The sequence below is a fragment of the Oncorhynchus tshawytscha genome, unplaced genomic scaffold (assembly GCF_018296145.1).
Source record: "Oncorhynchus tshawytscha isolate Ot180627B unplaced genomic scaffold, Otsh_v2.0 Un_contig_6164_pilon_pilon, whole genome shotgun sequence".
NCBI classification, from domain to species: domain Eukaryota; kingdom Metazoa; phylum Chordata; class Actinopteri; order Salmoniformes; family Salmonidae; genus Oncorhynchus; species Oncorhynchus tshawytscha.
This window is the reverse complement of record NW_024609517.1, coordinates 75,271-200,590: the sequence shown is the minus strand read 5'-3', so window position 1 is coordinate 200,590 and position 125,320 is coordinate 75,271. Positions and strand designations below refer to the sequence as shown.

At 44.4% G+C, this 125,320-nt stretch overlaps 6 protein-coding genes and 1 pseudogene across 10 annotated transcripts; 3 read left to right on the top strand and 4 right to left on the bottom strand.

Moving 5' to 3' along the window:
* Positions 1–4,838: 4,838 nt before the first annotated feature.
* LOC121845013 lies at positions 4,839–9,228 on the bottom strand (annotated as a pseudogene).
* Positions 9,229–9,395: 167 nt separating this feature from the next.
* Positions 9,396–35,916, bottom strand: LOC121845012 (transmembrane channel-like protein 6). The gene is given in 19 exon segments (XM_042315677.1): positions 9,396–9,740; positions 10,045–10,149; positions 10,261–10,339; positions 10,507–10,683; positions 10,991–11,124; positions 12,278–12,353; positions 12,970–13,065; positions 14,845–14,942; positions 17,620–17,710; positions 21,803–21,830; positions 21,833–21,896; positions 21,898–21,975; positions 23,187–23,198; positions 23,820–23,966; positions 34,187–34,331; positions 34,729–34,931; positions 35,317–35,574; positions 35,732–35,783; positions 35,909–35,916. Coding segments are annotated over 19 exon segments (1,857 nt in total). The 3' UTR covers positions 9,396–9,734.
* A 74-nt stretch (positions 35,917–35,990) lies between these two features.
* Positions 35,991–43,915, bottom strand: LOC121845011 (transmembrane channel-like protein 6). The gene is made up of 5 exons (XM_042315676.1): positions 42,246–43,915; positions 39,780–39,886; positions 38,690–38,833; positions 37,742–37,897; positions 35,991–36,097 (listed from the first exon to the last, which is right to left on the bottom strand). Exons 1-5 carry the CDS (start codon positions 42,296–42,298, stop codon positions 35,991–35,993), a joined length of 567 nt encoding a protein of 188 aa, XP_042171610.1. The 5' UTR covers positions 42,299–43,915.
* A 2,113-nt stretch (positions 43,916–46,028) lies between these two features.
* Positions 46,029–51,136, top strand: LOC112239800 (synaptogyrin-2-like). Its single transcript, XM_024408205.2, has 4 exons — positions 46,029–46,246; positions 48,428–48,665; positions 49,016–49,152; positions 49,818–51,136. The coding sequence occupies exons 1-4, from the start codon at positions 46,148–46,150 to the stop codon at positions 50,031–50,033; spliced, it is 690 nt and encodes a 229-aa protein (XP_024263973.2). The 5' UTR covers positions 46,029–46,147; the 3' UTR covers positions 50,034–51,136.
* Positions 51,137–52,914: 1,778 nt separating this feature from the next.
* LOC121838604 (soluble calcium-activated nucleotidase 1-like) lies at positions 52,915–63,824 on the top strand. 3 transcript variants are annotated; one of them, XM_042315679.1, is made up of 4 exons: positions 52,915–53,054; positions 60,395–61,057; positions 62,076–62,279; positions 62,433–63,824. In XM_042315679.1, the coding sequence occupies exons 2-4, from the start codon at positions 60,406–60,408 to the stop codon at positions 62,801–62,803; spliced, it is 1,227 nt and encodes a 408-aa protein (XP_042171613.1). In that variant the 5' UTR covers positions 52,915–53,054; positions 60,395–60,405; the 3' UTR covers positions 62,804–63,824. The 3 variants fall into 3 exon arrangements, with proteins under 3 accessions (XP_042171613.1, XP_042171612.1, XP_042171614.1); XM_042315678.1 differs by lacking the exon at positions 52,915–53,054 and adding an exon at positions 57,711–57,997; XM_042315680.1 differs by lacking the exon at positions 52,915–53,054 and adding an exon at positions 58,903–59,902.
* Positions 63,825–72,371: 8,547 nt separating this feature from the next.
* On the top strand, positions 72,372–87,191 carry LOC112239803 (polymeric immunoglobulin receptor). 3 transcript variants are annotated; one of them, XM_042315672.1, is made up of 8 exons: positions 72,372–72,641; positions 73,221–73,453; positions 73,753–74,064; positions 80,603–80,641; positions 80,897–81,040; positions 81,130–81,185; positions 85,064–85,147; positions 85,418–87,191. In XM_042315672.1, exons 2-8 carry the CDS (start codon positions 73,327–73,329, stop codon positions 85,538–85,540), a joined length of 885 nt encoding a protein of 294 aa, XP_042171606.1. In that variant the 5' UTR covers positions 72,372–72,641; positions 73,221–73,326; the 3' UTR covers positions 85,541–87,191. The 3 variants fall into 3 exon arrangements, with proteins under 3 accessions (XP_042171606.1, XP_042171604.1, XP_042171605.1); XM_042315670.1 differs by having other exon boundaries at positions 73,142–73,453; XM_042315671.1 differs by lacking the exon at positions 80,603–80,641 and having other exon boundaries at positions 73,142–73,453.
* Positions 87,192–104,399: 17,208 nt separating this feature from the next.
* On the bottom strand, positions 104,400–108,807 carry LOC121845009 (metalloproteinase inhibitor 2-like). Its single transcript, XM_042315675.1, has 5 exons — positions 108,543–108,807; positions 107,285–107,355; positions 106,600–106,702; positions 104,827–104,948; positions 104,400–104,671 (listed from the first exon to the last, which is right to left on the bottom strand). The coding sequence occupies exons 1-5, from the start codon at positions 108,670–108,672 to the stop codon at positions 104,543–104,545; spliced, it is 555 nt and encodes a 184-aa protein (XP_042171609.1). The 5' UTR covers positions 108,673–108,807; the 3' UTR covers positions 104,400–104,542.
* Positions 108,808–125,320: the final 16,513 nt, after the last annotated feature.

The following is a 125,320-nucleotide window of genomic DNA, read 5'->3' as shown; positions in this document are numbered from 1 at the left end:
TACCATGAGCATACCACCGTGCATCCGCTGCTGCTGGCAATTAGTACCATGATGAAGCCCAATGGCTAGTACCATGATCCCGCATACCACCATGCATCCCATCCCGCTGCTGGCTTGCCTATGAAACCCAATTAGTACCATGAGCATACCACCATGCATCCGCTGCTGGCCTGCCTATGAAACCCAATTAGTACCATGAGCATACCACCGTGCATCCCGCTGCTGGCTTGCCTATGAAACCCAATTAGTACCATGAGCATACCACCATGCATCCACTTTGGCACCTATGAAACCCAATTAGTACCATGAGCATACCATGCATCCAGCTGCTGGCTTGCCTATGAAACCCAATTAGTACCATGAGCATACCACCGTGCATCCCGCTGCTGGCTTGCCTATGAAACCCAATTAGTACCATGAGCATACCACCGTGCATCCCGCTGCTGGCTTGCCTATCCCATGAGCATGCTGCATCCCGCCTGCCTATGAAACCCAATTAGTACCATGAGCATACCACCGTGCATCCCGCTGCTGGCCTGCCCATGAAACCCAATTAGTACCATATGAGCATACCACCATGCATCCCGCTGCTGGCCTGCCTATGAAACCCAATTAGTACCATGAGCATACCACCATGCATCCCGCTGCTGGCCTGCCTGAGGCAATGAAAACCCAATTGCTGGCTACCATGAGCATACCACCGTGCATCCCGCTGCTGGCCTGCCTATGAAACCCAATTAGTACCATGAGCATACCACCGTGCATCCAGCTGCTGGCTTGCCTATGAAACCCAATTAGTACCATGAGCATACCACCGTGCATCCCGCTGCTGGCTTGCCTATGAAGCCAAGCAGGGTCTTTCCTGGTCGGTCCCTGGATGCTGCTGAAAGTGGTGTTGCAGGGCCAGTAGGGGGCACTCTTCCTTCTAGTCTTAAGATCAAAATCCCAATGCTCCAGGGGAAGTGATGGGGACATTTCCCTGTGTAGGAGGCTCTCTTTCGGATGAGACGTTAACGTGTGACCTTACTCTCTGTCACTACATATCCCATGGCACTTATCGTAAGAGTAGGAGTGTTAACTCTGGTGTCCTGGCTAAATCTGGGCGGCAGGTAGCCTAGCGTTTAAGAACGTTGGGCCAGTAACTGAAAGGTTGCTGGTATGAATCCCTGAGGTGATATCTGTTGATGTGTCCTTGAGCAAGGCACTTAACCCTATTTGCCCCTGTTCTGGATAAGACCTGCTAACATCATTTCTAATTGGCATGTATCACTCCTCACCTCTCCAGCTGTGGTGAGCGTTTTGGCACAAATGATTGTCATCATCTGGAAAGGCACGACATAAATGTTGGGCCCTGTAAAATCGGTATTTTTTTGTTGTTGCCTGATTCCAATTAGTCTTAATTCCAAATTCCGTTTCTCCATTTCGTTTAAGGTTTCCGTTCTCCCGTTTTTCTCCTTCATTTTATCAAGAAAAAAACAACAAGAAAACAACGTTTTAATAGAAGACAACTAAATTGAACATGGTCCAAGCACACCAAGAGAGTCGTTAAGAGGGCACGACAAAACCTATCCCCCCTCAGGGGACTGAAAATATTTGTCATGGGTCCTCAGATCCTCAAAAGGTTCTACAGCTGTACCAGAGAGCACTGGTTGAATCACTGGCTGGTATGGCAACTGCTCGGCCTCCATCCACAAGGGTAGTGCGAACGGCCCAGTACATCAACGGGGCCAAGCTTCCTGTCATCCAGGACCTCTATACCAGATGGTGTCAGAGGAAGGCCCTAAAATAGTCGAAGACTCCAGCCACCCTAGTCATAGACTGTTCTCTCTGCTAGGACCAAGAGGCTTCTAAACAGCTTCTACACCCAAGCCATAAGACTCTAAACATCTAATGAAATGTCTACCCAGACTATTTTCATTCCCCCTCTCTACACCACTGCTACTCTCTGTTGTCATCTCTGCTTAGTCACTTCAATAACTTTACCTACATGTACATACTACCTCAACTAACCGGTGCCCCCTGTATATAGTCTCGCTTTTGTTATTTTACTGCTGCTCATTAATTACTTGTTACTTATTTCTTATTCTTATCTGTATTTTTTTAAACTGCATTGTTGGTTAGGGGCTCGTAAGTAAGCATTTCACTGTAAGGTCTACTACACCTGTTGAATTCGGCACATGTGACTAATACAATTTGATGTTCTAAGTCCAAAGCAAAACAACATCAAGAGACCACTTTTGAGGTCTGGATTTCTTTTGCAAATGTTTGATTTTGGGGTGCATTTACCCTTTAATTCCAGTGTGCACCTACAGTAACAAGAGGCAGTTTAGAAGTGTTTTTGTAGTGCACACATGATGGCAGAGTTTGCAAAACAAATACCCACTGATTGATTAGTAAGGTAAGCATAGGCTACTTTAACATCTAATTGCAAAGGTTTATGGGAAAGCCTTTCCATCTACCAGAAGACTTTTCATTAGAATCCTCACTAACAGCTACACAACAATGCTACTACACCACTTTAAACAATGCTACCTAATATAATGTTTACATAACCCATTATTCATCTCATATGTCTACGTAGATACTGTACTCTATATCATCTACTGCATCTTTATGTAATACATGTATCACTAGCCACTTTAACTATGCCACTTTGTTTGTTTACATACTCATCTCATATGTATATACTGTACTCGATACCATCTACTGCATCTTGCCTATGCCGTTCTGTACCATCACTCATTCATATATCTTTATGTACATATTCTTTATCTCTTTACACTTGTGTGTATAAGGTAGTAGTTTTGGAATTGTTAGTTAGATTACTCGTTGGTTATTACTGCATTGTCGGAACTAGAAGCACAAGCATTTCGCTACACTCGCATTAACATCTGCTAACCATGTGTATGTGACAAATACAATTTGATTTTGAAGTGGCAGGCTTGCGCACCACACATGCAGACAAGGAATTCAAATCAAATGTTATTGGTCACATACACATGGTTAGCAGATGTTATTGTGAAATGCTTGTGCTTCTAGTTCCGACAGTGCAGTAATATCTGTAATAACAAGTAATCTAACAATTCACAACAACTACCTTATGCACACAAATCTAAATAAAGGAATGGAATAAGAATATGTAAATATATGGATGAGCAATGACAGAGCGGCATACGCAAGATGCAATAGATGGTATAAAATACAGTATATGCATATGAGATGAGTAATGCAAGATATGTAAACATTAAAGTGCCATTATTAAAGTGACTAGTGATCCATTTATTAAAAGTGGCCAATGATATCAAGTCTGTAGGTAGGCAGCAGCCTCTCTGTGCTAGTGATGGCTGTTTAACAGTCTGATGGCCTTGAGAAATAGCTTCTGTCTCCCAGTCCCAGCTGTGATGCACCTGTACTGACCTCGCCTTCAAGATGGTAGTGGGGAGCAGTAGCTCGGGTGGTTGTTGTCTTTGATGATCTTTTTGGCAAACCTGTGATATTGGGTGTTGTAGGTGGTGTCCTGGAGGGCAGGTAGTTTTCCCCCGGTAATGCATTGTACAGACCGCACCACCCTCTGGAGAGCCCTGCGGTTATGGGCGGTGCAGTTGCCATACCAGGCGGTGATACAGCCAGACAGGATGCTCTCAATTGTGCATCTGTAAAAGTTTGTGAGGGTTTTAGGTGACAAGCCAAATTTCTTCAGCCTCCTGAGGTTGAAGAGGGGCTGTTGCGCCTTCTCACCCCACTGTCTGTGTGCATGGGCCGTTTCAGTTTGTCCGTGATGTGTACGCAGAAGAACTTAAAAAAAAAACTTTACACCTTCTCCACTGTGGTACCGTCGACCCAGGGCCTCAAGCTTAATGATGGGCTTGTAGAGTACTATGGTGTTGAATGCTGAGCTGTAGTCAATGAACAGCATTCTTACATAGGTATTCCTCTTGTCCAGATTGGATAGGGCAGTGTGATGGCGAATGCAATTCTCATTGCCCTCTAGAAGTTTGCAGAAAATATGAATCATTGATGCATTGTGTTCATGTCTTATGACATGATAAACTTGGGCAAATGTATTAATTTTCAATAGGCTACATTTTGTTGATACTTACTAAGTTATAACCACTGGGTGGCAGGGTAGCCTAGTGGTTAGAGCGTTGGACTAGTAACTGGAAGGTTGCAAGTTCAAACCCCCGAGCTGACAAACCCCAATCCCTGAGCTGACAGATCTGTCATTCTGCCCCTGAACAGGCAGTTAACCCACTGTTCCTAGGCCGTCATTGAAAATAAGAATTTGCTAACTGACTTGCCTAGTTAAATAAAAGGTAAAATAAAATATATACATTTTTGAACATTGTTAAATTCTGCTTTAATGTCTGGATTCCGTCAGCGTTCTGCATATCGCAGATTTACAGGGCCCTATAAATGCAATCAATCAATCATTACTACTATTGCTGTCACTATCATAAATACTTCTAGCAAACACACATTTTCTTTAGGAAATGTCCCTTTCTAGTAATATCTTCGGTTATTCTACTAAAAGTTAATGCAACATCGGCCTTATAATGTTCACAGCATTGAAAACAATTGGCATTTCATTACAAATCAGTAAATCAAGGTACATAAGACATCTGAAAACAAATTGTTACAATCAAACCAAATCATAGAAAAAAATTAGAATCTACATTTATTTTTCAACAAATAATCCATGTATCCCATCCAAAATTGCTTAAAAAAAAAAAATTACGTAGGTACATTATCATCCGGCCTCTGATACATTCTCGAGAGATGCTCAATTGATGAACAGACCTATAGTCACGTCTCTGCGGATAGACCTGGCTGGGATGACCTCAACCTTCTGGGTCATCCATCTATATGAAAGATTAGATTTTAGCATGGTAAAAGAGTTGCAAAAACAGTGACTCATAACTTCTGTTGGACTCTTGCATATGACTTTAGACTTGACTCTGTGTTTTAATAGTCAAGTATTGAATCAAAGTATATATATTTTTAAACAAATTGACCTTGACCTAGAAGAGTCTAACCTGCAATGCAATGTTACCCTGCATGGATCAGAACACATCTGTTTATGAAGAGAGAGACTTGAGATTTGACTCAGACTCACCCTGTTGAGACTTAAGGACTTGACTGGTGCTGAAAGACCCTGTGACCCAGACAGTGACATATCGATAAGACTGGCTGCATGTGCTGGATAAAGCAACCTACACACAACCATGTCAACACAACACCCATTTAAAACATTCCAATGTGTAATCACAACAACAAAAAGTCAGTGGATTGAAGTGAAAAAATATGATATTCTCTTATGTTGATGACTTTTGTAAATCCAATCAGTTTTCCACATTGATTCAACATCATATTTACTTTTGTTGATATGACATAGAAACATTGCTGATTCATTCAACAAGTCTTTGCCCAATGCTCTGTTTTGATTTACCTTCAGACTGACAACTCTCTTGGCCTCCACTTCCATGCCTCCTATATAGTGAGGACCCGCCCAGTCTGCCGTATCTGCCTCCCTACTCAGAGGAAAAACTCACGTATCCCAATGCACTGGCACTCTTTGAGTCAGAGTCCTGTGGAGTCTTCTTGATCTGTTTTCAAAGGATGGACCATCACCATAAGCAATAAAAAACACCAATAATCAAAGAAAATACGCTGTTTTAAAGGGTCAATCTGTAATAGCTACATCCATTTATGGACTTTTAAATTACTGACATACAGCCATTTGACTCTTGAGGAATATAACTTATAAATACCTCAGAGATTAGTTCAACTGTCTTACTGTCTTGTCCCATTAGAATGCAAAATATAAGCTTGTTTTACTTCACTGACTGCAGTGTAAAAAAAAAGGTGGAGGGGTGGATGCTATGCTGTTTAAAACTACAGATTGCCCCTTTAAAAAGGTATGGTTTAGGCCTTATCCACGTGAGGCTAATATTACAATAATTGATATGACAATCAGCCTACACTGCATGCTGTAATGCTGCCCCACTGTCGGAAGTACGCTTGTAGGTATCCTTCATTTATGTTAGTGCTGAGATCCTTAATCACAAGCCCGTGATCCTGTCCAACAGATACAAAAATAAAGCCATTCATATTTTTATTTTAAAATGTAATCATGGTAAAGTAACTATATTGTGTGTCTGTATTAGGAATACTATGAAAATACACTACATCCATTCATAGGCTACTAAGAACTACAGATATCGAAACTTAATTTGATAACCCTGTTGTTGCAACAAATCAAAGACTTGATTTGGCATAGTAAAAATGTCCATTAATTATAATCCACATTTCCTGTTGCTGCAGGATTCTTTTCCTACTGTGACAAACTGGTCAAATTAAGATCCTACACTTGTAAGTGTGTTTTAGGATGGTCAGAAAAATAAGTGTTTGTTTACCAGTTTACACTTTTCGGCCAAAGCGGTCCTGTGTTTTTTAGGAGAGATATGTACACTCCCTTGAGGCTCCATTTTCTCCTTAACTAGAGGGAAACAGAATAAATCAATATTTCATTTCATTTGACCCTGTGAAACGCTGTAGTCTTTGGATATTTGCTTCAGACAAAAACAAAATCGATCAGTGTAACTTCTTCTATGCTTTATAAAATATATAAAAAAATGCATCAGTCATAATTAACTTAACATGAAAATAACCTGTAAGAGCAAGATACAACTAATATTTCCTGAGTAGACTTTTTATTTTCTTCAATAAAAAGGCCAAAATGTGATCTTTCACTAGTAGTATAATGATATATATATATATATAGTCTTACATACCAACAGAGGTCGTAGAGATGTTCTTCCACCTGTTTGTTTGGTAGCCCTAAGAGCATTGCATAGGAAAACCCATCATAAGATATAAATCAACAGGTGGATTCGGGGTGGGTACAAGGTTTCTCTTCCTGCTTCACAAGAAGATGATGCAATCCTACTCTTGGCTTTCTACAAGTTCCATGTTACTCATCCTGCAGCATAACTCACATATTACTGATTGAGTTCCACAGAAATTTCTGAGTAAATGGGCATTGTTCACCCCTCCTTCCCTTTGTGATATGTCGCCTCCTAGCAATGAATGTTAAGTAATAGATAGAAAACACTCTGAAGTTTTTAAAACTGTTTGAATGATGTCTGTGAGTATAACAGAACTCATATAGCAGGCAAAAAACAATATGGCGGATATCTTTGGCTTGTTTCGTCTCTGAGCACGTACTCAGATTATTGCATGGTATGCTTTTTCCGTAAAAGGATTTTGAAATCTGACACAGCGGTTGCTGTGAGAAGTTTATGTAAAAAGAAGATGCTGTGAGAAGTTTATGTAAAAAGTTGATCTACAGTTCTATGTATAATAGTTGTATCTCTTAATAATGTTTATGAGTATTTCTGTAAATTCATGTGGCTCTCTGCAAAATCACAGCATGTTTTGGAACTACTGAACATAACACGCCAATGTAAAATGAGATTTTGGATATAAATATGCACTGTATCTAACAGTCATCTGATGAAGATCAAAGATTAGTGATTAATTTTATTTCTGCTTTTGTTTACTCCTCTTTGGCTGGAAAAATGGCTGTGTTTTTCTGTGACTTGGTATTTGACCTAACAATCGTTTGTGGTGCTTTTACGCTGTAAAGCCTTTTTGAAATCAGACACTGTGGCTGGATTAATGAGAATTTGATCTTTAAAATGGTGTAAAATACTTGTATGCTTGAGGAATTTTAATTATGAGATTTTTGTTGTTTTGAATTTGGCGCCCCTGCACTTTCACTGGCTGTTGGCGGGGTGGGACGCTACCGTCCCACATTTCCCAGAGAGGTTAAACTGATTAATCATGTAACTGTAATTAACTAGGAAGTAGGGGCACCAAGGAAAATATTCAGATTACAAAGTTATAATTTTCCAAATATAACTTTTAGATATTTTATATCTGATCAATCAGTCTTGATTAATGAATCATTATTTACCTCATGTTAGTCTCATTCCAAACGTCGTAAATGGTTGGTTATCTACACGAACCCAGTCTTCACTATGAGTCATCCATACATCAATTGTCTTAAAATATTTATTTACTAACTAAGTAATTCACAGAAATGCATAAACAACAGTAGATCGTTTACAAGAAATAACGGAGGTTCCCTAGTGGGATAAACCGGTATCGCAGCTTGGTGGACAAAAAGGGAAGTTGGGGGTCAACTGAGACGAGACACTGCAAAGTTAAATATTATAACAATTGAAATGCTAATCCTTTGCACATGAACGCTCACTCATTCGGGAACAATTGCAATCAATATATAGATTTACGCTCAGTGTGTCGTCTTGATCTCTGTTAAAAAGTTTGTTTCTGTTCTATCTCTCTCTGTCGGGTTAGAATGGATAGTTCAGAGTGACATTCATTCATGTCGTTATAGAATAGATGTTTCGGCGGTTGTCGGTCTTCGTGTTTAATGATACTGAATTCCTAGCTGCAGACCAATAATTAATATCAAAGACGTGTTCTTATTCTGTCGGTATCGATAGTCTAAGAGTTTAATGACGTGGGATGGTTAAAAGATTCAGCAGTCTGGTCTCAAACCTTGGCCCTCTCGTTATCGAGGTAAACTGGTCTGCAACCTTCGTCCTCTCGTAGTTGAGAGAAATAGAGTCTGTTGAGAATTCTCAAGGTGGAGGTTTTATTCGGAAGAGCAGAAAAGGCTGTCTCATGATGCCAGGTCCCAACTGTGTTCATGGGGGCGTGCCAGTGACTTAAGTGAAACTTACACAGAAATACAATTCTTTCACATTACATAGCATCCCACAAATAGTTTAATCTTTCCTCATTCATCCTGTACAGCAATTAGATGCAAGCCTCATAACTGAGGCTATTATATAAACAGCGTTATGGTAATGTGGCCGTATTGTCTCCCATGAGTTTCACAAAATTGTACCAAACGGACCAATTCATAGTTGGATTCTTCACCGATCTTTATACCTTCTCCAGAACATAAATGTTGTTCGGACCTCAAGTTCTGTGAGGTGGAAGAAATTCCTTTGTTCTCTCTATGAAAACTCACTCTGTCTTTATACTGTGGCCATGAGGAGATAATCTCCTCCAGGAATTTACAACCTCTCTCTGACCACAGCAGCCTGGGTGTAGGAGACAGGGGGTAGGGGATGGTGCATAGAAAAGGGCTGGTGCAGAGGGAGGGGTGCTCACTGTACCCAAAGACTGCAACGTCATGACAAACTGTAACTCAGTAAAATCGTTGAAATTGTTGCATGTTGCGTTTATATTTTTGTTCAGTATACATTGAAGCTTGAAAGCGGTGACAGGCAGCCTAGATACAATAAATATATATTAACAAAAGGCAAATTAGACAGTTATACTACCATACTAGTATAAACACACCTCGGATGGTCTTGAATACATATCAGTCTCAGTTACTTCACATTTTGATGGTCTAGAATACATATCAGTCTCAGTTACTTCACATTCTGATAGTCTTGAATAGATATCAACCTCAGTTACTTTACATTCCGATAGTCTTGAACACATATCAGTCATAGTTACATTCTACAAGAAATGTCTCAATGTCCTTCACCACACACACACACACATCACTCCACTTTGAGTTCACTTTGACTGGTTGATAGCAGCCAAATATCCTTGATGTGATGGGAGTCCAAAATTTAACATGCAGCATCCAATGAATACTCTGGAATAATTTAATCTTCCACTAAAACATATTAAACCTGAAATGACATAAGGAAACCAATGTAATATTTGACAGAAATGACCTGAATCTGTTTCGACTAACACATCAACCTGAATCTGTGTTTGCAGGACAAGACAGATCTGTCAGAAGACAACACCATGGTTTTGGTACAGACTAATCACAGCAGCAGCTCTTGGAGGTCATACAACAGGGTCATGTTCATTAGGTACCAAACAGAAGAAAGCACACAAACAGGGAGGGCCTACCTGGACTTCCTTTCTGTTGCTGAACATTTTCCTGTTGCGTACGCTAATGAACACGGCGCAGTCAGGGTCACTCACCTCACTGCCCTGTGGCTGAGGCCTGGAGGAAGGGGACAGTGGATACTGCCTCTTCTCATGGATGGCCTGCAGACTAGTAATTAAGAACTTCTTGTCCTTCCCCTCCTGGTGATGAAAAATAACAGATGAGTAACCATCAACACACAGATCGATCTTAGTAAGAATATTAAATGAAACAGAAGTGTTTTGTCTATACATATACACACACACACACACATTTTCTATTTGCTCCTGTAGCAGACTGATTGTTTTCCTTTGGCCGTCTAAAACTTGGGTGTGAATGTAAATGACCATTCTGAAAAAAAGAGAGGAAAAATGAACTGCCAGGTAGGTGAACATAACATACTTAAAACATACACTGTACTGTTAGTGGCTTAATAGCATAATAGTGTCAGCCAAACGGCACACAAAAAGAAATATCCAGAGCAGTCCAAAGAATATCCTTGTTGGATGCTGACTCACAGAAAGACACCTGCCAACAGGAACAGGAAGAGGGGGTTCTCCACCAAGCAGCGGTGTACCCAGTTGAGCCAGGCCAGCTTGTGGTTGGTACTCTTCAGCTCCTGGGCCCACTGTTTGGCTGAGTGGAACATGAAGGGGAGGTTCCTGAAAGGACCACAGCCAGAGGAGGGCTTAATCCTATGGGGGGAGGCGAAGGGAAGAGTGGAAGAAACATTTGGACCACAACATCCTTTTCATACTGCAGTGTCAACCTGAAGTGTACTGTTCTGGCTGAAATATATTTTCTGTTCATGTTGTCCTTCCCAGCATAATTCCAGAGATGCGTACTTTTCAAGGGATGTTACATAGCAACATAGACTCAAAAGTGAAAAGGTGCATGTACTGTATGCATGCATACTTGCGCCTACATTGGTATAGGTTGATATATTTGTGTGTGTGTGTGTGTGTGTCAGTCACCGCTCATGTGTGTGTTGGACAGGCTCACGTCAATATGGTGTAGGTCACAGACACGATGGCCCCGAGGAAAGAGGGGAAACACAGCAGAGAGATGAAGAGGGTGCTCATCTGACTGGCTCTCCACAGCTTCCTGGATGCCTGGCAGTTCACCAGTAGGCTGCTCTGAGGAGGGAGAAAAGCAACAAGAGAGTTCACCAGTAGGCTGCTCTGAGGAGGGAGAAAAGCAACAAGAGAGTTCACCAGTAGACTGCTCTGAGGAGGAGAAAAGCAACAAGAGAGTTCACCAGTAGACTGCTCTGAGGAGGGAGAAAAGCAACAAGAGAGTTCACCAGTAGACTGCTCTGAGGAGGGAGAAAAGCAACAAGAGAGTTCACCAGTAGACTGCTCTGAGGAGGGAGAAAAGCAACAAGAGAGTTCACCAGTAGACTGCTCTGAGGAGGGAGAAAAGCAACAAGAGAGTTCACCAGTAGACTGCTCTGAGGAGGGAGAAAAGCAACTGCTCTGAAGGGAGAGTTCACCAGTAGACCGCTCTGAGGAGGGAGAAAAGCAACAAGAGAGTTCACCAGAGAGTTCACCAGTAGACTGCTCTGAGGAGGGAGAAAAGCAACAAGAGAGTTCACCAGTAGACTGCTCTGAGGAGGGAGAAAAGCAACAAGAGAGTTCACCAGTAGACTGCTCTGAGGAGGAGAAAAGCAACAAGAGAGTTCACCAGTAGACTGCTCTGAGGAGGGAGAAAAGCAACAAGAGAGTTCACCAGTAGACTGCTCTGAGGAGGGAGAAAAGCAACAAGAGAGTTCACCAGTAGACTGCTCTGAGGAGGGAGAAAAGCAACAAGAGAGTTCACCAGTAGACCGCTCCGAGGAGGGAGAAAAGCAACAAGAGAGTTCACCAGTAGACTGCTCTGAGGAGGGAGAAAAGCAACAAGAGAGTTCACCAGTAGACTGCTCTGAGGAGGGCAAACAGCAACAAAAGAAGAAAGACTAATGAGTCTAACACCGCTGGGGTTTCCACTGAGTGCGATAGCTGGCAACAAAATGGCGGATCCTATTCATTTTCAATTGAAGGAAGTGCCTCGGGTCAAAGTGAACAAGGTCAGAGAAGGCAGGCGAACAGAGCATGAGCGGGTGAGAATTAAGTTGGGGACCTTAAGTTTCTGGACGGGACCTTTACTTACCTAATCGTTTGTCAACACTTTTTGGGCCTCTGGTTATGACAAGTGCAGAGTTTGGACATGATAGTTTGACCTCTTTTAAGGAGTGTACCACTGTCACTGAAATAGTCACACTGGTTGAGCTCTGAGCTGGGACCTACCTACCTTTTTCATATGGAACAACAACAACAGCTTGAGGATCTGCACAGCTGGCAGTAAAGGAGTGAAGAGCAAGCCTAGCCTGTGGGAAAAGATGACAGAGAAGGAGACATAAATACCACAGAAACCTCAATGACATTATCATCAAAAGAAAGAGAGACGACCCAGGGCTGACGGCACCTGCAGCATCTAACGAAGCATGACAAAACAATGTCACAGAGATACGAGGTGAGACGACCCAGGGCTGACGGCACCTGCAGCATCTAACGAAGCATGACAAAACAATTATGTCACAGAGATACGAGGTGAGACGACCCAGGGCTGACAAACAATTATGGCACCTGCAGCATCTAACGAAGCATGACAAAACAATTATGTCACAGAGATACGAGGTGAGACGACCCAGGGCTGACGGCACCTGCAGCATCTAACGAAGCATGACAAAACAATTATGTCACAGAGATACGAGGTGAGACGACCCAGGGCTGACGGCACCTGCAGCATCTAACGAAGCATGACAAAACAATTATGTCACAGAGATACGAGGTGAGACGACCCAGGGCTGACGGCACCTGCAGCATCTAACGAAGCATGACAAAACAATTATGTCACAGAGATGAGACGAGGGCTGACGACCTGCACTCATGACAAAACAATTATGTCACAGAGATACGAGGTGAGACGAACAGGCATTTTACCAGGTGAGGGTTTGCCCATAGATGAGCTCGAGTACGTTACGGGCGATATCAAACACTGGCTTCCTCCTCCTCCTCAGCACTCCTTGAGAAAACCGCCTATGGGGGAAACAGAGTGGAGTATCAGTACATTTTACAGGAATTCTAAACAACATGTTCAGCAGGTCTGCCACGTACAACTTTATTTAAAAAAGGTATACTTATTCACAAATACACTTTGGAAGTTACAACTTGAACATACTATACAGAATGACTGCTAATATGACAAGAACAGAAATACAATCACATATAAATATTACAAAACCTGTATTGGTTACTGTTTAGCTGTCTGGCTAATGAAGGTAATGGACTCTTGAACCATCCTTCAAAAGACTGTAGAACACAGTCAACATTAAAATAGTAGTGTCAGTACATCTCACAGTGAAACAAACAAATGCTCAAGCAGTTCTGGCACTCACAACTTCACTACCGACTTCCTCACAAATTACCCAGAGAGCATGTCAAGCACAGTGAAAATAGAAAACCAGTTACATTGCACATGAATTATCTACACAAACATCTTCAAAATATGCTCAGCTGGTTAGTCACTCAAATATTTCCAGATAGAATCTCCAAAGAGCAAGTAGAGCGAATATGAAAATAGTAGAATACACAGTACCAGTCAAAAGTTTAGACACACTCATTCTAAACTTACTCATTCAAGGTTCTTTATTTTTACTAATTTTCTACATTGCATAATAATAGTGAAGCCATAACTATGAAATAACACATATGGAATCATATAGTAATCAAAAAGTGTTTCAGATTCTTCAAAGCAGCCACTCTTTTTCTTGACAGCTTTGCACACTCTTGGTATTCTCTCAACCAGCTTCACCTGGAATGCTTTTCCAACAATCCTGAAGGTGTTCCCACATATGCTGAGCACTTGTTGGCTGCTTTTCCTTCACTCCACGGTCCAACTCATCCCAAACCATCTCAATTGGGTTGAGGTTGGGTGATTGTGGAGTCCAGATCATCTGATGCAGCACTCCATCACTCTCCTCCTTGGCCAAATAGCCCTTACACAGCCTAGTGGTGTGTTGGGTCATTGTCCCACTAAGCGTAAACCAGATGGGATAGTATATCGCTGCAGAATGCTGTGGTAGCAATGCTGTTTAAGTTTATTTGGGCTGCAATTTCTGAGGCTGGTAACTCTAATGAACTTATTCTCTGCAGCAGAGGTAACTCTGGGTCTTCCATTCCTGTGGCGGTCCTCATGAGAGCCAGTTTCATCATAGCGCTTGATTGTTTTGCGACTGCACTTGAAGAAACTTTCAAAGTTCTTGAAATGTTCCGGATTGACTGACCTTAATGTCTTAAAAGTAATGATGGACTGTCGTTTCTCTTTGCTTATTTGAGCTGTTTTTGCAATAATATGGACTTGGTATTTTACCAAATAGGGCTGTCTTCTGTATACGTCCCCTACCTTGTCACAACACAACTGATTGGCTCAAACACACTAAGAAAATAAATTACAGAAATTAACTTTTTAATTGAAATGCATTCCAGATGACGACATATAGAATGCCAAGAGTGTGCAAAGCTGTCATCAAGGCAAAGGGTGGCTACTTTGAAGAATCTAAAATATATTTAGATTTGTTTAACATTTTTTGGGTTACTACATGATTCCATATGTGTTATTGCATTGTTTTGATGTCTTCACTCTCATTCTACAATGTTTTCTAATAGTCAAAATAAAGAAAACGTGTCCAAAGTAGTAGGCGTATCCAAACTTTTGACTGGTATTGTAGGTTAACACATACAAATCTCCACAACATGGGGTTACAGAGGGAGTGTCAGTACACCTTACAGGAATTATTACCATAAAACACTTCTTACTTCCATATAAATTCTCCGAAGACTGTGTAGAGAACCGTGAATATGAAATCCACGAGCAGGAAACGATACAGCTCCTGACCAACAAAGCTCTCCCAGCACTGTAGAGACAGACCAAGATACCAAAGTCAAAATATACATTACAACAACTGTGGTGGGAACTCATTAACAGACTAATTGACATCTGAAAAGAGTCTATACTATCCCAAATATGGGAACTCATTTTGTGGGAGAGCAAAATTGCTCCACTTGCAAGGCCTGGGGGTCCAAAATAAGGGAGGGTTTTCCAACAAAAATAAAAAAGTGCTTTGGGGAGGGTTATGCATTTTTTAAAATTTATTGGGCACAGAGGAGGGTAGTGTGTTTATTTTAAACATATTTTTGTATTAGGCACAGGGCGGGGTAGTGTGTTTTTTAAATATATTTTTGTATTGGGCACAGGGCATGGCACGGAGCCCCCAGCGACGGCCTCCATGGCACGGAGCCCCCAGCGACGGCCTCCATGGCACGGAGCCCCCAGCGACGGCCTCCAGTCCGGGCCCGCAACGAGGGTGCCCAGTCCGGGGCCCGCAACGAGGGTCCCCAGTCCGGGGCCCGCAGAGAGGGTCCCCAGTCCGGGGCCCGCAGAGAGGGTCCCCAGTCCGGGGCCCGCAGAGAGGGTCCTCACACCAGAGGCGCCACCAAAGCGGGGTGAGCCAGAGGTGGAGCGGGGTCTACGTCCCGCACCAGAGCCGCCACCGCAAATAGATGCCCACCCAGACCCTCCCCTATAGGTTCAGGTTTTGCGGCCGGAGTCCGCACCTTTGGAGGGGAGGTAAGGTCACGCCCTGACCTTAGAGAGCCTTTTTATGTCTCTTTTGGTCTGGTCAGGGTGTGATTTGGGTGGGCATTCTATGTCCTTTATTTCTATGATTTGTGTTTCTATGTGTTGGCCGGGTATGGTTCTCAATCAGGGACAGCTGTCTAACGTTGTGTCTGATTGAGTATCATACTTAGGTAGCCTTTTTCCCTCCTTTTAGTGTGGGTAGTTGACTTTGTTAGTGGCACTATAGCCCTCTTAAGCTTCACGATCGTTTTGTATTGTTTATTTTGTTGGCGACATTAGAAATAAAGTAATGTACACTCACCACGCTGCACTTTGGTCCACTTATTCCTTCCAGGAAGACGGCCGTGACAATAGGCGTACGGAGGCCCATTATCAGCAGCTATCACTCCTGTGTTCCAATGGCATGCCGCGTTAGCTAATCCAAGTTTATCATTTTAAAAGGCTAATTGATCATTAGAAACCCTTTTGCAATTATGTTAGCACAGCTGAAAACTGTTGTCCTGATTAAAGAAGCAATAAAACGGGCCTTCTTTAGACTAGTTGAGTATTTGGAACATCAGCATTTGTGGGTTCGATTACAGGCTCAAAATGGCCAGAAACAAAGAACTTTCTTCTGAAACTAATCAGTCTATTCTTGTTCTGAGAAATGACGGCTATTCCATGTGAGATATTGCCAAGAAACTGGAGATCTCGTACAACGCTGTGTACTACTCCCTTCACAGAACAGTGCAAACTGGCACTAACCAGAATAGAAAGAGTGGGAGGCCCCGGTGCACAACTGAGCAAGAGGACAAGTACATTAGAGTGCCTAGTTTGAGAAACAGATACCTCACAAGTCCTCAACTGGCAGTTTCATTAAATAGTACCAGCAAAACACCCGTCTCAACATCAACAGTGAAGAGACAACTCCGGGATGCTGGCATTCTAGGCAGTGTTGCAAAGAAAAAGCCATCTCAGACTGGCCAATAAAAAGAAAATATTAAGATGGGCAAAAGAACAGACACTGGACAGAGGAACTCTGCCTAGAAGGCCAGCATCCCAGAGTCGCCTCTTCACTGTTGACGTTGAGACTGGTGTTTTGCGGGTACTATTCAATGAAGCTGCCAGTTGAGGACTTGTTACAAATAAAAAAAAATATCTATCAATCCAAACAGTGCAGTGGCCATTTGACAAATGGAAAGAGACAGCTGTTACAAAACACCAAAATGACAGTTTAATAACAGTCAGAGATTGTCAACACAAGCCTTCAATACTGGTTAGGCCTACAAGGTAGGGAGGGATGTATTTCCAGTTGTCAGTCTATTTGTTGTGGTGCTGAAAACGCAAATCATGATATTGAGGTGCATGGAATTGGTATGTTTTGTTTATTGGTTGTGTGGTGCATTGGGACAGAAACCTGTTGGTGGAAAATGTGTCACATATTTGACATAGTTATACATATGGCATTAAAATGTATATCTGATTTCCCCCCAGCTGATCATTGTCTGCATCTGGCTCTGATTGTAGAGTAATGAAACAGGCAGGGAGAGTGAGCTCCTCTGTAGTGGTCGGCCAACCCTCAACCTGCACAGCATCAATCGTGCCACAAAAGCATGCTGAAGTGGCAAAGTTGATATCCATGTTTATAAACACAGTGTTGCTACAGTTGTTATTTGTAGTCGTAAACATTATTTTGAGTTAATTCTATGAGGGGGGAGGGTGTGCAATTTATTTTACAGTGAAAAGGGGGGGGTCATGTGTAAATAGTTAAGCTGAGGAGGGAGGTACATGTTTTGTATGACACCTTGAGTTGGACCAGCCTCCCCAGTAAATATAGAACTGTCCCCTACTACTACTACTACTTTGGGCCATAAATTCTTAGCTACTAATGTTTCAATGAAAGGGGACCTTAATTTGAAGGTGACATCTTGTTTTATGACAGACAGCATGGTGACAAGTATCAGGTGTCTTACCTGCAGACCATGTTGCTCTGGTTCAGCTGCAATTTTCCCCAGCCAATGGTAGCACAGTACACCAAGAATGCTCACCTTCAGCAGTAGGTTCCTGTATAAAAACAGGATGTACAGTATCAAGTGTCTCAGAGTAAGAGTGCTGATTTAAGGTCAGTTTAGCCCAGCCATACTGAAATGGAGGACCGTGGTCCGGACCCAGAACGGGGTCAATACACACAGCAGGTCGTGAACTTTTTTGGGGGGAACTTAGTCAGGCTTTCAACTTGCTGCTGTTGAGTTATAATAGAATGCACAAGGTGCAATTTGGAAATGTCTAAGTGCATGGACAGTTTTCTTCTTATGTCATTCACTGACTGACCTACAGCTATTTACAACTGACAAATGTTCAGTTGTTAAACTACTAGCCCATGTAAGCTAGACACAGTGCATTCAGAAAGTATTCAGACCCCTTGACTTTTTACACATTTTGTTACGGCTTTATTCTAAAAATGGATTAAATAAATAAATCTCGTCAATTTACACACAATACCCCATAATGACAAAGTGAAAACAAGTTTTTACATAAATAATTTGAATTCGAAATTGAGCTCAGGTGCTTCCTGTTTCCATTGATCATCCTTGAGATGTTTCTAAAACTTGATTGGAGTCCACCTGTGTTAAAGAGTCTCTATAAGGTCCCACAGTTGGCAGTGCATGTCAGAGCAAAAACCAAGCCATGAGGTTATAAGAATTATCTGTAGAGCCGTGAGACAGGATTGTGTTGATGAACAGATCTGGGGAAGGGTACCAAAAAATGTCTGCAGCATTGAAGGTCCGCAAGAACACAGTGGCTTCCCTCATTCTTAAAAGGAAGAAGTTTGGAGTTCTTCTGTGGAGATGGGAAAACCTTCCAGAAGGACAACCATCGCTCCAGCACTCCACCAATCCGGCCTTTATGGTAGAGAGGCCAGACGGAGGCCATTCCTCTGTAAAAAGGCACATGACAGTCCGCTTGAGTTGCCAAAGGCTCTCAGACCATGAGAAACAACATTCTCTGGTCTGATGAAACCAAGAGTGAACTCTTTGGCCTGAATGAGAAGTTTCACGTCGGGAGGAAACCAGGCACCATCCCCACGGTGAAGTATGGTGGTGGCAGCATCATGCTATGGGGATGTTTTTCAGCGGCAGGAACTAGTCAGGATCAAGGGAAAGATGAACGGTGCAAAGAACAGAGAGATCCTTGATGAAAACCTCTTCCAGACCGCTCAGGACTTCAGACTGGGGTGAAGGTTCACTTTCCAACAGGACAACAAACCTAAGCACACAGCCAAGACAATGCAGGAGTGGATTCAGGACATCTTGAACCTGATCGAACATCTCTGGAGAGACCTGAAAATAACTGTGCAGAAACGCTCCCCATCCAACCTGACAGAGCTTGAGAGGATCTGCAGAGAAGAATGGTATAAACGCCACAAATACAGGTGTGCCAAGCTTGTAATGTCATACCCAAGAAGACTCGAGGCTGTAATTACTGCCAAAGCTGCTTCAACAAAGTACTGAGTAAAGGGTCTGAATACTTCTGGAAATCTGATATTTATGTTTACATTTTTTATACATTTCAAACAAATTCTAGAAACTTGTTTTTGCTTTGTCATTATGGGGTATTGTGATGTCATTATGGGGTATTGTGTGTAGATTGAGGAGGGAAAAACAATTGAATCAATTTTAGAATAAGGCTGTAACATAACAAATGTGTAAAAAGTCAAGGGGTCTGAATACTTTCCGAATGCACTGTAGGTAAGTTAGGCTAACCAGCTACATGTCAGCTAGATAACTGGTTAGCCTAATTTACCTATCTAAATCTTGCAGTTATCGTGGCTGGATTACGTGCCCAGGGCCCCCCATTGATTTTGTTGAGTCACTCAGGTATCATATGAACACACATTAGACATGTAGAATTGCAGGAAATTGGCTTTACAAACAGCAACATTTTCTCTCTGCCAACAAGAGAGGTGTGAACAGTTTGGGGTCGCACTGTGAGGGGGTTTGTTACTACAGCAACAACTGACAATATCCATCCACTGGTTTAGCCTTTCAGATCACAAATAATAAGATTATATTTACAGGGAGGAGCTGAACCTAGATCAACACTTCTACTTTGAGAAGCTTGATACATGGCTCCAGATATTGTTAGAGGAAGGAACATTTGGTGAGTTTGTTAGGGCACGCGTTTTATAAACGTTTTGCAACGTACAGCAAATATGAGCATTTCTTATTGGACAAGACCAAGTAGTCCCTCTGTTTCAGTTCATATCCTTCCGTTTGATGCCAAATGAACATGACCCTGCTGTACTACTGTGGCCATTGGATGGAGAGCTTTATTACACACACACACCCTCCTATTGGGCCTCTGTTAAACACTTTGATAGGAGCATCTAAAAATGTTTACTCTGAAGTTATGGTATCTGTAGTATAGTATACTTTTGTGAAGGGCTCCATCCCTTTGTTGGTCCATTGACAACACCCTCCCATTTGTACTTCTTGTTTACACATGGAGGGAGCATACTAGCTCACTAACTGTTGTCCAAACAAGTTGTTAGACCTCTTTGCCTAAGCTGTTGATGGTTTCTTTGTTGCTATCCCTAGTTTTGCCAATACCCAACATGTATTTGATCAATTTCACCTACTGTGGTTGAAAAAAAAAACTTTCCCAGTTTTCCAATAGATTTTTACGTCTTCCACTTCTGTATTTCATCACTATTGACCATAGTAACCCACACCTTGAGTATCACCCTGTATGGTCCACCACGGTCTCTTATTAGCACCATAAGCTGAAGCGGGTCCTCCCTAATTGTCTTCCCCATGCCCTATATGAAAATTGTTCAGTCCCTTTGTGATTATTTTAAAGGCCGAAATGTCAATATTTTAAACTTGCCTAATAAAACTAAGAATTTTGAGTGGTGAGCCAATGGTGTTTACTCATTTTTAGGTTGCACCTTGACTCACGTTGGTTGAGCACCCTCTACTCCTTTCCAAATTCTCTTTTTTTTTAATATGGTGAAAAGTAAACAAGACTCAATGGTAGTGTCTGAGTGAAACATCTTGTGATTGTGTTATGGGCTCATGTACAGAGGGCGGCAGGGTAGCATAGTGGTTAGAGCGTTGGACTAGTAACCAGAAGGTTGCAAGTTCAAATCCCAGAGCTGACAAGGTACAAATCTGTCGTTCTGCCCCTGAACAGGTAGTTAACCCACTGTTCTAGGCCGGTAATTGAAAATAAGAATTATTTTAAATAAATAGTTAAATAAAGGTAAAAAACAAACAAACAGGCGAGTTAACTTGACCACCGAAATAACCCCCCACTTAACTCAAGACGAAACTTCACAAGACATTCAGAATACCTCCCATTGGTTTCCGCTGTGCACCATGTGCAGGCACACTTGTTGGATTGTCTTTCTGTCCACGTAGGAGCCAACAAAATGTTCCCTGTGCTACTTGATTACTGGGGAAAGATGCATGCTTTGAATTAAAAAGGGAAATTACACTCGTCAGTAGTTTTTCTGTAGTCTAATGTCAAGATTTGTCCACATTCCACACTACCGGTTGTATAGAGCTATCAGTATGCTTCAACCCCAAAATTGTTTTAAAATGTAACCTTTATTTAACTAGGTAAGTCAGTTAAGAACAAATTCTTATTTTCAATGACGGCCTACACCGCCAAACCCGGACGATGCTGGGCCAATTGTGCGCCGCCCTATGGGACTCCCAATCATACCCGGTTGTGATACAGCCTGGAATCGAACCAGGGTGTCTGTAGTGACGCCTCAAGCACTGAGATGCCGTGCCTTAGACCGCTCTGCCACTGGGAGCTGTTAATGTCACAATCCAAAATGAAATATAGGCTAAGCAACATGTAATTTACATATTTCCATTCATATTGGATTGTGACATTAGCTTTGGTAAGATAATTCACCAACTTAATTTGTTGGACAACCAGGGTTGTCATTTTCACCAAAATTAGCTGTTTTTCCAGGAATCCCAGTTGGAAGATTCCCAGAATCAGGAGGGAATAAGCAGGAAATCCAGAATCCTTCAACCAGGATTTCTGGGAAAAATGTTGGAACTCTGGAACTTACCACAATGCTAATGTACTAATATGTGTCAAACACTGAACATCTCTGAACGCAGTTCTGGTCGTATTTACCTGAATATGGAAACATAGAGACGTAAATGGGCGAGTTGAAATTCTCCATCCAAGACACGAGGTTGAAGAGACCAGGGAGGAGGAGGTTCCCCACAGGACACAACCCCAGGCAAAGCCAGCAGACGAGCCTCATGCACCACACTGACCTCCCCCTCTGCATCCTCATGTCTCCTCTGGTCACAGTGAAGGAAAAACATTAAACAAAGGACTGTGTTGTCAAGAAGAGAGAGTGTAACAAAATAGCAGGAGTGTTGCAAAGGCCTACAGTAGAGACCAGGGGTGTTGCAAAGCCTACAGTAGAGACCAGGGGTGTTGCATAGGCCTACAGTAGAGACCAGGGGTGTTGCAAAGCCTACAGTAGAGACCAGGGGTGTTGCATAGGCCTACAGTAGAGACCAGGAGTATTGCATAGGCCTACAGTAGAGACCAGGAGTGTTGCATAGGCCTACAGTAGTGTTGCATAGGCCTACAGTAGTGTTGCATAGGCCTACAGTAGAGACCAGGGGTGTTGCAAAGCCTACAGTAGAGACCAGGGGTGTTGCATAGGCCTACAGTAGAGACCAGGGGTGTTGCATAGGCCTACAGTAGAGACCAGGAGTGTTGCATAGGCCTACAGTGGTGTTGCATAGGCCTACAGTAGAGACCAGGAGTATTGCATAGGCCTACAGTAGAGACCAGGAGTGCTGCATAGGCCTACAGTAGAGACCAGGAGTGGCCTACAGTGAGACCAGGGGTATAGGCCTACAGTAGAGACCAGGAGTGTTGCATAGGCCTATAGTAGTGTTGCATAGGCCTACAGTAGAGACCAGGAGTATTGCATAGGCCTACAGTAGAGACCAGGCCTAGTAGAGACCAGGGTGCATAGGCCTACAGTAGAGACCAGGAGTATTGCATAGGCCTACAGTAGAGACCAGGGGTGCTGGAGGCGTTATCCGTTGGGCACAATGTCCAGTTCTTTGTTGCTATGAATATTAGTTGGGTGGGCAGTGGATGCAGATCAGTCTTCTCAAAGGCCACTCCCAGTCCTATGGTCATTGTCAAATGTACAACCATAGGAGTTGGCTATACAGAACAAACAGATCTGTGACCTGGCTATAGAAACACTGCAGTGCAGACAGACATTAAGGTAAGAACAAGCAAGGCTCTACATCGCTGACTATAGTCTGGTCCTCCCAGATCTGTTTGTGTTATTTGGCATGACAAAGTCCATAGGAGTGGGCTATACACCACAGATCTGGGACCAGGCTTCTGACCTACTCCAACATTGAGAATGTTGCATTCCCTTCGAGTAGGCCCCGAGACATCTCCCCATCTTGTTTTGCAGGCAACAACATGTCTTAAGCTGCTTTCTGATGTCACAATGTGATTTCCTCTGTTGACTCACCAAAGTAGAATTCTGCAACAAACAAAAAACGTTCCTGTCTGATTCTCAGAGAAACTCTGAAAAACCTTATCCCCAAAAACTGTGGCAATAGTCCTCTTCCAATATCCACCCACTAACTTACTTAGAAGGAAGTTATGTATTGCCAATATCCACCCACTAACTTACTTAGAAGGAAGTTATGTATTGCCAATATCCACCCACTAATTTTCTACTTAAAAAGGAAGTTATGTACAGTGTATTCTATGTGGTATGCTAGAAAATGGGAAGGTAGCTAATGGGCTGGTGTGCCAGCAGCAGTGGGTTAGTGACAGAGTAAGCTCTCTCTCCTTCCTTGGTAAAGGCTCATCTATCTACCTTTGAGAGAGCAGCCACAAGAAACTCTGGCAGTAATACCCCTATTGTGCAAACCTGAACCGTACTGGTCCGTATAGCCCATTTTCTTTCCACATTGTCCTCTCCACATTGTCCTCTCCAGCACAGTTCCAGCAGCTATAGAGGATGCCTAACCAGGCCAGTGCAGTACAGCTCATGCTTGGCTCAGCAGTATGAAAAAGGTGCAACAGTTTAGCTGGGGTTGGATTTGCATAGCGTTCTATGGTGTGATACACCACCCCCACACACACACACACTAACCAGGTGCATGTACTTGGCAAAGCAGTGGATGCCGAGTGCACAGAAGAAGGTGCTCCCCAGAGAAATGCTCCATGCTAGCAGGTGCACCGCCATCCCAGACAGCCTGCCCTTCTCCTCCTCTCCGCCTTTCACCTCTGACAACAGCTCCTGGAAAGAACGAAGAGACAGTTTATTTATTTATTCAACAAGGACAGTACACAATAACCAAAAATACAGCTCATTTTCATCAGTAGCCAAACAGTGTTTGTGAATGTAGAGTCAGTGAAACTAGAACACTGAAAAATAACTTCCCCAGTCAGTATTTTAATCTGCATCATAATGTAGTTCCTTGTAGCTAACTTAGTCTTATTTGTACATCTTAAAATGGTTGCATATTCTTGTTCATTTTCTGTTGACACTGGGCAAGAATGTAGCTTTCTATAGGCATGCTACACCACAAACACCTAGACCCACATCCTGTGTGTGTTTCAATACCAGCCAGAACAGTTGTCCTTCAGATACTGTAGATATGCAGATCTATCCGAAGCAAATTGACAGACTGGGAGTGGCCTTCAGCCTCTGACTGGCTGGCTGACAGTGGCCTTCAGCCTCTGGCTGGCTGACAGTGGCCTTCAGCCTCTGACTGGCTGGCTGACTGGGAGTGGCCTTCAGCCTCTGACTGGGAGTGGCCTTCAGCCTCTGACTGGGAGTGGCCTTCAGCCTCTGACTGGGAGTGGCCTTCAGCCTCTGACTGGGAGTGGCCTTCAGCCTCTGACTGGGAGTGGCCTTCAGCCTCTGACTGGGAGTGGCCTTCAGCCTCTGACGGACGGACGGACTGACGGACGGACTGACGGGCCTTCAGCCTCTGACTGACGGACGGACTGACGGGCCTTCAGCCTCTGACGGAGGGGCCTTCAGCCTCTGACGGAGGGGCCTTCAGCCTCTGACGGAGGGGCCTTCAGCCTCTGACGGAGGGGCCTTCAGCCTCTGACGGAGGGGCCTTCAGCCTCTGACGGAGGGGCCTTCAGCCTCTGACGGAGGGGCCTTCAGCCTCTGACGGACGGGCCTTCAGCCTCTGACGGACGGGCCTTCAGCCTCTGACGGACGGGCCTTCAGCCTCTGACTGGGAGTGGCCTTCAGCCTCTGACTGGGAGTGGCCTTCAGCCTCTGACTGGGAGTGGCCTTCAGCCTCTGACTGGGAGTGGCCTTCAGCCTCTGACGGAGTGGCCTTCAGCCTCTGACTGGGAGTGGCCTTCAGCCTCTGACGGACGGACGGACTGGCGGGCCTTCAGCCTCTGACTGACGGACGGACGGACTGACAGGCCTTCAGCCTCTGACTGAGGGACGGACGGACTGAGGGGCCTTCAGCCTCTGACGGAGGGGCCTTCAGCCTCTGACGGAGGGGCCTTCAGCCTCTGGCGGAGGGGCCTTCAGCCTCTGACGGAGGGGCCTTCAGCCTCTGACGGAGGGGCCTTCAGCCTCTGACGGACGGGCCTTCAGCCTCTGACGGACGGGCCTTCAGCCTCTGACGGAGGGGCCTTCAGCCTCTGACGGAGGGGCCTTCAGCCTCTGACGGAGGGGCCTTCAGCCTCTGACGGAGGGGCCTTCAGCCTCTGGACGGAGGGGCCTTCAGCCTCTGACGGAGGGGCCTTCAGCCTCTGACGGAGGGGCCTTCAGCCTCTGACGGAGGGGCCTTCAGCCTCTGACGGAGGGCCTTCAGCCTCTGACGGAGGGGCCTTCAGCCTCTGACGGAGGGCCTTCAGCCTCTGACGGAGTGGCCTTCAGCCTCTGACGGACGGACTGGGAGTGGCCTTCAGCCTCTGACGGACGGACTGGGAGTGGCCTTCAGCCTCTGACGGACGGACTGGGAGTGGCCTTCAGCCTCTGACGGACGGACTGGGAGTGGCCTTCAGCCTCTGACGGACGGACTGGGAGTGGCCTTCAGCCTCTGACGGACGGACTGGGAGTGGCCTTCAGCCTCTGACGGACGGACTGGGAGTGGCCTTCAGCCTCTGACGGACGGGCCTTCAGCCTCTGACGGACGGGCCTTCAGCCTCTGACGGACGGACTGGGAGTGGCCTTCAGCCTCTGACGGAGTGGCCTTCAGCCTCTGGCGGACGGGCCTTCAGCCTCTGGCGGACGGGCCTTCAGCCTCTGGCGGACGGGCCTTCAGCCTCTGGCGGACGGGCCTTCAGCCTCTGGCGGACGGGCCTTCAGCCTCTTGACGGACGGACCGGAGTGGCCTTCAGCCTCTTGACGGACGGACCGGGAGTGGCCTTCAGCCTCTTGACGGACGGACCGGGAGTGGCCTTCAGCCTCTTGACGGACGGACCGGGAGTGGTCTTCAGCCTCTTGACGGACGGACCGGGAGTGGCCTTCAGCCTCTTGACGGACGGGCCTTCAGCCTCTGACGGACGGACGGGCCTTCAGCCTCTGACGGACGGGCCGGGGCCTTCAGCCTCTGACTGACGGGCGGGCCTTCAGCCTCTGACGGACGGGCCTTCAGCCTCTGACGGACGGGCCTTCAGCCTCTGACGGACGGGCCTTCAGCCTCTGACGGACGGGCCTTCAGCCTCTGACGGACGGGCCTTCAGCCTCTGACGGACGGGCCTTCAGCCTCTGACGGACGGGCGGACTCCTTCAGCCTCTGACGGACGGGCCGGCGGGCGGGCCTTCAGCCTCTGACGGACGGGCTGGGAGGGCCTTCAGCCTCTGACGGACGGACGGGCCTTCAGCCTCTGACGGACGGACTGGCCTTCAGCCTCTGACGGACGGGCTGGGAGTGGCCTTCAGCCTCTGACGGACGGACTGGGAGTGGCCTTCAGCCTCTGACGGACGGACTGGGAGTGGCCTTCAGCCTCTGACGGACGGACTGGGAGGGCCTTCAGCCTCTGACGGACGGACTGGGAGTGGCCTTCAGCCTCTGACGGACGGACTGGGAGGGCCTTCAGCCTCTGACGGACGGGCCTTCAGCCTCTGACGGACGGACTGGTAGTGCCTTCAGCCTCTGACGGACGGACTGGTAGTAGCCTTCAGCCTCTGACGGACGGGCCTTCAGCCTCTGACGGACGGACTGGTAGCCTTCAGCCTCTGACGGACGGGCCGTCAGCCTCTGACGGACGGACTGGGGCCTTCAGCCTCTGACGACGGACTGGGCCTTCAGCCTCTGACGGACGGACTGGGAGGCCTTCAGCCTCTGACGGACGGGCCTTCAGCCTCTGACGGACGGACTGGTAGTGGCCTTCAGCCTCTGACGGACGGACTGGTAGTGGCCTTCAGCCTCTGACGGACGGGCCTTCAGCCTCTGACGGACGGACTGGTAGTGGCCTTCAGCCTCTGACGGGGCGGGCCGTCAGCCTCTGACGGACGGGCCGTCAGCCTCTGACGGCGGGCCGTCAGCCTCTGACGGACGGGCCTTCAGCCTCTGACGGACGGGCCGTCAGCCTCTGACGGACGGGCCGTCAGCCTCTGACGGACGGGCCTTCAGCCTCTGACGGACGGGCCTTCAGCCTCTGACGGACGGACGGACGGGCCTTCAGCCTCTGACTTGACGGACGGACTGGGAGTGGCCTTCAGCCTCTGACGGACGGGCGGGCGGGCCTTCAGCCTCTTGACGGACGGACTGGGAGTGGCCTTCAGCCTCTTGACGGACGGACTGGGAGTGGCCTTCAGCCTCTTGACGGACGGACTGGGAGTGGCCTTCGGCCTCTTGACGGACGGACTGGGAGTGACTTCGGCCTCTTGAGCGGACGGACTGGGAGTGGACTTCGGCCTCTTGACGGACGGACTGGGAGGGCCTTCGGCCTCGGGCGGGCGGGCGGGCCTTCGGCCTCTGACGGACGGGGCGGGCCTTCAGCCTCTGACGGACGGGCGGGCGGGCCCGGCCTCTGACGGACGGGCGGGCGGGCCTTCGGCCTCTGACGGACGGGCGGGCGGGCGGGCCTTCGGCCTCTGACGGACGGACGGGCGGGCGGGCCTTCGGCCTCTGACGGACGGACGGGCGGGGCGGGCCTTCGGCCTCTGACGGACGGACGGGCGGGCGGGCCTTCGCCTCTGACGGACGGGCGGGCGGGCCTTCGGCCTCTGACGGACGGGCGGGGAGGGCCTTCAGGCCTCTGACGGACGGGGGGCGGGCCTTCAGCCTCTGACGGACGGACTGGCGGGCGGGCGCCAGCCTCTGACGGACGGACGGGCGGGCCTTCGGCCTCTGACGGACGGGCGGGCGGGCCTTCGGCCTCTGACGGACGGGCGGGCGGGCCTTCGGCCTCTGACGGACGGGCGGGCGGGCCTTCGGCCTCTGACGGACGGGCGGGGACCTTCGGCCTCTGACGGACGGACGGGCGGGGCCTTCGGCCTCTGACGGACGGGCCTTCGGCCTCTGACGGACGGGCCTTCGGCCTTCAGCCTCGGGCGGGCGGGGCGGGCGGGCCTTTAGCCTCTGACGGACGGACTGGGAGTGGCCTTCAGCCTCGGGCGGGCGGGCGGGCGGGCGGGCCTTTAGCCTCTGACGGACGGACTGGGAGTGCCTTCAGCCTCTGACGGACGGACGGGCGGGCCTTCAGCCTCTGACGGACGGGCGGGCCTTCGCCTCTGACGACGGACGGCGGGCGGGCCTTCGGCCTCTTGACGGACGGCCGGGCGGGCCTTCGGCCTCTTGACGGACGGCCGGGCGGGCCTTCGGCCTCTTGACGGACGGCCGGGCGGGCCTTCGGCCTCTTGACGGACGGCCGGGCGGGCCTTCGGCCTCTTGACGGACGGCCGGGCGGGCCTTCGGCCTCTTGACGGACGGCCGGGCGGGCCTTCGGCCTCTTGACGGACGGCCGGGCGGGCCTTCGGCCTCTGACGGGCGGCCGGGCGGGCCTTCGGCCTCTTGACGGACGGCCGGGCGGGCCTTCGGCCTCTTGACGGGCGGCGGGCGGGCCTTCGGCCTCTGACGGACGGGCGGGCGGGCCTTCGGCCTCTTGACGGGCGGCCGGGCGGGCCTTCGGCCTCTTGACGGACGGCCGGGGCGGGCCTTCGGCCTCTGACGGACGGGCGGGCGGGCCTTCGGCCTCTGACGGACGGGCGGGACGGGCCGGGCCTTCGGCCTCTGACGGACGGGCGGGCGGGCCTTCGGCCTCTGACGGACGGGCGGGCGGGCCTTCGGCCTCTGACGGACGGGCGGGCGGGCCTTCGGCCTCTGACGGACGGGCGGGCGGGCCTTCGGCCTCTGACGGACGGGCGGGCGGGCCTTCGGCCTCTGACGGACGGGCGGGCGGGCCTTCGGCCTCTGACGGACGGGCGGGCGGGCCTTCGGCCTCTGACGGACGGGCGGGCGGGCCTTCGGCCTCTGACGGACGGGGCGGGGCGGGCCTTCAGCCTCTGACGGACGGGCGGGCGGAGGGCCTTCGGCCTCTGACGGACGGGCGGGCGGGCCTTCGGCCTCTGACGGACGGGCGGGCGGGCCTTCGGCCTCTGACGGACGGGCGGGCGGGCCTTCGGCCTCTGACGGACGGGCGGGGCGGGCCTTCGGCCTCTGACGGACGGGCCTTCAGCCTCTGACGGACGGGCGGGCGGGCCTTCAGCCTCTGACGGACGGGCGGGCGGGCCTTCAGCCTCTGACGGACGGGCGGGCGGGCCTTCAGCCTCTGACGGACGGGCGGGCGGGCCTTCAGCCTCTGACGGACGGGCGGGCGGGCGGGCCTTCAGCCTCTGACGGACGGGCGGGCGGGCCTTCAGCCTCTGACGGACGGGCGGGCGGGCCTTCAGCCTCTGACGGACGGGCGGGCGGGCCTTCAGCCTCTGACGGACGGGCGGGCGGGCCTTCAGCCTCTGACGGACGGGCGGGCGGGCCTTCAGCCTCTGACGGACGGGCGGGCGGGCCTTCAGCCTCTGACGGACGGGCGGGCGGGCCTTCAGCCTCTGACGGACGGGCGGGCGGGCCTTCAGCCTCTGACGGACGGGCCTTCGGCCTCCCGCCTCTGACGGGCGGGGGGCGGGCCTTCAGCCTCTGACGGACGGGCGGGCGGGCCTTCAGCCTCTGACGGACGGGCGGGCGGGCCTTCAGCCTCTGACGGACGGGCGGGCGGGCCTTCAGCCTCTGACGGACGGGCGGGCGGGCCTTCAGCCTCTGACGGACGGGCGGGCGGGCCTTCAGCCTCTGACGGACGGACGGACGGGCCTTCAGCCTCTGACGGACGGACGGGCGGGCCTTCAGCCTCTGACGGACGGACGGACGGGCCTTCAGCCTCTGACGGACGGACGGACGGGCCTTCAGCCTCTGACGGACGGACGGACGGGCCTTCAGCCTCTGACGGACGGGACGGGCGGCCTTCGGCCTCTGACGGACGGACGGACGGGCCCGGCCTCTGACGGACGGACGGACGGGCCTTCGGCCTCTGACGGACGGACGGGCCTTCGCCTCTGACGGACGGCGGGCCTTCGGCCTCTGACGGACGGACGGGCCTTCGGCCTCTGACGGACGGACGGGCCCCGGCCTCTGACGGACGGGCCTTCGGCCTCTGACGGGCGGGCCTTCGGCCTCTGACGGACGGACTGGGAGTGGCCTTCAGCCTCTTGACGGACGGACTGGGAGTGGCCTTCAGCCTCTTGTCGGACGGACTGGGAGTGGCCTTCAGCCTCTTGACGGACGGACTGGGAGTGGCCTTCAGCCTCTTGTCGGACGGACTGGGAGTGGCCTTCAGCCTCTTGATGGACGGACTGGGAGTGGCCTTCAGCCTCTTGACGGACGGACTGGGGCGGGCCTTCAGCCTCTTGACGGACGGACTGGGGCGGGTCTTCAGCCTCGGGCGGGCGGACGGGCCTTCAGCCTCGGGCGGGCGGGCGGGCCTTCAGCCTCGGGCGGGCGGGCGGGCCTTCGGCCTCTTGACGGACGGGCGGGCGGGCCTTCGGCCTCTTGACGGACGGGCGGACGGGCCTTCGGCCTCTTGACGGACGGGCGGGCGGACGGGCCTTCGGCCTCTTGACGGACGGCGGGGCGGGCCTTCGGCCTCTTGACGGACGGGGGGGCGGGCCTTCGGCCTCTTGACGGACGGGCGGGCGGGCCTTCGGCCTCTTGACGGACGGGCCCCGGCCTCTGACGGACGGGCGGGCGGGCCTTCGGCCTCTGACGGACGGGCGGGCGGGCCTTCGGCCTCTGACGGACGGGGCGGGCCTTCCGGCCTCTGACGGACGGGCGGACGGGCCTTCGGCCTCTGACGGACGGGCGGGCGGGCCTTCAGCCTCTGACGGACGGACGGGCGGGCCTTCAGCCTCTGACGGACGGACGGGCGGCCTTCAGCCTCTGACGGACGGACGGGCGGGCCTTCAGCCTCTGACGGACGGACGGGCGGGCCTTCAGCCTCTGACGGACGGACGGGCGGGCCTTCGGCCTCTGGACGGACGGGCGGGCGGGCCTTCAGCCTCTGACGGACGGGCGGGCGGGCCTTCGGCCTCTGACGGACGGGCGGGCCTTCGGCCTCTGACGGACGGGCGGGCCTTCGGCCTCTGACGGACGGACGGCCCGGCCTCTGACGGACGGGCGGGCGGGCCTTCGGCCTCTGACGGACGGACTGGGAGTGGCCTTCGGCCTCTGACGGACGGGCCTTCGGCCTCTGACGGACGGGCCCTTCGGCCTCTGACGGACGGGCCTTCGGCCTCTGACGGACGGGCCTTCGGCCTCTGACGGACGGGCCTTCGGCCTCTGACGGACGGACTGGGAGTGGCCTTCGGCCTCTTGACGGACGGACTGGGAGTGGCCTTCGGCCTCTTGTCGGACGGACTGGGAGTGGCCTTCGGCCTCTTGACGGACGGACTGGGAGTGGCCTTCGGCCTCTTGTCGGACGGAGGACTGGGAGTGGCCTTCGGCCTCTTGTCGGACGGACTGGGAGTGGCCTTCAGCCTCTTGACGGACGGACTGGGGCGGGCCTTCAGCCTCTTGACGGACGGACTGGGGCGGGTCTTCGGCCTCGGGCGGGCGGACGGGCCTTCGGCCTCTGACGGACGGGCGGACGGGCCTTCAGCCTCTGACGGACGGGCGGGCGGGCCTTCGGCCTCTGACGGACGGGGCGGGCTGGCCTTCAGCCTCTGACGGGCGGGCGGGCGGGCCCGGCCTCTGACGGACGGGCGGGCGGGCCTTCGGCCTCTGACTGACGGGCGGCCTTCGGCCTCTGACGGACGGGCGGAGGGGCCTTCGGCCTCTTGACGGACGGGCGGACGGGCCTTCAGCCTCTGACGGACGGGCGGGCGGGCTTCGGCCTCTGACTGACGGGCGGGCCTTCGGCCTCTGACTGGACGGACGGGCCTTCGGCCTCTGACGGACGGGCGGGCCTTCGGCCTCTGACGGACGGACTGGCCTTCGGCCTCTGACGGACGGGCCTTAGGCCTCTGACGGACGGGCCTTAGGCCTCTGACGGACGGGCCTTAGGCCTCTGACGGACGGGCCTTGGCCTCTGACGGACGGGCCTTAGCCTCTGACGGACGGACGGACGGGCCTTCAGCCTCTTGACGGACGGACTGGGACGTGGCCTTCAGCCTCTTGACGGACGGACTGGGAGTAGGCCTTCAGCCTCTTGACGGACGGACTGGGAGTGGCCTTCAGCCTCTTGACGGACGGACTGGGGCGGGCCTTCAGCCTCTTGACGGACGGACTGGGACGGGCCTTCAGCCTCGGGGCGGGCGGACGGGCCTTCAGCCTCGGGCGGGCGGGCCTTCAGCCTCGGGCGGGCGGGCGGGCCTTCAGCCTCGGGCGGGCGGGCGGGCCTTCAGCCTCGGGCGGGCCTTCAGCCTCGGGCGGGCGGGCGGGCCTTCAGCCCTGGGCGGGCCTTCAGCCTCGGGGCGGGCGGGCGGGCCTTCAGCCTCCGGGCGGGCGGGGGCGGGCCTTCAGCCTCCGGGCGCGGGCGGGCCTTCAGCCTCGGGCGGGCGGGCCTTCAGCCTCGGGCGGGCGGGCCTTCAGCCTCGGGCGGGCGGGCGGGCCTTCAGCCTCGACTGGGCGGGGCCTTCAGCCTCGGGCGGGCGGACGGGCCTTCGGCCTCTGACGGACGGGCGGGCCTTCGGCCTCTGACGGACGGACTGGGAGTGGCCTTCGGCCTCTGACGGACGGACGGGCCTTCGGCCTCTGACTGACGGACTGGGAGTGGCCTTCGGCCTCTGACTGGCGGACTGGGAGTGGCCTTCGGCCTCTGACTGGCGGACTGGCCTTCGGCCTCTGACTGGCGGACTGGCCTTCGGCCTCTGACTGGCGGACTGGCCTTCAGCCTCTGACTGACGGACTGGCCTTCAGCCTCTGACTGACGGACTGGCCTTCAGCCTCTGACTGACGGCCTGGCCTTCAGCCTCTGACTGACGGCCTGGCCTTCGGCCTCTGACTGACGGCCTGGCCTTCGGCCTCTGACTGACGGCCTGGCCTTCGGCCTCTGACTGACGGCCTGGCCTTCGGCCTCTGACTGACGGCCTGGCCTTCGGCCTCTGACTGACGGACTGGCCTTCAGCCTCTGACTGACGGACTGGCCTTCAGCCTCTGACTGACGGACTGGCCTTCAGCCTCTGACTGACGGACTGGCCTTCAGCCTCTGACTGACGGACTGGGAGTGGCCTTCAGCCTCTGACTGACTGGACTGGCCTTCAGCCTCTGACTGACGGACTGGGAGTGGCCTTCAGCCTCTGACTGACTGGGACTGGCCTTCAGCCTCTGACTGACGGACTGGGAGTGGCCTTCAGCCTCTGACTGACGGACTGGCCTTCAGCCTCTGACTGACGGACTGGGAGTGGCCTTCAGCCTCTGACTGACGGACTGGGAGTGGCCTTCAGCCTCTGACTGACGGACTGTCCTTCAGCCTCTGACTGACGGACTGGCCTTCAGCCTCTGACTGACGGACTGGCCTTCAGCCTCTGACTGACGGACTGGGAGTGGCCTTCAGCCTCTGACTGACGGACTGGGAGTGGCCTTCAGCCTCTGACTTAGCATAGAATATGAGCTTGATCAGGCCTCTATCCTATCTGTTCTATTTTGTTTGTTATAGTCTACGCAGGATTTTGCTCCTGCCCATCACTAACATGCCTGATTCAAACAATCAGCAAATAATCATGGCTCATCACACCTAAAACAAATGATCATGGCTCATCACACCTAAAACAAATGGTCAGTGAATCATGGACCACATTTGGCTGAATAAGGTGTATTAGTGATGGACTTGTGCAAAAACTTGAACACCTGTTGACGTTAGTTCTACAGCACTAGAGTTGGAAACCCCTGGGTCGTGTTCATTAGGCACAAAATGGAATAAACAGACTGAAACAGGGAGGGACTACCTGGATTTGTCCAATAACAAATGCATATTTGAGTTTTTGGGCTGGAATTGTATTATTTTTTTTTCATTGTGAGCTCTAATGAGCATGATCCTGTCCCGTACCTTGAGCTGGGTGGTGATGTTCTCCGACTGCATCCTGACAGACATCTTCTTGCTGACTTTGAAATCCCAGGAGCAGAAGACCTTTATGGCCATGTTTCCCTGAGACTTGAACACACGGAAACTCCTCCCAAAGGACTTGGACATGCTAAGACAAGTACAATGAAAACATTTTATTATTCTAAAGAAAGACCAACAAGGAGAAAAACGTCAAAGATCTGTCCTGCCAACTCTTATGGGCATTTTCACACCAACACGGACCATAGCAGTTGGCTGTAGAGCACAAACAGATCTTGGACCAGGCTAACAAAGAGATTCCAAATGAATAGATCAGGGTCATATTCACGTTATGATCAATGGTTGCATTTACACAGGTAGCCCAATTCTGATATTTTGCTGGTAATTGGTCTTTTGACCAATCAGATCAGATCTTTTGCCAATAATTGGGCAAAATATCAGAATTGGACTGCCTGTGAGAACGCAGCTTAAAAATGATAATCTGATCCTATATCAGCACTTCAAAAGGTTTGAGAGGGTTGTTCAACCTGTAAACGAGGACGATGCCGGTGATAAAGAATGTTATGCCGATGGTGAAGCAGTAGGCTAAGGGAATGTTGTAGGCCATCATGTGAGGGTCACTGGTGGTGCCGCAGCCAGTCCCGGCGGTGATTTCATCAGGTCTACAACTGGTGTTGATGGTGGAGTTGGTGTAGTAGCCATAAAACATTAGAGAGTTTGAGAGATAACCCTGAGAAGGAAGAGAGGTGATGTGGTTTCAGAAACAGACTGACAAAACTGATGTAGTGTTTTGATATAGAAGTGCTCTTGCAGGTGCTTTACATTTGTATTGGTGGGCATTGCATTGTGACTTAGCTAGACATGTCAGCAGCAGTTGTTTTATTGGCGTAGGCTGGTTTACACTCCACTAGGTGTACTCTGTAGAGGCTCAACAACCACGTCGTGCTTTCACCGCACACAGCAGAGATTTTGGTACATGCCAGAAATTGTAACTTAACCAATCGGTGACATTTCGCTGGACGATCAGTGGAGTTTAAACTTTAGAGTGAATCACATTAAGGTCAAAACCTTGTGGATGCACATAATCAACCAATCAATCATAAACCTCATCTTACCGTGCCGGTGAACAGCTCCAGGCCTGTCACTCTGTGGGAGCTGGGGGTGTGAAGGGGCGGGTGGATGGCCTGGGGGAGGACCAGGAACAGGCCGTTGATGAGGAAGAGAAAGACGTTGAAGAGCAGAAGAGTCCTGATGAAGAGAAAGTAGGAGAGCACACCAGTGCCAAAGCGGCCACCCAGCCTCTTCAAAGCCACCTGCCACAACTGCAGGGAACTGAGGATGAAGAGACATCCGAACCAGATGTGATACAAAGCCTGTGGACACAGGACGTAGAGTAACCTTCATGCCTAACATCTCTGTGCAGAGATTAACGTCAGGATTGGAGCACTTTCCTCAGATTTGACATCTGAATGATAGTCGTGAAATTGCCAACAGCATGTTTTATGCTAGTGATAGCTTGGTTATACTCACTCGCTTAAGGAGGCTACAGCAGGGAACCTGGCTGCTCAAGAGGACTGTCCAACTTTGTCACTGAATACAAGTTTCCTAAGGAGAGATGTTGACTGTAAAAGGGGTCTTTGAAGATTCAGCAATGATGAGAGAGAAGGGTATAAGTAGCTTTCATGTCATTTGTTTGTCAAATTTTACATTGGCATCATGAAAAGCAAATGGTGTCCTGGAACAATTAAGATAATCAATTACAAACAATGAAGAGAATATGGCACACACCTCAGTTTAGTCTTCTCAGCCAGACTAAGGGCGTGGCACGCAGCATACGCACACGGTCACCGGCCGACAGACTCTGAAGATTGTTGACCAGCTCCTGTCTCTTGGTCTCTGTAATCCACACAAAGTTACAAGGATACCATAAAACTTCAATTTAATAGCCCAGGCATTTATTTGCTTCAATCACTGAACACAACCACAAATATAAGAGACAGGCTTGTATTTGCCTGGCTATTAAGAGAGCATGCAACTGGCAAGCAGAAATGTCCAACAGAGCGGTTGCCAGATAATTTAATGTTAATTTCTCTACCATAAGCCACCTCAAACATTGTTTTAGAGAATTTGTCAGTAGGTCCAACCGGCCTCAACCACAGATCACATGTAACCACAAAAGCCCAGGACCTCCACATCCGGCTTCTTCATCTGCGGAATCTCATCTGAGACCAGCCACACCGACAGCTGATGAAACTGTGGGTTTGCACAACCGAAAAATTTCTGCACAAACTGTCAGAAAACATCTCAGGAAGCTCATCTGTGTGCTCGTTGTCCTCACCAGGGTCTTGACCAGACTGCAGTTTGGCATCGTAACAGACTTCAGTGGACTAATGCTCACCTTCGATGGCCACTCGCATGCTGGAGAAGTGTGCTCTTTACGGATGTATCCCGGTTTCAACAGTACCAGGCAGATGGCAGATGTGAGGGAAAGCGTTTTGTTGATTTCAACATTGTGAACGGAGTGCCCCATGGTCGCAGTGGGGCTATGGTATGGGCAGACATAAGCTATGGACAACAAAACACAATTGCATTTTATCAATAGATATGAGATATTGTGACGGGATTCTGAGGCCCATTGTCGTGCCATTCATCCATCACCTCACGTTTCAGCATGATAATGCACAGACCCATATCGCATGGATCTGTACACAATTCCTGGAAGCTGTACATGTCCCAATTGTTCCATGGCCTGCATACTCAGACATTTCAACCGTTGAGCATGTTTGGGATGCTCTGGATTGACATGTACGACAGTGTGTTCCAGCTCCCGCCAATATCCAGCAACTTCGCAGTCATTGAAGAGTGGGACAACATTCCACAGGCCACAGTCAACAGCCTGATCAACTCTATGTGAAGGAGATGTGTCACGCTGCATGATGCAAATGGTGGTCACACCAGATACTGACTGGTTTTCTGAGCCACGCCACTACCTTTTTAAGGTATAGGTGACCAACAAATCTGTAACTAACAAAAAAATGTGTTTGATACCATTCCACTGATTCCGCTCCGCCAATACCACAAGCCCGTCCTCCCCAATTAAGGTGCCACAAACCTACCGTGGTTCCCAGTCATGAAATCCATAGATTTGGGCCGAATTAAATGTATTTCAATTGACTGATTTCTTTATATGAACTGTTACTCAGTGAAATCTTTGAAATTGCTTCATGTTGATTTATATTTTTGTTCAGTATAACATTTTCTAACCAAACCTTGATATCTTTAACTTTTAACAGCGGAGTCATTCTTGTTGGTACAGCCCATATCATCAGAGCACACAAAACAGACACTGACTCCCAGCGGAGGGACAGTCAGGGAATGTTCACTCTGTTCAAAGGTTGATCTAAAAGATCTAAAACTGTCTGGTTTCAAATGCCATACACATTGTCCTGTGTCTGTAGTGAGGGTGGTAGAAGGCCCCTCAAAGCTGGTGAAAGACTATTGCCTTCAGGGGTGGATGGTGAAGTGGGTTTGGGGATTCACCTTCCTCACAGACATCCTCAGAGTCTGCCTCGATCCCATAGCCACGGATACTAGGTCTGGAGGAGAGGGAAACGTCTTGGGTCTGGCGGTGGTACCTGCGCAGCTGAGTAGAACGGATGTTGCACTGGGAGATGATTTCAAGACGACTCTGCTGCCCTGAGTGAGGAGAGACCATTTCCTGAGGTTTAAAAGGAGGAAGATTACATTTACTACCTGGGTGTATTCACTAGGAACCAAACGGAAACAAATGGCCGAAACATTTGTCTAACCTGAACTTGTCCAATAAGTATTCTGTTACACAGCATACATGGTTCACTACGGTGTGCACTAATGAATACACCCCAGCAGTTTATTCAAATGTCAACCACTTGTGAGGTCAGTGGCTTTTGCGTAGGCCATATTCTCCTCCAGTAGTTTTCTGAAACTTCTGACACAGTAAGACAAGAGACAGGAAACTCATCTAATGACTTATTCATGTTCTTAGACCCCCCCATTTTGACCATCCACATAGATGTAGATTTCCAAACCATTGTACATATTTAAAATGTGTGTGGTGCGTTTACACTTATCCAGAGCGACTTACAGTAGTGAGTGAATACGTTTTCATACTGATTCCCGGTAGGAATCGAACACACAACCCTGTGTGCTATGCTCTACCAACTGAGCCACATGGGTAACAGGGCAGATACAAGAGGAACTGCAACATTTTTGTATGCTCTCAAAATATCACCCATAGTCTCTTTATGAGTCACACAAAAGCCTTTGACCTGGGTCTTGTTCATTAGGGCACAACGTGGCAAAACCGTTTGCAACGTCAAACAAGCATTTATTTGAACAAATTCAGGAAGTACCTCACGGTTTCAAGCCGTTTTCTTCCCTTCTGTGTCTATTAAACACAACCCTGAGGTTTCCCCTTAAATCGGCTTGTGACTGAAAGGATGGTCTCACCGATGCTGCGACTGGGCATGGAGGACAGGACCCTCAGGGTGGTGGTAGACCAGCGCTTCCTGACCAGAAGGTTGGTCTGTATGGATTCCTCACTCCTCTCATCTGCCCGCTCTCTGACATCACTCATCTGGCTGGCCAGCCTATCTGTGGGGAACATATGATTGAATATGTTACAGTTTTCTTCCGTCGAAGGAGAGTCGGACCAAAATGCAGCGTGGTTAATAATATACATCTTTAATAGACGAATAAACACGATCAATACAAAAACAATAACCGTACCGTGAAAACCAAAACAGCCTAAACTGGTGCAAACTAACACAGAGACAGGAACCATCACCCACGAAACACTCAAAGAATATGGCTGCCTAAATATGGTTCCCAATCAGAGACAACGAGAATCACCTGCCTCTGATTGAGAACCGCCTCAGGCAACCATAGACTTTGCTAGAACACCCCACTAAGCCACAATCCCAAAACCTACGAAAAACCTAAAATAAACCCATGTCACACCCTGGCCTGACCAAATAAATAAAGAAAACACAAAATACTAAGACAGGGCGTGACAGAATATGATTAATCAGATGATAAAATATATTCAGTAAGACACACTGTAGTGGCCTTGGTCGTGTTCATTAGGGCATGCAATGGAAAATTATTATTATATTATTATGTTTCAACTGCAAACATTTCTTATTGAACAAGTCCAAGTAGCCTCTCCTTGTTTCATTCAGTTTTGTTGCATTTGGTGCCTAATGAACACGACCCTGGTGGTAGTCTGCTTGTGCTTTATCCAACTCCTCTGTGTATTATGTTCTTTGTCATACATGTAGGCATGGCAATGATAAAGACAAGTTGGCTACAGCACAGTATGGGACCAGGCTAACACTGTTATGGATGTAGTGGTTATCAGAGGGAGTTCGAAGTTATCAGTCCTCACATCAATGAGCATATCAGTTCACTGGAAAACATTCACTTGTAACAAACTGGCTACGTCCTAAAAGGCAACCGATTGCCCATATAGTGCACTACTTTTGACCAGGGCCCATAGGGAATAGGGTGCCACTTGGGATACAACCACATATAGAAGTACCTCTGCTTTCTGTTGTAAGGACCTCCATTTCCAGGGTTTCACGACTGCCACTCTCCAGACCTGTTCCCGTCATAGAGTCCTGGGCCGTATCATCACCCCTAAGACTCCTGGTGAACGTTGAGCAATGGAATAGAAGAGGTTTATACCAGACAGAGGGCTATGGTACACGTGCATGCATCAACAGACGGCTGTACAGATGAATGGACAGATACTTGTAAATGCGTAAACAAATGCACACACACACACACACAGCAGTGTTATTCTAGTGGTTAGAGCGTTGGGCCAGTAACCGGAAGGTTGCTGGATCGAATCCCCGAGCTGACAAGGTAAAAATCTGTCATTCTGCCCCTGAGCAAGACAGTTAACCAACTATTCCCCCGCACCTCTCTGATTCAGAGGGGTTGGGGTAAATGCGGAAGACACATTTAAGTTGGACAACTGACTAGGTATCCACCTTTCCCTTATTCTTGGTTTTATCTACATATAAAAACACATTCAATATGAATTATGCAACGATTGAGGAAAAAATAGCCAGTGCTTGTCGATGTTATGATTTCCTATTCTCAGGACAATGATTAATCGAACAAAAGGCTCCAATGTTGCCAAGGCAACCGGGGTCACTGGAACATATCCAAAAGAGAGAAACAGACCAGAGGACAAATAACTGCTTCTAAATGCTAGTAAAACTAAGCACATGCTCTTCAACCGATCGCTGCCCACACCCGCCCGCCTGACTAGCATCACTACTCTAGACGGTTCTGACTTAGAATATGTGGACAACTACAAATACCTAGGAGTCTGGTTAGACTGTAAACTGTCCTTCCACTCACATTAAACATCTTTAATCCAAAATGAAATCTAGAATCTGCTTCCTATTTTGCAAACAAACGCCTCCTTCACTCATTCTGCCAAACATACCCTCAGAAAACTGACTATACTACAGATCCTTGACTTCGGCGATGTCATTTCCAAAATAGCCCCCAACACTCTACTCAGTAAATTGGATGGAGCCTATCATAGTGCCAACCGTTTTGTCACCAAAGCCCCATATACTACCCACCACTGCGACCTGTACGCTCTCGTTGGCTGGCCCTCACTACATATCCGCCGCCAAACCCACTGGCTCCAGGTCATCTACAAGGCTCTGCTAGGTAAAGCCCCGCCTTATCTCAGCTCACTGATCACCATAGCAACACCAAAGTGTAGCACGCACTCCAGCAGGTATATCTCACTGGTCATCCCCAAAGTCAACACTTACTTTGGCCGCCTTTCCTTCCAGTTCTCTGCTACCAATGACTGGAACGAATTGCAAAAGTCTCTGAAACTGGAGTCTTATATCTCCCTCTCGAACTGTAAGAATCAGCTGTCAGAGCAGCTTACCGATCACTGTACCTGTACACAGCCAATCTGTAAATAGCACACCCAACTACCTCATCCCCATATTATTACTTACCCTCTTGCACCCCAGTATCTCTACTTGCACATCATCATCTTTACATCTATCACTCCAGTATTAATGCTAAATTGTGATTATTATGCCTCTATGGCCTATTTATTGCCTACCTCCCTAATCTTCTACATTTGCACACACTGCACATAGATTCTTCTATTTTTTATTTTCTATTGTGTTATTGACTGTACGTTTGTTTATGTGTAAGCCTGTGTTGTTGTTTTTGTCACATTGCTTTGCTTTATCTTGGCCAGGTCACAGTTGTAAAAGAGAACTTGTTTTCAACTGGCCTACCTGGTTAAATAAAAATAAAAAGGTGAAATAAAAATTTTATAAATACATCGAAAATCATTTTTCTGTTAAAAAAAAATCTGTGTACACTTTAACTACTAAAACCACATATAACGTATGTAGAACAGATAAGGGAGCTATATATTTTAAATAAGATTGTCTTTGAGAACTAACATTCACTAAACAAACACTAGACAGTCTGGGAGAAACTCAAATTCCTAAATGTCACTGCAATAAAGAAGCACTTTTTTATCAACTTCCACTGTCCTCTAAAAGCGCTTTGCTTCAGTTTGCTCCTCAAATCAACCTTGGTTAGAGAGCAGCAGTGTTCCCTTCCCTTACAACCATACAGTAGTTGGACAGCGTTAAAGGAACTTTTGAATGGGATGTTAAGACCTTGACTAATCTCTCGTGAACAGACTGCATAAACATAAATGGTACCATCATCCAGTATCTGACTAAATTACGCAATATTGTTGTTCCAGGATAACTGAGATTAAACCTTGACCTATTCCAAACTAATGATGTCCTATGCACCAACTATGTACAGCCAGACAGAGAGAGTGTTTGTGAAACTAGAACTAACAACGAGGAACAACAAAGCACACACAATAATGCAGTATCTCCTGCAGAATATGCAACTGTGGACAGACATGGGCTACAAAACACAGCTCTACTTAAACATCCCGCCATTAACAGAGAGATGAGAGTAAAGAGCAACTTACTCTAATTCAAGCTCCATTATAGGTCTCAGATTGAAGTCCACACTGTATGCCATCCTCCTGGTCTTCACTCTGCGGGGCCACACCTGTCCGTCTGTTTCATGGACTTACCCTTTTCCAATCCCAGACAGAAGCATAGGGGAGCACACCAAGAAGAAAGGATTGTTGGAACAGAGGTACTGTTGCGTTATATACTGTAGTTAGTGCATCGTCCCAGTCTTGTCTTCCAGTTCCCAGGAGAGGGAACTATTAGGAGCTCTTAGTGGGTGGGTTTAGGAGTTAGGACTTTGTCTGACCAACTTACACTCTCAACTCATTATCTACCAAACCCAAAATATGAAGAAATAAAAAGACTGACGGAAGGGTTGTTTCACAATCAAAAGAAGACTATAGAGGAAGTGGTCCCTCGCACAGACCACTAGTGTACTGCTTCCTCCGTCCTCCATCCTCCCAAAGATCCTTATCACAGGCAATGTGCCATGTTCACATGTTATCAGGAACCTCCCACAGACCACTAGTGTACTGCTTCCTCCGTCCTCCATCCTCCCAAAGATCGTTATCACAGGCAATGTGCCATGTTCACATGTTATCAGGAACCTCCCACAGACCACTAGTGTACTCCTTCCTCCGTCCTCCATCCTCCCAAAGATCCTTATCACAGGCAATGTGCCATGTTCACATGTTATCAGGAACCTCCCACAGACCACTAGTGTACTCCTTCCTCCGTCCTCCATCCTCCCAAAGATCCTTATCACAGGCAATGTGCCATGTTCACATGTTATCAGGAACCTCCCACAGACCACTAGTGTACTGCTTCCTCCGTCCTCCATCCTCCCAAAGATCCTTATCACAGGCAATGTGCCATGTTCACATGTTATCAGGAACCTCCCACAGACCACTAGTGTACTCCTTCCTCCGTCCTTCATCCTCCCAAAGATCCTTATCACAGGCAATGTGCCATGTTCACATGTTATCAGGAACCTCCCACAGACCACTAGTGTACTCCTTCCTCCGTCCTCCATCCTCCCAAAGATCCTTATCACAGGCAATGTGCCATGTTCACATGTTATCAGGAACCTCCCACAGACCACTAGTGTACTCCTTCCTCCATCCTCCATCCTCCCAAAGATCCTTATCACAGGCAATGTGCCATGTTCACATGTTATCAGGAACCTCCCACAGACCACTAGTGTACTCCTTCCTCCGTCCTCCATCCTCCCAAAGATCCTTATCACAGGCAATGTGCCATGTTCACATGTTATCAGGAACCTCCCACAGACCACTAGTGTACTCCTTCCTCCGTCCTCCATCCTCCCAAAGATCCTTATCACAGGCAATGTGCCATGTTCACATGTTATCAGGAACCTCCCACAGACCACTAGTGTACTCCTTCCTCCATCCTCCATCCTCCCAAAGATCCTTATCACAGGCAATGTGCCATGTTCACATGTTATCAGGAACCTCACACAGACCACTAGTGTACTGCTTCCTCCATCCTCCATCCTCCCAAAGATCCTTATCACAGGCAATGTGCCATGTTCACATGTTATCAGGAACCTCCCACAGACCACTAGTGTACTCCTTCCTCCATCCTCCATCCTCCCAAAGATCCTTATCACAGGCAATGTGCCATGTTCACATGTTATCCGGAACTTCTTCAACAGGAAATGAGAGGAACTTGTGGAGGTTAAAGAAAATAAAAACAATCAAGGACTAACCATCCATTATATCAACATTATTGTTGTAAGCATACATTGTTTACATTTAATTAATTTACAAACAGAGTAAAACAAGCTTTCGGGTTCTGACGGGGTAGTACAGTTGAGCTCAGCCCATGAGGCATTTAAGTTCTATTCTGCAAAAATGGATGTAGAAATTGCTTACTGCCCCTTTAAGCTCCCTCTTGGATCTAGTTGAGTTCATTTTACTAAAGAAAAACAACAACACAGTATGTATATTTCTAATAACTAGTTTCTGGAATACCTTTGGATTTTATATAAAGCTTTCCAACAAAATGTATTAAATAAATTCATCCAGAGCTTCTAAGTGATTGACAGCAGTGGAGGCTGGTGGGAGGAGCTATATGATGACAGCTCATTGTAATGGCTGGAATGGAATCATTGAAACAGTATGAAACATATGGAAACCTCATGTTTGAGTCCGTTCCAATAACTCCATTCCAGCCATTACACAGAGCCCGTCCTCCTATAACTGTTCTCAACAGCCTCCACTAATTAACAGCTGTGAATTGATTCAATGTGTTAGTTCCATTTCCACAGGTTTCCAGATGGAAACACAATAGAAACAACACCAGTCAATACACTAAACTTCTGAATCATTATTCATAGGCAGTAGCCTATGACTTAGCAAAACTGCATATGTATTGTAACTGCAAAAAGTAACTTCAAATTGAATAGGTTGATGCATAAGACTTGCATTATCGATGTATGTTCTACCCCTCACCATTTCTGAAGACTTCATTTTTCAAGACTGCCATGCACAGCCCCAAATCACCAATCAACTTTCAGCTCGAGCGGCTTTCTCTGGCGCAGACTCAACCAATGAAATACATTCTCCTCATTAGAGGTGTGTTCATTATGCGAAAAGTTTCGAAAACGTTAATAAAATATTTCCAAATGAATGTCAAGTTTATTCTAGACAGTCAGAATACATTTTGTAAGTCAATGTAACATTCTAATTGCAATCCTGCATTACAGTGGTGCACAACTAAAATGCATTGGCACATCACTAAAGAATAAAATGAAGTGAATATATAATTCGTAATAAACTGTCTGTCTCTCACAGCAGGAATCCCTTGTGTGCTACTGCTGCCCTCTAGTGGTAAACCTACATTATGAATGGAGTTTAGTGGAATATGATAGCAGTTGTTTGAGACGATATTAATTAGAGAATCTAAAATATTGAAGTGAATAACAGTGATATGCAGACCTCACAACAACACCAATAAATGTTTTCTATTTGGTGGTCAATATGCAATGTTTTCATGTCCAAAGCACATTACACATCCTGTATCCCAATCAAAAGGCAGCATCCTTGCTGATTGGGAGGCCAGTCGAGGCTGCTGGGGGAAGAACGGACCATAATAATGTCTGGAACGGAGCAAATGGAATGGCATCAAACACATGGAACACCATGGCAACACCATGGAAACCATGTGTTGGATGTATTTGATACCATTCCACCAATTCTGCTCCAGCCATTACCATGAGCCTGTCCTCCACAATTAAGGTGCCACCAACCTCCTGTGGATGCCACCATCATAGCAAAAGTGGTGGTTGTTCCTAGGGGTATCAGGTGGTTGAAGGTGGTTGTTCCTAGGGGTATCATTGCAAACACTGCCTTGATGATGAGCTATAGCCTTGACAATAACGATGAATTATATATTATACACTATAGCCAGAATTATATTTTATCTTGCTCTCTTCCACACCATAATGTCAGCCACTAGGCTACAATAAGCCTATCTATTATCCTCAAAGCTTGTGAAAATGAAGTTGATAACAAGTTAATAAAGATACAAGCCATTGTGTACACAATGGGGTGTGTGTAAGGGGACACAGACACATAGAGAGAGGATAGATGCTTATTTATTTTGTACAAACCCTTTGAAAATGTGTGATAATGTGACAATACTGAACACTATGGTCAAAAGGTCACTGTGAGAGTAGCAGTACGCCCATTTGTTTGAAGCAATTATTAGTCCCATGAAGAAAAAAAATCCTAGAGATGACGTGGTCATTGTCCGGGGCGGTTCTTTAACTTTTCAGGAAATGAGAGTGAAAACAAAACCACAGATCTGCAACTTCACAAATGAGACCTGCGCATAGTCATTTTCTAGCTGAAGTTGGGACATATTAATCGGCATAAAAATATATATATATAAAATGGAATCTGGTGCCTATGGTGCCTCGCTGGCCGGAGGTGACTTCGATTTTATGAGCTTTGTTAAACAACCTCAAACCATAGTCCGCATCTTGAGCTGGGTGAGTGATTTACTCCAGGTTGACAGCCAGCTAAGCGTGTTATCTTTGGAAACTTTTGAAGTAGCTAACGTTAGCTAGCTAGCAACCATAGCTAGCTGTCTGTTTAGCTACAGTACACATCACAGTTGTATTTTCTTTTTATGGAAAAGCTTTGCGCATCAAGGCAAGAAGACAACATGAAAGAGTTGTTGACCTGTTTTCTAGTTTGTGATGTTGTGGAAAAGTTGCGAATGACACTTGGCTAATGCTAGCTAACAGGTTATCCAGCTGTGTTCTAGTAGGGAACTTTTACTCGTGACCAGTTTAGCTGTGTCAGCCAAACTAAGCGTTTTGCCAACTGTTGATGATGATAGTTGTAAGCCTGCCAACGGCCAGCTTTTGAGCTACAGATGTTAGTAGCTTGCTGCTGTAACTTTAGCTCGCTGGCATGACGTGGAAGAGGTTTGTTTGTTTAGCTACTATCTGATCAACTGTCAGTCTGACAGATCCACCACACCACATGGTCATCCCATCAACTTCCGTACCCCTGTAAAAGTTCTGCAAGGATAGCTGTGATGACAATTTGTTTGCATGCAACTATCTATATTATTATAAGATGGACAATATGTTTCGTTTAAAGGGGAAAAACATGTTCATTGATGTTGCATTACACTTCAATGTCAAGAAGAGATCTTGGATGCACTGAGCTAGCTAACCGAAAGCATCCGATCGAGTGAAACAGGCTACACATACAGGAGACCGAGGAGCACTATCTATCTGATGCTGTCTGGTCAAAAGGAGTATGACATTGTTGCCGCCTGTAGTATTGAATGCAAGGGAAGCAAGCAAGCATTTGGCTTCCATTGATACAAATAAAATAATATCCAATCAGCGTTGCGCTAAACTGAGTGAGCCCACACATTTCACCCACACACTGCTATAGCTGTCCAAAGGGTTTCAATGGGAATTCCACATTTTGTGGTTGATAGAGTAGCCGACATTTCACCCACACACTGCTATAGCTGTCCAATCCACTAGGGTCCACTTCAAAGGCTGAATCCACTCCAATAGAATGCACATTTTGTGGTTGATAGATCCACTACGGGTCGCTTCACTGTCCACATCCACTCGGGCTTCATAAGGCTGTCCACATCCACTACGGGTCGGCTTCATAAGGCTGCCCACATCCACTACGGGTCGGCTTCATAAGGCTGCCCACATCCACTACGGGTCGGCTTCATAAGGCTGTCCCACATCCACTACGGCTGTCGGCTTCATAAGGCTGCCCACATCCACTACGGGTCGGCTTCATAAGGCTGTCCACATCCACTACGGGTCGGCTTCATAAGGCTGTCCACATCCACTACGGGTCGGCTTCATAAAGCTGCCCACATCCACTACGGGTCGGCTTCATAAGGCTGTCCACATCCACTACGGGTCGGCTTCATAAGGCTGTCCACATCCACTACGGGTCGGCTTCATAAGGCTGCCCACATCCACTACGGGTCGGCTTCCACATCCACTACGGGTAAAGGCTGCCCACATCCACTACGGGTCGGCTTCATAAGGCTGCCCACATCCACTACGGGTCGGCTTCATAAGGCTGGCTTCATAAGGCTGTCCACATCCACTACTGGGTCGGCTTCATAAGGCTGTCCACATCCACTACGGGTCGGCTTCATAAGGCTGTCCACATCCACTACGGGTCAACCCCTGAAATCATACCAAACATACACAATGGCTTGAAAGTTAAGCATTTCACTGTACTTGTGCATGTGACAATAAAACTTGAACATACTCCCCTTGAAGTTATCCTCTACCGTTACGCATCCCTCCAGACATATTACCTTTCATGTTTTTTCTTCCCAGGATGTACTGTATGTCCTCATGTGATTGGTTACAGGTTGTCTAACACTGTGCTACACCTGTCTTATATGATAACAGGCCTATGTGATAATATGATAACAGTCTTATATGATAACAGGCCTATGTGATAATATGATAACAGTCTTATATGATAACAGGCCTATGCGATAATATGATAACAGTCTTATATGATAACAGGCCTATGCGATAATATGATAACAGTCTTATATGATAACAGGCCTATGTGATAATATAACAGGCCTATGTGATAATATGATAACAGGCCTATGTGATGGACCCCAAGGTGTTCTAACCGACATGTTGTTGTCTCTTCAGATCTTTTCCATAGTGGTGTTTGCCACCATCACTGGAGAAGGCTATGTCAACCCTTTACTCCTGCCTGACACCAAATGCATGTTCAACAGGAATGACAGCGCATGCGGCTTCGGAGTGGGTATCGGAATTTTGGCCTTTCTCGCCTGCGTCGTCTTCATCATACTGGACGCCTACTTCCCTCAGATCAGCAACGCCAAAGAGAGGAAGAACATTGTCACTGTTGACTTGGTCTTCTCTGGTTAGGGGAAAACATTTGTTTGTGATACTCCAATGCTAAATCTGTAAGGCTGTAGTTTGGCACCCAGAACTGACACTTTTATGGACAGATTTTTCAACGATAATCTTGGCAACACTTCATATGAATAGCTTCCTTACAATGCATTTACAAGCAGGTTTATAAGGCCTTATGCCATGCACAATTCACTATACTTAACAAGTTAGGTACTAAAGGTGCACTGCTTATAAACATCTATAACTACACTCATAGTGTAGTTGCTCATATGGCGTTATGAATGCACTTATAATGCATTAGGAAGAGGGAATTCGTAGGAAATGTTACCATAAACTTTACTTTCCCTCCTCTGTCAGGAGTGTGGACGTTGTTCTGGTTCATCTGCTTCTGTGTCCTGGCCAATCAGTGGTCTCACACCACCGAAGTAGCAGGCATCCCTGTCGACGCCGCCCGAGCCGTAGTGGCCTTCTCCTTCTTCTCCATTGTCACTTGGGTGAGTCAGTCTTTCTCTCTCTCTTTTTTGTCTCTCAACTGTCATGTTACTATTTGAAACTGCTAGCTGCAGCTGGTCTGAGCGGTCGACAGTGAATGCCCTAACCCGCTAGTAATTAATGCTGATTGTTAGCGTTCTGACTTGCTACAGGCTGTCAGGCAAGAACAAGGCAGATGTGTCCTTTTCCAGAGATGTTTTATCTCTTGGTCACCACCACACAGCTACACACACAAACACACATAGAAGTAATCTTTGTGGTTCTATAAGGAAAGGAGATTAAATGTACATATTAACAGTGATAATGCAGCTATATAATATGACATGTATATAGATTAAATAGTGTAGCATAGCATTTCAGACCCATATTCACATATAACTACAGATGGGGAGAGGCTAATCACTGATGAGGCTGCCAGTCAGGATTCATGGCTCTGTCTCTTGTCCAGCTAGAGGTTTTCTAAATCAAGTGTGCAAGCGCCAGCGCACCAGGCATTCTAGAATCTTCTACTTATCTTACACATAACACTCTCTGGCAGTAATTGTAACATGCACATAATGCTCTACATCTGCATTGCTTGCTGTTTTAGGCTGGGTTTCTGTATACGAGCCATTGACACGTGTTATGGGATTTTTAAAAACGTATTTACCAATATTTCCTCTCACAGGCTCTATTGACTACATTTGCTTATACAAGATATCGCCAAGGAGTGGGTGACCTTGACCAGGGCTACACAGACCCAGCCTATGACAACAGCACTCCTTACCCATCTACCTCCGCCTATCCCCCGTACCCCACCAGTGGGCCAGAGGGCTACCAGCAGTCCCCTTTCACCCCCCAAAACCAAGAGCATCCAGCACCATACCAGCCCCCATCTTACTGAGGGACTGGACCATTGACCAGATTTGGGGGGGGAGTTTGAGTTTTTAAGTTGCCATTGGTGCCTGTAGCCTGGTCCCAGATCTGTTTGTGCTGTCTTGCCAACTCCTACGGTCATGCCAAACACAAAAAGATCTGGGACCAGGCTATGTTGCCTCAGCTATGTGGACTGATCTCAGCACTCCACTGGTCCTCTCCTTTCACCTAACTGTTTAAGTCTTAGCTGGTGTTGCGCTTACATAATGAAGGGTGTGTTGACATGATTTCAGTTGGTATTCATATTGTAGTTTAGGTTGTGAATGGATATTTTGCTGCATTTTTATACATACAACTAGAGTGCCTGAGCTGAGCTTCAGGTAGAATCTAAGGAAAACTGTTACTAGGGTAAAACCTAGAATGCCATGGAAAAATATGAGATTCAGAGTGCCATCACCACTTGAGGTAACTGCCATATGTTCTTTATGTTGTTCTCTGCACTGTTTGTCTTGTAACATATGTAATGCAGTCATGTGGACACTGAAGTTCAGATCAAACCACTAAAACATATGTCGCTGTCAACATTGCTTGTATTGCAAATAATGAGGCTATGCTATGCTATGCTATGCTATGCTATGCTATGCTATGCTATGCTATGGACACACTGTATTTTTCTATGCTGCCTAATCCAGTTATATGGTATAGTGCATATACAAATACCTTTTGATAATTTCAATGTATTTCAACATTCTAGCCAGCCCAGGATATCAGAACTTATTGCCATATATCTAGAAATCAAATGTATTGGTAAATTATTGACAAACGAAGACTGTTTTTGTTTTTCTCTGCAAACCCATACTTTTATTTGTCCCAATAATGGGTGCACTGTCTGAAAAATGCTACCTTTAACAACTACTGTATATCAGTGCTTTTAAAAACCACCACTGAACTCACTCAGAGCCTATTTCCTGTACCCAGTTTAAACCTACTTCTGGACTGAAACTCACGCTTAATGGAAAAGCTCCATTGCAAGTAGATTTTCATCCAGGAATAGGTTTATTAATCTTGGTCTGGGAAACCAGCCGTACATTTTTGGGGGGTAAATTGGATAACACGTTATCTTTCTGTCATTTGTAGTACATGCTCCCAAGTCATGTTAACCCTTTCATTTGTAGTAATGCTCCCAAGTTGTTAACCCTTTCATTTGAGTACATGCTCCCAAGTCATGTTAACTTTCTGTCATTTGTAGTACATGCTCCCAAGTCATGTTAACCCTTTCATTTGTAGTACATGCTCCCAAGTCATGTTAACCCTTTCATTTGTAGTACATGCTCCCAAGTCATGTTAACCCTGTCATTTGTAGTACATGCTCCCAAGTCATGTTAACCCTTTCATTTGTAGTACATGCTCCCAAGTCATGTTAACCCTGTCATTTGTAGTACATGCTCCCAAGTCATGTTAACCCTGTCATTTGTAGTACATGCTCCCAAGTCATGTTAACCCTTTCATTTGATCTTTATTGTAGTTTCAAACGAGTCTGTAATATATTTGGTAAACGAGGGTGTGTGTTTAGTATCAGGAACGTTCTCTCCTCAACTTGTTTGTCTCCTACCTTCATCTATTCCGAATGTGCCTGGGAACGGTTTTATTCAGTTCTGGTGTGTTCTTGTCCATGACACACACCTTTTCAGACAAACTCATATCAGAATTCTCATAGATGAGTTTAACAAAATACCATCTAGTAGGTAATATATACAGTATATTGAATTGTAATGCTATTCCATTGAAAGAAAATGAGTAGGCTGCCAGTACTTTTCAATAAACTAGTGAACTATTAACAAAATATATTTACAAAATAATACATATGGGAGCAGTCAGCATACTACATTAGGACACACAACTGCAATGTGTTTTGACTACTAGTCTTCCTCAGGCAGCGTTGTGATATTAGATTGAAAATTGTTTTGTAAATGACCTATGCCTTTTAATCCTCCTGGGCATGACAATGACTTCCATACAGTACCAGAGTAAGAACCTTCATCAAAAACGACATATGGTCCTGCCTTTGTTCTTGGTATATCTTTGGTACAAGCTAATTTATTTACGTTCTCTCTGATGAAGTGATCTCACCAATTATTATGCCCTCTGTCTTGGGTTTCAAGATTGCACTGAGCTTTGCAGTCTGTTGCACAAAGTGCCTTATAAAAGCCTACTACACCACCAACCGAACCTTTGCCAAATAAAGGCTTTTCCTGTTTGGAGACTGGCCCTATTTTTTTTAAGAAGGGTGTATTCCAAAGGCAAATATTTGAGCAGCCGCTAAGGAGGGAGAGTAAAGGAGCCGGTGAAAAGTAGATAAGGTTTACAACTATAACTAGTAAGGCTATTTGTGCTCTCTCTGGGTGGGCCCTGTGTGTCACCTCTAGTTATTATGTTTCACATTGGACACGGAACTTACTGAAAACACAGACATTGTGCAACATAAACATCCCATGACTCTTGTCAATTTTTCAATGAATGCCAATGCCAGGAACCTTTCACTACTAACATAGTGTGTTGTATTTGAAGTCTAGCACCGTCACTGCTATCATGAACATGAGCTTGTTCGACATTGCATGCGATTAAGTTACCGACTGACTGATCTACAAGAAACCTTGCATCATAAATAACTACTGATCAGTCAGTCACTCTTTACCCTGATACATTACGTTTTTTTTATCCTCTCGAACACGGCAAATGATTTCAGATGTGCTGTTGCACCTGCATTGCAATAAAAGTCACATATTAGATATGTTTCAACGTTGCAGACAACAAACAGTTTACGCAAGCAGCGCATAGTAATCCAGAATACTTTTCAATTCGTAGGCTAGGTAGATTTCGTTGCCTGGGCGGGACTTATTTTATACTGTCACTGAACAAGGAAGTAGCCCATGGTTTCCCCAATGATGCAAACGATGGAGACTGAACACTGTAGCCTAGATTTAAACGAAGCGGTGTTGTCGCCAATCAAACCATTATCGGACTGTTATTTGGCGGCATATCACTTGTAGTGAGTATCGTTCTAACATTATTTGTAACAGTTGCGCATCCATGAAGCTTCGTGTCGCCTTTATTTAATATTATCCGACAATTCTAGAGCATATCCTAGTTAAACGGGAGCACTCATATGTTGTCACATGTACTTCCCCTTTTCATGTTCGAATTAGGCCTACTCACTAATCTGTCAGTAGTGTGATGATGGGGGCTCGAGTTGGCATGTTTTAAAATGCACTATATATATATATATATACATAAAGGTATGTGGACACCTTCAAATTAGTGGATTCGGCTATTTCAGCCACACCCGTTGCTGACAGGTGTATATAACATTGGCAGTTGATTGGCCTTACTGAGGGTTCAATGACTTTCAACTTGCACCGTCATAGGATGCAACCTTTCCAACCAGTCAGTTTTTGCAAATTTCTGCCCTGTCAGAGCTGCCCCTGTCAACTGTAAGTGCTGTTACTGTGAAGTGGAAACATCTAGGAGCATGGTGCAGCTAAAAGTAGTATTTTTAAGCACATAGCGTGTAAAAAATAGTCTGTCCTGGTTACAAAACTCCACACCAAGTTCCAAACTGCCTATGGAAGTGTAACAGTATAAGTTTAGACCATCCCCTCGCCCATACCCGGGGGCGAACCAGAGACTCTCTGCACACATCAACAACAGTCACCCTCCACAAAAGCCGCGGCCCTTGCAGAGCAAGGGGAACTACTACTTCAAGGTCTCAGAGCAAGTGACGTCACTGATTGAAACGCTATTTAGCGCGCACCGCTAACTAAGCTAGCCGTTTCACATCCGTTACAGAAGCAATGTCAGCACAATAACTGTTAGTCAGGAGCTTCATGGAATGGGTTTCCATGGCCGAGCAGACGCACACAAGCCTAAGATCACCATGTGCAATGCCAAGTGTCAGCTGGAGTGGTGTAAAGCTCACCACCATTGGACGCTTCACCATCTGGCAGTCCGAAGGACAAATCTGGGTCATGAGAACACAAACTCAACCCCATTGAACACCTTTGGGATGAATTGGAACTCTGACTGCGAGCCAGGCCTAAGTGCCCGACCTCACTAATGCTCTTGTGGGTGAATAGAAGCAAGACCCCGCAGCAATGTTCCAACATCTAGTGGAAAGCCTTCCCAGAAGAGTGGAGGCTGTTATAACAGCAATGTTCCAACATCTAGTGGAAAGCCTTCCCAGAAGAGTGGAGGCTGTTATAACAGCAATGTTCCAACATCTAGTGGAAAGCCTTCCCAGAAGAGTGGAGGCTGTTATAACAGCAATGTTCCAACATCTAGTGGAAAGCCTTCCCAGAAGAGTGGAGGCTGTTATAACAGCAATGTTCCAACATCTAGTGGAAAGCCTTCCCAGAAGAGTGGAGGCTGTTATAACAGCAATGTTCCAACATCTAGTGGAAAGCCTTCAGAAGAGTGGAGGCTGTTATAGCAGCAAAGGGGGGACATACAGGCGCAATGCCAGTGGAAGTCTGCCAGTCTAACACTGCTGTAAAACCCATTATAAACCAACCACATGATCACACAGCACTGTAGATAGAAGCAGTATCTAGTCTTGTCATTTATAACTGCAGGAATGTAAAAGACAAGGTCATACATCAGTAGGAAGATAGGCCTACTTTTAATAGTGACTGCTTGTATGTGAATATTGTCATTCAACACCATTTATCTACAGCAGAACATATTCAAAACAATTAAAATGCATAAACTATTGCAATCAAAAATAATTTGAAACAACTAGGCCTAGAGACCTATTATAGTGACCTTAACCTGTCACCTAGTAGTCTCTAGACAGCTGGGATGCCTCCCACAATGTTGCTACCCGAGGTTAATCACCTGGCAACATTGTCAAGAGGTTCGGATCTCTTGGCCTAACAGCTAAATTATTGAGTAGCTGGACCTGAGTTCGAGTCCCGGTCAGGGCTACCCCTGAATTTGCTAGCAGCAGGTACCATCACATGGTATGCTCAGTTGAAAGACAGAAAACAGTTAGTCTATGCTCATTCTGCAACCCCTGCCCAACAGCAGTCACTGTGAACCATTTATTGTCTTGACACACGTGTCCTTTAATGACATATAAACTTTGTAGCGCCAAAGTCCATTATATGGGGCGGCAGGGTAGCCTAGTGGTCAGAGCGTTGGAGCCTAGTGGTTAGAGCGTTGGACTAGTAGCCGTTCATATCCCCGAGCTGACAAGGTAGAAATCTGTCGTTCTGCCCCTGAACAGGCAGTTAACCCACTGTTCCTAGGCCGTCATTGAAAATAAGAATTTGTTCTTAACTGACTTGCCTAGTTAAATAAAGGTAAAATAAATATATGGCTGTTGAAGACCGTTTCTGCAGATGTTGCCTTCCTTTGAAAATGTGCTAAGAGACAGTGGTTTACAATTAAAACCGATATCTGCGTGTAACTAACTTTCTCCTTTGCTTTATCCTGACATGGATGAAATTCTCAAAATCATATTTATTTAAAGTAACTGTCCACTGAAAATCACTTTTAAAAGTTCATATTCTATTACCTCATAAGTAAATAATGTTGTTGACTCATCCTATACTCGTATTTGTGGCCAAAGCATAAATTGGAGAAGAAGAAGAAACCACCTCAAACAGATTTGTTTCATATATGCTGGCTATATCCTCATAGAGGATCATGTAGCTGGCCAATCAGCAGTCTACTCATGTGAATATTTTTAATGACCAGCATACGCCCACACCATTCTGTTGTTGAGGTACGCCCGCACCATTCTGTTGTTGAGGTACGCCCACACCATTCTGTTGTTGAGGTACGCCCACACCATTCTGTTGTTGAGGTACGCCCACACCATTCTGTTGTTGAGGTACGCCCACACCATTCTGTTGTTGAGGTACGCCCACACCATTCTGTTGTTGAGGTACGCCCACACCATTCAAAAACAGAAAAGCTGCTTTTTAACACACTATTTTTTTTAAATACTCATATTGTAATTAATTATGAGTCAAATTTAATAGACATCTAGACACAATGGGCAATTACTTTAAAGTGCATTGGTGTGCAGGGAAACATATCATAAAGTCTTTAAAATGACACAAAGACCATTCAAATGGATGATCAGAGTGGGTGGATAACAACGCAGACCTATTATAACGATATAAAACATGTTATAGTCCATGCATTGCAGACTTCCACTGTGGTTTTACCAGTCAACACTCCACAGGTAACCTATTTGAGTAATATAGCCTGCTCCCAGGTCTGTTTTTGCTGTCTTGCTAACTGCTATTGTCATTGTCTTGGTAGCACGAACAGATCTAGGGCAAGGCTACTTTGAAGACACCGCCATCATGATGTGCTGTAATTGCATCCCAGACACACCTTGGTGTGTTCTCAGGTCTAAAGTTGTGATAGTGATAGGAGATTGTCTTTTTGGTAATGGCTGATACTAGATCAGTGAATCTTCAACCTTGACCTTTGTGCATGTGTGCACTGCAAGCATAGGTAAAGTCAACAGATTGTGCCTCTAGTCTGGCCTCATCCCATACTGTCTGTTCTGTAGCCTCTAGTCTGGCCTCATCCCATACTGTCTGTTCTGTAGCCTCTAGTCTGGTCTCATCCCATACTGTCTGTTCTGTAGCCTCTAGTCTGGCCTCATCCCATACTGTCTGTTCTGTAGCCTCTAGTCTGGCCTCATCCCATACTGTCTGTTCTGTAGCCTCTAGTCTGGGATCGTCCAATACTGTCTGTTCTGTAGCCTCTAGTCTGGCCTCATCCCATACTGTCTGTTCTGTAGCCTCTAGTCTGGCCTCATCCCATACTGTCTGTTCTGTAGCCAACTCTTTAGCCTATCATTCGTTGTCATGTTTGAAAAGTTAAACGACATAAACCTTTTCAGCAGAACATACAGTTTGGGACGAGACCAGACTACAGGCTATAGAACATACAGTTTGGAACTGAGCCTCATCCCAGACTACAGGCTACAGAACATACAGTTGGAACAAGGCCAGACTACAGGCTAGCAGAACATACAGTATGGGACGAGGCCAGACTACAGGCTATAGAACATACAGTATGGAACGAGGCCAGACTACAGGCTACAGAACATACAGTACGAGGCCAGACTACAGGCTACAGAACATACAGTATGAAACGAGGCCAGACTACAGGCTACAGAACATACAGTATGGGACGAGGCCAGACTACAGGCTACAGAACATACAGTATGGAACGAGGCCAGACTACAGGATACAGAACATACAGTATGGGACGAGGCCAGACTACAGGCTACAGAACATACAGTATGGGACGAGGCCAGACTACAAAACATACAGTATGGAACGAGGCCAGGCTACAGAAAATACAGTATGGAACGAGGCCAGACTACAGGCTACAGAACATACAGTATGGAACAAGGCCAGACTACAGGCTACAGAACATACAGTATGGAACAAGGCCAGACTACAGGCTACAGAACATACCGGTTGGAATGAGGCCAGACTACAGGCTACAGAACATACAGTATGGAACGAGGCCAGACTACAGGCTACAGAACATACAGTATGGGACGAGGCCAGACTACAGGCTATAGAACATACAGTATGGAACGAGGCCAGACTAGAGGAACAATATGTTGACTTTACCTAGGCTTGCAGTCTATACATGCACAAAGGTCAAGCAAGACAAGAGTGGTGAAGAGTAGTTGTCAATTACCTTGCTAGGTTTTCCCCTTTGGACTTGCGGTGGTTAATCAATACTAATCCCCCAAGTCTAGTTAAAGTTCACCACCGTTGTTGTTACCCTTAGTCACGGTTGCACAGCCAATCCCTTTCAGCTGATAACTAAGGAGTTCACTGCTCAGCATTCAATTAACTCTGGGCAACGGAAGAGTGTAGCTGGTCCATTGGTGCGGTTGTGGAATTGAGATGACAGTCGGCCAGCATTCAGGAAGGAGGAGGAGGAGAAGAAAGGGTAACTCCATACTACCAGAGCTCTTGTTTGTTTCAGTGACAGCAGATCCTGCATGGACTCTGTGATTTGAGGAGTTAGTTGTGAGGTACTATATGGAGAAGAGGTAACTAGGTCCCAGATCAGTTTGTGCGTGCTTGCTTATACCTCACCTACTCCTATGTATGGCATGACAATGACCATAGTATTTGCTCTAGAGCCCGAACAGATCTGGGCCCTGGCTAGAGGAGAGACATGTTGGAGATCTGTACTATAGTGTGTGATGTCTGTAGTGTCTAGTTGGGATTCCATCCATCACAGATACTTTACCCTGTAATTGATGCCGTGTGTTTGAGGACCTACATGCTCACACCTCAGGCACTTCTTAGTGTGAGTGCACAAACAACAATCTGTTTTCTGGTGATTTAGTTTCAACCAGCTGATGTGTGCGTGCCTGTGTGTTAGACTAGCATGCCGGAGAGGGAAGTCTGCCACAGAGCAGAGAGTCTCAGGGTGTCATAATGGACTTCTGTTTGGCTGGGGGCCCTGGCCACAGTCCTGGTATAAAAGAGCCTTTGAGCAGAAGAGAGGCTGCTGCTGCTGGCTTTAGAGACATTATACCCTGGTCACAGGATGTGTCGCTCCTGGAACCGACTCAAAGTGAGGTAACAAAGATTTTCTTGAGGGTGTACATGTTGGTGTATTTCTGAGAGCGCATTTCAAATGGATGCTTCATTCGATTTCGATACTGCCTTTCACCCCGATTCACATTTGAGATTTTTTCAGTTAACATTTAGGCTATGCCACATGTATTTGTTTCTTCTCCGTAATGAATCTAGATCTGAGTACCTCCATGACGATATCAAGAATAGAAAAAAATTCTAAAAGTTCTGATTGGTCTAATTAATTCTACACTCAACCAATGAGTTGAGCCAGAGTCAGAATAGTTGAAAATTCGTCATTGGTTTTGCTTCCCAGATTGGTTAGAGATGATCCAATCACTGATTACTATGTTTTGTACAATACTCATCATTTTGACATTACCACAAATGACTTCAACGATGGCGGTCTCAGACTGAAGTATGTATCAAACATAGAGAAGCTGAAGAATTCAGTTTGAATCATCAGCCAACATTTAGGCTACATTGAGTGTAGAATACATGTTTTCAGATGTATGGAGACAGATACTATCAAAAAAGCCACCAATAATGCTGTGGCAAACTGTTTCTTATTTAGATGTACCAAAACGTAGGCAGGATTGCATTTCCTTATTCTGTCGCCTTTCTCTCTCACGAGTGATGTTGATTGAGTATCTGATAAGCAGAACACATGAATACATGAGATGTGCTACTGAGATGAGGTCCCTCTGGGATAATGAATCCAAATCTATTTTTATTGGTCACATACACGTGTTTAGCAGATGTTATTGCGGGTGTAGCAAAATGCTTGTGTTAATAAAGACTACTCTACCTGTACACCACTTGTTAGCTTAGCCAAATCCTAAAAGTAGGCTAGTTTTTGAACACCCTCATCTGACTGAGAGTTTTGAGTGACAAGGTTTTGGGGGTGGTTTCCGGGTGTCTACTTGCTACCTTTCCTGTTTTACCTGTTCACAACGACATATTGTCCCATTTTATGTCACTGAATGGGCCACTCCCAGGCTCCACGTCGACACACTGCCTGCACACCTGTGGCCAGCTTCTATTGGTCTCACCTGTAGCTACCGCTTCTTCCTCCTTCACAGCAGAACTGAGCTGTGGGATGCTCATTGGTTGTACATAGACATTCTCTTCAGGATCTGCAATCTAGTGTTCTTTCAGTGGTCTGCTATATGGACAGACGTGAGCCTTAAAGAAGAACGTCCTTGTGAGCAGAGATTCTATCATTATTTTCAGTTTTTTACAGGCAACCTGGATCTGAATGAAGCTGGTGTGTATTGTATACTGTTGTCTGGTGTGAAATCTCACACATTATTTATTTGAATGTTTATGTACTGATTTGGTGTTTCACTGATATTAGTCTCTTGTGAAAGACTTAATAAATGTTAAATCAAAACATCTAATCCATGTGACATCTTCAAGGAGTTCTTCAGCGGTTGTGGGGTTGTTATAGTGCCGTCAGATTCTAAAGCTGCTATATTTCTCTCAAAATTGCACTGAGATACACATGATGATTGAGAGTCATGAGACTTGTGAAATATTCTGCAACACTGATTGTCTATAGGATCGAGGCCAAAGTCATAACAACAATACTTGGTGATCTAACTACTGGTGAGGTTGAGTGAGTCGGTGAAAAGGAGGCGAGGAGAGGAATCAAGGAAATACAATTGAGATTCTACCTGTGTACTGAAGCTGAGGAGGGCAGCCTTTCCCTCAAATCAGACCTCTGACCCCTCCATTCTCCTCTCCTTAACCTTTTCAGATCCCTCCCCCATGCCTGTTTCTCCAGGCTACACCCAACTGGAGCAGAATGATCCGTCTATGAACCCCCTGCGCATCTCAGTCGGAGGACTTCCCATGTTGGCCTCCATGACCAACACCCCAGACCCCCGATTCCGCCTCAATTTGAAGGCCATCGTAGCCCTGGTCCTGGCCATTGCCCTGGTCCTCCTCTACATGCACCTGAACCCGGCCTCCTACTCCGAGGTCCCCAGCTCCCGTAACTGGAAGTCTGGCCACACGGGGATGGCGATGGACGAGGTGGCCGACCGCTACAATGACACTTACCCGCTCAGCACCCCTGAGCGGACGCCGCAGGGCACGCGCTACCGCATCGGGGTCATTGCCGACCTGGACACGGACTCGCGCAGCGACAAGAAGCTGACGTGGTTCAGCTACATGCGCCGGGGCCACCTGCTGGTGTCGGAGAGTGGCACCAAGGTGGCCGTGGAATGGGATGCGGAGAGGGTCCTGCTGGAGAGCCACCTGGCGGAGAAGGGCCGGGGCATGGAGCTGTCAGAGCTGGTGGTGTTCAACGGGAAGCTGTACAGCGTGGATGACCGAACGGGCGTGGTCTACCACATCGACGGCAGCAAGGCTGTGCCCTGGGTCATCCTGCCTGATGGGGACGGCTCCGTCTCCAAAGGTCAGTGAGGTAGATGAGCCAAATTCAAGTGCAGAATTGATTCCTAGGCTCCTGTAGATCTGAAAGGATTGAATAAGTATACATTCTATGGTAATTGCTTCATCTTGCCTTCTAATAGGGTAGATTGAATTTTCACCATATTGCTGACACCTATTTAATCCCTCTCAGATATCCATAAGTGAATATGGAGTAGGGGTTAGGGGTCGATTTGGCATTGTGTGAGTGTCTCACTATGTAGACCAGGCAGGCAGATTTGGAACTTAATCTGTTTATTTACTCTAAGGGGTCTGTTGAAGAACCTCATCTGGGGTAGACCACAACCATGGAAATGGAATTTGTTGGATCTCATTCTCATTTGTAAACACTTGAGTGTACAAAACATTAAGAACACCTTCCTAATATTGAATTGCACCCTATTTTGCCCTCAGAACAGCCTTAATTCATCGGGGCATGGATTCTACAAGTTGTTGAAAGTGTTCCACAGGGATGCTGGCCCATGTTGACTCCAATGCTTCCCACTGTTGTGTCAAGTTGGCTGGATGTCCCTTGGGTGGTGGACCATTCTTTATACACACTGGAAACTGTTGATCATGAAAAATCAAGCAGCGTTGCAGTTCTTGACACAAACCTGTGGCAACTACTACCAAACCCTGTTCAAAGGCACTTCAATATTTTGTCTTGTCCATTCACCCCCTGAATGGCACACATACACAGTCCATGTCTCAAGGCTGAAAAATCCTTCTTTAACCTGTCTCCTCCCCTTCAGCTACACTGATTTGAAGTGGATTTAACACAGGACATCAATAAGGGATCATAGCTTTCACCTGGTCAGTCTATCTCATGGAACAAGCAGGTGTTCCTAATGTTTTGTTCACTCAGTGTATGTGTCCTTTATATGCCAAGTGGGAGAGTATATTTCTCTTAAATACTTTTTAACTCTTTGGTGCATTCAAAAGGTCTGTACAGTAGTTCAGTGAATCATAAAATCTTGATGTGTGTCCCAATGACCCTCTTTCAGGGTTCAAAGCGGAGTGGCTAGCAGTAAAGGACGAACACTTGTACGTGGGTGGCCTGGGGAAAGAGTGGACAACCACCACGGGGGAGGTGGTCAACAACAACCCTGAGTGGGTAAAGGTGGTGGGCCATCGGGGGGACGTGCAGCACCAGAACTGGGTCCCCAAGTACAACCTCCTGAGGTCCGCAGCTGGGATCGAACCTCCAGGTGAGAGCTGCAGGATTGAAAATGCTAACCATGCTAACGCTAACTGCAAAGGCTATGCTGACTGTGTTAGCCTAGCATATACAGTTAGAGTTACCCCTGCAAACTATTAGCATTCTCTATGATATTCAGATTCTCATGACATTCTCTCCCCAGGTTACCTGATCCACGAGTCGGCCGCGTGGAGCGACAGCCTGCAGCGCTGGTTCTTCCTCCCACGCCGCGCTAGCAAAGAGCGCTACGACGAGACGGCCGACGAGCGTCGTGCTGCCAACCTCATCCTCAGCTGCTCGCCGGACTTCAAGGACGTCACCGTGAACCGGGTGGGCCCGCATAACCCCACACACGGCTTCTCCTCCTTCAAGTTTGTCCCCAACACGGACGATCAGATCATCGTGGCTCTCAAGTCGGAGGAGGACGCTGGGAAAATCGCCTCGTACATAATGGCATTCACACTGGACGGCCAGATCCTGTTACCTGAAACCAAGATAGGAGACGTGAAGTATGAGGGTCTGGAGTTCATTTAGGAAACAAGGACATATAGTAGCTATGTGGAACATAGTTGTTGACATTCCATGCACTCAAAAGTTAACTTGCTGCTTGTTAATTGACTGTGAAGACGACACGCAGCCCAATCGATCAATCACGGATCAGAAGCCATTTTGGTGTGACCTGAGGTAAGCATCAAACGGAAGAAAACAGACTTAAACAGGGAGGGGCTACCTGTCATTTTTTCATTTTATGTTGCAAAACATTTAAAATAATAATTTAGTCGCATTCCCTAATGAACTCAACTCAAGGTTTCAGGGGCAAGACATTCTGTTCAGTAAATGGGAGCCGAGAGTAGCCTAGGCTACCTGAACAAAGTCCTCTAGTTGAGGATGTCCTCTTGATGGCCATCCTCTTCCTAGGCCAACGGCTGTCTTCTAAAGTAATGTAGACTGTCAGAATGAATGTACAAATTATCAATTCATCTTAAACTGTGATTTAACTCATAAAATGCAGATACTGTACATCCAGGAACTAATGGATTTGTTGTATTTTCCCCCCAATGTATATCACAGTTTCGTCTTACTTTTTACTACATAAAATCATATACTTCAGGACACTATACCCTACGTCAGGGATCATCAACTAGGTCAGCGGTGGGAGGATTTTGTTCTTGAGCGGATGGTCGGTGGGCCGGAACATAATTACAAATCATTTGTAGACTGGAAATTGACCACATGAAGCCCAAACAGATATATTTGACTAAAACGTAATCATTTCAAACCGTGCTTACATTTGTATATGATCACGTGTCTCTCTATTGTGCAGGGGAATACCTGGGAACACATTTCCACAATGAAGATCACTTGGAGATGATTTGCTGTGTTTTTAGTCTTTTATGTCCAACAATGAAAATACAAAAAATATAAACCTGCTTTATGTGACTCCATTGACCTTTATGAAAATATGTTTTTTCATGGAATATAGAACAAGAGCAGAATCTCACATCATCCTGTTTTGTTTTACTGGTGTTTGTTGAGTAAAATCTATCTTGATACACCCGGAGTCTTTTATTGGGTGAGGTTGGAAAACATACAAAATCAAGAGACGTTAACCTCAAAGAAGATGACTATTTGTCTGCATTATGTAACTATCACATCATTTAGGTTGGGTACTATGAATATACCTTGTTATTAATTAGCACGTGTGTGTTATCATGTCATGTGGGTGTGCACTTACAAAGCATTTGTCATTTGTTCAATGTTGTTTATTCTGAATATTGATTGAACATAATACAAATGTATTAAATAATTTTACATTTAGGTTTAGGGTTAGGATTTAGGGTTAGGATTTAGGGTTAGGATTTAGTATTTAGTGTTAGGATTTAGGGTTAGGATTTAGGGTTAGGATTTAGGGTTAGGATTTAGTGTTAGGATTTAGGGTTAGGATTTAGGGTTAGGGTTAGGATTTAGGGTCAGCCATTGTTTTTTCTTGTCCAAGGTTGATGAGATTAGGCTTGACCTAATCCTTGATCTCTCTTGGTTTAGTCAGTCTTATCTATTGGGGATCAAACTAAAACAATATCTACAAGCTGTGCAACCAGCCCCTCTGTGAGGTCACACTAAATGTAGAGAATCCAGTTGCATGCGTGCAGTTTTGATTACGTTAGTAAATACTTTCACCCCTGTGGCTATAGCCTAGTTAAATAAAGGTTCAATAAAAATCTAATATATATCTAAGCTGTGTCATTTTACAAGGGTTTTAAAAGAACCACGACGCGCACAGCAAGACACCAAGAGGTAAGATATTTAAGAATCTGAATGTCAAATGTCTCTGAAAATTCTAGATGAACTATTGTCCTTAGTGCTGAATAAAATGTTTGCTTTTATATTGGATTATATTGGATATACTTGATTGTCTGTTGTGCACAAATTGACTTTATGTACAGAAAATGGATTTTGTTGAATATCAACTAAATGTGCTATGGTTTCTTATCAGTACACTGTCTGGAGTGGGAAAAGCACATTCACTAGATACAGTGATCCAGCATGGTCATTTTGGTGTAGAATTCAATTTTGCTACTTTTTTATGAATAAAACACATTTGAGTTGTAATTCATTTATTGCATCAGCTAAACCTATTCATGGTGGTTGTTATTGTTGGGGAAGATGGTATAATATTGTAATGACCTGACTAGATCATAAAGGAACAATTGTCCAGACAGAGGTTTGAGTTTACGAATTGACGGTTTATTACCAACTTTACACAGGCTACTGTTTGGCCGTAGCCCACGCCAAATAAATGAAAGATAACCCACAAGCCAATCGTGACCTTCTCTTGTGAAGCCCAGACGTAAGAGGGAGAACAAAGGCTAAACCTGGTCTTAACTTCCAATGCTCCATCCCCCTGCCCAACCCCCCCTCCACGCCACTCCGCAAACCACCAGGATACCCGGCATCAGAACATTCCAGGCATTCCCGTGATTGGCAGATAGCAGGTTGATTGGCATGTCGGACCCCGCGAACACTGGGTACTGGTAAGTACATCACAACCACCTACTAGCCTAACAAATAACACACTGTCTGTGCGGGTCTGTGCGGGTCGCTACAATATATAGACATTAAAGCTTTAGGCCAATGGTTTTGCTCCTGGATGTGGGGATATGGGCCTATATAGAAGACCCCTTTTGGCTCAAGAGCACCCCTAGAGGCAAAAGTTAATATGGTTAATACCATGAGGCAAAAACACGTGGGCTAGACTGTGAGAACCCTCACTCTATTGCTTGTCTTTTTGTCAGTTTCCCAAGCTGGTTGGTGAAAATGCTGAGGCCTTGAATCACTCCTCTGTGGCTGCTGTTGCTTCTCCATGTCCCTGGACTCTACAACATGGAATCTATTCAGTGAGTTCCCTGTAGCCTGGATTGTACTGTCCAGTCAACTCCTATGGTTATTGTCATGCCACATGCCATGGCCATACAACACAAACAGATCTGGGACCAGGATAAGTTCAGTTGGCCAACGACACAATGAAATCTGATATTTCCATTTCTCTATTCATCACACATCACACAAGTCATGTTCATTTGTGAATTACGTTGTTAGTAGGACAATGACATGATTTATATTTTTTGGAGTAGACTTTCCTATGATCAGGCATCAGCCAATCATGTGGTGTACTCCTCAAGCTCAAGTTCCACTCCAGCCCCAGACTATGTCAACTCATTCACAACACCAAACCACAATAGTGTGATTTACCAAACCAAGGAAACCAACCCCATCAGTTGGTCAGCAAGATTCTTTAAGAACCAACGAGAATGTTCCAGGTGTATTTCCTTCCCCACTGCCAGTCTCTCTCTCCAAAGCAGCCTCAGACAAAACCAGACCAACAGTGTTCACTTCAGCTCCTAACATGTGAGGGCAGGTTTGTCTTTCACGTCCAGGACTTCAAGAACGACATGGCCCAGAGCCCTACTAACAGCAGTCTGGCCCTGTCCTACCCCTGTCCTGAAGGCCAGTATGACCTTCGCTTTGTGGTGAGACCAGAATACATCTGATAGCACTGCCTGGCACAGATGCAACAATGCTCCTAACACACATCCACAAATCTAATAATTCTGCCCTGCTGCCAATCGGTTTTTAATAAGAGTTTGAAATGACAGTACTGTAGTTTTGGAAATACAATATCTGATTGATTTGGTTACATATGCTGAAAGCATATCCAAATGTATCACTGTTCGTAGATTAAAATTATGCAAAAAACTATATTAACATGAAATGTGTGCATGCACTTGAATAAAACGCGTTTGAATATACAGGGATGAGGATTATGCTTTTTTCATGTCGATTATTCCTCCACTAGATGGGGTCGTTCCTTCAATCATATTCAGTTGTAAATATTCCATATGGAGGCTGAAAGAGGAGTTGGGTTAAAAAGTATGAGTTCCTCTTTGACCAAACTACTCTCTGACACTCTCTGAGACCTTCAGTTTCTAGAAGCACATAATTAGCACAGTACTGGATGCCTGGATACTCTAAAGGATTAGAACCATACAATTACTGGAACAGACATTTACATTTACGGCAACGACCCATGATGGGTGGCCCGGCGGCCATATTAAGTGTACCAGTCAAATTGCTGTGGTCTAAGGGGATTTATCCTATTTAGTAATTACATCTATTTTATTGTAACCTTATCCACTCCAGCAGCTGTGATTCGTCCAGACTGACTGTGATCGCTGCAGGTCAAGCAAACATCTGTCAATATGATGTCAGTCATAGATGCTGTTCAGTGCTCCAGCAGGGTTGGTTAGCTCAGCATCACAGAGCAACTCTGATGTATATTTAACTGTCGTGGGAACAAAGTAGTACATCTGTTTATTACAGAACCAATGAATAAGGGTGGAGGCTTGACCACTTGACAGCATTGGCATTATGTGGCATTATGGGGCATTATGTGGCATTATGTGGCATTATGTGTGATCTGTGGAAAGAGAGAGACAGTAGCTCTGCTGTACAATATTTTTATAATGGGGAATTTGTTTTTGGTTTTATAGACATTCATAAAAACACGTTTGGCTCTTTGAATACTTGGTAGTCATGAAGTCAAAACGGACCCAAGAGACGGACACGTTAAGGCATGTGTGCATGTAAACAACTATCTTCACATTGTCGGGTAAGTGACCATATTCTTAGGGCAACAGAAAAATACTGCTGACCAGGGCAAAGTGAAAGTGCTTTTCAGACCTTAAAGAATCTCTGAGTAGGGTATGACATAGTGATCGATCAGCATTTTTGCCCCAGGTGATTTTAAAAAATTTAAAAATTAAAAACGGTAAGGAATTCCAGTAGGCGGAGCCTAAAACGGATCTTCTGGTTCATCCCTATTGGGGCTCCCGAGTGGTGCAGCGGTCTAAGGCACTGCATCTCAGTGCTAGAGGTGTCACTACAGACCCTGGCTCAATTCCAGGCTGTATCACACCCGGCCGTGAATGGGAGTTCCATTGGGCAGCGCACAATTGGCCCAGAGTCGTCCAGGGTAGGGTTTGGCCGGGGTAGGGTTTGGCCGGGGTAGGCCATCATTGTAAATAAGAATTTGTTCTTAACTGACTTGCCTAGTTAAATAAAGGTTAAATAAAAATAAAACGTTTTTTTTTTTGAGCCTGGTCTGTGGTTGTTGCAATAGTTTTAAAAAGAGCCTGGTCTGTGGTTGTTGCAATAGGCAGGGGATTTTAAAAAGTTGAGCCTGGTCTGTGGTTGTTGCAATAGGCAGGGGGTTTTAAAAAGTTGAGCCTGGTCTGTGGTTGTTGCAATAGGCAGGGGGGATTTTAAAAAGTTGAGCCTGGTCTGTGGTTGTTGCAATAGGCAGGGGATTTTAAAAAGTTGAGCCTGGTCTGTGGTTGTTGCAATAGGCAGGGGATTTTAAAATGGTCTGTGGTTGTTGCAATAGGCAGGGATTTAAAAAGTTGAGCCTGGTCTGTGGTTGTTGCAATAGGCAGGGGGTTGTTGCATTTTAAAAAGTTGAGCCTGGTCTGTGGTTGTTGCAATAGGCAAAAAGGAGCCTGGTCTGTTTTAAAGGCAGTTGAGCCTGGTCTGTGGTTGTTGCAATAGGCAGGGGATTTTAAAAAGTTGAGCCTGGTCTGTGGTTGTTGCAATAGGCAGGGTTGAGCCTTTGTGGTTGTTGCAAAAGGGTTTTTAAAAGAGCCTGGTCTGTGGTTGTTGCAATAGGCAGGGGATTTTAAAAAGTTGAGCCTGGTCTGTGGTTGTTGCAATAGGCAGGGATTTTAAAAAGTTGAGCCTGGTCTGTGGTTGTTGCAATAGGCAGGGATTTTAAAAAGTTGAGCCTGGTCTGTGGTTGTTGCAATAGGCAGGGGATTTTAAAAATAGTTGAGCCTGGTCTGTGGTTGTTGCAATAGGCAGGGGATTTTAAAAGTTGAGCCTGGTCTGTTGAGCCTGGTCTGTGGTTGTTGCAATAGGCAGGGGATTTTAAAAAGTTGAGCCTGGTCTGTGGTTGTTGCAATAGGCAGGGGATTTGGTCTGTGGTTGTTGCAAAAAAAAAGTTGAGCCTGGTCTGTGGTTGTTGCAATAGGCAGGGGAATTTAAAAAGTTGAGCCTGGTCTGTGGTTGTTGCAATAGGCAGGGGATTTTAAAAAGTTGAGCCTGGTCTGTGGTTGTTGCAATAGGCAGGGGATTTTATTTTTTATTTTTATTGAAAACAACCAAATTGCTAAGAATTCCAGTAGGGGTCCGCAAAATATGTAGGTTTTTTAACCTGCTATACTGGAAGTGTAACTTTTAGTCAGGGCGAGCAGAGCTGAGCCACTTTATCCTATTGCTCTGGCTGAGATACACTATATAGGGGTAACTTGCTTAGCCATGCTAGCTTCGCCCTTATGTGGGTGCTAACAAGCATGCTGAGTAGTGATTACGTATCAGCAGCCTTTGTCAGCCAATCCAGCAGGGGTTGGAAGCTCTGGTGAGCTTCAATTGGCTACTCACGTGTCATATAACCAAAGATTTGCATAAAGTTCAGCTGTGCCCAACTTTAGCCCAGCTATGTTCAGCTCCCGCAGCCATGCTTGCATTGCCCAATGGTCCCCTCGCGGCTCTAGCTTTTGGGGGCCCCAAGCGAGATTTGGTTGAGGGCCCCCATCTCGCAGCAAAACAATTTAGTCCTTTTTTGCAGTTCTACACGTTTTGTCATGAGAACACGTTGCAGTTATATTACAAATGTAATTGCAATTCCACAAATTTTGCCATGGGGCAGTTTTTTTTTCTCAGTTTTACAGCAAATCAATGGCAATTCAACCCTAACCCTTACTCTAAACCAAATCCTTACACCTAACCCTAAAACCCTAACCCTTACTCTAAACCAAATCCTTACACCTAACCCTAACCCTAACCCTTACTCTAAACCAAATCCTTACACCTAACCCTAACCCTAACCCTTACTCTAAACCAAATCCTTACACCTAACCCTAACCCTAACCCTTACTCTAAACCAAATCCTTACACCTAACCTAACCCTAACCCTAACCCTTACTCTAAACCAAATCCTTACACCTAACCCTAACCCTAACCCTTACTCTAAACCAAATCCTTACACCCCTAACCCTAACCCTTACTCTAAACCAAATCCTTACCCCTAACCCTTACTCTAAACCAAATCCTTACACCTAACCCTAACCCTAACCCTTACTCTAAACCAAATCCTTACACCTAACCCTAACCCTAACCCTTACTCTAAACCAAATCCTTACACCTAACCCTAACCCTAACCCTTACTCTAAACCAAATCCTTACACCCTAACCCTAACCCTTACTAAACCAAATCCTTACACCTAACCCTAACCCTAACCCTTACTCTAAACCAAATCCTTACACCTAACCCTAACCCTAACCCTTAAAACCAAATCCTTACACCTAACCCTAAACTAACCCCCTAACCCTACTCAAACCAAATCCTTACACCTAACCCTAACCCTAACCCTTACTCTAAACCAAATCCTTACACCTAACCCTAACCCTAACCCTTACTCTAAACCAAATCCTTACACCTAACCCTAACCCTAACCCTAAAACCAAATCCTTACACCTAACCCTAACCCTAACCCTTACTCTAAACCAAATCCTTACACCTAACCCTAACCCTAACCCTTACTCTAAACCAAATCCTTACACCTAACCCTAACCCTAACCCTTACTCTAAACCAAATCCTTACACCTAACCCTAACCCTAACCCTTACTCTAAACCAAATCCTTACACCTAACCCTAACCCTAACCCTTACTCTAAACCAAATCCTTACACCTAACCCTAACCCTAACCCTTACTCTAAACCAAATCCTTAACCTAACCCTAACCCTAACCCTTACTCTAAACCAAATCCTTACACCTAACCCTAACCCTAACCCTTACTCTAAACCAAATCCTTACACCTAACCCTAACCCTAACCCTTACTCTAAACCAAATCCTTACACCTAACCCTAACCCTAACCCTTACTCTAAACCAAATCCTTACACCTAACCCTAACCCTAACCCTTACTCTAAACCAAATCCTTACACCTAACCTAACCCTTACCTAAAACCAAATCCTAACCCTAACCCTAACCCTTACTCTAAAACAAATCCTTACACCTAACCCTAACCCTAACCCTTACTCTAAACCAAATCCTTACACCTAACCCTAAACCTAACCCTGATTCCAACCCTAAGGGTGCTATCTACAACCTAAATAGGAGAACCCTTTGAAGAACCATTTTTGCTTCCAGGTTGAACCCTTTTGGGTTCATTCAGGGCACCCAAAAGGGTTATCCTGAAACCAAAAAGGGTTCTGCTATAGGGACAGCCAAATAACCCTTTTTACTAAGTGTAACTTAAAATATAATTGTACTTTTTTAACTATCTTTGTAGGGACTTTTGGGGATTTCAGGTCCCTACGAGGATAGAAGAACAATTCCACACACACGCACGCACACACACACACACACACGCACACACACACACACGCGCACACACACACACATACACGCACACACACACATACACGCACACACACACGCACACACACACACACACGCACATGCATGCGCACACACACGCACGCACACGCACACACACATGCACACGCACACACGCACACGCACGCACAGGAAAGGGACTGATTAAGGGTACGAGTAACTCTCATTACATTACATCATACTACGCATACTACACAGATAATCATCTCCTACATAGACACATTTCAATCTGAGAATAGCTGACTCTAATGAGAGTAATAGGACTATTTAGAGAAAAGGAGAAGCAGAGAGGCCTGTTAGAGAGGCCTGGAACCGGATGTGGGTTGAGAGTCAGGAAGTGAGGAGGATGGCCTTCATACACTAGCTGATTTCCCTGAGTACAGTCACACGTTCAGAAATACCATTAGCAGTCAACACTCAGGGGGAGAAGTGTGTCAAATTCAGTCCCTTAAAGGCCCAGTGCAGTCAAAAATGTAATATACCTGTGTTTTATACTTCCACACTATGAGGTTGGAATAATATTGTAGAATTGTGAAAATGATGATAATGCCCTTTTAGTGTAATAGCTATTTAAAAGGCTGCCTGAAATGTCAGTCTGTTTTGGTGGGTTGGCGTTTTGGCCTGCCTGGTCACCAGGCAGTAAATTAGTTAATAGACCAATGAGAAATAGAGTTCCCAACCTCTCTGCCTTTAACACCTATTTTTCAGTGTTTCCCTCACAACTCAGACCACTCCCAGACAGTCCTTGCAAATTCAAGCAAGAATTTTGCTTGAGAAATTGCTCTTTGCTAAGAAGCTATTTGTGTCTTTTTGACCATTTTAATTGAAAACAATTTCAGTAAAAACATGATTTTTGCTTGATCCAGCAATGTGATGCGGAGGCTCCGTATGGAGGGTGTGACGTAATTGCGGAGCCTCCGGAGGCTTGCAGAGGCCAAATCAAGTTCTGTACCGCATCGTCATGCACCTCCCAAATTGTGTAACACTGCAGAAGGCTCTGCACATTGACATGATTGGTTGACAGTAGGGGGGGGTACATCCAGTAAAAACATAAACTCAGGTCCTTCACAACTTCCTTCACAACAGCTCTGCACCGTGAAGCAAGAAGTATGAATACCCTGACTTCTGTGGAGGCTGCATCGCTGTAAATGCTGTGTGGCCACTTCAGACGCCAGATTTGTACTTTAATTGTTACCCAGAAATTATTTGATAAAAACAGCTGCATTGAACGTTTTTCGCATAATAAACACTGAACAAACAGTCTCTATCTTGGTTTACATCATATCGCTCAACATCAGTGGACAGTCACCATGTGGATCTCTGTGTGTCTGATCAGCTCTTTCCTTCATATCACTGCAGGTGAGTCCTACAATATCCTAACCTGTAGATAATGTCATATGTATAGCAAAGATAACCTCCTACCTACCCTGCATAAGTAAATGTGTCAGATAAATGTATTCAAACAACATCTGGCATGTGTTGAAAATAGAAAGTTAGCAGAATATCTTGCAGCTTAAAAATGCATACTGTACACTTCAGTAAACACAGAAACTGTTGCTGGTTGATTTTTTTCAATACAGATTTAAATGCGTTTCTTGGTTGTATGGTTTAATAACAATGTTTTATAGCATCGATTTAAAACTATTAAAATGCTGATGAAATATCAGATCTGTCGACGTTCCAAAGTCAACATAAGTGGATCGCTGTTTAAAGTACGAGCAAAATGAAAAATGACACAAAATAATGTGTTGGTACAGTTACATACAGATCTCATATTTGATGGTGTTTTGTTAATGGAGCTCTGTAATCCTGCAATGACATTAAAACACTATGGTTTATGTTGCTTTGTGTTTCAACAGGCTGCACTCTATTAGTCACTAACTATGGTAAGATCACTGTCTACTCAGGCCAGTCTGTTCTCCTGCCCTGCTCCTGTAGTAAAACCCAGGCTAAACCTCCCAGCTTCACATGGACTAAACTCAGAGGTCAACAGACAACTGAGATAATATCAACCCAGAGTGATCTGTACAGAGGCAGAGTGGAGATGTTTAATAGCACCTCTCCTGGGAACCTCTCTGTCCTCCTCTCACACGTCACCGAGGACGATCAGGGGTGGTACAGGTGCCAAATCAGCCATGAAAAATACAGCGACGTCGAACTCACTGTTGAAGGTAAGAGATGCAGCTAATATCAAGCTTACATCGCTGTGTATATAGAAAGTAAAACAGGAAACACACTTAAATAAAACTATCTATACACAATTAATGATATGGCCCATCTTAAAATATATCAGCCATTTCAAGGTATAAGACAGGGAGCAGTAGTATTTTTTGTAATGTTTGTTATGTATTGTTGGTAATGTTTGTTGTAATTGATTGTTAAGTGTTTATGGTAGTAGTTGTAGAGATCTATGATTTTCTGTAATCAGAAAAAGAAGTATCCAATAACACATTGCTTTGTGTTTCAACAGGCTGCACTCTGTCAGAACCTCGATCAAGGGTGGTCAATGCATCCCCAGGCCAGTCTGTTCTCCTGCCCTGCTCCTGTAGTAAAACCCAGGCTAAACCTCCCAGCTTCAGATGGACTAAACTCAGAGGTCAACAGACAACTGAGATAATATCAACCCAGAGTGATCTGTACAGAGGCAGAGTGGAGATGTTTAATAGCAACTCTCCTGGGAACCTCTCTGTCCTCCTCTCACACGTCACCGAGGACGATCAGGGGTGGTACAGGTGCCAAATCAGCCATGAAAAATACAGCGACGTCGAACTCACTGTTGAAGGTAAGAGATGCAGCTAATATCAAGCTTACATCGCTGTGTATATAGAAAGTAAAACAGGAAACTTAAAATGCAAAACTGGATACAAAATGGATGATATGGTTAGGTGTGTATGGTAGTAGTTGTAGAGATCTACCATTTTCTGTAATTAGAAGAATATGTGTCCAATAACGCTGTTGTTGGCTGGCCATCGCTTCATACTTGTCCCAAACCCACTGACTCCAGGTCATCTACAAGTCTCTGCTAGGTAAAGCCCCACCTTATCTCAGCTCACTGATTACCATAGCAGCACCCCCGTAGGTATATCTCACTGGTCGCCCAGGCTAAACCTCCCAGCTTCACATGGACTAAACTCAGAGGTCAACAGACACCTGAGATAATATCAACCCAGAGTGATCTGTACAGAGGCAGAGTGGAGATGTTTAATAGCACCTCTCCTGGGAACCTCTCTGTCCTCTCAAACGTCACCGAGGACGATTAGGGGTGGTACAGGTGTGGAATCAGTGAGACTCAAATGACAGACGTCAAAATTGATATTCAAAGTAAGACAGAATATTCTTATTAATCACAACAATCTTTTTGAACATCATTATTGATATTATCTACTCACTTTGGAAATCATCTGTAGATATTGTAACAGCATACTGTAGATATTGTAACAGCATACCGTAGATATTGTAACAGCATACTGTGATATTGTAACAGCGTACTGTAGATATTGTAACAACATATCATAGATATTGTAACAGCATACTGTGATACTGTAACAGCATACTGTGATATTGTAACAGCATACTGTAGAAATTGTAACCGCATACTGTAAATATTGTAACATCATACTGTAGATATTGTAACAGCATACTGTAAATATTGTAACATCATACTGTAGATATTGTAACAGCATACTGTAGATATTGTAACAGCATACTGCAAATATTGTAACAGCATACTGTGATATTGTAACAGCATACTGTGATATTGTAACAGCATACTGTGATATTGTAACAGCATACTGTGATATTGTAACAGCGTACTGTAGATATTGTAACAGCATACCGTAGATATTGTAAAAGCATACTGTGATATTGTAACAGCGTACTGTGATATTGTAACAGCATACTGTGATATTGTAACAGCATACTGTGATATTGTAACAGCATACCGTAGATATTGTGACAGCGTACTGTAGATATTGTAACAGCATACTGTGATATTGTAACAGCATACCGTAGATATTGTTACAGCATACCGTAGATATTGTAACAGCATACTGTAAATATTGTAACAGCATACTGTAAATATTGTAACAGCATACTGTAAAAATTGTAACCGCATACTGTAAATATTGTAACATCATACTGTAGATATTGTAACAGCATACTGTAAATACTGTAACAGCATACTGTAAAAATTGTAACCACATACTGTAAATATTGTAACATCATACTGTTGATATTGTAATAGCATACTGTGATATTGTAACAGCATACTGTGATATTGTAACAGCATACCGTAGATATTGTAACAGCATACTGTGATATTGTAACAGCATACCGTAGATATTGTAACAGCGTACTGTAGATATTGTAACAGCATACTGTGATATTGTAACAGCATACTGTAAATATTGTAACAGCATACCGTGATATTGTAACAGCATACCATAGATATCATCCTAACCAACTTCCCCTCTAAATACACCTCTGCTGTCTTCAACCAAGATCTCAGCGATCACTGCCTCATTGCCTGCATCCGTAATGGGTCAGCGGTCAAACGACCTCCACTCATCACTGTAAAACGCTCCCTGAAACACTTCAGCGAGCAGGCCTTTCTAATCGACCTGGCCGGGGTATCCTGGAAGGATATTGATCTCATCCCGTCAGTAGAGGATGCCTGGATATTTTTTTTAAATGCCTTCCTAACCATCTTAAATAAACATGCCCCATTCAAGAAATTTAGAACCAGGAACAGATATAGCCCTTGGTTCTCCCCAGACCTGACTGCCCTTAACCAACACAAAAACATCCTATGGCGTTCTGCATTAGCATCGAACAGCCCCGTGATATGCAGCTGTTCAGAGAAGCCAGAAACCATTATACACAGGCAGTTAGAAAAGCCAAGGCTAGCTTTTTCAAGCAGAAATTTGCTTCCTGCAACACTAACTCAAAAAGTTCTGGGACACTGTAAAGTCCATGGAGAATAAGAACACCTCTTCCCAGCTGCCCACTGCACTGAAGATAGGAAACACTGTCACCACTGATAAATCCACCATAATTGAGAATTTCAATAAGCATTTTTCTACGGCTGGCCATGCTTTCCACCTGGCTACTCCTACCCCGGTCAACAGCACTGCACCCCCAACAGCAACTCGCCCAAGCCTTCCCCATTTCTCCTTCTCCCAAATCCATTCAGCTGATGTTCTGAAAGAGCTGCAGAATCTGGACCCCTACAATTCAGCCGGGCTAGACAATCCGGACCCTTTCTTTCTAAAATTATCTGCCAAAATTGTTGCCACCCCTATTACTAGCCTGTTCAACCTCTCTTTCGTGTCGTCTGAGAATCCCAAAGATTGGAAAGCAGCTGCGGTCATCCCCCTCTTCAAAGGGGGACACTCTTGACCCAAACTGCTGCAGACCTATATCTATCCTACCCTGCCTTTCTAAGATCTTCGAAAGCCAAGTCAACAAACAGATTACCGACCATTTCGAACCTCACCATACCTTCTCTGCTATGCAATCTGGTTTCAGAGCTGGTCCTGGGTGCACCTCAGCCACGCTCAAGGTCCTAAACAATATCTTAACCGCCATCGATAAGAAACATTACTGTGCAGCCGTATTCATTGATCTGGCCAAGGCTTTCGACTCTGTTAATCACCACATCCTCATCGGCAGACTCGACAGCCTTGGTTTCTCAAATGATTGCCTCGCCTGGTTCACCAACTACTTCTCTGATAGAGTTCAGTGTGTCAAATCGGAGGGTCTGCTGTCCGGACCTCTGGCAGTCTCTATGGGGGTGCCACAGGGTTCAATTCTTGGACCGACTCTCTTCTCTGTATACATCAATGAGGTCGCTCTTGCTGCTGGTGAGTCTCTGATCCACCTCTACGCAGACGACACCATTCTGTATACTTCTGGCCCTTCTTTGGACACTGTGTTAACAACCCTCCAGGCAAGCTTCAATGCCATACAACTCTCCTTCCGTGGCCTCCAATTGCTCTTAAATACAAGTAAAACTAAATGCATGCTCTTCAACCGATCGCTAACTGCACCTACCCGCCTGTCCAACATCACTACTCTGGACGGCTCTGACTTAGAATACGTGGACAACTACAAATACTTAGGTGTCTGGTTAGACTGTAAACGCTCCTTCCAGACCCATATCAAACATCTCCAATCCAAAGTTAAATCTAGAATTGGCTTCCTATTTCGCAACAAAGCATCCTTCACTCATGCTGCCAAACATACCCTTGTAAAACTGACCATCCTACCAATCCTCGACTTTGGCGATGTCATTTACAAAACAGCCTCCAATACCCTACTCAACAAATTGGATGCAGTCTATCACAGTGCATTCCGTTTTGTCACCAAAGCCCCATATACTACCCACCATTGCGACCTGTACGCTCTCGTTGGCTGGCCCTCGCTTCATTCTCGTCGCCAAACCCACTGGCTCCATGTCATCTACAAGACCCTGCTAGGTAAAGTCCCCCCTTATCTCAGGTCGCTGGTCACCATAGCATCTCCCACCTGTAGCTCACGCTCCAGCAGGTATATCTTTCTAGTCACCCCCAAAACCAATTCTTTCTTTGGCTGCCTCTCCTTCCAGTTCTCTGCTGCCAATGACTGGAACGAACTACAAAAATCTCTGAAACTGGAAACACTTATCTCCCTCACTAGCTTTAAGCACCAACTGTCAGAGCAGCTCACAGATTACTGCACCTGTACATAGCCCACCTATAATTTAGCCCAAACAACTACCTCTTTCCCAACTGTATTTAATTTATTTATTTTATTTTGCTCCTTTGCACCCCATTATTTTTATTTCTACTTTGCACATTCTTCCATTGCAAAACTACCATTCCAGTGTTTTACTTGCTATATTGTATTTAGTTTGCCACCATGGCCTTTTTTACCTTTACCTCCCTTCTCACCTCATTTGCTCACATTGTATATAGACTTGTTTATACTGTATTATTGACTGTATGTTTGTTTTACTCCATGTGTAACTCTGTGTCGTTGTATCTGTCGAACTGCTTTGCTTTATCTTGGCCAGGTCGCAATTGTAAATGAGAACTTGTTCTCAACTTGCCTACCTGGTTAAATAAAGGTAAAATAAATAAATAAAAATATTGTTACAGCATACCGTAGATATTTTAACAGCATGCTGTAAATATTGTAATAGCATACTGTAAATATTGTAACAGCATACTGTAGATATTGTAACATCATACTGTAGATATAGTAACAGCATACTGTAGATATTGTACCATCATACTGTAAATATTGTAACAGCATACTGTGATATTGTAACAGCATACGGTAGATATTGTAACAGCGTACTGTAGATATTGTAACAGCATGCTGTGATATTGTAACAGCATACTGTAAATATTGAAATAGCATAGTGTGATATTGTAACAGCATACCGTAGATATTGTAACAGCGTACTGTAGATATTGTAACAGCATACTGTGATATTGTAACAGCATACCATAGATATTGTTACAGCATACCGTAGATATTGCAACAGCATACTGTAAATATTGTAACAGCATACTGTAAATATTGTAACAGCATACTGTGATATTGTAACAGCATACTGTAGATATTGTAACAGCATACGGTAGATATTGTAACAGCATACGGTAGATATTGTAACAGCATACTCTGATATTGTAACAGCATACTGTGATATTGTAACAGCATACTGTAAATATTGTAACAGCATACTGTAGCTACTGTAACAGCATACTGTAGATATTGTAACAGCATACTGTAGAAATTGTGACAGCATACTGTAAATATTGTAACAGCATACTGTAAATATTGTAACAACATACTGTGATATTGTAACAGCATACTGTAGATATTGAACAGCATACTGTAAATATTGTAACAGCATACGGTAGATATTGTAACAGCATACTGTAAATATTGTAACAACATACTGTGATATTGTAACAGCATACTGTAGATATTGTGACAGCATACTGTAAATATTGTAACAGCATACGGTAGATATTGTAACAGCATACTGTAAATATTGTAACAACATACTGTGATATTGTAACAGCATACTGTAGATATTGTGACAGCATACTGTAAATATTGGAACAGCATACTGTGATATTGTAACAGCATACTGTAGATAACAGCATACTGTAACAGCATACTGTAGATATTGTAACAGCATACTGTAGATATTGTAACAGCATACTGTAGATATTGTAACAGCATACTGTAAATATTGTAACATACTGTATACTGTGTAACAGCATATTGTAACAGCATACTGTAAATATTGTAACAGCATACTGTAGATATTGTAACATCATACTATAAATATTGTAACAGCATACTGTAAATATTGCAACAGCATACTGTGATATTTTAACAGCATACTGTAGATATTGTAACAGCATACTGTATATACTGTAACAGCATACTGTAGATATTGTAACAGCATACTGTAGATATTGTAACAGCATACTGTAAAATCATACAGCATACGTAGATATTGTAATGGCAGCATACTGTAAATATTGTAACATCATACTGTAGATATTGTAAAGCATACTGTAGATATTGTAACAGCATACTGTAAACAGCATATTGTAACAGCATACTGTAAATATTGTAACAGCATACTGTAAACAGCATACTGTATTGTAACAGCATACTGTATTGTAACAGCATATTGTAACAGCATACTGTAGATATTGTAACAGCATACTGTAGATATTGTAACAGCATACTGTAGATATTGTAACAGCATACGGTAGATATTGTAACAGCATACTGTAGATATTGTAACAGCATACTGTAATATTGTAACAGCATACTGTAGATATTGTAACAGCATACTGTAGATATTGTAACAGCATACTGTAGATATTGTAACAGCATACTGTAAATATTGTAACAGCATACTGTAGATATTGTAACAGCATACTGTAGATATTGTAACAGCATACTGTAGATATTGTAACAGCATACTGTAGATATTGTAACAGCATACGGTAGATATTGTAACAGCAAAAAAAAAAAAAAATCCTCTAGATATTGTAACATCATACTGTAAAACGAGGGCCCTTCCAGGCCAACAGCACTGCAGTATGTAGATTACCCGACCTGACAGACTGAGTTGAGTGAAATTGATAACACATTTCACCAAATGTTCTACTCATTAGACTTAGGTACATAATATGGTTTTGTAATGTGCCTTTGCTCTGGCTAATGTTCCTCTTGTCTGTTTGGGAAATACCATCCCCTCACAACCACTACCACCAAACATCCACCATTAACTCAACCAAATGGACGAGACATTACAACATTCCTCATACCAACAACGTCACCTAAAGGTCAGTGAATGTTTGTCATGAAATTCTTCTCCATAAAAATAATATTAAAATGAAATCATTTAAATGTATGTTTCTGTTTATATAACCCATATTCCCATCAAAGGGCCAGTACATTTACAGAACTTTGAACAAAAATCAGTAGTCAAGCTGACCCCATAATCTCTTGTATTGGACTGTACTGGAAGAGTTCTCTTTTGCACACAGCCAAACTATCTGTTACACTGTAGATTGACAGAACACTGTCATGTCCTTTAGGGGCAGACACAGTGGGGACTTCAGAAGAAGATCCATCTTCTTCCCCTCAACAATACAATACAATCCAATACACCTTATTGGCTGTTCTACCAGTCATACTGATCATCACTGGAGTGGCTTGGTACATATACAAGAGAAACAAAGGTACAGTATGTATTCCATAATTGCAACCACTCAGAAAAGCAATGACTTCAGCAATGACTTCAGTATTAAACTCTGTTTTTAATCCCCAGGAAAGAAAAACACAGGAGAGAAAAGTAGTGGGAGCAAAACAGAAGGAGAGAAAAAGGTAAATAAATCATTTAGAAGCTCTATCACATTGAGAGTGATGGGAAAGGAAGATAGATAGAACAATCAATCAATCAATCAAATGTATTTATAAAGCCCTTCTTACATCAGCTGATGTCACAAAGTGCTGTACAGAAACCCAGCCTAAAACCACAAACAGCAAGCAATGCAGGTGTAGAAGCACGGTGGCTAGGAAAAACTCACTAGAAAGGCCAGAACCTAGGAAGAAACCTAGAGAGGAACCAGGCTATGAGGGGTGGCCAGTCCTCTTAAGGCTGTGCCAGGTGGAGATTATAACAGAACATGGCCAAGATGTTCAAATGTTCATAAATGACCAGCAGGGTCAAATAATAATACTCACAGTAGTTGTCGAGGGTGCAACAGGTCAGCACCTCAGGAATAAATATCAGTTGGCTTTTCATAGCCGATCATACAGAGTATCTCTACCGCTCCTGCTGTCTCTAGAGAGTTGAAAACAGCAGGTCTGGGACAGGTAGCACATCCGGTGAACAGGTCAGGGTTCCATAGCCGCAGGCAGAACAGTTGAAACTGGAGCAGCAGCACGGCCAGATAGACTGGGGACAGCAAGGAGTCATCACGCCAGGTAGTCCTGAGGCATGGTCCTAGGGCTCAGGTCCTCCGAGAGAGAGAGAGAAAGAAAGAGTTAGAGAGAGCATATTTAAATTCACACAGGACACCAGTTAAGACAGGAGAAATACTAGGGATATAACAGACTGACCGTAGCCCCCCGACACATAAACTAATGCAGCATAAATACTGGAGGCTGAGACAGGAGGGGTCGGGAGACACTGTGGCCCCATCTGACGATACCCCCAGACAGGGCCAAACAGGCAGGATATAATCCCACTCACTTTGCCAAAGCACAGCCCCCACACCACTAGAGGGATATCTTCAACCACCAACTTACCATCCTGAGACAAGGCCGAGTATAGCCCACAAAGATCTCCAACACAACACAACCCAAGGTGGGGCGCCAACCCGGACAGGAAGATCATGTCAGTGACTCAATCCACTCAAGTGACGCACCCCTCCTAGGGACGGTATGAAAGAGCCCTAGTAAGCCAGTGACTCAGCCCCTGTAATATCAAAATCAAATCAAATCAAATTTTATTTGTCACATACACATGGTTAGCAGATGTTAATGCGAGTGTAGCGAAATGCTTGTGCTTCTAGTTCCGACAATGCAGTAATAACGAGCAAGTAATCTAACTAACAATTCCAAAAAAAAAAACTACTGTCATACACAGTGTAAGGGGATAAAGAATATGTACATAAGGATATATGAATGAGTGATGGTACAGAGCAGCATAGGCAAGATACAGTAGATGATATCGAGTACAGTATATACATATGAGATAAGTATGTAAACCAAGTGGCATAGTTAAAGTGGCTAGTGATACATGTATTACATAAGGATGCAGTCGATGATATAGAGTACAGTATCAACGTATGCATATGAGATGAACAATGTAGGGTAAGTAACATTATATAAGGTAGCATTGTTTAAAGTGGCTAGTGATATATTTACATCATTTCCCATCGATTCCCATGATTAAAGTGGCTGGAGGAGTCAGTGTCATTGACAGTGTGTTGGCAGTAGCCACTCAATGTTAGTGGTGGCTGTTTAACAGTCTGATGGCCTTGAGATAGAAGCTGTTTTTCAGTCTCTCGGTCCCAGCTTTGATGCACCTGTACTGACCTCGCCTTCTGGATGGCAGCGGGGTGAACAGGCAGTGGCTCGGGTGGTTGATGTCCTTGATGATCTTTATGGCCTTCCTGATAGCATCGGGTGGTGTAGGTGTCCTGGAGGGCAGGTAGTTTGCCCCCGGTGATGCGTTGTGCAGACCTCACTACCCTCTGGAGAGCCTTACGGTTGAGGGCGGTGCAGTTGCCATACCAGGCGGTGATACAGCCCGCCAGGATGCTTAGTGCATCTGCATTGTGCAGGGTTAGAGGCAGAGAATCCCAGTGGAAAGAGGGGAACCGGCCAGGCAGAGACAGCAAGGGCGGTTCGTTGCTCCAGAGCCTTTCCGTTCACCTTCCCACTCCTGGGCCAGACTACACTCAATCATATGACCCACTGAAGAGATGAGTCTTCAGTAAAGACTTAAAGGTTGAGACCGAGTTTGCGTCTCTCACATGGGTAGGCAGACAGACCATTCCATAAAAATGGAGCTCTATAGGAGAAAGCCCTGCCTCCAGCTGTTTGCTTAGAAATTTTAGGAACAATTAGGAGGCCTGCGTCTTGTGACCGTAGCGTACGTGTAGGTATGTACGGCAGGACCAAATCAGAGAGGTAGGTAGGAGCTAGCCCATGTAATGCTTTGTAGGTTAGCAGTAAAACCTTGAAATCAGCCCTTGCCTTGACAGGAAGCCAGTGTAGAGAGGCTAGCACTAGAGTAATATGATCACATTTTTGGGTTCTAGTTAGTAGTCTAACCTAGAAGTGACAAAAGCATGGATTAATGTTTCTGCATCAAGTTTCTGATTTTTGCAATGTTACGTAGATCTGTCCTTGAAACAGTCTTGATATATTCGTCAAAAGAGAGATCAGGGTCCAGAGTAACGCCGAGGTCCTTCACAGTTTTAATTGAGACGACTGTACAACCATCAAGATTAATGGTCAGATTCATCAGAAGATCTCTTTGTTTCTTGGGACCTAGAAAAAGTATCTCTGTTTTGTCCGAGTTCAAAAGTACAAAATTTGCAGCTAACCACTTCCTTATGTCTGAAACACAGGCTTCCAGGGAGGGCAATTTTGGGGCTTCACCATGTTTCATTGAAATGTACAGCTGTGTGTCATCCGCATAGCAGTGAAAGTTAACATTATATTTCTGAATGACATCACCAAGAGGTAAAATATATCGTGAAAACAATAGTGGTTTCTTACAGGGAACCTTTGAGGAACTCCGAAATTTACAGTTGATTTGTCAGAGGACAAACCATCCACAGAGACAAACTAATATCTTTCTGAGAGATAAGTTCTAAACCAGGCCAGAACTTGTCCGTGTAGACCAATTTGGGTTTCCAATCTCTCCAGAAGAATGTGGTGATCGATGGTATCAAAAGCAGCACTAAGGTCTAGGAGCACGAGGACAGATGCAGAGCCTCGGTCTGACGCCATTAAAAGGTCATTTACCACCTTCACAAGTTCAGTCTCAGTGCTATGATGGGGTCTAAAACCAGATTGAAGCGTTTTGTATACATTGTTTGTCTTCAGGAAGGCAGTAACAGCGCAACAGCCTTTTCAAAATCTTTTCAGAGGAATGGGAGATTCGCTATAGACCGATAGTTTTATATATTTTCTGGGTCAAGGTTCGGCTTTTTCAAGAGAGGCTTTATCAGTGCCACTTTTCACATCCCACTTATCATTGTGGTATTATACGGTTAATGGGACAAGGTTACTGTAGGTGTGTCTTATTTTCTTTCTCCTGGGATGATTCCTCTGCAATGTGTTCCACGATTGCAGACAGAAACACTGGTTTAAGCGACAAGACAACAATACCGCTCAGTGCACCAGTAAGAGACAGTGTGTTTGTATGTGTCTTAAAGACTGTTACTGGATCAAGTCATGTCAAATTCAGTGGCCAAATTAGGGTCTCAAGAAAGATAACGTCTCGATCATTGTGCAATTCCTGTGCTGTGGAAGTCACTGTTTTGTCTCAAACAGGAGGCTGCTGAGAGGAAGACGGCTCATAATAACAGCTTGAATGAAGTGAATGGAATGGTATCAAACACATAGAAAACGGGTTCGATACCATTTCATTGATTCCATTCCAGCCATTACTATGAGCCCATCCTCCCCAATTAAGGTGCCACCAGCCGCCTGTGGTGTCTCATTGTATCTCTCCTCTCTAGGATGATCCCTCTGTAATGTATGATACGGTTCAAGAACCCAGAAACAACAACCAAGAGGAGACAACAACACCCCTCAGTGCTCCAGTAAGAGAAGTACAGTGTGTGTGTGTGTGTGTGTGTGTGTGTGTGTGTGTGTGTGTGTGTGTGTGTGTGTGTGTGTGTGTGTGTGTGTGTGTGTGTGTGTGTGTGTGTGTGTGTGTGTGTGTGTGTGAGAGAGAGAGAGAGAGAGAGAGAGAGAGTGAGGGTGAGAGAGAGAGTGTGTGTTTGTTAGTATAAACATTATCTATAGTGTAAATCTGTGCATCCCTAGATGTCAGCAGCAGTGCCTGTGTCTCTTACTGTCCCTCTCTACAGGAGGATCCCTCAGTGACATACTCCACCATCGTCTACATGAAAGGAAAAAGGAACGCAGCAGTGAGTCTGGAGAGCGGTGGAAAAACAGAGTATGCCACTATCAAGACAGGCACGTTCTCCTAGAGCCACTGTACTGTATGGCCTACTGCCATCTCACAGGCTTTTCCTGCAGAGTGATCTCATATTGGGCCCAGTATCAAGAGGTTTGATCTGGCACACATGACTATAAATATATTTCACTCTCTACTAAGACATGTTAAGTGGTTATCACAGGAAATCAGATGTTAACCTACAACCAAAATAATAAAGTCCCAGAGATATAGGCAAGATGATTGGTGAAGCAATAAGATACCATTTTATTTTTATGTAGCTGAGACAACCAAAGCACCTTATATGGCTTAAAGTTCAGCTACTTCTCTTTTTATATCGTTGTTGTGCATTTATTTGTAAATATGTGAACTTTTTGAAATAGAGACGGATGCTTTCAGACATGTTTGAGAAAAAGGAAAATGTGGTTTGATGTGTCAAAGCAAAAAAACACAGATTTCACCATCAGTTTTGCAAGAGGTTGCTTGGGTGGCTATCATCCATCTTAATTTTGTAAGGGGTGCGTGACTGGCTGCAGGGAAGTCAGGCGCAGGAGAGCAGAACTGGGTAAAACCCAAAGCAGTTTAATATGAAAAAAAAACAACGGCACCCAGAACAACAAAATCTGGGTACAAAATAACCCCTCGCGAACCAATCAGAGTGCACAAACACTTTACAATAAACAATTTCACACACAGACATGGGGGGAACAGAGGGTTATATACACGACAAGTAATGAGGGAATGTAAACCAGGTGTGTGGAAAAACAAGACAAAACAAATGGAAAATGAAAGGTGGATCGGCGATGGCTAGAAGACCGGTGACATCGACCGCCGAACGCCGCCCGAACAATGTGAGGAACCGACTTCGGCGGAAGTCGTGACAATGTATATACTGTACTTCTTATTTTTCTGCCAAGAAGCTGGTACACGCTGAGCATTTCATCATTCTCGAAGTTGACAGAAAAAATGTAAAGGATACAAATGTTTTTAAATGTCAGAATTTGTCATAGAAAACAACCTCTACCTAATGTCAGAATTTTGTCACAGACAACAATCTTTATGAAAACAACCTCAAACTTTTGTCAAATCCTGTTAGTTAGCTACAGTACTTCCTCTTTCGTGTAATGGACAAATCACACATTGTGGTCTTCCTGAACAGGGAAAGCAGTCTAACAATGTCATCAACTGAAGCATACACTTTTGAAGTGCACAAGTAACAGGGAATTACATGTTTTAGCGTGTCGTTTTCTTCGTCATTTGACAAAGTCAGGTTTTCCAATCATGACTGTAAATACACTGAACGAAAATATATACTCAACATCTAAAGTGTTGATCCTACAGTCTGTTTCATGAGCTGAAATAAAAGATCACAGAAATGTTCCATATGCACAAAAAGCTTATTTCTCTCCCAGGCCCACCCATGCCTGTACCCCTGCCCAGTCATGTGAAATCCATAGATTAGGGCCTAATTTATTTATTTCAATTGACTGATTTCCTTATATTAACTGTAACTCAGTAAAATCTTTGAAATTGTTGCATGTTGCATTTATATTTTTGCTCAGCATACATATGAGAACACAGAGATCCGGACTTCTGTAATTTTATCTAATTTGACAAATAAATGAATAACGCAAATGTATATTTTGTACACAATAAAGAGAATAAATGATGGGTCAACATCTAAATATTGCTTCCAGTGTTGATCAAAACTCACTAGAGAAGAAGGCAAAACTAGAAACGCTGCTTGGCTGCTGACAGTGTGTTTGCAAGGTGCTGGACAAAAGGCCATTTTAAAACCCTTCTCCTGCCATGTCTACAGACATCCCCAAACAAACAAAAACTGCTGCTGACAGTGTGTTTGCAAGGTGCTGGACAAAAGGCCATTTTAAAACCCTTCTCCTGCCATGTCTACAGACATCCCCAAACAAACAAAAACTGCTGCTGACAGTGTGTTTGCAAGGTGCTGGACAAAAGGCCATTTTAAAACCCTTCTCCTGCCATGTCTACAGACATCCCCAAACAAACAAAAACTGCTGCTGACAGTGTGTTTGCAAGGTGCTGGACAAAAGGCCATTTTAAAACCCTTCTCCTGCCATGTCTACAGACATCCCCAAACAAACAAAAACGCAGTGGTGGAAAAACTACTCAATTGTCATACTTGAGTAAAAGTAAAGATACCTTAATAGAAAATGACTTAAGTAAAAGTGAAAGTCACCCAGTAAAATACTACTTGAGTAAAATTCAAAGTGTAAGGTTTTAAATATACTTAAGTGTTAAAAGTAAATGTAATTGCTAATATATACTTAGTAATCAAAGTAAAAGTATAAAGAACTTCAAATTCCTTATATTAAGCAAACCAGATGGCCTAATTGTATTACCTTATGGATAGCCAGGGGCACACCCCAACACTCAGACATAATTTACAACAAAGAGTCTGTGTTTAGTGAGTCCACCAGATCAGATGCAGTAGAGATGACCAGGGATGTTCTCTTGATAAGTGCGTGAATTGGACCATTTTCATGTCCTGCTAAGCACTCAAAATGTAACAAGTAGTTTTGGGTATCAGGATAAATGTATGGAGTAAGAAGTACAGTATTTTCTTTAGGAATGTAGTGAAGTAAAAGATGTCCAAAATATCAATAGTAAAGTAAAGTACAAATACCCCAAAAACCGACTTAAGTAGTATTTTAAAGTATTTTTACTGAAGTACTTTACACCACTGTAAAAACGGCTCTCGGGGAATGAGTGCACAACTGGTAAATAGTCGCTTATAGATATGTCAGTCAGGTGGCTAGCTCTATTACAGTAATGTTGGGCTGTGGTTAGGGATGAAGTAAGAAGCTAACATTAAAACAGAGCATTCCTCAGCAGGAGAAACTATTGGCTACTAAATTCTCACAATAACTTTGCATTACAGTGAGTAGGACAGACAGTGATGTGGTGCGATGAGCGGTGAGGCGGAGGCAGGCTGCAATGTATGAGAGAGAGAGAGAGAGAGAGAGAGAGAGAGAGAGAGGGAGAGAGTGAGAGAGAGAGAGAGAGCAGAGAGAGAAAGCAGAGAGAGAGAGAGCAGAGAAAGAGAGAGAGAGCAGAGAGAGAAAGCAGAGAGAGAGAGGGAGAGAGAGAGCAGAGAGAGAAAGCAGAGAGAGAGAGAGAGAGAGCAGAGAGAGAGAGGGAGATAGAAAGCAGAGAGAGAGAGAGAGAGAGAGAGCAGAGAGAGAAAGCAGAGAGAGAGAGAGCAGAGAGAGAAAGCAGAGAGCGAGAGCGAGAGAGAGAGCAGAGAGAGAGAGAGAGAGCAGAGAGAGAGAGAGAGAGGGAGCAGGAGACAGGGAGAGAGAGAGAGAGAGAGAGAGAGGGAGCAGGAGACAAGGAGAGAGAGAGAGAGAGAGAGAGAGGAAGCAAACAGAGAGAGAGTTTAGTACAGTGGTCCCAAACTAGGCATTGGGGCCCCACGTGGGATCCCCAGAGACAATCTGTAATAATCTTTAAAACAAGTCAGGATTCATTTTTATTTTTTACACTGTATGTTTCAATATGAACATCTGGAATGGCCTGTCTTCCCTACAGGCCTACATTAAAACACAATCAAAAGGCAAACAATACATTAAAAAAATGTAATATGTTTATGTCTGTGGTTGTTTGTCTTATCCATGACCCACCTTTTTTACCACTACACCACTGATATTAATACAGAATCATAGATTGTAATAACTCATGTGAATGTGATAATACGATCATCTGTGTGCTACATTGATGTCTGTTTGTGCAGAGCTTAATTAATGCTTAGGAATAAAAATGTGAATGTTATGTCATTTGAGAAAAGAGATACAGTGCATTCGGAAAGTATTCAGACCCCTTGACTTTTTCCACATTTTGTTACGGTACAGCCTAAAATGGATTAAATTAACAAAAATCCTCATCTACACACAATACCCCATAATGACAAAGAAAAACATTTTTTTGCACATTTTTGCACATTTATAAAAAATAAAAACAGAAATAACTTATTTACACAAGTATTCAGACCCTTTGCTATAAGACTTTGAGCTCAGGTGCATCCTGTTTCCATTGATCATCCCTGAGGTATTTCCAGAACTTGATTGGAGTCTACCTGAGGTATATCCAATTGATTGGACATGATTTAGAAAGGCACACACCTGTCTATATAAGGCCCCACAGTTCCCACAAGGTCTGACAGTGCATGTCATAACAAAATGGTAGATTTTGGCCAGATGGAAGCTACTCCTGTCACGGCCGTCGTCGGAATGAGATCAAAGTGCAGCGTGGTGAGGGTACATATTCCTTTTATTTAAAGAAATGTAGCCAACAAAACAAGGAAATGACGGTGAAGCTTAACTTCGGCTATAATGCCTCTAACAAAGTCTACCCACAAATACAACAGGGGAAAAAGTCTGCCTAAGTATGATTCCCAATCAGAGACAACGATAGACAGCTGTCCCTGATTGAGAACCATACCCGGCCAGAACATAGAAGCACAAAAACCTAGAACATGGAATGCCCACCCAAATCACACCCTGACCAAACCAAAATAGAGACATAAAAAGCTCTCTAAGGTCAGGGCATGACAACTCCTCAGGAAAAGGCACATGATAGCCTGCTTGGAGTTTGCCAAAAGGCACCAAAAGACTGTCAAACCATGAGAAATAATATTCTCTGGTCTGATGAAACCAAGATTAAAACCTTTGGCCTGAACGCCAAGCGTCACATCTGGAGGAAACCTGGCACCATCCCTACGGTGAAGCATGGTGGTGGCAGCATCATGTCAGGTTTTTCACCAGGAAGGGACTGGGAGACTAGTCAGGATCGAGGGAAAGATGAACGGAGCAAAGTACAGAGAGATGCTTGATGAAAACCTGCTCCAGACCCTAAGCACACAGCCAAGACAACACAGAAATGGCTTCGGGACAAGTCTCTGAATGTCCTTGAGTGGCCCAGCCAGAGCCCAGACTTCAACCCAATTGAACATCTCTGGAGGGACCTGAAAAAATCTGTGCAGCAACGCTCCCCACCCCTGTGACAGAGTTTGAGAGGATCTGCAGAGAAGAATGGAAGAAACTCCCAAATACCAGTGTACCAAGCTTGTAGCGTCATACCCAAAAAGACTTGAGGCTGTAATCGCTGCCAAAGGTGCTTCAACAAAGTACTGAGTAAAGGGTCTGAATACTTGTGTAAATGTGATATTTCTGTTTTACATTTTTTATAAATAACATTTCTAAAAACCTGTTTTTGCTTTCACATTAAGGGGTATTGTGTGTAGATGGATTAAAAACATGTTTTTAATAACCTAACAAAAAGTGGATAAAGTCCAGGGTTCTGAATACTTTCTGAAGGCACTATAGACCTACATGATACAACCATGCATAAAGCAAGATCAGCCCTGTTAGTTCTATTGGTTCAGAAAGCATGGTTAATTGAGTCATTATTAGTTTTACACTTAAGACCCCTGCTGTTGTGCTGTAGAATTAGTCTCTTGCATAATAAATTCTATACATTAGTTTATACTGGGTTACGCGGACATTTCAGTTAACTGTCATTTTGTTAGTTAAGCTCCAACTTTCCATCCATCTTGTGCCAACATCAGTTCTTTTTAAGTCGTGGTTACAATATTTGTTTCTAAGCAATTGTCAGTTGGATATGCTCTCTGCAACGTTTTGTATATCTTCCCTATCACATGAAACTGACAAGACTTTATATACACACTTTATACACACTGAACTGACACTCACACAAAACCCACACACATTCACATGCGCTACATACACACACACACAAAACCCACACACATTCACATGCGCTACATACGCACACACACACACACACACACACATAATTTGCTGCTCCTACTCCGTTCTTAATTTTACTCATATTATTATCTGTCCTGATGCCTAGTCACTTTACCCTGCCTTTATGTACATATCTACCTCAAATACCTTATTATCTATCCTGATACCAAGTCACTTTACCCTGCCTTCATATACATATCTACCTCAAATACCTTATTATTATCTATCCTGATGCCTAGTCACTTTACCCTGCCTTTATGTACATATCTAACTCAAATACCTTATTATCTATCCTGATGCCGAGTCACTTTACCCTGTCTTTATGACCATATCTACCTCAAATACCTTATCACTATCTATGCTGATGCCTTGTCCCTTTACCCTGTCTTCATGTACATATCTACCTCAAATACCTTATTATCTATCCTGATGCCTTGTCCCTTTACCCTGTCTTTATGACCATATCTACATCAAATACCTTATTATCTATCCTGATGCCTAGTCCCTTTACCCTAGCTTTATGTACATATCTACCTCAAATACCTTATTATGTATCCTGATGCCTAGTCCATTTACCCTGCCTTTATGTACATATCTACATCAAATACCTTATTATTATCTATCCTGATGCCTTGTCCCTTTACCCTGTCTTTATGTACATATCTAACTCAAATACCTCGTACCTCTGCACATTGATCTGGTACTAGTACCCCTGAATATAGCTTCATTTTTGTATATTTTATTCCTTTTATGTTACTATTTTAATAATATTTTTTTCACTCTGCATTTTTGGGAAGGGGTCGTGAGCAAGCAATTCATGGTAAAGTCAACACCCGTTGTCACGACTTCTTCCGAAGTCGGTCCCTCTCCTTGTTCGGGCGGCGTTCGGCGGTCGACGTCACCGGCTGTCTAGCCATCGCCGATCCACTTTTCATTTTCCATTTGTTTTGTCTTTGTTTTCTACACACCTGGTTTCTATTCCCCAGTTACATGTTCATTATTTAACCCTCTGTTTCCCCCATGATTGTGTGTGTGTTTGTATATAATGTTCAAGTCGTTACGTGTTGGCTGGTATTGTTTGCCGGGTTCGTTATTACTCACGTTATTTACGAGTGACCGGTTATTTCACACACTTTTAGCATTTGTTTTAAAGTGGTGCTGTTTGTGGAATAAATTACCTATAAAGTACACTCATCTCTGCTCTCCTGCGCCTGATTCCATGCACCAGCCTGACACCCGTGGATTGTATATTTTTCTGGACATTTTGGGTCCTGTGTATGGGCCGGTCAGTTTTTGGCATGACCGTTTTTTCCGGTAATAAAATATACATTTATTCGAACCCTCTGCTCTCTGCTCCTGACTCCAAACCCACTGTTCTTAAAGGACTCTGACAGAGACGAATAACATTTGATTTGATTTTAAATTAATAGGTGTTTCACTCTTGCAAAAGTATTTAGTATTTTTTTAGTACTTAGCAGCTCCTCTTACTGGGTTCCAAACAGGAATAAAACATTGACATCACAACAAAACAATAGCCTACATCATAAATGAAACAATTACATCACAACAAAACAACAGCCTACATAATAAATAAAACAATTACATCACAACAGAACAACAGCATACATCATAAATAAAACAATGACATCACAACAAAACAACCTACATCATAAATAAACCAATACATCATACAATAAATTACTACGTTATTACTCTAATATTACACATTTACAATATAAAATGTACAATACTACATTACTACAATTTACAATGTGTGCGTGTGTGTCCTAACAGTCCGGGTTGTGCCGTGAGGTGTTGTTTTTATCTGCTTTTTTAACCTGATTTTACTGCTTGCTTGAGTTACTTGATGTAACTCAATGTAGCCATGGCTCTATGTATTGCTGTGCATTTCTCATAGTCTGTTCTAGCTTTGGAGACTGTGAAGAGACCTCTGGTGGCATGTTTTGTGGGGTATGCATGAATGTCTGAGCTGTGTGCTAGTCATTTAAACAGACAGCTCGGTATATTTAACACGTATATCTCTCCTCCACTTTAGCCAGGGGAGATTGACATGCATATTATTCATGCTACCTCTCCATGTCGTTTTAAGGGCCAGCTGTGCTGCTCTGTTCCAGGCCAGTTGTAAGTTGCCAATGTCCCTCTTTGTGGCACTTGACCATATGACTGGGCAGTAGTCCAGGGGTGACAAAACTAGGACCTTTAGGACTTGTTTTATTGACAGTGATGTCAAGAAAGCAGAGCAGTGCTTTATTACAGACAGACCTCTGGTGTATAACAGTTGTATAACACAGTCTAGCCTATGTCATCACTATTTATTGATTTGATATATTTTGGATTAAAGAAGGCTCTTCAGTAAGGCCATTCCACTATCAATGTTTGTCTATGGAGATTGCATGGCTGTGTGCTCGATTTTATACACCTGTTCAGCCGCACTCTATTTCAGTGTGGCTGAAATAGCCCAATACACAAATTTGTAAGGGTGTCCCCATACTTTGGTATATATAGTGTAGTTGTACCAGGGACTTTAAGGGTTACAATTAATCAGTTGTCATGTGTTGCTGCCTTGTGTCACACCCTGGTCTTAGTATTTTGTGTTTTCTTTATTATTTTGACCAGGCCAGGGTGTGAAATGGGTTATTTTATGTGGTGTGTTTTGTCGAGGGGTTTGTTGTAGGTTATGGGATAGTGGTTAGTGGGGTTGTCTAGAATAGTCTATGGCTGCCTGGAGTGGTTCTCAATCAGAGGCAGGTGTTTATCGTTGTCTCTGATTGGAAACCATATTTAGGCAGCCATATTCTTTGAGTGTTTCGTGGGTGATTGTTCCTGTCTCTGTGTTAGTTTGCACCAGAATAGGCTGGTTAGGTTTTCGCGGTACGTTTATTGGTTTGTATTGATCGTGTTTATCTTTTATTAAACATGAATCAAAATAACCACGCTGCATTTTGGTCTGCCTCTCCTTCATCGGAAGAAAGCCGTAACACCTTGCTATGTTGTCTTAGGTCTCTCTTTATGTAGTGTTGTGTTGTCTCTCTTGTCGTGATGTGTGTTTTGTCCTATCTTTATATATATACATATATATATATATATTTTAATGCCTGTCCCAGCAGGAGGCCTTTTCCTTTTGGTAGGCCATCATTGTAAATAAGAATTTGTTCTTAACTGACTTGCCTAGTGAAATAAAGGTTAAATAAATACAATAAAAAATCCCAGATTTGGGATCACACAGCCACTCCACTGAATAGCAGACTTGTGATTGCTTTGCAATGCTTGCAGTTAACATTAGCCAGTCACTGATTCCTTCCAAATTACTCATTGTTGAATTTGTGATTTCCATCTTGTTGTGTAATATTTATGTCCTATGGCCAATGAGCACCAATACGTTTTATCTATAATTTCTCTTCATTATTTATCTTCATATGACAAGGATTGAAAAGGATTTGCCAGTAGATGTTCGACTTGATTCATGATGACTGCTAGCTAAGATTTTGAAAGTATGATGTTGACATGATCAGTCCAATCGAAGCTACTCTACACATAACGTGATTTGATGTCCATATATCTGTGACCAATGACTGTGAGCCTTCTTGGATGGGCACTTCTAAGGTATATCTATGGCAGCATCCAAGGGGCTAGAGTTTTCTAGCTCTCCCCTTAGACTTGGCGGTGACGTAGGGTCCCCATTAGTGACAGAACACTGAGCCAATCACGGCGCAACTCTCTATATTTTCTGCTGGCTTGCCCCACCACCACAGAAAGCACTGAGCTAGGCTGAAACACCTGCATTTTGAAGCTGCCTTACTCAAGACAACTAAAAAGAGATCATGTTTGTATGCGGCTTTATTAACTCAATTATATATATTTGTTTACATTGTTTGCAACCTGATATGTGACACGTATTAGTGTCAAAATAACATGCAAAACAGTGTGTCACATCCACAACACATTCGGGGCATCCACAAAGCAAGTAACTATAATGGTAACTACAATGATAAACTATAGGCTACATAACTATAAAACGTTGGTGAGCATCCACACTAGAGGAAAGTATCATTCTTCAGTCCTGCACCTGTCAATCAACTGATCAACGCATCCTACTTCACGCTGCCTATTAATAAGGTGGTAACACAAGATTGTTAAGGTCTCTAACCCACAGATACTGGTTCAGATCATTCATGAGGTCTCTAACCCACAGATACTGGTTCAGATCATTCATGAGGTCTCTAACCCACAGATACTGGTTCAGATCATTCATGAGGTCTCTGACCCACAGATACTGGTTCAGATCATTCATGAGGTCTCTTACCCACAGATACTGGTTCAGATCATTCATGAGGTCTCTAACCCACAGATACTGGTTCAGATCATTCATGAGGTCTCTAACCCACAGATACTGGTTCAGATCATTCATGAGGTCTCTAACCCACAGATACTGGTTCAGATCATTCATGAGGTCTCTAACACACAGATACTGGTTCAGATCATTCATGAGGTCTCTAACACACAGATACTGGTTCAGATCATTCATGAGGTCTCTAACCCACAGATACTGGTTCAGATCATTCATGAGGTCTCTAACACACAGATACAGGTTCAGACGTTCATGAAGTTTCTAACACACAGATACTGGTTCAGACAATTCCTGAGGTCTCTAACTGTTTCTGACCATTCAGTGTTCTCAGGGTGTGTCCTGTGTCATAATACTTCAATGTACATGTAGTCCCTGTCCACAGGAGAAGTGTGAAGACTGATGAAACGTGAATTAACTAAATTAATGTTACTGTGTGAATTCCATTGTCATGTTTGGATTGTTTCAAGATTTCACTGCATCTCTGAGCTAAGGTTAACTCAATAATTTAATGTTAGGACATTAGCTCCTTGTCCCTTAGCCTCTTAATAATTGCAAAATGGTAAACACACGTGCATCTTATAGTATTCCGAGTGGTGACGCAAGGCTTGCAACCTTGGCAATACCCACTGGATCCGATAATGGGCCCATAGTGTTCACATGATAATGGAGTCAGGTGGTATATCATAGTAGGGTCATAGAACCCTCATTTTGTAATCTTCAGACAAATGTAATTTTCCCCATTCTTCAAAACTTTTTCATTATGTTTTGGTATTGACACATTGTTTGGGGTGGTAAGGAATTCAGGTAAACATTTCAAACATGCAGTAAGTGTTTAAATAATATGCTGTATATACCTACCTGACCTATATTGGAAGACGTGTGCTGAACGTTTGGGGGAAAAATAGGAAACAAATTACATATTTTTTTCAAACCCAAATGTGCACTACTTCTGTATAGTGATCCATATACTGTTCACCTGTAATTACCAGTTACAGGTGCATTAACAGTCTAGCCTATGTCATCACTATTTGTGTATTTGATTGTTGGATTAAAGAAGGCAAAGGCAATGGTGTAAAGTAACTACGTAAAAAATATGTTCAAGTAGCTTACTACTTTAGTATATTAATACTTTTACTCAAGTAGTATTTTACTGGGTTACTTTCCCTTTTACTTGAGTCATTTTACTCAATGACAACTGGGTAAACTACTTTTCCCACCTCTGGGCCTAGGTAGCCTAGCCAACCGAAGTTATATAATATGAACCAAAGGTGATCACATTCACATTTTCTCTTAAGACAAATAAAGTGGCTTATGCTATAAATACATAATGTTACCACCACTTTGTTTCCCCTGGCCAGATGGGACAGGGTGTATAGAGGCCTACAGTTGATCAGACTGATACAGCATGTCAGATCACTAACGTTGAGGTGTAGGCTGCTACAACATTGTTACCTCCACTTTGTTTCCCCTGGCCAGATGGGACAGGGCGTATAGAGGCCTACAGTTGATCAGACTGATACTGCAGGTCAGATCACTAATGTTTAGGTGTAGGCTGCTACAACATTGTTACCACCACTTTGTTTACCCTGGCCAGATGGGACAGGGTGTATAGAGGCCTACAGTTGATCAGACTGATACAGCATGTCAGATCTCTAACGTTGAGGTGTAGGCTGCTACAACATTGTTACCACCACTTTGTTTCCCCTGGCCAGATGGGACAGGGTGTATAGAGGCCTACAGTTGATCAGACTGATACAGCATGTCAGATCACTAACGTTGAGGTGTAGGCTGCTACAACATTGTCACCACCACTTTGTTTGCCCCCTGGCCAGATGGGACAGGGTGTATAGAGGCCTACAGTTGATCAGACTGATACAGCATGTCAGATCACTAACGTTGAGGTGTAGGCTGCTACAACATTGTTACCACCACTTTGTTTGCCCCCTGGCCAGATGGGACAGGGTGTATAGAGCCCTACAGTTGATCAGACTGATACAGCATGTCAGATCACAAACGTTGAGGTGTAGGCTGCTACAACATTGTCACCACCACTTTGTTTGTCCCCTGGCCAGATGGGACAGGGTGTATAGAGCCCTACAGTTGATCAGACTGATACTGCAGGTCAGATCACTAACGTTGAGGTGTAGGCTGCTACAACATTTTTACCACCACTTTGTGTCCCCTGGCCAGATGGGACCAGATGGGACAGGGTGTATAGAGCCCTACAGTTGATCAGACTGATACAGCATGTCAGATCACTAACGTTGAGGTGTAGGCTGCTACAACATTGTTACCACCACTTTGTGTCCCCTGGCCAGATGGGACAGGGTGTATAGAGGCCAACAGTTGATCAGACTGATACAGCATGTCAGATCACTAACGTTGAGGTGTAGGCTGCTACAACATTGTTACCACCACTTTGTGTCCCCTGGCCAGATGGGACAGGGTGTATAGAGGCCAACAGTTGATCAGACTGATACAGCATGTCAGACCACTAACGTTGAGGTGTAGGCTCCTACAACATTGCTGTAAAGAGTTTTTGCCTGTGTCTGATGGGAGTAAGTTATTTTCCTGTCCCATGCCTGACCTGCACGACCTGTGATTTGGTGGTGTGGCATTTTTTTTTTCTCCTGATGGTACCCAGTTGAAAATCCGGAACCTAGTTGTAGCAGAGATTTAAGGGTTACCCCATTGCCTGGGTCAAGTGAACTGACCAGTTGGGCAAGTTGAGCATGCTTTAAACTTGCCCCAGGTGATAAAAATAAATAAGTGAAAACAACAAAGCTATAAGGAATTCCAGTAGGTGTAGCTTAAAATGTATATTTCTGGTTCATCCCCATTGTTTAAGTGAAATGCAGACAATATATGACATTTATGTCAGCAAATTGAGCCTGCTCTGTAGTTTTCCAATAAACGGTGAATAAAAGGTAAATAAAAGGTGATTGTGGTTAAGGATGAATAGAGTGATCAGCCTACCACTGGCTTGGTTCTACCTGCGGGGAGGAGCTCACAGCCTGCAATAAAAGACGGCTGATTCCATGTAGTATGTAGAAGGTTTGGAGATTTTCGCGCAGTAATAACCTGCACTGTCGTAGGGGTAAACGGTAGCAATATTGTTTGTCTTCTATAGAGTGGACAGTAAATTAATTAGTTTCTAAAATGACTTGGTCCGTAAGTAGTTTCATTACTCTGGTCGTTCTGTTCCTCTGGCGGGTCGATGAAACCACAGAAGCTTGCACTTGCGTGACTGTACATCCTCAACGGGCTTTTTGCAACGCAGATGTCGGTAAGGCAATTTAGAAATGTCTGTAGTTTCTCTTCACGTGTTGGTAGGCTGCCTACTACACCGTGTCAATGCGCATCATGCAACATTGTTATGAATTTTCTGTCGCAATTATTTTCAGGACATGATCATTAGGCCTGTATTTACATCTTCTCGCAAGTATTTACATTAAGTCGGTAACAATATGGGCTACACCTGGGTGTATTCATTACGGAAAGGTTTGCCACTTAAGAACCAAGTGAAACGGTGAGGGACCAACCTGAATTTTTAAAATGGTTTTCTGTCTGGTGTAAAATGGTTTTGTAAATCGTTTTGTAAAAGTCTGCTTGACGATTACACCCGCGGGGATGACACCACTCTGATCCGTGAGGACTGGAGTTTCCCATCCTTGCTCTAGGCCTAAAGATGACTGACTTGTTAAACGAAATGTTCAACATGACATTATCCAACGCCTCATATACTTGACATTTTAGAGAATTCATCAGAATAAGTTAGGCCTACATGGCAAATGGGACTACTCTACATTTCTAAGCTATTATGTCACACTTCTGTAAACTGTACTCACTAATTCAGATTTTGGCGCTATTTATCTCGCAGATAGGTATTTAATTCTATAAATTAGATGTCATTTCTATTATTTTGACATGTGCTGATAAATTGTTGGTAACACAGCTATCAACTACGTGAGTATAGGCACCTCCTATAAAATAGGTTAGTCACTGTAAAACATCAATACGGCATTGTGATTGTTTAAAAGTGTATTGGCGCCTTGCGTTCTACTTCAACCACTGATGCAGTATGGTAAGACAGGATGGTTGTGGGTGTTAGACAGCACTACATCATGAGCAGCTACTTGACCTTTTAGAGAAATGTACCTTGACTCAATTACTGTTTGTTAGTAAAGGGGTGTGATGACATGCAACACTCTTCCCTGAGGATGGTTCCTGTTGAGTTTACGGAAAATTGAAGACTTTATTTGTGGTATATTCTCTAAAATGATTGAGTGATGACTTTGCTGTTGAGGGAGCAAGCTCTGTTGGTAGAGCATGGTGCTAAAGCCTGACATCTTGGGTCTGTAATAGAATCTATGTTCTCTCGGATCACTTAACACCCAGAAACTGATGTCTGACTATTGTACCAGAAATGGATTATTTCAGTAGTTAAACCATGTCTCTTATTTTGTAGTGATCAGGGCAAAGGTGGTTGGCGTGAAAGCTGTGTCTGGTAACACCAACTATGATGTCAAACAGATCGAGGTATGATCAGCCTTTTTATTAAGTGGTTGTTACTTCCTGCACTGAAACATTGAAGCCCCCTGAACCCTAGTCTGACAGCTGGTCCCAATTTGGACCCAACCCTTAAATGATTGAAGATCTGGATAGGTATAAGCAGTGTAATTGTGGAGCTTCCACCATTAATAAAAAGGGGTTATTTATAGAAATGAGTCATGCCTTTAGCACTGAGCAAGAGGCATGTTTCAGTCAACCCTCCTACCAGTCCTAGACAATGGTGACATCATCTATATGAATTCAGATGCCACTTCATTAAAGCAGTTTATCATAGTGCACTGCTCTTTATTATGGGCGACAGGTCTAGTAGTCAACGCTACATTCTCAACTAGGAAGTTGGTCCCGTTTGATGTCACGTAGGTTGACGCATTGCAATATTTTAATGTATTAATCCCTTTACGAAACCTCACTAAAAGCATTACTAACCTTTAGACATGAGTTACCACACCTGGGATAAGGGATGAATAACTTTGGAAATGTCCTTCGGTCTTTACTCCGTTAGGTAAATATATAATTTTTTTTTGTGCCTTGTTGTAAAACTGTCTGCTGCATCTAGGGCAATTCAAAGTGTTGAGGACCTTATTACTGAATGTTTGTTTATGGCTGCTTCTGTTCTGCTTGTATTTTGATGTGTAATTCAGGGCTCCTCTATAAGAGACCAGTGAGGTTAAGTTGTCCCTACATGCCATATACATCAAACTATATATGTAGATGTTTGACGGATCCTTTCTCTCCTTGTGGTTGGCTAGATGTTCAACAGTCATCTTCACTGGAGGCCCGTGTCGCGCGTTTCTGGAAATCAACAAGGAGTATCTCTTCACAAGTGCTAGTCAGCACTAGCAAAAACTGACATTTCCGATTTCATAACTGGTAGTACAGTGCATTCGGGAAAGTATTCCGACCCCCTTCTGTCACATGTTAAGTTACAGCCTTATTCTAGAATGGATTAAATACATTTTTCTTCAGTCTACACCCATAATGGCAAAGGTTTAGATTCTATTTGCCAATGTAATTAAAATCCCTTATTTAGATAGGTATTCAGACCTTCTGCTATGAGGATCAAAATTGAGCTTGGGTGCATCCTGTCTTGGATCATTGTTCTACAACTTTATTGGATTCACCCTCTGGTAAATTGATTTGGAAAGGCACCTAAGATCCCGCAGTTGACCGCGCAATTAAACGAGCCATGAGGTTGGAATTGTCCGAGCTCAAAGGTTTGAGGCACAGATGTGGGAAAGGTTCCCAAAAAAATGTCTGCGGCCTCAATGGTCCCCAAGAACACAACCTCCCTCACTGGAAGTCTGGAACCACCAAGATTCTTCAGAGCTGGCCGCCTGGCCAAACTGCACAATTGGGGGAGAAGGACCTTGCTCAGAGAGGTGACCAAGACCCCGATGGTCACTGACAGAGCTCCTCTGTGCAGAAGGACAACCATCTCTGCAGCACTCCAATTAAACAATGGGAGTGGCCAGACAATCCACTCTGTAAAAGGCAGATTACAGCCCACTGGAAGTTTACCTAAACGCACCTGAAACCAATATTTACTTTTTGCCCTAAATGCCAAGTGTGACATCCGGAGAAATCCTGGCACCATATGTACAGTGTATCATGCTGTGGGAATGGGAGACTAGTCGGAATCTAAGGAAAGATGAACTGAGCAAAGTACAGAAAGATCCTTCATGAAATCCTGCTCAGGACCTCAGACTTGAGTGAAGGTTCACCTTCCAACAGGACAACGACCCTACGCATACAGCCAAGACAAAGCGGGATAAGTCTCAATGTCCTTAAGTGGCCCAGCCATAGCCTGGACTTGAACCCGATCTAACATCTCTGGAGAAACCTGAAAATAGCTCTGCAGCGACGCTCCCCATCCAACCTGACAGAGCTTGAGAGGATCTGCAGGTTGAGGAAGGAATAAGAGTAAGGCTGTAACAAAATGTGGAAAAAGTCATAAAACTTCCCGAATGCAGTGTACATGTGCCGCGTTCAACCAGTTATCAAGTCAGAAGTTTCCTAATTCCAACTACCACGTGAACGTGGCACTAGACAGTACTCTGATCTTGTATATATTATTTAGGGTTAGGAAACTGTCAGCCGGAATAAAGTGTTGAGGTCCTTTGCGCACAAAATATTGGGAAATAAAAATCCTGAAAGATTGGAAGATGACATGTACAATAGGTAAATGAGAAAGTTGTATGGATAAGGGAATTGTAAATATAAATGACATGTTTAAGATTTATTTTGCCTTATGATTGCTCGAGACCAATTTGAAACCAGTCATAAGGCAGCAAACCGAAGCATATCACCTTCTCCAAAGTGAAGTTCATGAAATGTTGGCCTTTTAAAACCGCTACGGGATCATTGTCCCTCCCGCAGGACATTTGAGCTAATGTGATTAGCATGAGGTTATAAGTAACGAACATTTCCCAGGACATAGACATATCTGATATTGGTAGAAAGCTTAAATTATTGTTAATCTAACTGCACTGTCCAATTTACAGTAGCTATTACAGCAAAATAATACCAGACTCCAACTCAAATTTGCTGACTACACGACAGATGTAGGCCTGATTACAAACAGCAACAAGGCAGCCTACAATGCAAGCATGGGGCGATGGAGGCAGCGGGGCCACGGGTGGTGTCTGCCAACTCCGGGTGGCCACGGGTGGTGTCTGCCAACTCCGGGTGGCCACGGGTGGTGTCTGCCAACTCCGGGTGGCCACGGGTGGTGTCTGCCAACTCCGGGTGGCCACGGGTGGCGTCTGCCAACTCCGGGTGGCCACGGGTGGCGTCTGCCAACTCCGGGTGGCGTCTGCCAACTCCGGGTGGCGTCTGCCAACTCCGGGTGGCGTCTGCCAACTCCGGGTGGCCACGGGTGGCGTCTGCCAACTCCGGGTGGCCACGGGTGGCGTCTGCCAACTCCGGGTGGCCACGGGTGGCGTCTGCCAACTCCGGGTGGCCACGGGTGGCGTCTGCCAACTCCGGGTGGCCACGGGTGGCGTCTGCCAACTCCGGGTGGCGTCTGCCAACTCCGGGTGGCGTCTGCCAACTCCGGGTGGCGTCTGCCAACTCCGGGTGGCGTCTGCCAACTCCGGGTGGCGTCTGCCAACTCCGGGTGGCGTCTGCCAACTCCGGGTGGCGTCTGCCAACTCCGGGTGGTGTCTGCCAACTCCGGGTGGCCACGGGTGGTGTCTGCCAACTCCGGGTGGCCACGGGTGGTGTCTGCCAACTCCGGGTGGCCACGGGTGGTGTCTGCCAACTCCGGGTGGCCACGGGTGGTGTCTGCCAACTCCGGGTGGCCACGGGTGGTGTCTGCCAACTCCGGGTGGCCACGGGTGGTGTCTGCCAACTCCGGGTGGCCACGGGTGGTGTCTGCCAACTCCGGGTGGCCTGGTGGTGTCTGCCAACTCCCGAGTACCCCAAACATTACACATTTGTATTTTAATCCTGGACAAGCAAACCCGATTCAACTTATCAAACCGCCAATGAGCTTATTGTCCATTGATACATCTAGAATTTGTACTGTTGGGGGTCCTCCAGGACCACTGGCCTAGTGGTTAGTGTCGCCAGTAACCCAAAGGTCACTGGCTGGAATAACTGAGCAGTCTGTGTGCCCTTGTACATGGCACTTATCTCCAATTTGCTCCAAGGACAAGCATACTAATATAACTGACCTCAGAGTATAGGAGAAGCAATGTCCTATTTGTTCCACATTGACCAATTACTGCTCTTTAGAAGGCTTTCAAAATGCTCGCTGGTCTGAGGGTCTGCTAAATGACTGAAAAACTATTCATCCCACTAAAGAATATTACAGAACAAGTCAGTTGTTTAATGGTCAACATCATTACATAGCTAAAGCCAAGGTTTAGACCCAAACTACTAAAGGGCCACAATCAGACAAATGTAGAATGTTCCAGATAGAAACACCATTAGAGCCTACATGATTACTTTCATGTCAAGAAGACAATTTGTTCTTCATGTATAGAACATATCTGAACATTCTACATGACGCCCTGCTTGATGCTTCAGGAATACTGTTCCATTTACAAATAACCATATCGGACAACACTGATTACAATTTGGAGTTTTGATAACAGCTTTGGTTCCAGTTAAATTAAATCCATTTAAAAATGGCAGAAGACATTAACAATGCTATATTTGTTTTGTTTATTTTACAAGAAGTGACCAGTAAGACATGTTGGTTCATTTAAAACTACACCTTCGCAGCTTTGTCATCTGGAGTCAGTAAGCAGATGGCCTGTAGAGTATAGGAGTCCCCAATATCTAGGAACTACTTCCAAGCACAAGAACCATTACTCTTGATACAGGCAAGGTTTCGGCCATTGTTTGTCCCCCAGTCCATCCACAGGCATGCATCTGTGGTGCTGATCGGACAGGGGAGCGAAGTGCAGTGGATGATCTGTGGAGCAGAGAGAGACCAAGATCACTGATTATTATACCAATACTCTAGCGCATGTGTTTTGCCAATGTGACCAGAGTAATATACTCCCTTTTAGTAAATGTGCGGTGTAAATATTAGTGTACAGTAATATGACTAATTCCCATCACACACACCTTGCAATCACAGCCGCTTTGGTAGCGGTGAGTCAAGCTTTTCTTTTGTGCAGCACTCAAGTCCTCCCAGGGCGGATTATAGCCACACAGTGTTACATACATCCTTCCAGTCTCCAGCTTGCCTACAGACAGAGGAGATAGTGAGTCAATGTACCATGGGGAAAGTGCCCCACGGTTTCATAACTGTGACCTTAATTGCCTACAGTCTGTAGGCTGTCAGTGTCTAAACAACCATTCCACAGGTGCACGTTCATTAATTGTTTACGGTTCATTGAACAAGCATGAGAAACAGTGTAAACCCTTTACAAAGAAGATCTGAAGTTATTTGGATTTTTACAAATTATCTTTGAAAGACAGGGTCCTGAAAAAGGGACGTTTCTTTTTTTGCTGAGTTTAGTGTTGGTCCCATGTTTCACAGCCGAAATAAGAGAAATTAGCTTTCTTGTGAAATTTCTGCCAAGTTGTGTGCACATATTTGTTTACATCCACGTTAGTGAGCATTTCCGCTTCCCCAAGATAATCCATCCACTTCACAGGCGTGGCATATCAAGAAGCTGATTAAACAGAATCATTACACATGTGCACCTTGTGCTGGGGACAATAAGGCCACTAAAATGTGCAGTTGTCACAGTGCCACAAATGGCTCAAGTTGAGGGAGCATGCAATTGGCATGCTGACTGCAGGGAAGTCCACAGAGAAATTATGTTGCCAGAGAAATTAAGATTTTGCCAGAGAATTTAATGTTAATTTCTCTACCATAAGTCACCTTTGTTTTAGAGAATTTGCCCTTCATCCGCCACTATCACCTCATGTTGAGGCATTATAATGCATGGCCCCATGTCGCAACGATCTCCCCATAATTCCTGGAAGCTGATAATTTCCAACTTCTTCTAAGGGCCTGCATACTCACATGTCACGCATTGAGCATATTTGGGGTGCACTGGTTCCCAGCCAATATCCAGCAACGTCAGTTGAACATGCCACAAGCAACAGCCTAAATTACACGTAGGTGATGTGTTGAGCTGCATGATGCAAATGTTGGTCACACCAGATACTGGTTCTGATCCATTACCTTTTTTTTTTTTAGGTACCGTATCTGCGACCAACAGTTTCAAATTTGTATTCCCAGTCATGTGAAATCCATAGATTAGGGCCTAATAAATATATTTAAATTTACTGATTTCCTTATATGAACTGTAACAACGTTAAAATTTTAGAAGCGGTGGCATTGATATTTATGTTCAGTAGATTAATGAAAAGCTAAGACTCATGAACATGTAACATGTTATTCTATATGATGTGCACAAGGTAAGAGACATTAGAAGGTAAGGGTTCTTCTAAAAGAAACATTTATGGGCTGCAAGTAGCCGTGTGGTTAAAGCGTTGGACTAGTAACTGAAAGGTTGCAAGATCGAAAATAAGGTAAAAATCTGTCGTTCTTCCCTTGAACAAGGGGCCGTCATTAAAAATAAGAATGTGTTCTTAACCGACTTGCCTAGTTAAAGTTAATTAAAAGTAATATCAAGCTTTTGCAGACCTCATGTTAACATTTGTCAATGAAACTCAACTCATTAATGCCAAAGTCCACATCAAATTGTTTTGTGGTTTACTTGTAGCCCTGGTTGTCCTGAAAATAAAAGTGCTAAAACACTTGAGGTGAAATCTAAGGGCTGGACATGCAGATACATGGAAAGCTGATTTGTGCTGGAGTCTGAGGACAGAGGGTTAATCAGTGTTGGCAACAGAACGTGGGTAACGTAGTGAGAAACTCACCTGTGAAGAGATACTCCTTGTTGAGGTCCAGAGTCACACCGCATGCGGCTGGGGATGGTGCAGTGAAGATGGCGTGGATAACCTGGTCTGGGCATTTGAACATCTAGCCAATCACAAGGAGAACAGGATCTGTCAAACATCTACATATCATTTGGAACCTCACCGACTACAGCTCTCAGGCACTGTCAGTCTTCACCCTTTGATATTCACAGATCTGTAAGGTGCAAGCGATCATTTATTCCAGTTACCACACCCAGCCTGAAGGACAGCTAGCTCATGATGAAAGGTTAGTAATGATGTAAGGCACAGTGGGAGTGTAAGTTAAGTGACTTTATAAATTCAAATATAGAAATGCAGCAACCTGTGACATCAGAGGGCCAACTAACTATCTGTTAGAGAATGTAGTGATAGCTTTAATGAAGTGGCAGCTGAGTTCATATAGAGGATGTCAACATAGACTTGGACCAACAGGAACGTCAACACTTTTTTTTATAGAAGTATACTAATTTCATATGGTGGAAGTTCCACAACGACACTGCTTATACCTATCCAGATCTGTAGACATTGAAGGGCTGGAGCCAAGGGGAAGAGAGAGAACTGGGCCCAGCTGTTAGACTGGGGTTCAAGGGGCTTCAATGGGTCAGTGCAGGAAGGAACAACCACTTAATAAAAAGGCTAATCATACCTTGATCTGTTGGATGTCATACTTGATGGCGTTAGATACCGTTTTCTTTCCAACCACCTTCGCCCTGATCACTAGAAGAGGGAGACATGGTTTAACTAACATTATTGAAATCTATTCTGGTACACTGGTCAGTCACACTGATGGTGTAAGGGTGATATGGAGCAGAGAGAACAGTGTAGAATGCTTTACAGACCCAATACCCAACAGTCTGTTCAGAATGTTTGTGCATAAGTTAATGGGTGTAACATTTTGGCTAGGTTAACGTCAAAACAGATGACAGAGTCCATTACCCTCCTGGTCCCACATTCCTAGTTCTGGTCTTCTACTTTTAATTTGACACACCCAGTTTAAGCATGCCCTCTGTAGAGGATTGGTTCAGGTAGGAAGATGCAGTACAGTAGCTGCTGCTATAAGACTAGTCCATAGAACAGAACCACGAGTCATTGGCACATGAACTCGACAAGGCGTCAAAAGCATTCCATAGTGATGCTGCCCATGTTGACTCCAATGCGTCCCACAATTGTGTCAAGTCGGCTGAATGTCCTTTTAGTGGTGGACCATTCTTGATACACAGGAAACTGTTCAGTGTGAAAAACCCAGCAGCGTTACACAAACAGCTGCCTGACACATACTACCATTGCCCCATTTAACAGCACTTCAATCTTTGGTCTTACCCAGTCACCCCGAATGACGTAGACAAGCCATGTCTCAATTGTCTCTAGGCTTAAACAGCCTTCTTTAACCTTTCCTTAATCTACACTGATTGAAGGGGATTTAACAAGTGACATCAATAAGGGATCATAGTTTACACCTGGCCAGTCCATGTCATGGAAAGAACAGATGTCCTTAATGTTTTGTAAACACATCTCAAATAAAATGTGTAGAGACACTATTCCTAAAGCAACGCAGGGCTCTCAACCCTGTTCCTGGAGAGCTGCAGTCCTGTAGGTTTTTGCGCAATTCCTAGTCTAGCGCACCTGATTCTAATAATTGGCTGGCTGATAAATTGACTCAGGTTCGTTACAAATAGGTTTGGACTCAACATTTACAGGAGCATAGCTCTCCAGGAACAAGGTTGATAGCCCATCTCACTGTTGCCTATTTTATATATAATTGTGTGATGTAAATAGGCTTAATGATAATGTCCTAATTATTTCTACTACGACCACAGACAATACATCAAATGTTTGCATGCTGCGTATTAATAGTTCTCAACATGTGAAGGCTGAAAAGTAAAATGTTGCCAAAATTGCCTTACCGATTTCTGCATCGCAAAAAGCCTTTTGGGGATGCGGAGGAGAGCATTTGCAAGCATCTGCGATGTCTTCGACCCGCCACAGGAACAGCACGAACAGAGTAATGAAACAACTGCTTACATACCGCGTCATTTGGAAACGAATTACGGTTACCCAAATATCACAAAAGGAGCCGAGTAAAGGTGTGAGGCGTAAATTACAAAATAACGTATTTCCCTTCGGACTGTTCCCAGACCAACGGATAACTCTTAGAAGTATTTTCCCCGCAACGTAATCATCCGCTATTTATTGCAGGCTGTGAGCTCCTCCCCCAGTCAGAACCCAGCCTATGATAGGCTGAGCATTCTATTAATCCAGAACCGTAACCATTCAATTAAAAAGAATTCTCTGACTAATGGCTCAACCACAGGCTCAACATGCCCAGTTGCCATAAATTGACTATGACACTGAAAGATCCGTTTTGGGGGGGCATTCTACACTGTTGTCTCTTTGTACATCTCAGTGCTAGAGGTGTCACTACAGACCCTGGTTCGATTCCAGGCTGTATCACAAACTGGCCGTGATTGGGAGTCCCATAGGGTGGCACACAATTGGACCGGGGTTTGGACGGGGTATGCCGTCATTGTAAATAATAATTTGTTCTTAACTGATTTGTCTAGTTAAATAAAGGTTGAATATAAAATAGGCTAAACCGACTGGAATTCCTTAAAGTTTTGTTTTCAGTTTAAAAAAAATAAAAAAACACCTGGGGAAATTTTAGAGCAGGCTCAACTTGCCCAACTGCTCAGTTCACTTGCCCCTGTCATCCCATATATGAGATGATAATGGCAGCCGGTTTTGACTGACAGCCATTATAAACTTGAGCATCACAAGAGACAAGAAAATAACACCATCCCTCCAGCTAATTGGGCTACTTTTGCACATCTGTTGTTGTTTGAGTGAGGGAAATGCATTAAATGAGTCGATGTGTTATGAAAGATGTGACATTAAGGATTATAATAAATTCCACTTTGATGTCATACAAGCTAACCACACACATTTCTGTGTTTGAAAACTCATGTTAATGATCTCTATTTTTATATCCTCAGTTACAAGGATGACATACGTTACAGCCTGGGTTGTCCTGAACAGAATGAGCCTATCTGCATCATATTGTGAAGAAAAATTGCCGCGGAACATACATTTGAATGCACTCATGACATCATTCTATGCGCACCAAAATTAGAATCTGTTTGTTTGAAGTGCCTTTTGAAAGCCTCCCAGCAAGCACATTTGGTTCCTTGGAAGTTGTGGGAATGCAGTTTTTTGGTTTCCCATTGCTTCTGGGAACAAAGCCCTCAGTTTCCTAACTGGTAAAACGTATTGTTTTTTAAACATTCTGAGAACTGAAGTGTGAACTTAATCTGTTCCGGGAACGTTTATTTTTAGGTTGCAGGGAGGTTCTGAGAACGTTTTACTATGGTTCCCTGAAAGTTTTCCTGGGTAGTTTTATTAATGTTCTATTAACAGAAATGATAGGTTATTATAGGTTAGGGTTATTAGGTTATTAGGTTAGGTTATTAGGTTAGGTTATTAGGTTAGGTTATTAGGTTATTAGGTTAGGTTATTAGGTTAGGTTATTAGGTTAGGTTATTAGGTTAGGTTATTAGGTTAGGGTTATTAGGTTAGGTTATTAGGTTAGGTTATTAGGTTAGGTTATTAGGTTAGGTTATTAGGTTAGGTTATTAGGTTAGGTTATTAGGTTAGGTTATTAGGTTAGGTTATTAGGTTAGGTTATTAGGTTAGGTTAGGGTTAAATAGGTTATTTGAAGATAATTCAATAACATTCTGAGAACATGTTTCACATAAGACTGTTAATAATACTGCTAGCTTAGTTTGGGTTGACTGTTTCCAACTCTAAGCACAGACAGGACACATGGAAATTCATTTGCTTTGGCATTCATTTTTTGTTGTGGAGTCTTCTGTTCTCTGTCCATGGAAATAGTCCACTGTCCCACTAGGATGGAGCTAGAATGCTAAGTCATATGAAGCTGTAAATGTGAGTCTATTCAAACACACCCATTTCAAAGGAAACAAGCACTCATTAAGATCAGGTGTGGACAATTACTGGGCGCAGCTAACAAACCTGAGTTAAAGAGTAAAAATGTGCTTAACAAGTCAGATAATCAGTTGCGTGGACTCACTTTGTGTGCAAAAATAGTGTTTAACATGAATTTTGAATGACTACCTTCTCTGTACCCCTCACATACAATTATCTGTAAGGTCCCACAGTCAAACAGTGAATTCCAAACACAGATTCAACCACAAAGACCAGGGAGGTTTTCCAATGCATGACAAAGAAGGGCACCTATTGGTAGATGGGAGAAAAAGCAGACATTGAATATCCCTTTGAGCATGGTGTAGTTATTAAATATACATTGGGTGGTGTATCAATACACCCAGTCACTACAAAGATACAGGCGTCCTTCCTAATTCGGAGGGGAAGAAAACCGCTCAGGGATTTCACCATGAGGCCAGTGGGGACATTTAAACAGTAACAAAGTTTAATGGCTGTGATCGGAGAAAACTGCAGATGGATCTACAACATTGTAGTTACTCCACAATACTAACCTAATTGACAGAGTGAAAAGAAGGAACCCTGTACAAAATAAAAATATTCCAAAACATGCATCCCGTTTGCAAAAAGGCACGAAAGTAATTCTGCTAAAAATGTGGCAAAGCAATTCACTTTTTGTTCTGAATACAAAGTGTTACATTTGGGGCAAATCCAATACAACACATTACTGAGTATCACTTCACAAATTTGACAGAGCTTTAAGCGTTTTGAAAAGAATAATAGGTAAATGATGTACAATCCAGGTGTGGAAAGCTCTTAGAGACTTACCCAGAGATACTCACAGCTGCAATCGCTGCCAAAATTGCTTCTACAAAATATTGACTCAGGGGTGTGAAAACTTATGTAAATTAGATATTTCTGTATTTAATTTTCAATAAATTTACAATGATTTAAAAAAAAAAACTATTTTCACTATGGGGTAGTCTGTGTAGATGGGTGAAGAAAAAACATAAATGTAATCAATTTTGAATTGAAACTGTGGAATAAGTCAAGTGGTATGAATACACAGGGATGGAATTGAAGGATTTTGGACACAGGCCATTTCTATCCATGGGCCTACATGATGCAACACTGCATAAAACAAGCTCTGTCCTGTTAGTTGTATTGTCTATTCACAGTTGTCTCTGTGTCTGTGTAAGGAAAACTCCCCTGTTATTCCAGTTTTAAAATATAATTCATATGAGAAAGGTTGCTGCAGTATGACAGGGTTTTCATCCCCCCTATAGGGCCAGGAGTTTTTCCAGGAGTTTAAATCTATGTGACCTGATTAGAAAAGGCAACCATAGCCCATATAAAACCATTCTGCAACTGATTAATCACTGTCATACCCTACACACAGAGATTGACTTTAAGTTCTGAAAGGCACTTTCCCATTGGCCAAATCAGCAGTATTTTATGGTTGCTGAAGATTATGGTCACTAACCCGATAGTTGTTAACACGCAGAAATGCCAGAACTTGTCACTTCGCCCCCACTTACATGTACAGATGACCTCAACTAGCCTGTACCCCTGAACACTGACTCGGTACCGGTGCCCCCTGTATATAGCCTCGTTATTGTTATTCTTATTGCGTTCATTTTTATTATTACTTTTTATTTTAGCCTACTTGATAAATATATATATATACATTTTTAAACTGCACTGTTGGTTAATGGCTTGTAAGTAAGCATTTCACGGAAAAGTCTACACTTGTTGTATTCGGCACATGTGGCAAATAAAATTTGATTCGATTTTTTCGGTCTCTTAATTAAACAACAGGGAGGAAGCAGAAAATCTGTTTTTCTGGCCTGCTACATCGGACACATACTCCAAACTTTTGCAGAGGGTGATTTCAAGATTTCAACGTGCAGCTCACGTCTGACAGGGTATATACACTACAGACAGTATTACATGGTGAAACAACAGTGTCCCATTAATTTTTAATGACAGTAAAGCAGTACGAAATGGACTGGCCATGGACCATTGGGAGATGCAAGCATGGGAGAGGGAGCTGAACAGGGCGGGACTAAAGTTGGGCAAAGCTGATCATCAAGCAAATATTTGGTGATATTGCTTGCGAGTAACCAATTGAACCTCACCAGAGCTTCCAACCCCTACTTGATTGGTTGACAATGGCTGTTGATACGTAGCACTACTTAGCATGCTTGCTAGCACCCACATGAGGGCGAAGCTAGCATGGCTAGGTGAGTTACCGCTATATAGTGTATCTCAGCTGGAGTAACAGGATAAAGTGGCTCGCGCTCTGCTCATCCTGACTAAAAGTTACACATATTTTGTGAAGCTCCTACTGGAATTATTTACAGTTTGGTTGTATTTAGTCTTAAAAATCCTCTGCCTAATGGGACAACCACACAGCAGGCTCAACTTGCCTGGCTGCCATAAAATGTCATAAACTGTCCGTCTTTCACTTAAACAATGGGGATGAACTAGAAATGTCAGTTTTAGGCTACGCCTACTCGAATTCCTTACAGTGTTGTTGCTTTCAGTAAAAAAAAGCTCTGGGGTAACTTTAGAGCAGGAGGAAAAAAATGTCCCCACCACTCGGGGACCTGTGGTGCCACCTCTTTGACCAATCAGATTCATGGAAATCACAGGTCATGTGGGTCGGGTGTGGCACACATTTTTTAGTAGTCTACACCTTTAAAAAAAGTTAGAGTCGATGACCACGCCCAACGGAAATCTAATTGGCATAATACACAAATCTCCATCAAAATCTGTCTGTTCAAGTTAGAGATATCAGTTTATTTGCATGGTGTGGTGGAGATTCAACACCAGGGACACCTGATGTCAATATGAAATGAATCACTCTTTATTATGATGTCTGGAGAGGTTCACAAACTCAGTCCAAGCTTGATGAAAACTCTGCCAAGGGTGTTCCCTTTCAGTCCTAATATAATGCGACACAAACAAGTCATACAATAATTATTTACATTATTCATTATTAACATTGGTTCCTGCATGTGACTGAGTGACACCTCACAAGGCTTCTTCTCTCAAAGCTGAGACCTTGAAACTGAGATAATCCTTTTGGTTCTGGACGTACTGTGTTGCGTTTGCAATGTTCTGGGCGTACTGCCAATTGGTCTGAAGAGTTCACAGTCAACTGCAAGAACCAAGATAGAGTGAGAGGAAATGCTGTGTACAATTCAAGGCTGTCTCTGCAGACAATAAAATGTTCCATCACACTCCCTCCTTTTACCACTTCTGTGGTAACGATTGTAACATTTTAAGGTAATCATTAATTCATGGCTTAAACTATCAAATGAGGTTCTATCGCAATACTTCTATTAAAGTAAGCTAAATCAACACATAAAACCAGATAGTTTATCCTTTCAAACCCTTCATTCTAGTAAGTCAATCAGTTACACACATGCTTCATAAAACAATTTAATTTATGGAAATACTATCATCATAATGAAGGTCAAATCTACAGGTTTGAGTTTGTACTTCTATCAACAGGAGTGAATCTATTAAAACACACACACACATACACAAGGGATCCGTAGACTCAGAGGTAAATAAATCTCTCAGTGTTTAATCATTGTTTCCATAGCTCTTAACACAAGCAGGTGTATCTTTAACCCTAAACACCAGATGGCAGCCTTTCATTTAATATCAGTCCCAAGGCTCAATCCCACTATTCATCAATGTGGCCTTGTATTGAAACCTTAGATTCTTCAAATTACTCAAATATTGCATTATTAGACTGCTATCTGAAAGCCACTAATAACACATACTGTCAACACTGAGGAAATTGGACGTCAACTGATAGACCACTGTCTTTATTACTTTCAACTAGGACCCTTCTACTCTTTCTTGCAGGGAAACCCTCAACCACTACTGATAATACACACAGATCACTCTCAAACAATGTTCTGCTTTTACAAATAAAACAATAATGAGAAAGTTGCCATGTTTGGAGGGCATTGTTACCGGGTTAATTTAATCAACATGAACACATTCAGCATCTCCTGGCTTCCACATATAGTCTGCAAGCCACAGATCTTAAGAACATTTACATTAGAAAAAGCATAATACATCCATGTAATATAGGCTACACCTTCACATTAAATCCATCATTTATTTTAGATTGGTCTAAAGAAACATGAAATTAAGAAAATGTAGTGTATTTCAGAAGAACAGAGTAGCATACTGAGTTGTCCTTATGTCAGGTCCTGATCTGGCTATGCCATATGGTTGTGGGCTGCACTAGTTCATTTAGCAGACAAGATTTGCTTAGAATTCCGTGGCATTATTTTATATTATGAAGAATAAAATTTAACAATGCTGAATAAAATAGAAAGGATATTTTCTCCAAACGATTTGAGAGTGCGCACGTGCGGCTATTCTGTGTTGAGCGGTCAACAAAGGAATAGGTACTGCTATATACTTAATTTAGAGGTATTAATGAAACTGTAGTTGTTCTACAAACGTTGGGCTATATGTTTTGATTTTGAATACATTGTAAGCTTGCATGATGCAACTCTAATGATGATTTGAAAAACGTCGCTTGAAAGGCATGAGATCTGCTTTGTTTTGTTGCGCAGGCTGTAAACACTTCGTCACTCTCTCATTCACAATTTGAGAAGCTATAGATAATGCCTTACATTTCCCAGAGGCATCCCCTTTGTGTGGCCATAATGCACCCTGAAATATCCATGTCTTTTACAGCCCTTCTCCCTGAATGCTGCCCGCTCTGAAGCACCTCTCATTCACACGGCTCTCCATCAAATGATCGGGTCTTTCTCATAAGATACAGGCGAAGACAGACACATCATGGACGAACTGTGCACGTCCTTATCCAATTCTGAGGTGCACATTGAAGATATTGGAACAACTGTCCACATGTACTTTTCGTCAGCCAACAAGATGAGTAGGCCTAACGAACAGCAAAAGCACGAGCCTTTGTCAATCTGCTATCCCCCTTAGTACAAAAGTTTACCTATTCTATTCTGTTGCTAGACATAAATATTCCAAACATAGTCTGGGACAGTTGTGGAATGCATAGATCCCAAATTAGTACTACCACTAGCATAAATAAAACGTTGAGGCTGACCCAGCAGATCAGAGTGTTTTGCTTAAATGTTGATAAACTACTAGGCTATATCTTCACATTATAAGTGCAGCAATGTGCACACGGCAGTATGTTTAAGCGCAAACGTTCCATTAGCGGAAAACACAATTCTCAAAAGTGACCACAAATGCATTTATGCGTTTAATGCTTTTATTATAAAGGTGCATTTTTATGGTGAAATTATCTTCCCCAAACTTGAAACTCGCGTGCTGCATACAGTATGTATGCCAGTTAGGCTCTACACTCGCTGCATACAGTATGTATGCCAGTTAGGCTCTACACTCGCTGCATACAGTATGTATGCCAGTTAGGCTCTACACTCGCTGCATACAGTATGTATGCCAGTTAGGCTCTACACTCGCTGCATACAGTATGTATGCCAGTTAGGCTCTACACTCGCTGCATACAGTATGTATGCCAGTTAGGCTCTACACTCGCTGCATACAGTATGTATGCCACTAGGCGCTGCATACAGTATGTATGCCAGTTAGGCTCTACACTCGCTGCATACAGTATGTATGCCAGTTAGGCTCTACACTCGCTGCATACAGTATGTATGCCAGTTAGGCTCTACACTCGCTGCATACAGTATGTATGCCAGTTAGGCTCTACACTCGCTGCATACAGTATGTATGCCAGTTAGGCTCTACACTCGCTGCATACAGTATGTATGCCAGTTAGGCTCTACACTCGCTGCATACAGTATGTATGCCAGTTAGGCTCTACACTCGCTGCATACAGTATGTATGCCAGTTAGGCTCTACACTCGCTGCATACAGTATGTATGCCAGTTAGGCTCTACACTCGCTGCATACAGTATGTATGCCAGTTAGGCTCTACACTCGCTGCATACAGTATGTATGCCAGTTAGGCTCTACACTCGCTGCATACAGTATGTATGCCAGTTAGGCTCTACACTCGCTGCATACAGTATGTATGCCAGTTAGGCTCTACACTCGCTGCATACAGTATGTATGCCAGTTAGGCTCTACACTCGCTGCATACAGTATGTATGCCAGTTAGGCTCTACACTCGCTGCATACAGTATGTATGCCAGTTAGGCTAGGCTCTACACACACAAAGTTAGGCTCTACACTCGCTGCATACAGTATGTATGCCAGTTAGGCTCTACACTCGCTGCATACAGTATGTATGCCAGTTAGGCTCTACACTCGCTGCATACAGTATGTATGCCAGTTAGGCTCTACACTCGCTGCATACAGTATGTATGCCAGTTAGGCTCTACACTCGCTGCATACAGTATGTATGCCAGTTAGGCTCTACACTCGCTGCATACAGTATGTATGCCAGTTAGGCTCTACACTCGTAGTAAAGCGATTTAATGTGCTTCATTTTAGACATTTTTGGGCCACTTTAGTTGTGATACAAACCTTATCAAAACATATAGGCCTATGGGCTAGGCTACTACTGTCACGCCCTGACCATATAGAGCTTTTATTCTCTATGTTGGTTAGGTCAGGGTATGATTAAGGGTGGGTTATCTAGGTGAATTATATTTCTATGTTGGCCAAGTATGGTTCCCAATCAGATGCAGCTGTTTATCGTTGTCTCTGATTGGGGATCATATTTAGGTAGCCATTTGCCAATTGTGCTTTGTGGGAGCTTGTCTAGGTATAGTTGCCAGTATCAGCGGCACATTTCATTTGTGCGTTATCGTTTTGTTCTTTGAGTGTTTCTCTTCCTAATTAAAAGGATGGAAACATACCATGCTGCATCTTGGTCCTCTCCTTATAACGTTCGTGACAACTACATGAGGTGTGCGACTATGAATCAAAAAAGTCCCCCAAAAAAGGCATTGTTTCTTGCCTTAAGCTGGGCATCATTCACAAGTGATAATAAATCATTCACAAGTGATAGGCTCATATTGTCACCCGTCAGACTATTCTTGATTTGATCTTGTCTTTACATGTACTAAATATATGTGTGAAATTGGTTTTGATTTTGACCATTTTCATGCACCTGTTTCGAAACAGGGAAAAAAATACATCTCTGCACTTGAGTTTGAGTTTATTTTATTTGTACAGGGACAGTGGACATTAATCAACGTTTCAGTAAAAGTGCCGGTTTTAACTAGCCGGCTAATTTTCAACTCCAGTCCCTGGGCAGGTTATTAAAAACAATTACAATATAGACAATCATTGAGCAGTGAGCACACACAGAGCAACATAGGACAAGCAAGAAGTAGCATACAGACAGAGCAACATAGGACAAGCAAGACGTAGCATACAGACAGAGAAACATAGGACAAGCAAGACTTAGCATACAGACAGAGCAACATAGGACAAGCAAGACGTAGCATACAGACAGAGAAACATAGGACAAGCAAGACGTAGCATACAGACAGAGAAACATAGGACAAGCAAGACGTAGCATACAGACAGAGCAACATAGAACAAGCAAGAAGTAGCATACAGACAGAGCAACATAGGACAAGCAAGACGTAGCGTACAGACAGAGCAACATAGGACAAGCAAGACGCAGCATACAGACAGAGCAACATAGGACAAGCAAGACGTAGCATACAGACAGAGCAACATAGGACAAGCAAGACGTAGCATACAGACAGAGCAACATAGGACAAGCAAGACGTAGCATACAGACAGAGCAACATAGGACAAGCAAGACGTAGCATACAGACAGAGCAACATAGGACAAGCAAGACATAGCATACAGACAGAGCAACATAGGGCAAGCAAGACGTAGCATACAGACAGAGCAACATAGGACAAGCAAGACGTAGCATACAGACAGAGCAACATAGAACAAGCAAGACGTAGCATACAGACAGAGCAACATAGAACAAAAAGCAGCAAGACAAAATTCATAAAAGCAACAAAGTGTTTCCACACCTCACAAGCTACAGACGACAGACAACATGGATGCGGCAATACACAGCTAGGGATTATGATCACAAATCTGATTGACCTTTAGCCATGTATTCATACATTTTGTGAAAGTGTGATAGGTGGTGCAGTTGTGTGTCTGATGCCAGTTTATTCCAGAAAGGGAAAGCTCTTACAGAGAAAGCAGTTTGACTGAAGGTGCTTTTCCTTAAGGGAACTACACAGTCACTTCTCATGGCAGACCTTGTGGATCTGCTGCCATGGGTTTTCTGTTTGACTAATAAAACACTGAGTGGAGGAGGAGCCAGGCCATTTAGGATCTTGAATACAAGACATGTTTTGGTGTATTGCATAAGATTTTCCCAACTCAGGAGCTCATGCTTTCGGAGGATGTAACAGTGATGATGGCTATTGGACTTCCTATCAAGCACTTTGAGAGCTTGTTTGTAGGCAGACTGAATGGGTTTTAATGTTGTACAGCAAGCTTGGGCCCAACTAGTCAAGCAGTATGTTAAGTGGGGAGTATCATAGATTTGAAGTACAGTTTTGCTACCTCTGTAGTCAAACAATTTCATATAAATCAGAAATTAGCTAGGTTGAATTTGGTTATCTGAATGACCTTTTTCACATGCTTTTTAAAAGAGAGGTTGGAATCAAGTATGATGCCAAGGTACTTACAATGAGATACCACCTGGAGCTTCTCCCCTGACACATAGACATCTGGTTCAACAGCATCTGTTGCCCTCTTTGTGAAGAACATGCAAACAGTTTTTTTCAAATTGAGATGCAAACACGAGTCACTGAGCCACTTTGTAACCTGGACCATTACAGTAGTGAGTTCACTTAAATAGCAAATGGAGGACACTTTTCCTGTGGTCCATTTTCATGCCAGCCAGGTAGGCTATACTCCTGTTGTAAAGATAAGCAAAGTACTTGATATTAGGAAAGTTGAGAAATAAATATAGTAGGCCTAGCTTATAGAAACCTGATGGGAATAGAGGCCATAGAGGCCATCACATGTTTTCATGCATATATATCCTACAGAAATGTTGTGCAACATGACCCCATGGGCTCTCATGAAGTGTTTGATTAGATTTTCGATTACACTTGCATTGATTTCAGAGTGATTAGAGGGACAAGAGATTGCAGAGTACCAGGCAGTTAGCTTTTTGGTTGTCTACTAATGACCATCAGCAGCATCAGTGCTTGGAGAAGTGTAATTACCGTGACTAAACTAATGTGCTAATGCAGGGGGCCACACTGCACCACCGTAACTGGCGAGGCCCCATCTTCTCCTGGATCATCTGCAGTGTGACACGTGGATCCAGGTATCTCTCTCACCTTCACCGCAGTGGGGATGGTTAGAAGAACTTGGTACGACCCTCTCCAACGGAGGTCCTGACAACTCTTTCTCCTGAAGTCTTTGACCACCACGAGATCACCTGGGATCAAACAGTGCCCAGGTCCAACTGCCAGGTTCAGCAAAGACGCCTTCACCCAGGGGAGAGTGGAGGCTCTGGACCTCAGACCGTCGCTGGAGGCTCTGGACTGCAGACCGTCGCTGGAGGCTCTGGACTGCAGACCGTCGCTAGACGGTAGACCGTCACAGGCAACTATACCTAGACAAGATCCCACAAAGCACAATGGGGAAATGGCTGCCTAAATATGATCCCCAATCAGAGACAACACCTGTCTCTGATTGGGAACCATACCAGGCCAACATTGATCATTAATCACCTAGATAACACACCCTAGTCACTGTCACGTCCCAACCAATATAGAGAATAAACAGCTCTCTATGGTCAGGGCGTGACAGTTGACTTACTGAAATCCAGTAGACGTGTCCCTCAGAGGTTTACCGGATCAGGTATCTTCCCCGGGCAACTCACAGTAAAAGTCTGGTCTGGGCGGGTCCAGGTCGTCTTTGGTCAGACAGGAATCTCCCTCACGCTGTCACACGGAATGTGCCACCAGTGTTCCCTCACAGACATTCACTGACGCCAAGATCGTGACAAGATTTAGATGAGGTTTAGGGTTTTAGATGAGGTTCAGGGTTTTAGATGAGGTTTCAGGGTTTTGTTGAGGTTTTGGGTTTTAGATGAGGTTCAGGGTTTTAGATTAAGTTGAGGGTTTTAGATGACGTTTAGTTCTACCTGGTTTATGTTAGAGAGGCATCCATTAAAGAACAGGCTGTGTTCTATTAGACAGCTAACTCTCAATCCACGATATGGCAGATAATGTAAAGACATAACACATGTGTTTTTATAACACCAGACTAATTGATAATGTAATAAACTGCACTGTTCAACCAAAACAGCTCCCACAATCTTATTATTATCAATTCATTTCAGCCAAGCATCATTCATTTGTTTCAGTGCCATACATGTTGAGTGCCCTTCCCCTTAAATGTACACAAAGGGCTAATATCAATAACGTGCATGTCAATCTCTCCTGGCTCAAAGTAGAGGACAGATTGACTGCATCACAACTTGTCTTTGTGAGAGGTATTGACGTGCTGTGAGGACACACGTGCACACACACACACACACACACACACACACACACACACACACACACACACACACACACACTCTCTCTCTCTCACACACTAAGATTGTAGTATTGTACATTTTATATTGTAAATGTGTAATATTAGAGTAATAACGTAGTAATTTATTGTATGATGTATTGGTTTATTTATGATGTAGGGTGTTGTTTTGTTGTGATGTAATTGTTTTGTTCCTGTTTGGACCCCAGGAAGAGGAGCTGCTAAATACTCGAAATACTAAATATTTTGCAGAGCGTCAGACACTCCTATTCATTTCAAGTCAAATCAAATGTTATTCGTCACATGAGCTGAATACAACGGGGATCAACTTTACCATGAAATGCTTGATTACGAGCCCTTCCCAACAAAACAGAGAAAACAATTATTATGAAAATAGTAACACAAAAGGAATAAAATACACAAGAATGGAGCTATATACAGGGGTACTAGTACCAGATCAATGTGCAGAGGTACGAGGTATTTATGTACATACATGAAGACAGGGTAATGTGACTAGGCATCAGGATAGATAATAATAAGGTATTTGAGGTAGATATGTACATGAAGACAGGGTAATGTGACTAGGCATCAGGATAGATAATAATAAGGTATTTGAGGTAGATATGTACATGAAGACAGGGTAATGTGACTAGACATCAGGATAGATAATAATAAGGTATTTGAGGTAGATATGTACATGAAGACAGGGTAATGTGACTAGGCATCAGGATAGATAATAATAAGGTATTTGAGGTAGATATGTACATGAAGACAGGGTAATGTGACTAGGCATCAGGATAGATAATAATAAGGTATTTGAGGTAGATATGTACATGAAGGCAGGGTAATGTGACTAGGCATCAGGATAGATAATAATAAGGTATTTGAGGTAGATATGTACATGAAGACAGGGTAATGTGACTAGGCATCAGGATAGATAATAATAAGGTATTTGAGGTAGATATGTACATGAAGACAGGGTAATGTGACTAGGCATCAGGATAGATAATAATAAGGTATTTGAGGTAGATATGTACATGAAGGCAGGGTAATGTGACTAGGCATCAGGATAGATAATAATAAGGTATTTGAGGTAGATATGTACATGAAGACAGGGTAATGTGACTAGGCATCAGGATAGATAATAATAAGGTATTTGAGGTAGATATGTACATGAAGGCAGGGTAATGTGACTAGGCATCAGGATAGATAATAATAAGGTATTTGAGGTAGATATGTACATGAAGACAGGGTAATGTGACTAGGCATCAGGATAGATTATAATAAGGTATTTGAGGTAGATATGTACATGAAGACAGGGTAATGTGACAAGGCATCAGGATAGATAATAATACGGTATTTGAGGTAGATATGTACATGAAGGCAGGGTAATGTGACTAGGCATCAGGATAGATAATAATAAGGTATTTGAGGTAGATATGTACATGAAGACAGGGTAATGTGACAAGGCATCAGGATAGATAATAATACGGTATTTGAGGTAGATATGTACATGAAGGCAGGGTAATGTGACAAGGCATCAGGATAGATAATAATACGGTATTTGAGGTAGATATGTACATGAAGGCAGGGTAATGTGACAAGGCATCAGGATAGATAATAATACGGTATTTGAGGTAGATATGTACATGAAGGCAGGGTAATGTGACAAGGCATCAGGATAGATAATAATACGGTATTTGAGGTAGATATGTACATGAAGGCAGGGTAATGTGACAAGGCATCAGGATAGATAATAATACGGTATTTGAGGTAGATATGTACATGAAGGCAGGGTAATGTGACAAGGCATCAGGATAGATAATAATACGGTATTTGAGGTAGATATGTACATGAAGGCAGGGTAATGTGACAGGCATCAGGATAGATAATAATAATAGTAAAATAAAGAGCAGAGTAGCAGCAGCATATGATGTGTAAAAGTGTGTGTGTGTATATGTATGTCAACATGTGTGGGTTTTGTGTGAGAGTGTACGTTCAGTGTGCGTGTACAGTATGTACTGTGTATTTATTTAGAGTGGTGTGGGTGTGAATATAGTCACTGTAAGATAGGGTCAGTGCATGTAGTCCGAGTCACCAATTAATTTACTATTTAGTAGTCTTATGCCTATTAAGCAGTTTTATGACTTGGGGGTAGAAGCTGTATCAGAGCCTGTTGGTCCAAGAGCTGATGCAGGGACTTTAAGGCTTACAGGGTTAGAGTTGACCCAAGTGTTTTCTTCTCCAGAAAACCACAAAATTGTAAGGAATTCCAGTAAAAAAACTGATCTTTCTGGTTTATACCCATTTTTTTAAAGTGAAAGGTGGACAATTTATGTCCATTAGGGCAGCTAGGCAAGTTGAGCCTGCTCTGTTGTTGTCCCATTAGGCAGGGAACTTTTAACAGAAAACAACCGAACTGCAAAGAATTCCAGGGGCGTCACAAAATACATGTTTTTAAGCTGCTACACTGGAAGTGTAACTTTTAGTCAGGGCGAGCAGAGACACATTTATCCTATTACTCAGGCCGAGATACACTATTTAGTGGTAACTAACCAGCCTAACCACACCAGCTTCGCCCTCATGTGGGTGATAACAAGCTAGCAAGCATGCTAGGTAGTGCTACACATTGTCAGAAAACTAGATTTTTCAGCTTCTTTCCTGTTGTTTAATTAAGAGACCGACAAGTTCTGGCATTTCTGTGTGTAAACCACTATTTTCCCATTTTCACTCAAGTTACCAAAATCATCAGTTAACCAAGAAAGACTGCAGGCTTGGCCATTGGGAATGTCCCTTTCAGATCTTATCAATCTCTGTGTAGGGTATGACAGTGATTCATCAGTTGCAAAACGGTTTTATATGGGCCATAATGAGAACAGAGTTTGTCTAATCAGAACACCTATGAAATGTATTAAAACAACTAGAAAAGTACATTTACTGAAGTAAATGTGGTATGCTTGCTAGTCTAGAAGTATTTATTGTGAAGTAGTACTTATTGTGAAGTAGTAGTAGAAGTATTGGTAGTGATGGCAGTAGTAGTGGTAGTAATATAGTGTTTTATAGGCTACGTGTTCTTTATAGTGAGATATTTTGGGGTGGTTGAAACTTTAAATAAGATTACAGGGTTTTCTCTTAATGCAACTCCGTGCAGTCAACGGCAATATCTATTTTAGCTATAATTCCAGGAGCCGCTTGTGGATTTGACAGCTCTAACACGGTTCCACCTCAGACACCGCCAAAACAACTGCTATGCGGATGTTGGCTAAAGAGTATCTGATTGAATAGAGCCCTAATTCTCTAAGAGCTTTGCACACCTGGATTGGGCAATATTTGCTAGACAGCAATTTTCAAGGACATTTTACCTGGATTTTGTATTTCCATTCCTCTCCCAGTGTCTGGTGTAAGCAGACTCCATTTTACCTGTGCTTAATCCTTTCTTTTTATCCTGAAAAACTCCCCAGTCTTTGCCATGGTCAAGGATACACATACCATGATGCAGATCAAATTCAAATCAAATGTATTTATATAGCCCACCAATATGCTTGAAAATAAGGAGGCAGTTACTCAGTGATGTTGTTGGATTTGCCCCAAACTTAATACTTTGCATTTAAACCAAAAAGTGTATCATTCAATATTTTTTTTGCATTATTACTTTAGTGCCTTGTTACATACAAGATGCATGTTTTGGAATATTTTTATTTTCACTGTCATTTAGGTCATTATTGTAGATTCACTACGATGTTGATCCATCCTCAGTTTTCTCCCATCACAGCCATTGATGTCCGTAGTCATTTTAATATCCCCATTGGCTTTGTGGTGACACCCCACAGCAGTTTCCTTCCTGTCCTGCAGCTCAGTTCAGAAAGACCAATATCTTTTATGTCTGGGTGGTGTTATACATAATCCACAGCATAATTGTTAACTTTGTTTCCCATCTACCAATCACTGCCCTTCTTTATAAGCCTTTCAAAAAGCTCCATGGTCTTTGAGGAACCTTGCAGATGTATAAGGAACAGAGGAAGGGTAGTCACTCAAAAATCATGTAAACCACTATTTCAGTCCATGTCATTTATGTGATTTGAGCCAAATGCTTTCCCTTAACCTAATTTAGGCCTAAAGGTGGTTAATACTTTACAACTAGTTTTTATTCATTTGTCTGTATTTTTTGGGGAGATCCC

What these genes read in the sequence shown, in the direction of transcription:
- LOC121845011 (XM_042315676.1), bottom strand. Translation starts at nt 42,298, where the DNA reads ATGGCATACAGTGTGGACTTCAATCTGAGACCTATAATGGAGCTTGAA. An exon ending in ATAATGGAGCTTGAATTAGA is followed by an intron (nt 39,887 to 42,245) that starts GTAAGTTGCTCT and finishes AACGTTCACCAG; the next exon opens with GAGTCTTAGGGGTGATGATA. An exon ending in CCTTACAACAGAAAGCAGAG is followed by an intron (nt 38,834 to 39,779) that starts GTACTTCTATAT and finishes TGTTCCCCACAG; the next exon opens with ATAGGCTGGCCAGCCAGATG.
- LOC112239800 (XM_024408205.2), top strand. Translation starts at nt 46,148, where the DNA reads ATGGAATCTGGTGCCTATGGTGCCTCGCTGGCCGGAGGTGACTTCGAT. An exon ending in TGTTGACTTGGTCTTCTCTG is followed by an intron (nt 48,666 to 49,015) that starts GTTAGGGGAAAA and finishes CTCCTCTGTCAG; the next exon opens with GAGTGTGGACGTTGTTCTGG. An exon ending in TCTTCTCCATTGTCACTTGG is followed by an intron (nt 49,153 to 49,817) that starts GTGAGTCAGTCT and finishes TTCCTCTCACAG; the next exon opens with GCTCTATTGACTACATTTGC.
- LOC121838604 (XM_042315678.1), top strand. Translation starts at nt 57,952, where the DNA reads ATGACAGTCGGCCAGCATTCAGGAAGGAGGAGGAGGAGAAGAAAGG. An exon ending in GAGGAGGAGGAGAAGAAAGG is followed by an intron (nt 57,998 to 60,394) that starts GTAACTCCATAC and finishes TAACCTTTTCAG; the next exon opens with ATCCCTCCCCCATGCCTGTT. An exon ending in AGCTGGGATCGAACCTCCAG is followed by an intron (nt 62,280 to 62,432) that starts GTGAGAGCTGCA and finishes TTCTCTCCCCAG; the next exon opens with GTTACCTGATCCACGAGTCG.
- LOC112239803 (XM_042315670.1), top strand. Translation starts at nt 72,593, where the DNA reads ATGTGGATCTCTGTGTGTCTGATCAGCTCTTTCCTTCATATCACTGCA. An exon ending in CGTCGAACTCACTGTTGAAG is followed by an intron (nt 73,454 to 73,752) that starts GTAAGAGATGCA and finishes GTGTTTCAACAG; the next exon opens with GCTGCACTCTGTCAGAACCT. An exon ending in CGTCGAACTCACTGTTGAAG is followed by an intron (nt 74,065 to 80,602) that starts GTAAGAGATGCA and finishes CAAATGGACGAG; the next exon opens with ACATTACAACATTCCTCATA.
- LOC121845009 (XM_042315675.1), bottom strand. Translation starts at nt 108,672, where the DNA reads ATGACGCGGTATGTAAGCAGTTGTTTCATTACTCTGTTCGTGCTGTTC. An exon ending in ATGACATCCAACAGATCAAG is followed by an intron (nt 106,703 to 107,284) that starts GTATGATTAGCC and finishes GTGATTGGCTAG; the next exon opens with ATGTTCAAATGCCCAGACCA. An exon ending in CAAGGAGTATCTCTTCACAG is followed by an intron (nt 104,949 to 106,599) that starts GTGAGTTTCTCA and finishes CTCTGTCTGTAG; the next exon opens with GCAAGCTGGAGACTGGAAGG.